This window comes from Phyllostomus hastatus, unplaced genomic scaffold (assembly GCF_019186645.2).
Source record: "Phyllostomus hastatus isolate PE091 unplaced genomic scaffold, TTU_PhHast_1.1 phas_contig_62, whole genome shotgun sequence".
NCBI classification, from domain to species: Eukaryota; Metazoa; Chordata; class Mammalia; order Chiroptera; family Phyllostomidae; genus Phyllostomus; species Phyllostomus hastatus.
In genome coordinates this window covers 18,717,261-18,832,078 of record NW_025333921.1, presented here as the reverse complement: position 1 = coordinate 18,832,078, position 114,818 = coordinate 18,717,261, and the positions used below count along the sequence as shown (strand labels likewise).

General features: G+C 44.5%; 2 protein-coding genes and 1 long non-coding RNA gene across 3 annotated transcripts; 1 reads left to right on the top strand and 2 right to left on the bottom strand.

The window, feature by feature from the left end:
• Window positions 1-5,873: 5,873 nt before the first annotated feature.
• ARID3B (AT-rich interaction domain 3B) lies at window positions 5,874-57,289 on the bottom strand. Its single transcript, XM_045848681.1, has 9 exons — window positions 57,175-57,289; window positions 54,038-54,660; window positions 26,469-26,540; window positions 26,191-26,263; window positions 12,640-12,823; window positions 12,143-12,420; window positions 11,780-12,034; window positions 10,283-10,381; window positions 5,874-8,245 (listed from the first exon to the last, which is right to left on the bottom strand). The coding sequence occupies exons 2-9, from the start codon at window positions 54,581-54,583 to the stop codon at window positions 8,082-8,084; spliced, it is 1,671 nt and encodes a 556-aa protein (XP_045704637.1). The 5' UTR covers window positions 54,584-54,660; window positions 57,175-57,289; the 3' UTR covers window positions 5,874-8,081.
• A 206-nt stretch (window positions 57,290-57,495) lies between these two features.
• Window positions 57,496-61,569, top strand: LOC123825251. Its single transcript, XR_006786860.1, has 2 exons — window positions 57,496-57,632; window positions 60,835-61,569. It is a non-coding gene; the product is annotated as an uncharacterized LOC123825251 (long non-coding RNA).
• Window positions 61,570-82,082: 20,513 nt separating this feature from the next.
• LOC123825218 (ubiquitin-like protein 7) lies at window positions 82,083-93,603 on the bottom strand. The gene is made up of 8 exons (XM_045848564.1): window positions 93,367-93,603; window positions 87,707-87,791; window positions 87,098-87,155; window positions 86,256-86,389; window positions 85,948-85,997; window positions 85,537-85,704; window positions 84,842-84,964; window positions 82,083-82,553 (listed from the first exon to the last, which is right to left on the bottom strand). The coding sequence occupies exons 1-8, from the start codon at window positions 93,379-93,381 to the stop codon at window positions 82,416-82,418; spliced, it is 771 nt and encodes a 256-aa protein (XP_045704520.1). The 5' UTR covers window positions 93,382-93,603; the 3' UTR covers window positions 82,083-82,415.
• Between the last annotated feature and the right edge of the window lie 21,215 nt (window positions 93,604-114,818).

The window sequence follows — 114,818 nt, the reverse complement described above, 5'->3', positions numbered from 1 at the left end:
TGCAAGCCCAGGAAGGTGCCTACAGTCTCCCCTACGCCCAATCCCCGGGAGACAGGTTGGAGATTTTTGGTCTGGTCCAGCGGGGTCTCCTGCCTGGAGAAGACAAAACCCTGACCTTTGGGATGGTCATCTCTCCTTGCTCTGTGGCCTGGGCGGCAGGGTGAGCTGGCCTACAGAAGGCGAGGATAACCTTCCATGGTTAACGCTTCTGGGTTCCAGACCCCCCAGAGGCCAGCCCCAAGTCTCCCTGTCCTTGAGCTCTGCCACACACCGTGGGGCCCTAGAATAAGTCCCTCTCCTTTCTGCCAACACAGTCCTGAATGGTTGGGTCCCTTGCCAGGGAACACCCCCAGTGGGCTCCAGACCAGATGCTGCCCTGCCAGAAGGCCCTCCCTCAGAACAGGTCTTGCTCCCTTTCCCCATTTGTTCTCAGATGGCTCCCTGTTCCCTGGCACAGGGCCTGCCCCACTACCCGTAGCCTTCAGGTCTGTCCATGTCCCAGCTGCCCCGGGGCTTGTGTCTCCCTGTCTCCAAGTGCAGCAGGAGCCCCATTCTTCCCAGTCCTGCTATCCTGGTCAGCCCCTTTTCCCCTTCCCTCAGATGGCGACTCCAAACATTTTTGGTCAGAAGCCCCAAGCCACCAGCTCCCCGTCCCTTCTGGTGAGTGAGGGGCACACTCCTGTCACAGGGACACACGCGCTGTGCTCCCGGCCAAGGCCCCTCGCCCTGCCCTCACCCCTTCGGCTGTGCTGAGGCCCCTCGCCAACCCTGGCCCATCAGGTGGGAAGTTACCTGGAGCAGTCGGAAAACTGCTCTGGCGGGCAGAAGACTGCAGTGAGGGTACAAGGCTGAGCAGGAACAGGAACCACCAGCCTTGGCTTCCCTCTTCTCACCACGCTGAGCCGCCCATGCCCCTCACAGAGGAGGCTCAGGTAGGAGAGACCACAGCAGTTGCTAGATGTGTAGCCTGGGGCACATTCCTGCTCTTTAGTTTCTTCACATGGAAGATCGACAAAGTCATAGTCTTATAGGGCTGGGGGCAGGGCACGCAATGAGACACTGTGTGGAGTGGCTGGCTCTGTGCCGAGTCAGTGCATTAGAGCCCTGGCTGCTCTTCTCCCCAGTTTTGGGGCTTCAGTCTAATCCACTCACCTACACTGTGCCTATTTCCTCATCTGCAACCTGGGGATAGTAATAGTCCCCTCTCACAAATGTGCAGAGGGTCAAATGAATGAATTCATACAAAGTACTAAAACAGTGCCTGGCACACACCAGTGTTCACAAACTGGCAGTTTCGCAGCAGAGTTACTGCCATCAGTGCTCTTGGGTTTCCTGGGGCATACATTCAGAATTGGCAGAATTGCTTGGGCCCTGGGGGAAGTGCATGTTCCAGATGACTAGGTAATGTCAAAATGTTTTCCAAACTGGTTTGACTAATTTACACTGAGCAGTCTGTGAGTTGCTATGGCTCCCCATCCTTGTCAAGACCTAGAATTTTAAGACTGAAGCTTGTGTAGAATGGTGTGGAATGGTTGTCTGTGTATTCCCCTTATCACGAATGAGGTCCAGGCATTTGTATTTCCTCTTGTGCACACTTAGTTTCTGCTTTTAAAAAGATTTCTTGGCTGCCTCTTGCACGTCAACCAGGCATTCAGCCTGCAACCCAGACATGTGACCTTACCAGGAATCCAACCAGTGACTTTGGGTTTGCAGGACCATGTCCAATCCACTTACGCCAGTCAGGGATCTTTTTGCTTTTATCTTAGTAAGCATTAAAAAGAATTCATTCTGGTTACTGTACCTTTGTTAGTTGTGTTGCAAATATCTCCTCCCACTTCATCTTTTTACTTTATGGTATCTTTTGATGAACAGTTTTGGAGGGTCTATTTTGAGAAACTTTTCCTTTCCTTAGCCTGAGATAATATCCTGTATTTTCTTGTGAGAATTGAAATGGGATGGGATTATCATGGTCTGGTGCCTTAGTCTCCCCTGGATTCTCCATCAGGACCCTAACTCACCTACCATGTCTCAGCGTTGCCCCTGGTCACTATGCTGTTTCCATCTGAAACATCTCAAGACCCTGCTTCTCCTGTCTCAGCACTCTCTGAGACTAGGCCCACTGCATCTCCACAGGACAGACCCCTGGTGTGTCACAGGAAGTTGTGAAGAGTGATGCCAAATGTTGGTTATCAGTAATTAAACTACTGAACTATAAAAACCAGTGGGACAGCCCTGGCTGGTGTGCCTCAGTGGATTGAGCACCAGTCTGCAAACCACGGAGTTGCCAGATTGATTCCCAGTCAGGGCACATGCCTGGGTTGTGGGCCAGGTGCCGGGTGGGGACTGCATGAGAAGCAACTACACATGGATATTTCTCTTCCTCATTCCCCCCGCCTTCCCCTGTCTTTTTTTTTTAAGCATAAAATATTTTATTTTTTAAAATATATTTTATTGATTATGCTATTACAGTTGTCCCATTCCCCCCTTTCACTCCTCTCCACCCTGTACGCCCTCTCCCACCCACATTCCCCCCTTTAGTTCATGTCCGTGTGTCTTTAGTTTCTACATTTCCCATACTATTCTTGCCCTCCTCCTGTCTATTTTCTACCTACCATCTATGCTACTGATTCTCTGTACCTTTTCCTGTTTTCTCCTCCTCCCACTCCCCTGTTGCTAACCCTCCATGTGATCTCTATTTCTGTGGTTCTGCTCCTGTTCTAGTTGTTTGCTTAATTTCTTTTGGTTTTGTTTTAGGTGTGGTTGTTAATAATTGTGAGTTTGCTGTCAATTGTGAGTTTTACTATTTTTTTTTAAATCTTCTTTTCTTAGATAAGTCTCTTTAACATTTCATAAAATAAGGGCTTGGTGATGATGAACTCCTTTAACTTGACCTTATCTGAGAAACACTTTATCTGCCCTTCCATTCTAAATGAAAGCTTTGCTGGATAGAGCAATCTTGGATGTAGGTTCTTGCCTTTCATGACTTGGAATACTTTCTTCCAGCCCCTTCTTGCCTGTAAGGTCTCTTGAGAAATCAGCTGACAGTCTGATGGGAATTCCTTTGTAGGTTACTGTCCCCTTATCTCTTGCTGCTTCTAGGATTCTCTCCTTCATTTTTACCTTGGTTAATATAATTATGATGTGCCTTGGTGTGTTCCTTCTTGGGTCCAACTTCTTTGGGACTCTCTGAGCTTCCTGGACTTCCTGGAAGTCTATTTCCTTTGCCAGATTGGGGAAGTTCTCCTTTATTATTTGTTCAAATAAGTTTTCAGTTTCTGGCTCTTCCTCTTCTCCTTCTGGTACCCCTATAATTCGGATGTTGGTACGTTTAAAGATGTCCTGGATGTTTCTAAGCTTCTTTGTTTTTTTTTGAACTCTTATTTCTCCATTCTTTCCTGTTTGGTTTTCTTTCTTCCTTCTGGTCCACTCTATTGTTTTGAGTCCCAGTTTCCTTCCCATCATCATTGGTTCCCTGTGCATTTTCCTTCATTTTTCTTATCGTAGCCTGCATTTGTTCACCTAATTTGCGACCAAAACCAACCAATTCTGAGCATCCTGATCACCAGTGTTTTGAACTGTGCATCTGATAGGTTGGCTATCTCTCCGTCGCTTAAAATGATGGGTTCTGGGGCCTTGATTTGTTCTTCTGTTTGAGCCATCTTTTTTTTTTTTGGTCTGGTCGCACCTGTTATAAGTAAGGGGTGGAGCCTTAGGTGTTCACCAGGGCAGGGCACCCCAGTCGCTGGGTTGTGACATTGTATGTGGGGGTGGGGTCGAGAGGGAACAATGGCTGTTGCTCCATTCTCCATGGGACCTCAGTCCCCTCTGCTGCTTCCTCCAAGCAAACTGGGCCCCTCTGATGCCAGTTCCTGTATGGGTGGGCTCGTGCTTGCCGTGGGACCCTCCAAGAACCTCACCTGTGAGGCTGGGTGTCTCTCCGTGTGCCTCAACTGCCACAGGTGACCTCAATCAGTGTCCCAAGGCTCTATTTCCCAGTGCTGTGATCCTGAGTTGCGTGCACTGCCTTGCTTTACAACTGCTGCCTCACTGGGTCTGCCAGCTGCGCATTCAGGGTCCACCCGGGCGGTCTTGCCTTACACGCCCCAGAAGCCTTACACATCGGTCCCACTGCTCTCTGCGCAGCGACCCGCGCCCAGCTGCTCATCTCCACCCCTCCTACCGGTCTGGATGCACGGGTCTAATTCCACTTCTTGGTTGTTTGACTTCTATTCAGATCAATTTTCTGTCATTTCTGGGTGTTATTCTGTTTCTAAATGGTTGTCCCTATTTTGGTTGTACGTGGAGGTACGGTGCATCCACCTATGCCTCCATCTTGGCTGTAAGTACCCTTCTGTCTTAAAAAAAAAAATTCAGTGAGACAGGCTCAAGACTGTCTCAATGTCCCCTAATTTTCTAGCACTTAAAAATTGCAGAGAGGTGGACCCCACTTTGCAACCAGAGGGCCAAGACTAGTGAGGTGTATGGTGTGGAAGGGAAGGTGATTGCAAACTCACCCAATGCTTTACCTCTGTCCACTTCTTTTTGTTTCACCAAAATCAGGCTGGGCCCATAAGATGTGCATTACATCAGAGAAAGACTGAGTGCCCTCAGACTAGGCCCAAGTTACAGGTGTTCACACCCAGATGTCTCCCAGCTCCAGATCACCATTTTAGAAAAGCAGATTATCTAAACCAACCAACCACAAAACCAGATCGGCTATGCCTTGATGCTCAAGAAGACGGAGCCCAAACCCCCATAGCTGGGGACCCTCGTGGCCCCAGGTCCACTTCCCCTCTGCCCTACTCCGCCAGCCCTAGGACTGGCCAGGTCCTTCTTTTTTTTTCTTAAAGATTTTATTTATTTTACTTTTAGACAGAGGGGAAGGGAGAAAGAGGAGAGAAACATCAATGTGTGGTTGCCTCTCGCATGCCCCCTGGGGGCTTGGCCCGCAACCCAGGCATGGGCATGCGCCCTGACTGGGGATCGAACTGGCGACCCTTTGGTTCACAATCCACAGAGCCATCCCAGCCAGGGCTGGCCAGGTCCTTCTCAAATACCAGGTCTTTCGATGCCACCAGGTTTCCATATATATTGGGTTGGCCAACAAGTTCTTGTGTTTTTTTTTTCCCTGTAAAAGACATTTTTCATTTTCACCAATAGCTTTATTGATTTGGATATTTTGAGAATGTCAGCTATCTCCCACATGGTATAACATTGATTGTTCTCAATTAATGTCTCGATTACTATCAACTTCAACCGGTCTACCCAACCAGGGAGCATCATCCCCAAATCTCCAGCACAAAACTTCACAAACCACTTTTGACACATTCAGTCACTCACAGCACCTTCTCCATACACAGCGCAGACCTTTTTTTACATTTTAGTTGTTTTTACCTTTCTTGAAGTAATGAAGCATGTTGTGTATTTTCTTCCACTTTCAATATTAAAATGGCTGCACAAAAATTCACCAAGTTATTTTTTTAAATGCACACTGATATGACAGCTGTCACAGTACAATCTAACAAAATTCTTTTGGAGCTCCGTATGCATAGGGACCACTGATTCAGCAGGAGTGCAAAAAGGGCTTGCTAAATGGAGGGTTCCCCCTGGGCCTGTGCCTACCACAACACCGATGTGACATCAGTGGAGTCAGTTTTGGCGATCAGGCAATACTAGAAGTATCCTGCTAGTACAGACAAGCTGAATAGGTGCTTTGGGGAAAAGACAGGTGAGCAGTGCAGGGGAAACGGTTCAGGAAAAACCGATGGATCAGAGTGGCTCACTCAGTCCCTATCTGTTCTGAAGGCTCTCACCTCTCCCCTAGTACTACCCAGTGAAGAGTCAGTAAAAACACCCACCTGCTTGTGTGAAGAGGTAGAGGTTTATTGAAATATAAACATTCAAGAACATGTAAGATAGAAAATAACCACAACATATACAGACACTTGCTGCAAGAGGGCATCTGAGGTATTTCTCCACTGCCTAGGCTACCCATGTGCTATCCTGCTTTTCCTGGCTAGAAAACATAGAAGACAGGGAGGGTGAGTGGGTGGAGCTGCCCTGGCTGCCTGCCTCCTGGCCTTCAGGACTGCACTTCCAGGGGGAGCTCCTCTTGGCCCAGGGACACCTGCTGGCGCCCCCCTTCTTGGGCTTTCAGGTTGAGACCCCTCTGTGGTCCTGAGGTCAGCTGGGCCTCACTGAGAGGGGGAGGCTGGGCAAGCTGCCTACGGGAGGGAATCCGATGACCAGAAAGACACAGCACATTGTCCCTGCATCCTCTGGCTGGGAAGAGTCCATTCTTCATGACCAAACCCCTGAGAAAAACACACTGGCAAAATGTCTGTGACACCTTCAAGTGGGCCCAGTGCCAGCCAACTGGGCTCCTTCCTGGCACCAGATCCCAGAAGCCCTTCTCTGCCCACACCCTCACTTGCCTGGTGGGTAAGGTGGGAAGGCCTCTGAGGCTGGAAGGGGGTCAGCCCTGGTGGAGGGGGGCCGTGTGAATGTGTGTAGAGGGTTGGGGGAGGGAAGAGACATGGTCCAGTTGAGCTGCAGCTTACCAGGCTGAGGCACATTCTGTGCTCAAGCTCTGGAATTCCCTTTCCGTTCCTCGATGCTACGGAATGTTAGCTGGCTGTGGGCTTGTGCTAGCATGGGCTCCCACCACAACTGGGCAACATAGCGGTGGGTGGTGTCTGCCGAATGCTGCGAGGTGAGCCTTGTGTGAGAATCAGCTCTTCCTTACCACACAGGAGCAGCCTGCTCCACCCTGGGGTCCAAGAGGAGATGGAGCTCTCTCAGCATCACATCCTCTGGAAGGGCCATGGCCTGTCCGTCCTGAGGTGGGAGTATGGAGTGAAGGGGAGACGTCTGGCCCCCACCGGAGAGCGGGTGGTAGGGGCTGGGACTAGCCTGGCTCTGGCAGGAACCAAGTCAAGGACCATCTTCAGAAACGGTGTGGTCATAGGACCCAGCCTGTGCGAGAGCAGGCTTCTCGTCCACCGCCTCCCTGCTGCTGTAATCCCTGAGTCGTCTCTCCTGCCTGCCTCCCAGCCTCCTCACCAAGCTCTCAGAGGGGCTGGGGTACCAAATCATTTGTTTGGCTTTGGGGTGATCTGCTTTCACTTCTTTGGTGCTATAACAACAATAGAAATTTTAAAATAAAAGAACAAAAGTCAGCAAAACACATATAAAAAAGATTTCAGAAATGCAAATACTTCCTGAAGAATCAAACATCAACAATTACAAATCTGAGGTATTTCAATGAACCTGACATTGGCAGGCTTGGGGATGTTGGGGCAGAGATGGCCCCGTGAGAAGAAGGGGGCCAAGGGATAAGTGGGCTGTTCTCGGGAGAGCTGGCCAACCAGGGAGAGTGGGCAGCACCAGGTCTGAGGGCCGGACGAGGGTTAGCAGGAAGTGGGTGCTACAGCAGACATCCAACAGGCCCTGGGACCTCAGGACTGCCTTCACGTGACCTTTCGGAGCCATTACAAGGGGACTAGAGGGCCATGAGGATTGCTTCAAATTTGAGGGACCCACACCCTAAGAACCACCATGGGAGACAAGAACAGTCCTATCTCATGCTCAGTAGAGAAGGGCTACGAAGGCATGCTCTTGGCTCCCAGCAGACCCACACGAGAGTGGAAGATTGGGGCACTGAGCAGGGGAAGGAACAGTGACCCTGGGGTCATGACAGAAGGCAGGGCAAGGAAAATAAATTAAAGGGGAAGGGATGTGAGGGCTTCTAGCCCTATGTCGGCTTACAGATTGTCAATACACTGTGCCCAGGAAGGGGGGATGGCCTGGGAATCCCCAGGAAGCCGGCTGCCTGCAGACCCCACCCATTTCCCCGGGACAATCCCTGATTGGACAACGCTGCCCCGTCCTGCCCTCCAGCCTCTCCCTGTCCCCAGAATACAGCAGGACCTGACTGGAGCCTGGAGAGGTGGACACATCCAAATTCTCAACATCTGGCCAAATGGTATTTGACATGGGATCCGTGAGATGAGGTAAATTTTGTGCAGCAACTCCCCTCACTCTTGACAGGAGAGTGGGGAGTAGGAGCTGGGTCCTGCCCCTCAGAGGGACCAGCTGGTGGAGGGCTCTGCACTGGGGGTGCCCCGGGATGAGGTAGGACTGGGTGAGCAGTGAGAACTGCTGCTGCTGCTGGCGCTGCTGCTGGCGCTCTGGGGAGCAGACCCGGCAATAAGGTGGACCATGGGCTTCTGGGCAAACAGCACGCCTGGGTGGGAGGAGAAGAAAAGTGTGAGCAGACGAGAGACAAGAGGCATGTTCCATCCATTTCCACTGATTATTACCGCCCAACTGTGCAAGGCTCTGCTCTGGACACCGTGCCAGGTGCCGACGGAGGTCCCAAACACTACCCTGCTTCCAGATGCTTAGAGGCTGTGCAGGGGCACACACAGGTTGGTACAGTAATCTTGCTGAAATGTTACAAATGCTCTGAGGAAAGGTTTTGGAGGGCAGAGGAAAATTGGCCAGGAAAGCTCCAGGGGGAGGCTGCTCGTGGACTGTTAGAAAAAGCGGCCAAATGAGGAAGGGAATGGTGTGCCAGGCAGAAAGAACCTGAGAGAGCAGAGATCAAAGAGGCAGCAAACATGCCGGAGGCCACACAGCGCTGTGGTCTGACTACAGAGTGCAGGCAGACGAGGCTGGACAGATGCAAGGACACGGTAACAGGGGCCTGTACTCCCCTAAGGAAGCCCGGGTGCTACCCTGCAGGTGTCATGAAACTCCTCAGTTTTAAGGGAGGGATCTTGTGAGATGTGTGCTTTAGAACACTCTCTGTGGGGCTGGGAGAGATATAGGTGATAGAGGCCTGCAAAGGAACTACTCTAACAGGGGAAGAGAGGCCCGACCTAGGGCACTGGTGGTGACGACAGGAGAGGAGAGAGCAGCAGGGTCTGCTCAGCTCTGGGTGGGGGCAGCATGGGTGTGAGGGGCTCTCAGGAAGGATGTCCAGGCTCCTAGCCTAGGTGGCTGCAAACTCACTGAGGAAGCGCACAGATGGAACTGACATTGAGGAAGGTGAGGTCTGGGGAGCCTTCAGCCCTCTTCTGAGAGAGGAGGCATTATATCCTTTCTCCTGATAGAGGGCAAAAGTGATGTGGATATCAGGCCCCCATATCCTCTTTCCCCGCTTTCTCCATGGACCTACTCCCAACCCCCAAACCTCTCAGACCACCACAGCGCCACCAGAAGGCCACGAGCACCCAAGCCCTACCCACTGGCTCGCCCAATCTCCTTGAGGGCCTCCTGTGTCAGGCGGAGACCTCTGCCTGTGGCCCTGGGTGCTGCTTCTCTGTAGGCTGCTTGCAGGAGCCCTGCCCCTTCCCGCTGCCCCTATGCCTACAGCAGGTGGTCCAGCAGAGATCCAGAATATGAGGCCTACAGAGTGTACCGAGGGAGCCTCGTCCCCAGCACAGGAGCATACAAAGGGCAGAAGCATGCTCTGAGGAAATGCCCCCAGTTTTGATGGAAGGGGCACCTCCACACCCTCTGTAAAACTAGGGGCTGATGCTGGAGCTCCTGGTGGAAGGCGACCAGCTGGAATGCCTGGGCACATTAGCCCCAACTCATCAAGCTATACTTAGTAAGAGTCAGCTGGCTTTGTTCCCAAACTTAGCCCTAAACCCACAAAATGGGAGTGGCAAGAGAACTGACAGTATGAAAACTAAGCCAACTGCCCAGGGTATACTTACTTGGTAAAGGTGTTCAACCAACCAACCAACCAACCACCCACCCACACACCCACTACTGCCAAATTAGATGGAGGGAGAAACAACTGTAAATGATGGGAGAGTCACGAACACACAGGCACTCAGACCTGTGTCTGTGTCTGTCCTTGATCCAATGTAAAGAAAAGGAACGGCAGTTTAGAAAGAGAACAGTTGAAGCACAAAGACAGGAGGGCCATGCATGCGAAGGCCATGATGATGGACTCAGAACACAATTACTTTCACTGTGTTCGAAGGCATAAACATCGAGTTGACTGTGACTTCACACTGAATGACTCAATCATCAGCCAATCATCAGTCCAAAAAGGTTAGGCCTTGAGTTCCTATTATTCGGTCAAAGGCGGAGGGGGTCTGTCATGTCAGCTATCCTCAGCCTCTACTAGTCCCGAAGGACAGTTCAGCTGTGGAACTTTGAGACCACCTAGAGGAAAGGAACCCTGGAAAGACATGCAGACGGGAGGGTGACAAGCAGGGCCCATCAGGCCGCAGCACTGAGGCTGGCCGCCGCGCATGGGCCTCACCTGCGTAGGTGGTGCCGTCGATGTCCACGGACATGCTAATGCTCCCGACGCCGCCTGTGGGCAGATTCAGTGCCGTAGCTGAAGCCTCTGATCTGTCTTCTGCTGGGACAAGGGGGACAGCAGGCCTGGTTAAGTCTTCCAGCGCGTCTTGTCCTGAGGCTCTCCCATGCCCAGGTCTGGCCCCGGCAGGCTGACGTGCTGTTAGAAAGCATCTAGACAACCTTCTCCTGAGCATAAGGTCTGGCAGGAGGACCCAGGCTTGCTAATGTCCTACTGCTTGTTTTCTCCATGGGCCACTTTACCTCCCCAACTCTCTCTGCTTGAAGAAAAAGGGATCACCATCAGCAAGAAGGCTGCCCTTGGCTCATAGCTGTGTGCTAGCACTTTCAAAGTGATTTGGCAAACTTCACCGAGCACCCATTATCCATCTGCTGAGCAGCCGGAGATCAGGAAGATCTAGTCGGTCTCTGCCTCTAAGGCCTCACCCTGCCTCCTCCTCCCCTTCACCAGGCTGGGGGCTCCTCAAGAAGACGGTCTACCTGCCCAGCACCTGGTGCTCCATCTCAGCCTGGGCATCTGGGGCTCGTGGAAGGCCACTGCCCAGCTTGCCTCTGCCCGCTCGTCATGCACAGGGCCAAGAATTCCTTCAGATGAGGCACTTGTCCTGTCAGCCTCTGGCCTGTGCAGGACCAGGGCGCCTGGCCTCAAATGGCTAACGGAGCAGAGACCCGCTGCTTGGGAATGTGCACAGCTTCCTCCACCCCAGAAATTGGGGGAAGCTGTGCATTTTCTTTCTTTCCCACACACACGTATCTCATGTTTGTTCTGGGACAGCATCAAGGGCATGACCGGCTGAGAAAATGTGTGTGAGGAGGGGAAGGGAGAGAAGAGGAACAAGGGACATGGAATGTGTGGTTCCGGAGACATAAAGGTGGGGCGCCTGAAAAACCTGGAGGGGAAGGGAAAGGGTGTCAATTACGCTGCCAAACTTGTCTCTCCTCCCTCCCGCCTGTTCGCCTGTTCTGACTCCTGGCGGCCACAGGTGGCCTGGTCTGAGGAAACCCAGTCCCTCACAAAGCCTCAGGAATAGAGATGCTGACTTTCTCCCAAATGTGCCCTGCGCTTGCTCACACTCCTACATCCTGTCAGGCACTGGAGTAAAGGCTGAGCCCTTTAATTTAGACAGATCAAAGGCTGGGGGGGTGGGGGGCGGGGGAGGGAACACAGCTACTGTCCCGGAAGGCCTCAGACTCCTCCTTGAACACTGCTTCTTCCTATATTTGCTAGACAAGACGGCACTGCCCAAAGCAATTTCTAGTCCCCAAGAAAATAACCTCATCTTGGTAAACTGAGATCTCTGTGGTCACTGAAGCTCCATGTGACTTTTTGGCCTCCAGACCCTTCTGGCGGCCTGCAGGGCAAAAGCTGGAGGAGCCCCAACCCAGTCTTGGGGGACATGAATGGGCTCCTGAATGCAGTGTGGCCTGGCACACTCACCCCTCCCATTGACCCGAATCTTCATGGGCAGCTGCCGTGCCATGCTGAGAAAGTTGCGCTGAAAAGCCTGTTGCACCAGGCGCTGCTCCTCCTCTGACAGCCTGGACGCCTTCTTCTCAGGGGGCTCCCCTGACTCCAGCCGCTCCCGCAGCTGCTCTAGCGTGGCTACCCGGGTGCCAGCCTGCTGGCCTGCCAAAGTCAGGGGCACAGCCAGTCGATTTGACACAGGCACTGTTGTCACCGGGACTCCATCACCTGGCAAAGGCACCAAAGCCAGACTGACCAATAATCCACCTGCCCACCCAGGTCCTGGACACAGAAACTTGGCTCCATTCCTTCCTCCTCCCCCAGGGCCCTGCAGACCTTTCCTGAGGGTAGTTGCTGGAGATATCCGAGGGCTGCTGGCACTGGTACCACTGCTGGAGCCCAGCCCAAGGATGGGGAAGCGGATCTTGGCTGTAGGCAGAAGGGCAGGGCCCCCGGCAGTGGCAGCAGTGGCAGCGGGCGAGTAGCCAAAGAGGGAGGAGCTGTAGCTGGGCCGCCGGCCCTCCCGCCTGTTGCCATCAATGGCTGCCTGGAGCTCAGCTGGGGAGCTCAAGGCTTTCTTCTCACACTCGTAAGCATAGAGGTACTTCATGTACCTGGAAGGAAGGAAGGAAGCAAACAAGAGTAATCCAAAACATGGCACCAGACACCGCCTCATTTAAGTTGCTGGGTCTGTGGAAGCAGCATTCTGATACACTGGGGTTATGGGTTCAATCCTCAGTCAAGGGCAAACCACCCCCAGCCTTACAAAAAAGAGAACAAAACATCCCTTTTCTCTAGTCTTTGCTTCCTTTCCCCAAAGCCTGGCCACTCACTGGGTCCTCAGGGTGAAGGCGGCACTGGTGATGGACGTGGGGAGGTTTAGGCCTTTGGTGATCTCCCTCCAGATCTTCTTGTTGATGATCTCCACCAGGCCCCCCTTCTCTGTCACCAGCTTGTACAGCATATATAGGTCAAGGATTTGCTTGGCCATGATAGGGATTCGGTTGATGGGGGTCCCTGTGATTGTCCAGAGAGAGAAACAGAGGGTTGCATCATCCTCAAGCAGAGAGGAAGACATATACATATGCCCAACTTTTGTTGAGTTAGAAACACGTTCCAAAATCTGCTTAGAAGTATAATTTAAGCCAAACTCCCAAAGCCTGAAAGCTGTCAGACTAGCTGCCACTTCTCTTGGGATGAACAGAAAGGTGCAACTCACAGGCTGTGAGGTCGTTGGGTAAAACGTACCGCCTCTCTGGGTTGGTTTTCCCATCTATAAATAAGAGGATTGGACTAGATTTCTCTTTTTTATAGCAGTACTGAATCCAGATTCTTTCCTGATGATGTGGCAACTCACTACTCTGTAGCCTTCCTGTGCCAGCCAGTCAGCCCTTTCCTCCAGGAGGCCGTCCCTGACTCCCTCCACGGGGGGGCTCCTGCCCGGCTCATCTACCTGAGTAACTGCTTGCTTCCTCCTCTCCTGCTGCAGGGGAGAGAAATGGGTTTTTCTGTCCTGTATCTCCACCATGTCAAAGGATCTGCAGGAAACACAGGTTTCCAGGGGGAGGGGGAGGGGTGAAAAGCCACTCAACAATTCGGTCCTCACTAATCACTCCACCCCTTCCCTGGCCTTTGAAAGGGAGGGGCAGGTCAGAACAGCTTCCGCCCACCAGCCCGGAAGGGAAGTGAGAGGAGCCAGAGCTGTGACCAGGAAACCTGGCTCTGAGCAGGAAGGCCCACTAATGAGCACCAGGGGAAGTAAGGAGGGTGGGGCCAAGGGCCTTCCCCAGGCGCTCCTCAGTTCGTCAGGAGGCGGCGTGATGGATGACTGTCATTTGGCAGCCTCTGGATTAATGATCTGGAGGTCAGAGGGGAGAATTCCAAAGGGAAGGGTCACCATCCAGGGCAGGGTATGAGACCTGTTGCCTTTTAACGGCAAAGTGCTTGTACTGTACACAGGCTGCTCCTCCCCTCGCCCCTCCCATGGCTCAATCTCACTGCCCGCCTGGTAGACGTTAGGCCAGCCTGGCTGGAGAAGGGCTTTGTTTCAGCTCCTGCTTCTTTTCCCTCGAGAAATGGCATTCTCTTCCCAGCCCTGGAATGCTGGCCTCACCAACTCTTTTACAGGATAATTCAAGCCAGAGAATGGTGTGAGGGCTCCCACATTTATGAAGAGGAAGCAGCGTGAGCATGAACATGTGGGACTGCTACAGCACCTTTCTCAGTGTGGGGAGGGAGCAAGAGGCCTCTGAGGCCTTTGTCTCAACCAACTGGTCTTTGGAGAGTCAAGGACAAAAGGGTCACAGAGTTAGATGCCAAGATTCATAGGTAGACTTTCAGAGGATTGCTGGTATACTCTACAATACAGCTTGTACGTTGGTTAACTTTTCCTCCCCGTGCTGTTCTGGACATTCGCCCTTACTCCCGTCACAAGACAAGAGCCTGATGAGGCAGAACCAGTCTCTGGCAGGACAGAACCGAGGTCTATGTCCTTCTGGTGGTCTGTCTGCCCAAGCACACTAAAGGCCTGGGTACGTTCACACCCTCCATGGCATCGCCTAGAGACTCTAGGGAGACCACTTCCAAGGTCCCCTTACAGAGGCCTCCTAAGCTTATATTTCCAGAAGGTTCGAGGACGTCTCCACATGTGTGACCTGTTCATTCCAAGTCAGGGTGTTTGCACTGAGGTTTTAGGCAGGAAGCTCAGAGGCAGCACTGACTCCTCGTCTCTCCTCTTATCACCAACCTATACAGATCGTTAGGGAGCTCCACTGATTCTTCCTCGGAGATACCTTGCAAAGGTGCCTTCTTTTCCAGTCTGTAGCTACCATGCTGAACCAGGCCCTGGCTGGCTAAGCAGACGCCTGCAGCAGCTTCTCATCCATGTAGTCAACTTGCACTTTTACCATATTACTGGCCTCCTTGTTTAAAAACCTACAAAGACTCTGACTGCCTACTCACCGCAGCCCACAGGTTCAATTTTATGACTGAGTTCCCTGACACTCGTAAAAGATAAGGCATGAAGTATTTCTAATACACCCAACAGCTCACTCACCAACTACTTGGGTCTCCTTCGCCTCACTATCACCCCCAAAACTAAGCTCATTTCTCCTCTACCTTTTGCTCTGTATTCTGCCTCCTCATCAGGACTAAAATGACCGCTCCTGCTCAAGCCCTCTCAGCACTAGCCTTCAATGTTCATTCCCTCCAGGAATAATTTTCCTACTACCCTGGTTCACATGGCCGTCTTCCCTTACAAAAGTTCTGTTATAACCCCCATGTTCAGCATATAATTACTTTCTCATTGTTTAATGGATGTTCACCTGGTAACCCAGGAAGACTGTAGCTCTCTGAAGGCAGCAACTGTTTTTCCTTCACCATGGCTTGAATATTATACTTCATAGTATTCAATAAACTAAGCTACTACACAGATTTGTAAGAAAACTTCGAGTCAAAGCAACCAGCTCCATGGTAACCCAACTGGGAATCTTAACCACAGTTCCCTAGGGTTTGTGCCATGTCTGCCAGGACCCATCACCAGCTGTGTTACTGCCGACAGCCCTGAAAGGAGTCACCTTCCTGGCTCAGGCCCTAGCAGGCTCGTTATTACATGGACTAAGGAAATGAGGCCCAGAGCGGTCAAGCTCTTTGAATTCAAGTTCTACGATAAGGTGATGGTTTTGAGCTCCATTTGTGAACAGCTGCCAGAGTTCACACTGTTTTCATGTGCGTCTCTCTAGTGCGGTAAATCAAACATGAAGGGTGTGTTTTACTTTTAGAAACGGCCGTGCATGGAAACAGACCGGCAGAACAGAGTGAAGTGACCAGGCTGTTCACACTGATTTGGTTTGGCCGTACACCAAGAGATTTTCTAGTGTGGTTCTAATGGCCTCTGAAGGCCAACTCCTCAGGTGGAATTATAAATTCACTCTGAGTAGTCACTGGACTTAATGTCTAACCATCGGAGATGGCTTGCTTGAAAAACAATGTTATAGATATAGAAAAAAATTCGCCTTTTTATCCTCACACAGTGTGACTGCATTTGCCTGAGAAATGCTCAGGGGCAAAGGAAACAACAGGTAGAGACAGGGCCTGAAAAGGTAAGGAAGAGACAAAGTGGTGTTTAAAGTCAAGGCTGTGAGCCTAACCAAAAAATACCTCTTCCCCGAACCTCCAGAGAAACCCCAGGCAAGGGGTGTACTGGAACCCTGGTGGTGGCCCTGAATCCTGCTTCCCTCCAGCTCTGCCCTGTGTGGCTGCAGAGATGGCGGGGGGGGAGGGTGTCGGCCCTCTGCAGAACAGCTGAAAGCAGCTCCCAGGGCAGGTGGATACCTTGGGACTGCCAGAAACAACGCTGAGGCTTTTCTAAACACTAGCTCTGGATGATGGTCTGGTTTTCTCACATCAGCCAGATGATCATGATCCAGACACCAACCCACCATGGCTTCATTCCCCTGACAACTGAGAGAGGCAAGATCCTCAGGCTCCTCTATCTCTACAGTCTGCTCTATGCCTAATGGACCTGGTAGCCAAGGAGACTCAACTATGACAAGGCAGGGGGAGAGGCTTTTTAGCAGAGTTTACCTGCCTGAATAAAAAAAAAAAAACAATACATCACAGTGTGGGGGGGTGGGAGAGCAACATTCATCCCTCAGTTTCCCCATATGTGAAATGAAGACTTTGGACTAGATGACTTTCAGTTCTGAAGTTCTATGAGACTACAAATAAAAACTTAAAACAAAAATTGATAGTTGTGATTATTAGCAAAGGGGGGGTGAACTGGTTTTAGGAGCTTGCCTGAATTATGAAATAATGTTGCCAACTGATCTTGAGATAGAGGGTCTGGGATCTTCTGTGCAGGGTTCTGAGTGGCTTAGGACTATCTGTTAAGTTCAAGGCCTTGAAGGGAAGGGTTGGTCTCTGGACTGCTCTCTGGGATGGACTGCACCTTATTATAACTAAGGAGGCCGTTTACCTGAGAGGGACAGGCCTTTGCGCACAACAGATGCAAGAGCCACTTGTTTGGAACCAGGAAAGAGGCAGACAGCCATGCAGAGAGCCCCTTGCAGGTCACTAGTGTTGGTCTTGCAAGAGGCTGAATCTCAGCCCCATCTAGCCTCTCAGAGGGGTGTGAGCACCTGCCAGGGAAGCCTGAGAACTGTCAGTCACTGAATCAAAGCAGGAGCCAGGACTGAGGGTAATTAATCATGCTTCCTCTGACAGGAACCCAGGGTCTTATCTATCCCAACCCCAAGAAATGCCGCTGCTCTCCGGCTCCCTCCTCAATAAAGGAGACTGACAGTCCCAACAAAGAGGCCTCTTATCAGATTTCAGCCAGGGAGACTAAAGCAGCCCAGAGGCTAAGTGGAAAGGCTTTTATGAGGGCCTGTACCCAGGGAAGCTGTGGGGCTCCTGGGCTTTTAACCCTTGGTGGTGGAAATGCTAACGGTACGGCACCAGCAGGCCAAAGCTGTGATCAGGAGCTTCCATGCAGGCGAGCCAAACGCACATGGTTCCCTGGCACCTGGCTGCCTCTCCTCCCTGCCACTCAGACTACGAAGACAGAGCTGGGGAGAGGTCTTCTCTGACACAGCAAAGATGGGGTAGGGTGGGAATGCTGAGGGAGGGTCACTTCCTCCCCAGAAGAGAAGGGGTCCTTTCCAATGAAGACCAGAAGCAACCAGAAAGGAGGGAGCCCAGGCAGAGTCACACGGCAGTTGCTTTCCTGCCCACTGGTCAGGAGTAAGGGCCCGGGCCCGGGCCCAGGCCCAGGGTGTGGCTAGCCCTGCTAAGGACTCTCGCAGCTTTTTCCTGGCTTTGAAAAAGATCATTAATCATTTCCAAAGCCCGTCAATAACACTGGGAGGCCATACAGGGAGCCCGGAAGAGTTAAGACCCAGGTTAAGCGGGGAAGATACACAGGCAGACAGGCGGGTAGGCTTTTGTCAGTCCCTCTACATATTAATTCTTTCCCTGCTCTAGTCCTGCTCCCTGGGAACAAGCAGAGAAATGAATGTTCATTCCCCAATTCGTTTTAGTAGAAAACACCTGCCTCCATGAACTGACAGCAGTGTCTGGCACGCTGCAGTGCAGCGTGAAGCTGACCATTCCGCAACACTGCGCAGAGGCCGGGGTGCACAAATGCCCTAGAAATGGACTGATGGACACCTAACCCTCCATTCTGATTTCCCACCAAGTGGGTCTGACATACAGTATAGTGCACGCATCTTGCGTATACAGCTCGAGTGTACTTCTGTGTACACGCGTGCGACCATTCCTCAGATGAAACACAGACCAGTCCCAGTCCCCCAGGAGACATTCCCAACTAGTAGCCACTGTTCCTGCAGCCCACCCAGAAGGTAACTACATCCTGACATGTACTGCACAGCTGATTTTCTATAACCTTAAATAATGGAATCATGTAGTATATATTCTTGCATCTGGCTTCTTTTGCTCAACAGTCGGTCTGTGAGAGTCATCTCTGCCATGCGGCATCCCACCAGCAATATGACACGCGCCCTTTATGTATCCATTCCACTAGTGATGTATGTTTGAGGCCTTTCCAGTATTTGGCCAGAATGAATATTCTTGCATGTGTCTTTCGGTGATGTAAGCACTCGTTTCTGTCAGGGGTACACTTAGGTGCAGAACTGCTGAGTGATAGGGAGAGCGTATGTTTAGCTTTAGTGAATACCACAAAACAGATTCCAAAGTTATGCCACTTATATTCCCACCCACAATACTAGGAAGTTCTGGAAGTACCACAACCCGGGAGGCTAATTTGAAACTTACTACCTTTATTGATACCGTAGCTTACATTAATTGCCTTAGGGGAAGTTCAGCAGTATGTGTAATGCTGTATTCTACTACAGGAGATAATAAAATTTTACTTATGAGTGTGCTGTCTCCTTCTTTAAAAACTATGTCCAGAGAACTTGGCCAAGGAGTTAGGAGGACTGCCAGGTCTCCTCTCCTTTGTCTGTTGCTGATCAACAGACTTGGCTGGTGCCCCAGGAGACAGAGTGGAAGGCTGGCAGGGGAGAGGCGCAACCCCTGGGCTTGTGGCCCGGGCAGCATATAGCTGTCTGAGCTTCCACTGCCATCTACGCCACTAGCCTCTCATGACCCAGCAGACTTTCCCACAGTGTAAGTGGGCCAATCTTTCAAATTTTCCCTATACCAACCCTTGGACAAATTACCAAACATTACCTCACCTTGGAACAAAGGAGGCAAAACTATCAACCCAATTTTACCAAGTGCTAGAAGTACCAATAAAAGATTTTGAAGGGGAAGAAGCTGAATTTAATTTAAAAAATGGGCCATTCAAATCAGTCATGCTTTTCAAATATCAGGATCCCTTTCCACTATCATGAATAGCTGGGTAGTTACAGGATATTACCTGACCATTAAATGTAGAAAAAAGAAGCCAGTGTATCAACAGTAGTTGGATCACCCAGAGAGAGAAAAAGATCAGGCCTCAGACAAAGGGCTAAACCTTAAACAAAGATTTGCATTTTGGACTTCCATTCGGGGATGAAGTTAGAAAATGAAGCCGCAAAGCCTATTTCATCTGACAGAGACAATATATTTTATTTTATTAGGAAGAGTGTCCACAGCACAGACCATTCACAGCAAGATACACAGAATACCTGAGAAACTGCCTCCATCAAAAGGCAAAGCAATGTATGTCATGAACATTTCCCTGCCCGAGGTGGATAGATAAGTACACAACAGAAAGAAAACCCTCAAATTCCATTTTGAGGCAAACCAAGCCCTTTTGCCACAGTAAATTCTTTGTATATACAAGCAAAAAACAGAGCCTACCATTCATTTGGAAAAGCCAAGGTCAGTTTGCAGCCTTGGACGGAATTGGTGGAGGAAGGAGGGCAGCTCTCCAGGTGAGGTCTGTACAAAACTTTTCCTCATGACCAAGCGGTTCCTCAGCCTGTTGTGCCCAGCTGGGGCACAGGCTGGAGAGGATGGCCTTGCGTGTGGGTGCTCCAGGTGTGTGCACAATCCTGCTGTCTCCTGTGCCCCTCACCTCAGTGCCTTCCTGCCTTGACAGATGGCAGCCTTTGTGCCCTGTGAATCTGCCCTTCCCTGAGAGAAATGCCTTGCACAAAGAACTTGACTCTGTGTTAATCAGCTAGATGCTATCAGACCCCACCAGACAGCGGCCTACGGAGACAGACCAGCATTCTCAGTAGGGCTTCAGAAGGCCGCAGAAAGAAGGCTTATCCATTGCCCCCACAGGGAGTGACAGTGCTGCTCCTGCTAGGGACCAAGTTTCACAAAAGCAGCTCAGAGAGGGAAAGAGCACTGGGCTGGCAGTTAGGAAACCAAGTGCTAAAAATCTGTGCTGTGGCCTCAAGTAAGTCACTTAACCTGCAGGCTGATTTGTCACGGCTAACTGATAACCTTTGCTCTCTCTACCCTGAGAGCTGAAGCTGTGGAGAGCAGCAGGTCAGATAGCAGGTTGAAAGGGTTCTGTAAAGTGCATGGGATGATTGTAATGAAAACAACAGTAGAACTATTGTCCTCCTCCTCTTCCGGTGACCACAGGATGAGACCACACTTCTGTTTCATTGCCTAGGGTACCAGAGAACAGACTTTTCTTCCTTACTGAGGAAGGAAAAATTGAATTGTTTATAAGAGTTTCCTTATCAAACTTCCAAATTAGGCCCTCCCGCTCAGATTTCCTCCTGGAAAATCCACCAGAGAATGCCATCTCAGAAACCACCCACAGCGAGTTCAATCAGCCACAAAGTTTTATCTGCAACTGACTTTATTTTTGGCAAAGAAACGTGTACCGGGGGGACCCGAAAAAAACCTGTACTTATTTATAAAAAATTGTGTATTTATTCTTACATGTTTAAACTTCAGTTACCTTCAAAGTACACTCCACTTGGTACAATAAACGTACCGAGACTTGTTTCCCACTGCTCAAAACAGGTGTGTTTTTTTTGTTTTGTTTTGTTTTTTTTTTAAGAGAGAGGGAAAGAGAGGGAGAGAAACATTGTCAATGTGTGGTCGCCTCTTACGTGGCCCTCACTGGGGACCTGGCCCGCAACCCAGGCATGTGCCCTGACTGGGAATTGAATCAGCGACCCTTTGGTTTGCAGCCTGTGCTCAATCCACTGAACCACACAAGTCAGAGCTCAAAACAGGTTTTGAACTCATTGATCTTGATGCTTTTTGTGCTTCTGCTATTTTTTTTGTTTGACTTCTTCCATATCAGCAAAGCATTTCCCTTTGAAAACTTCTGTCATCCAATGTAACAAAAATGGTGACTAGGGAGGGTGGAGCATAGGGTCATGCTATTTTTGGTCAAAAACTGATGAACATTCAGCACAGTGTGGACAGGTGTGCTCATAAATCACCCATCATGAAATGGGCAAAAGTGTTGAAAGAATCTTCCAAAAAATTCACTGATGCCAAACGAAGCCTCTCACAACAACATCAGCTGGTGCACTGATACAGATGAGTTCCTAGAACATTCACCTAGTGGGGGAAGCCTGTACTACAAGGGGCCCGCCCTCCAGAAGATAATTCCAATTTTGGGGGGGGTCCCCTCTCATATTTTACACGCGCATATGCATGCAGCAAAAGGTGAGCAAAATAGAGTACCTGGAGTCTAAACAATCATTCTAGAGAAACATTTGGGGGAACAGAATCACGGCAAATTGTTTAATTCAACTGCGCTTCACTCAGCAAAAGAGGAAACAGTCAGCAAGAAAAGGGGAGAAGCATTTGGTCTTGGGGATCCTTGGTCTAATTTTTACACAATTTTTTAATCCTCACTCAAGGACATGCTTATCGACTTCAGAGGGAGGGAAAGGGAGGGGTAGGGAGGGGGAGAGAGAGGGAGAGGACATGAAAGTGAGAGAAAAGCACTGCCCAGTCACTTCTTGCACATGCCCAGACGGGGCATTAAACCCACAACCTTTCACTTTGCGGGATGATGCTCTAACTAACTGAGCCACACCAGCCAGGGCTATACAGCTATTTTGATAGAAAATTGCTTTCTAAAGCTTTTTTTCTTTTTTTAGTCATCAAGGTTGCTCTTCTCTGTTAGTAGCTCAACAGATACAATCAAAAACATGTAATACAGCCCTGGCTGGCGTAGCTCAGTGGATTGAGCACAGGCTGCAAACCAAAGTGTTGCAGGTTCGATTCCCAGTCAGGGCACATGCCTGGGCTGCAGGCCACGGCCCCCAGCAACCACACATTGATGTTTCTCTCTCTCTCTCTCACCTTTCCCTCTCTAAAAATAAATAAATAAAATATTAAAAAAAAAAAAAACATGTAATACAGAACACAGAGCTTGAAAGAAACTTCCAGATTAATTCTCACTAAATGCTCTCATTTTATAGATCAACAAACTGTGACCCCTCAGAAAGGGAAGGATTTGCTCAGGATCGCGGAGAAGGGTGGCATGTTACCCCGGCTTTACACTTATCAGTGTGAAGCTCTTTCCCCTGCCGCACGTCTCACGGTCCTTTCCTGAGGCAGGTGGAAGACAGTGAGCCCAACTGGGTGCTGCCTAGGCCTTCTCTGAGGCCCCTTCTAAGGCAGGTTGCTCTGACGGTGGGGAAAGGGTCACCAGGGTGCAAGTCACACTGGTCTGGCCTAGACACCCAGGTGCTGCAAGCTGACAGGCCCATCTGTTACAGTCATTGACCCAAATGCTAACAAGCAAAGAGCCAGCACAAAGCAGTAGCTGTAGCAGGCTCCTCCTGCTGAAGAGCAGGCTCATCACCTACAGTCTCTGGGAAAGCCTGCTGGGTTCTGCCTCCCTGGGAGCCCTGTCCACTTCCTCTGAGGTGTGGCTGGCTGTGTCAAAGCTGCCAGCCTCACTCACAGCCCAGGTGGGTGTTACCAGGACTTTCAAGCTCAGGCTGTTTCCAGTAGCTCCTGTGAAATCCACCACTTACTCCTCATATTAGCTATGGAGGATGACGTGCTGCCTGTTGCTGACCAGCTGCCGAGGCCTCTAAGACTTTTCCTTGGACCCAGCTAACAAGATCTGGCTTCTGAGTACCTCAGACATTCCAATTTGGGAATGGCAAGTAAACCACAAATGTCTAGGGCCCTTGGTTTCACCATTCTGTGAAGAGCAAATATAGCAAGCTTCATACCGAAAGTGCATTTTGCTCCTAGTCCTCTTGAACTGCCCACTTGAATTCAGCTGTATCGAGACCCTCCTGCTGAAGATCATCAGACACGAGTTTGCCAGGGAGATCACTGAATTTAAGGAAACAACCTCCACACTGTCCTCCTGCCTCAGTCTCCCTTCTCCAGCCCAGCTTCACACTGCTCGCCACATCAAGTGTCCTGAAGTCCCAGCTTTGGTGACACCCCCAGCACTTTAATTTCAGTAACTACAGTGTCCACAGAGAGGAATGCTAACTTTTTGGCCAAACGTGGTCTTCAGTCTGGTGACAACTGACTCACCCAGGACTCAGAAAAGGGTTCTTCTAGCTGTCTGGGCTATGCATGCCCCTGCATTTCTGCCTCCCATCTGCATGGCTCCCTTCACTCCCATGACCCCAGTACACTGGGGCTCAGCTCCTCTCCGAGGCCTGCCTTACACTCCAGCCCAGGGGGCCCAGCACCCTTGCCTTTGGCATTCAGCCACAGAAGGGGCTCTTGCAGTATGACCTGAGACACACCTCATTGCCCTTAGATACTGCTACCTGAGTGGAAATAAGATGGTTTCCATAAAGAGTTTCTCTGCTGAGGAAATTTTAGATCTTTACCCTCTTTTCCACCATCTATGGCAGTGGCTCTCAGCAGGGGCAACTTTGACCCCAGGGAAATTTATAGGATCTGGAGATATTTTTTGTTACCACAACTGGAGGAGGGTATACCCACAACAAAGAATTAGCCAGTCCCTGAAGTCATATGCTAAGGCTGAGAAACCATTAAGTATTAGAGTAATGAACAAGTAGCAAAACCAACTCAGCCAGTTCCCTTTATTGGTGGTGCCAGCAAATACTGAAACACATCAGTGCTGAAGACAGGAAGAAGGATTCCTCAGGACCTGAACTGACACAATCAAAGGGAATCACTTACTCCTGCTTTGGGTTCACCCAGAAATATACCAGATGGCAGTCTGGCAGCCCTCCCGCTGCAGAATACCAGGAGACTTGGTACTCATTGCTTTCTAATGCTGACCTCCAGTTATGGGCCGAGCACCAATCTGTCTGGTCCTGAGTTAGCAGTGGGACACAAAGAAGTGACAAAGTGGCTATCCTCAAGGAGCTCCTAATCTAGCAGGGACATACTGTACTAAAGAAACAATTACAGATCTTCATTCTTGGCCAGGCTGATATAACATCCACTTTCCTTTAAAAATCCTTTTGAGAAAGGAAAAAAGCAATCCAGTGAAAAATAAAACAGTAGCAGCTCCAGCGCTGACTAAATCTACATTGCTACAGCAGCCCTCTGAGATGACAGCAGTTCCTGGTCTGCACCAGCTGGGCTGGTGGAGCTGCTGAATAATTAAATGGTAATAGGAGGGGAGGCCGAAGCATTGAGTGGATTTCTCCTTCTCGGTGCAACCAAGGCATATTTCACTGCTGCTAGTCACGTTATCCTTTGGGATTATAGTCTTGTTTTTCACCAACACAGGCAGCTCTAGACTACAGCTCAAGAAGTAAACTAATGGGGGCTGCTTCGACTGCTTTGACATGCTTGAAGATGGGGTGGGACGCGGAACCTCAAAAACATGTGACTGCCTTTTGTGAGCAAAAAAATGACAGAGTAAGTAATGGGCATGTAATAGGCACGCTACTACAAAGGCAGTTTGGCTTTGGAAGGTAAAGGAAGAGGAAAGAGGGGGAGAGACAGAGGATGAGAGGGGAGGGAGAGGAGTTCACAGAGTCTTTAGCAGCTGGGGCTGCCATCAGAGCCCGGCCGTGGCTACGGGGAGCCCCACAACGCCAAATCTCAGGGAAGGGGCTGATACAGAAGCCAAGGGGTGTCTGGGGTTGGCCAACAAGTTCTTGTAGTTTTTCCCATAAAATAAAAGACACATGCTTCATTTTCACCACTAACTTTATGAATTTGGATTATTTTGAGTATGTCAGCCATCTCCCGCATGGTAGGACAGTGATTGTTCTCTATCGCTGTCAACTTCAGCTGGTCGACCCAACGGTGGAGCACTGTCCAGTGAGAAATCTCCAGCACAGAACTTCGCAAACCACGTTTGACACCTTTGATCAGTCACACACCTTCTCTATACACTGTACAATTCTTTTCTTTCTTTTTTCTTTTCTGCATTTCAGTTGTGTTTTTACCTTTCTTGAAATAAAGCTTAATATGCCAAAAACGTTGTGTATTTTTCTTCCATCTTCAATATTAAAATGGCTACACAAAAATTCACCAATTTTGGTAATTAAAAAAAAATGCAGGCTGATATGTCAATTGTCATTATATAGCCTACCAAAATTGTTTCAAATGAAGTTAAAGACAACTAAGCGCTATTAGAGCCATCATATAGAAAGCAACCAAAAGAAATTTTTGGCTAACCCAATATATATCCTGGGGAAGAGGCTGATGGGAACAAAGCTCTCCTAAGGCTTTGTCCTGAGGGTGACAAAGGTGGAGCCTCACAGATTGTAGAGGACCTTCTCCTGGGAGCCCAGGGCTCTGGCCATGCTTACTGAGGGCTGGCCCTCCTGGTGAACCCATTGCTATGAAAGGCTGTAAAGCCAGGAGGTTGAGTCACTGGGCTCAAGATTGTTACAACCCAGTCCCATCTCACAAAGTGAGATGGTTGGGGGCGAGTGAGGGAGCTTAAAAGGAGAGGAAGAGAGAAGTAGGAAGGTACATTATAAAGCAAATACCCATACACCTACAGTTAAACTGCAGAAATGTCCCCACCAAGCCAGTGAATGCAAAAATCAAAGAGCCAACGGATATGAAAAAAAGATTTATCACAGGTTATTTCTGAACCTCCCAACAAATACTGAAGGGCCCCCTTTCAATGGCCTTTCTCAGTCTCTCTAAGGCTAGACACGGCAACAGGAAGCCCCACATTCCGGCCTGAGTGATATCCAGGGAAGCTATAAGGCTAAGAAAAAAAATGAGCTTATTAAATTTGAAATGACTCCCGAGACCAGTGAATCAGAAGAAGAATGACAAAAAAAAGCAAGACCAAATCTGAATAATCGGTCCATTCATTTTCTGCCAAGGCCCTCTCTGTCCTCTTCATTCTGGTTCAATTGTTCGTCTAAATTCATAATCATTCAGCAGTAATGCCTCTCGTCTTCCTGGGCTAAGACTCTGGCACTCTGTGTGGGGGGAGTTAAGCCCAAGTGTGAAGCGCACACAGTAGGCACTCAATAAACAGTCAGAGAATTGAAATAACACACACTCACCCCTCTTCTGCATAAAGATGAAGAGGTCATCCAGGAACTCTTTCCTTTCCGGATCACCATCCAGTTCATACAGCTGTAATCCCAATGCCCCCAGGGGGGAAAAACACAATGAAAAAATCCATCTTATGCAGGAAGTCTTACACCAGAGATACACAACCATCTGAATGACTGACTACAAACGTGCCTCAAAGGCCACTTCTGTCCTATTCCTTGGGGATCAGATACAACAACCCACTCAGAACCACCCCTTTTGTTATCACAAAGGAAACATTACAGACCTTGGCAAAGTCTCGTGAGATCTCTCTTCCTCGGCCTCCATCTGCATCATCACTCCAAACCAAGCCACCATTCTAAAGGGGAACAAAGTAGAGAGTTCAGGAAGGAGTGAGAGAGTGTTAGAGAACAAGGCACTCAGGGGGGATGAAGAGCATTAGTGATATGCTGCTATTCTGGGTTATACTATAAAAATGCTCAGGTCACTATCTTTGCTGCTCTCATAGGGACAGCTTCTTTTTTCTTTTTTGTTTTTTTTTTTCTTTCAATTTTGGTTCCAAAATGAGAGGGAGTCAGGTGGAAGAACCATCTCCGTTTGCTGGAGGGCGGGTGTTACCTTTGCCTGAGAGTCTAGTCAGAGGAGGACACAAAGGCCCAATTTTCCGAGAGCCCGCTTGCCTTTCACGGACCTCCAGGAAGCCACCACTCTGAGATGTGCCGCTTGTCAGCAAGTTCTGTATGGTTTATGTTTGTGTATTTTACGCTATGTTTGCATATCATATGGTGTGTTGTGAAGATAGCTAGCTTGCCTTTTCATGCAACACTCTAGGTGGGGCTGAAGGATCAAAGGAAGATGCAGGACACAGATCCCGAAGTTGCAGCCTCTCAGCCTAGCCACACCACTAGAAGCCCCAAGTTGAGCACTCAGAACTCCCTAATGATATAAGGATCCCTAGTGCCTGAGATTATTCCCAAGGTAGAGAGACTCTGTGCTACTAGACTGAAGTTCATTTTCATCAGAGAAATAGTGATTTGATTGATTAAGTTAAACCACCACCATTCAACTGAATGGAGGAGGCAGTAAATGTAAGTATGCCTTTGTTTATGTTCTTAGAATCTGCCTCCTAGCCTGATTCAGTTGGGTAGCTCTTATTCCTCCAATCAGGCATCATTTTCCACGGGGCTCCTCTTCACTTCCGGCTGGGCTAAGTACACCAGAAGCAATCTCTGTACATATTGAGCTTAGAATTTAATATATTATTTTGGAATTATCTGTATTGTAAGGTCCCTGACAGCAAAAGTATATTATCCATCTCTGCCTCCAGCACACAGCGTACTGTCTGGCAGTTATTAGGCCCCAGTGAATGCTTGATGAGCTACAATCATTGTTAAAAGGAATTAACTGGCTATTTGAGCCAATTGAACACGTCTTCAAAATACATACAAACACATGTACCATACAGGAGAGTGAAAACCACCCTCTGCTAGTGGGGTGTATAAAACATCACACGAAAAGTCTGCTGTTTGCCCCTGACCCAGTGGATGGGACTGGACACAGTGAGCCCGTCACCTCCATCTCTTCTCCAGGACCACAGGCTCACGCACTCACACACATACGCACACACACAGGCACCTGCCACCCAGCTGGCTGGGGTGTGTAGAGGTTGAGGAGGGGCATTTTGGAATGCAGAGCAAAAGTTTCTTGGGAAGACGTTCCTTGGACTATATAAGGATCTTGCTGTGAGACCAGGCCAATAAAATGGAAGCCCGGTCTAACTCTCCTTTCTCCCTCCTCTGCCTGTAATGAAGCTTGCCTGAAAGCAGGAGGTTGAATCGGTTATACCTGGAGGTCACCCTTTGCTTCCCTCACTCCAAGTGGACTTAAAGGTGTAACCCCACTTTCTGACGGCAGCAGTCTAGCACACTGGGAGGTAAGCATAACCAAGAAGTGGCATCCTGTCAGCTGAAATGGAACAGGCTACATCAGACTGTTTCCCTCCTGACCGAGTAAAAGATGTATGTGAGGAAGTGCTCAGTAAGTGCTGTCTACGCGCTCAACATCTCCCCAGGCAGACACTGTAGATATCTGCCTACAGCACCTTCAGGGGAGCCAATAACCCAGTAGGTGAAACACTTTTAACAAAAAATAAAAAAGCCAAACTCACCCCCACGTTGTAATTACAGTCAACAGAAATCTGGTGTCATCTGGTGGCAACTAGGACAACGAATATCAAGATGAATTATGCCTGTCAGGTCAGCAAAACCAGACAGTCAGAGGCCCCCTATCAAAGGATGCAGTAGGCTTCCCTAATGCCCAGTGATTTAGTTTGAGCCAGTAATTCCTGCTGGGAAGTCAATTATCCTGGGAGCTCGTATCGGCTGAAAGACATTTATTTAATGGGGGATCACTGATGCTTCTGTTATGTCAGCTGTTTACTGTGGCCACTGAATTCCCAACTCTCTACCTGACGATCTGAAGCTGGTTCCTCACAGGATTCTCTATCACCAGGAAAGATGAAAACACCGGTTTCTGATCATTATAGTACCTCCCAGCACTCTGAATGCTCACTCAGAACTATTTAACTTCAGGTGGAGAGCACAGAATCTACAACCTAGAATCTCAGACAGGGTTTCCCACAGCAGGAGAGGGGTGTAAAAGCTGACAGGCCAGCACAACCACTGCGTGCCTATGTGTGATGATAAACACCCAAGTGTGACAGCTCTCGGCTCCAGAACACAGAAGGCACCTACAAGGGTGCCTTATAGGATAAGGGCAGGAGGTCGGCATGACCCCTTTACTTGATCCAGCTTAAAAATCTTCTTAGTGACGGGATTTCAGTCTGAAATGCCCCTACCTCAATGCCCCGAGAAGACAAGGAGACCTGCCGGGAGGAAAGGGACAGAAACAGGACACTAAATTCTTTGAGCAACTCTACTGTTTGACCCACTTCACACATAGGAAGGTCAGTTACTATTTAAAGAAACACAGGGAAAACAGTGGCCAAGGAGAGAGGTGTTCCCTGTTGATCAGTTCCAATGAAGGGACAGTCCATTACTTAATTTAAAATATTCAGCTGGGGCTTACGGTGGAATGTCCACGCTCTTCGCATTACTCTCTGCATTGGGGCAGTTCAACTTCAACCCTGCTTCACAGGGTATTCTGGCTGAGGTAAGAGTAATTCCTGAACCCTGCCCACCTGGAATGCTGTCTCCTCCATAAAGCCTCCACCTCTGCCCACCAGGCAGAGTTAACACCTTTCTCCTCTGGGCTGTGGCACTTGGGTTTCCCTTACTTGTGCCCCTGCCCTGTCCCCCTTCTGTAAACATCCTGTCAGGGGAGTCCCAGCCCCCAGCATAGAGAAAGCATTGACACATCTGCTGAAAGACAGAGATGGGCTCTCCTATGGGGGCTCCAACCCCACAGTTCTGCTCTCTCTCCTCCTTTCACTGGGAGGATTACAGACTTCAGTAGTTTTTCCCTTGGTTCTTAACTCTGACCAACTGCTGCAAAAGAAAGCTTCACTTATACTATCCAAGTGGGTGGGCAGCAGGTTTCCTGGCCTATCCACAGGGTATGGGTGTAACTGTTGGAAACTTATCAGCCTAGAAATGATTTTTTTCTTGGATGCTAATCATGCTGAGAACTTACAGTGAAGGAAAGCAGAGAACAGGAGGTGAGTATGAGAAAAAAAGCCCCAAAAGCCAGCTCAACAGTTTAGGGATCAAGAGGAGTCCCCAAGAAAAGACTTTCAGTTTAAGAGTCACTGCATGCAAGTCTAACGGCCAGGGGAACAGCCTGTGGCAGCCTATGGACAGCGGGCAGTGTTCCATAGCCCAGAATGTGCGTGGGAGGCAACAGCAGCCACAATGGTCGCTTACTGTCATTTACAATTGTCTAGGCCTCTCCTACTTGAGAAAGCTCTTACCAGCTTTGATCTCACTAGGAGCTCAGTGGAAAATGATAGTTTGTCCCCAAATACCCAAGTCAAGCTTTGGCAACTATATCCATATTCAACTCATTTTCCCCAACAAGCCACAAAGCATTTTGCCTTTAAATCCCTCAAAAGTGGTAGTGACAGAAGGTTGGGGGAAGGAGAAAAGGGAGCAAAAGGGAACAGGAAACGTGTTTATACATCTTCTGTGTAGCAAGGACTGGGGCCAGAAACTTAACAAAGTATTTTCTTACTTAATTCTACAATGTAGAGGTGGGTGGATATCTATCTATCAATCAAAATTTATTGAGAAAGTCACAGAGATAGAAAAAGTACGTTGTAGAAGAAACTGACTCAAGAAACAAGTACAACAAAAGAAGGGCCCTTGAAGTTTGGAGGGAGGGAGAGGGGAGAGGGGAGAGGGGAGAGAGAGAGAGAGAGAGAGAGAGAGAGAAATGGTTAACCTGTAAGGGGGCCAGAAGAATATGGCACCTAGCACTGTGACATGCACATAAAAGGCCTTCAAAAATAATGAATCAAGAGATTAAACTGACTGTTACCAAACTTAAAATTAGTGCTTCCTCAACACCTCAACCCTGGAAGATGAAAACACAGAAGAATGGATCCACCATCTTGGGAAATCTAAAAGGCTGTCTTGTGGGAGAGGAAGCAGGCGGGTATTTTTGTTTTTTCTCTAAGCCCCAGAAGGCAGAACTAGAGTTAACGGGCAGAAGCTATCAGGAAGATTTCAAGTCAAATAAGAACTTTTGTAACAACCAGAACTGCCCAGTAATGGAGGGGGCCTTCTTTGGAGGTGGGCAGCTTCCTGCCCCTAGATGACCACTGCCGGGGATGTCACCACGAGGAGTCCAACATGAACTAGGGCTGGACAAGAGGGCCTCTAGGGGCTTTTTCTACCCTGAGATGTGAAGATCCTGTAACAAATTCATTTAACACTGTTTTCCTGAGAAACCATCCCAGATAGAGCATTGCACAAGCTGCTGAGGAGGGAAAAAAAAAAAGTCATTATCACATAGTTGGAAAAACAAGCAGAACACACAGAGCATTACACAGAGCAAGGTAAGGAGGACCAAAACACAAAGTGCCCAGGAGGTGGGGGGAGGGGGCAGGATCAGAGGTGGGGACAGAGCTGGCCTAGAAGAAAGGGTTGAGGGGGTTGGGATTTACAGTTTAAATGAGCATGGAGTGGAGGATAAACAAGGTCTGTTTTGGCAGGGAGGATGCAAGTCTGAATAGTTAAGGGGAAAACAGGCTGTGAGATGCCTCAAATACCAGGAGGAAATTTAAACTCTGAACTGTGAACAGTTGGGAGGCTGTGGATATTTTCTGAACAGCGAAACAAATGCTATATCAGCATTTCAGATGATTTTAACGGCCCATTTTTGCTGGAAAAATATAATATGCACGTACAAATGTATATAGACACCTAATGGATTGAGATCATGAGGAAATTTCACTTTTCATTATATTCATTCGTGTACAACATTTGACACTCTAGGGTACACTAGATGCTGTGAAAGGGTCTGAGGGAAAAAGAACACAGACAACAGCCTCTGACCTTGTGAAGCTGGAGGTTTAATGGAGAGAGACCATTAAAACATAATTGTTTATATTTTTCTAGAGTTACTTTCGAATCATCTGTCCAGACCCATCACTTGCTCTCCCCTCTTACAATGAAAATTTGGATTGCACTGAAATTATTGAATAATTTTAGCAAACTGACATCTTCACAATATTTAGTCTTTCAAGTAACAGAGCATATGACTCTTGATTTAAAAAAATATTTTAGTGCCCCTCAGTAATAATTTACAATGTCAATATATTAGTTTTGTAAACAATATTGAAGGTTTCAGAGGGAAAGCCAGCACTGGGGCTGGCTGGCTGTCAGCAGCCCACACTGAGAATCTGGGTGGGCAGTTGGGGGTGGGGGCAGAACCAGGGAGAAATGACTCTTAAGGTGCAGCCAAGTCAGAGAATCAGACAGATCTGGACTGAGGGCATGAGAGAAGAAGGATGAATCTGAATCCTATCACGATAAAGGTATGTTCTGATGGAAATGGAGAGGCACTGAGCAGGGAGGGGATCAAGCAAGAAGGAAATCTTTGGGCACTGATGAAAGTAGACCACTGCCTCTGGACGGGCGGGAGTGTGGCGGGTGAGTGACAAGAGCAATCCCACAGCCTTGGAGAAAGCCAGGTTCTGCCAGATGGCAACAGCAGGAGCCAAAGGCTTACTGCCAACCTTCCATGAGGAGAAATTTAACCAGGGTCTCCTGACCCAAGAAGGCAGCCCTGGGCCTTTTTACTGGGATTTAGGGGGAAAATGCCTACCAGACCACACCTCTAAGATCTTCCAAGCCAGCACTGCATTCCTTAGAGCTGTACCTCCCCCGAGACAGCAGCGCCAGACTTTAAAAGCAATTAAGTATCGAGGCTATTTTAGGATTATTCCTTGGCCACCTGGAACATCTTATTAAAGCACAGTTCGGCTGTCCAAAGCAATTTTAGTTCCCATTCCTCACTCCTCCTCAGGGCAAGAGTTAACCCTTTCCTCAGGTTTAAAGTGCACAGGCTAAGCAACCAACTCTCCACTTGAGTTCCCCATATTCTGAAACCCTGAAGAAAATCTCCAGTCACTCGAACGCCACCACACACTGACAACTTTTATAGTGTTCTCTGAAAACACAGAATAGCAATGTTTCTCATTTCTTTCTATGCTCTATAATCTAATAAATTCTGAACCCCAGGATCAAGGATCTTGGCAAGTTCCTAAGACCTGAACCTTAAGGTTGTGTTTAGCAAAATCTCTAGACTAAAAGGGGCGGATTCCAAGCTAATGGATACCCATGAATTACTTTGAAATACCAAATGTAACTAAAGTATTTGGGCTAAATGTTCTGTTGCTGTTGCTGTTGTTGTTATTTAAATAAGCAATGCACAAACTACCTTCCCTCTGGCTAGACCCATGACTCTTCCACACCTGGGACTGTTTCACCGCTGGCTGGGTTAATGATGCTGTTTTATTAAAGTCTAATTCTCAGATCTTGACAGGAAGAAGGAAAAACAGCTTTGCTCTAAAGGGATAACAGGCAAGATTATAAGACAATCCTAAATGGAGAGGGGACTCCCAGGAAGTAAAACAGATACTGTTATAAGCAACACTGTTGGACTACAAAAACTTCCTGATAAGATCAGGATTACTGCTCTTAGCTAAATGGCTCAGGCCTTGGAGGCACCAGAGTTATAATTATCAGATGTACACCTTCCGCTGTCAGGTAACTTTAGCATGAACCAGAAAGTGCCTCCCCACCTCTTACTAGCAACAAAGATCAACTCAAACTCGGTGGCTTAGAAAAAGAGCTAAGGGGCCTTTTCTGATTAAGCAATAGAAAGGAGAATAGGTTAGGGAGGGCGCATTGCTACCTACCTTCCCATCTAGGCACACAATCACTCCAGGCAATAATCAAGAACACTGCCCAGAAATAGGGTGTTCCTATAAAAGGAGGAAGAAAAACTAAAATGCAATGTTGGTGATGAGAGCCAACTCTATGCCAAACAGTGAATGAACTAGCCCTGTCAAGTCAAAGTCTGAGAGTGAGAGCCACAAAGGAAAGTCCCAGCTCCCTTTCTGTGCAGAATTTGAGTTGATGGCACTGCTCATTCCACCCCGTGAGCTACCAACCACTTGAACTTCACAATGGTCACTGACATATATTCACACCACAGGGCTCAGTAAGTCAGAGCTAGAGAGCCCATGGAGACACAATGTATCTCACAAGAGGGGAAACTAAGACCTGAAGAGGTTAGGAAACTTGCCCAAAGTCAATGCTTCAGAAAAGTTTCGTAAGACTTCTCCTTTTTCTTAAATCATATCTTTTTGGTTATTTATTTACTTATTATTTTTTTTTAGACAGAGGGAAAGGGGGGGAAAGGTTGAAAGAAACATCAGTGTGTGGTTGCCTCTCACGTGCCCCTCACTGGAGACCAGGCCTGCAACCCAAGCATGTGACCTGACTGGGAACCGAACTGGCAACCCCTCGGTTCACAGGCCAGAGTTTAATCCACTGAGTCACACCAGTCAGTGCTCACACCACATTTTTTAAATGTATAGGAAGAACAGATTTTTTAAAACTACTATGATGAATTATTTTAGATTTTATTTATTTTTAGACAGAGGGGAAGAGAGAAAGAGAGGGAGAGAAAACATCAATGTGTGGTTGCCTTTCGCACCCACTATTGGGGACCTGGCCCACAACCCAGGCATGTGCCCTGACTGGGAATCAAACCGGCAACTCTGGGGTTTGCAGCCCGGAGCTCATGCCACTGAGCCACACCAGCCAGGGCTGATGAATTATTTCATAAAGAAAAACAATCCCTCTTTCATTTTCAAGTTTGGAATTACACAGAGCAGGTTTCTTCAGGCAGACACAGCTATAATTTGTGTTTTAAATTCAGCCCCATTTACAATTCTGAGAGCTGCTCCCAGGACTTTCCCAACGCCACATCCCCATTCAGGGGCTGGTACTATGGTGTACTCACTGCAACTCTGATGCCAGCTGTCCCTGTGCTGCCTGCCACCTCTCCTTGGCTATGAGTTTCTCTCTTATAGGGATGGCAACTTACTCTTCTGCAAGGCTGGTGCACCTGGCACAGGGCCTAGCAGATGGTAGAGAGGCTCAATGAATGTCAGGGCCTGAAGAACAAACCAGAGAAATAAACTTAGGACAGTCACAACAGGCAGGCTAAGTGATGAATTGGGATGTGATGGGGGGAGGGGCAGGGAATCACATGATTAAAAGATGTCCTTGAATAAACTGCAAATCCATAAAAGGGATCTAGAATGAAATATAAACCACTTCTTAAAGATAGCAGTTTAATTTCAAGGTTCACGAGGATAGATAAGAGGAAAATTGCAGGCTTCCAGCCAAGGTGGAAGCATAGGTAGATACGCTTTTGCTTTCTCACACAATCAAAAGGATAACAATTTAAAAACAAACAAACAAAAAAACAACCAGAACAGCCAGAAAATCTATCTGTATGACATCTAACAACCAAGGATTTAAAGAAGAACCATTCATCCAGATTGGTAGGCGGGGCAGGAGGACGTATGTGTGCAGCACAGCAGCAGCTGGCGAACCAGGAAGGGTGAGGTGGTGGGTGCTGGACTAGGAGGTCCCACATTCAAATACACATGAATTGGGAGGGACAACTGGGGAGCAAGACAGACCATGCAACCCAGGGTTCCAGCACAGGGACATGAAGCCTCAAAACCTCTGGCTGTAAAATTCTGTGGGGGTTGTGGTGGTGGGAGAAACTCCCAGTCTCCCAGGAGAGTCTGTTGGATGGGAATACAGGGTCCTAGGACGTACACAAGCCGCCCCCCCCCACCTGGGAATCAGCACCAGAAGGGGCCAGTTTGCTTGTGAGAAGTGGGGGAAGTGACTGAAAGCGGAGTGAGAGCTGAGCAAGTGTCACTGTTCCCTCTTCTGACCCTCTCCAATCCCTCCCCCACATACAGCACCACGATTCAGCAAAGTACGTTGCCCCACCCTGGCCAATACCTAAGGCTCCACCCCTCACAATATAACAGGTGCACCAAAACAAAGAAATATGGCCCCAATGAAAGAAAAGATCAAAACTCCGGAGAAAGAACTAAGGGACACGGAGATAGCTAATCAGGTGCAGAGTTCAAGTCACTGGTGATCGTGATGCTCATGGAAATGAGTTGAGTACAAACACAAATAAAGGAAGAAGTGAAGGCTATACAAAGTGAAACAAAGAAAAATGTACAGGAAACCAACAGCGAGGGGAAGGAAACCAGGACTCAAGGCAACAGCTGAAGCAGAAGGAAGAAATAAACATTCAATCAGAACAGAATGAAGAAATGAATTCAAAATAATGAGGAGAAGCTTAGGAACCTCAGGGACAACTTTAAACATTACAACATCTGAATCATAGGGGTGCCAGAAGGAGAAGAACAAGAGCAAGAAATTGAAAACTTATTTGAACAAATAATGAGGTAAAACTTCCCCAGTCTGGCAAAGGAAATAGACTTCCAGGAAGTCCAGGAAGCTCAGAGAGTCCCAAAGAGGTTGGACCCAAAGATGAACACACCAAGGCACATCATCATTAAGTTACCCAAGATTAAATACAAAGAGAGAATCTTAAAGAAGCAAGAGGAAAGGAGACAGTTACCTACAAAGGAGTTCCCATCAAACTGTCAGCTGATTTCTCAAAAGAAACCTTGCAGGCAAGAAGGGGCTAGAAAGAAGTATTCCAAGTTATGAAAGGCAAGGGCCTACATCCAAAATTAATCTATCCAGCAAAGCTTTCACTTAGTATGGAAGGGCAGATAAAGTGCTTCCCGGATAAGGTCAAGTTAAAGGAGTTCATCATCACCCAGCCTTTATATGAAATGTTCAAGGGACTTATCTAAGAAAAAGAAGCTCACAAATAGGAACAGTAAAACAACAACTAACAAACCACCAACAATTGAACCTAAAAACAAAAACAAAAACAAAAACGAAATAAGCAAACAACTAGAACAGGAACAGAATCACAGAAATGGAGATCACATGGAGGGTCATCAGCGGGGAGAGAATGGGGGGGGGAAGGTACAGGGAATAAGAAGACCAAATGGGCCTAGTTGGTGTAGCTCAGTGGATTGAGCATGGGCTTGTGAACCAAGGATTGCTGGTTCGATTCACAGTTGGCGCACATGCCTGGGTTGCACAGGCCAGGGGCGGGGGCACTGGAGAGGCGACTGCACATTGATGCTCCCCCCTTCTCCTCCCTACTCTCTAAAAATAAAATCTTTTAAAAAATATCAAAATTGGTGAATTAAAAAAAGCTAAATAGTGGGTACAAAATAGACTGAGAAAGAAAACAGAGGGAGTTTAAGAATAGTATATGAAATGGAGGTGCTAACAAACTATAAGTATGACCTATGGACCTCCTAAGGGGGGTAGATGCTGGTGGGAGAGGGATGCAGGGTGGAGGGGATTAAAAGGGAGAAAGAATGGGACAACTGTAATAGCATAATCAATAAAACATATTAACCCACAGACAGTCAACTGATCTTTGGTACAGTGTCAAGTGTACACAATGAAGAAAGGATAATCTGTTCAACAAATGGTATTGGTAAAACTCGATATCCATGTGCAAAAGAATGACTGGGTCCTTATCTTGCACCATACGTAAAAATCAACTCCAAATGGATTTAAGACTTAAACATAAGACCTGAAACTGTAAAGCTTCTTAAAGAAAACATAGGTTGAAAACTTTGTGATGTTGGTCTTGGCAATGATTTCTCGGGTATGACACTAAAATCAAAGGCAACAAATGTAGACAAATGGGACAAACCAGAAGGGTTCTGCACAGCCATGAGTGAAAAGGCAGCCTAAAGAACAGGAGAAAATATTTGCAAATCATGTATCTGGCAAGGAATTAATTCCAAAAGATATAAGGAACTCCTATTGTTTAACAGCAAAAAAACATAGCTTAATTTAAAAATGGGCAAAAGACATGATAGACATTTCTTAAAAGAAAACATATAAACAGCCAACATGGATATGAAAAGATGCTCAATATCACTATCATCAGGGAAATGCAAATGAAAACCACAATGAGATATTGTCTCATTTGTGTTAGGGTGGCCATTAAAAAACAAACAATTTAAAAATAATGTAATTTAAACAAACAAAAACAGAAAATGAGTGTTGGAAAGGCTGTGGAAAAACTGAAATCCTTGTGCCTTGTTGGTGGGAATGTAAAATGGTACAGCTGACATGAAGAACAGTATGGAGGTTTCTGAAAAAAGTCAAAAATAGCACTACCATATGACCCAGCAATCCCACTTCTAGATACTTATCCAAAAGAACTGAAATTAGGGTCTTGAAGAAGAGAGCTGCACTCCTATGTTCACTGTAGCATTGCTCACAATTACCAAGATATGGAATCAATCTAAGTGTCCACTGATGAAGGAATAAATAAATAAAATGGTGTATATACAAAATATGGAATATTATTCAGTCATTAAAAAGAAGGATTATCACCCTGGCTGGCGTAGCTCAGTGGATTGAGCGTGGGCTGCGAACCAAAGTGTCCCAGGTTCGATTCCCAGTCAGGGTACATGCCTGGGTTGCAGGCCATGACCCCCAGCAACCGCACACTGATGTTTCTCTCTCTCTCTCTCTTTTTCCCTTCCTTCCCTCTCTAAAAATAAATAAATAAAATATTTTTTAAAAAAGAAGGATATCCTGCAACATGTGATAACACTGACTAACCTGGAGAATCTTATGTTAAATAATGTAAATATTTATACAAAAAGTTAAATAAGTGTAAATAAATTAAACTAAGCCAGTTGTAGACAAATACATGATTCCACCCACATGAAGTACCTAGAGCAGTCAAACTCACTGAAGCAGAAAGTACAAGGTGGATGCCAGAGACCAGAAGAAGGAGGATGGGAGGAGTTGCTGTTCAATGGGTATAAATTTCAGTCATGCAAGATCAAAAAGTTTGCTCTGGCTGATGTGGCTCAGTAGATTGAGTGTTGGCCTGTGAACCGAAAGGCCACCAGTTTGATTCCCAGTCAGGGCACATGCCTGGGGTGGGGGCCAGGTGCCCAGTAGGGGCACTTGTGAGAGGCAACCAGTCAATGTATCTTTTGCACATCTATGTTTCTCTCCCTATCTTTCTCCCTCCCTTCCCCTATCTCTAAAAAAAATAAAAAGATAAAAAAGTTCTAGAGAGCTGTGATACAACATTGTGCTTATAGTTAATAATGTGCACTAAGCACTTAAAAATCTGTTAAGAGGTGATATGTCATTTTTTTTACAATACGAAAATAAAGAAAAATGGGCAAAAGCTATAAAAGCAGATAAGTCAGAGAACAAATACAAAAGGCAAACGTATGAAAAGATCATAATATGATCATACAGCAAATATAACCTTTAGAATAATCTATCCTACCACAGAAGCAGAAGCACAAGGCATAGTTACCCAGCATCTACAAAGACAGTCTGTATCTATGCTGCACACACACATGTGTGCTGTGACTGCACACTTAAATAGGTAAAAATACAGGAACAGCCCTAGGAGCTGATTCACACCTAGCTGTGGCCTCCTGTGGGAAGGGAGGGGGAATGGTGGAATGGGAGGAGGCAAGCAATAAGACACTAGTATTTTCTTAAAGTATACATGTATTATTTTAGGTTTTCACGAACATCTGTCATCTTCTGTAATTCTGAAAAAATGATTATGAAAACATTAATAAAGAGGTCTTTATGAACACACATGGGAGAACTGCCATAATACTGAATAAAAAAGCCAATTATCAAAGAATACAGGAATGCTGTCAGGTGAACTGACTATAGGAGGAGTAGGAAATGGGGCCACAGAGGAAGGTTGGTGCTGGGATTTAAACCCAGACACGGCAGCCATGTGCAGGGAGAAGCCTGCGGCTTTGGGGTGCTCTCTTTTGCCACGTGGCTTAGGAAGCAGGAAAGACTTTGCCTGGAAGAAAAGGGGTGAAAGGACTCTTGCTGGTGGGCCACGAGAAGGTGCCACATGGCTTTGGATTAACTGGATATCGTGGCGGCGACACAGCTGATGGTGCCAGGAGCCTGAATCACAGACTTCTACTTCTTTTCCTGAGATACGGTACCCTGGACTAGGCAGAGGGAGAAGAAAAGACTGTGTGCGTCTGTGGGTATTCTAAAGGACTTTAGTCTGTATGACTTTTACATAAACATTTCCTTTCCTTTTCACAAATCTCTGGCATTGAGAGATGTCTTTCTTCTGGCGGCAGGCATAGCCAACCTAGTGGGGCGAACTCTCAGTAATAGTATATTATACACCCCCCTTGGGTCTGTTCTGTAACATTATTTTAGGTTTTCATGAGCATTTATCATCTTACTTATGTAATTTTGAGAAAATGATTATAAAAACATTAATAAAGAGGTCTTTATGAACACACATGGAAGAACTGCCATAATACTGAAAAAAAAAAAAAAAAAGCTAATTATAAAACAATATGTAAAAATAAAATTAGAAAAGAAAACTGTACTTGAACAACAATTAAAATAAAATTAAAGAACAGTATGTAGAGTTTCTATTTTTGTTCAAAACAATATATATATATATATATATATAAAAAAGTATACTTTTGCAAATGCAAGAACATACAACACCAACAGTGAACCCTAATGAAAATTATGGACTTTGGATGATAATACGTCAATATAGGTCTATCAATTGTAACAAACGCATCACTTTGGTGGGGGGATCTGCTAGTGAGGCAGGCTATGCATAAATTGGGGCACAGAGTATATGGGACATCACTGTACCTTCTGCTCAACTTTGCTAGGGACCTAAAAATGCTCTGGAAAATAAAGTCTATTTTTAAAAAATAAACAAAACTGTGACACTTACATGAAAAACAGGGCAAATTAAAAGAAATGAGAAGAAATACAATACTTAGCGTCTATTACCTGCCATCACTCTGCTGGGTGCTGGGATACAATAATGATAAAACAGATATGGTCCCTGTCTTTTTAGAGCTTACCATCTAGTATAGAAATCAGATATCAAAGAAACAAACCACACAACTACAAAACTATAATGTTCAATAGCAGCATTTAACCTGCACTACACACTAAAGGTAAAGACAATGTCTCTGAGGAAGTGGTTTTTTTTTTATTTAAATAATTTTTAATTTTCAATTATACTTGACATATAATATTAGTTTCAGGCGCACACCCCAGTGAGTGATCATCCCAGTAAACCTTACACCCATCTGACGCCACACATATGTTTTAGAACATTACTGACTACACTCCCTATGCTGTACTTTACATCCCCATGACGTTTCTGTAACAACCTGTTTGTACTTCCTAATCCCTTCACCTTTTTCATCCATCACCCCCAAGCCCCCTCCCATCTGGCAACTGTCAAAATGTTCTCTGTATCTATGAGTCTGTTTCTCGTGTTTGTTCAGTGGTTTGCTTTTTAAATATTTTGTTCTTTTTTTGAAAAGATTTTATTTATTTACTTTTAGAGAGGGGATGGACGGGAGAAAGAGAGGGAGAGAAACATCAATGTGTGGTTGCCTCTCACGTACCCCACACTGGGGATCTGGCCTGCAACCCAGCCTGTGCCCTGACTGGGAATCGAACTATTGACCCTTTGGTTTGCAGGCCAGCACTCAATCCACTATGCCACACCAGCCAGGGCAATATTTCATTTATTCTTTCAAAGAAAGGATTTACTTATTTTTAGAGAGAAGGAAAGGGAGGGAGAGAAACATTGATGACTGAGAGAAATATCAATAGGTTGCTTCTTACATGCCCACAACCAGGGACCTGGCCAGCAACCCAGGCACGTGTCCTGACCAGGAAACAAACTACTAACCTTTAGGTTCACAGGCTGGTGCTCAATCCACTGAACCACACCAGCCAGGGTGCCCTTTTTTTTTTTTAAATATATATATATATACTCAATTGTTGATAGATATGTACTTATTGACATTTGATTGTTCGTATTTATCTTTTTTTCTTCTTAAAGAAGACCCTTTAACATTTCATGTCCTAGTGGTTTGGTGGTGATGAACTCGTTTAGCTTTTCCTTATCTGGGAAGCTCTTTATATGTCCTTTTCATTTTAAATGATAGCTTTGCTGGGTACAGTAATCTTGGTTGTAGGTCCCTGCTTTTCATCACTTTGAATATTTCTTGCCAATCCTTTCTGGCCTGTAAAGTTTCTGCTGTGAAATCATTTGATAGTCTCTCTCTCTCTTTTAATCTTCTCCTCACTCAAGGACTTGCTTATTGATATTATATAGAGAGGAAAGGAGACAGAAAAAGAAACATCAATGTGAGAGAGAAACATCAATCCATTGCCTCTTATGCGTACCCCAGCTGGAGACTGAACCAATAGCATAGGTGTGTGACCTGACTGTGAATCAAGCCTGCAATCTTTCAGTTTACAGGATGGCTCCAACCAAATGAGCCACACCAGCCAGGGCCATGTGACAGTCTTATGGAAGCTCCCTTTTAGGTAACTAACTGCTTCTCTCTTGCTGTTTTTAAAGGTCTCTTTGTCTTTAACCTTTGCATTTTAATTATGATATGTGGGCCTGTTTGGGTTCATCTTGTTTGGGACTCCTTGTGCTTCCTGGACTTGTAGGTGTATTTCCTTCACCAGGTTAGGGAAGTTTCCTGTCTTTTTTTTTTTTTTTTTTAAATAGGTTTCCAAATTCTTGCTCTCTTCTCCTTCCGGTACTCCCAGGATATGACTGTTGGTACACTTGAAGTTGTCCCAGAGGCTCCTTACACTATCCCCCATTTTTTGGATTCTTTTTTCCTTTTGCTGTTCATATTGGATGTTTTTTGCTTTCTTGTATTCCAAACGATTGATATGATACTCAGCTCCATCCACTCTATTGATTCCCTGTAACTTGTTCTTTATTTCTATTAGTGCATCCTTCATTTCCGACTGGATTTTTTTCTGCTGTTGAGTTCCTAAGTTTCTTGATCATCCATATTTTAAGTGTTTTGAACTCTGTATTTGATAGATTGCTTGTTTCCATTTGTTCTTTTTCTGGAGTTTTGTTCTGTTCTTTCATTTGGGCCATGTGTTGTTGTTTTTTTGTTTTTGTTTTTGGCGGGGCTCCCTTCATTTTAGCAGCCTCCTGTGTTTGTTTCTATGTATTAGGTAGAGCTGCTACATCTACCAGGTTTGGGAGAGTGGCCTAATGTAGTAGGTGTCCTGTAGAGTCTAATGGCACAGCCTCCTCTATTACCCACGCCTAGTACCCAAGGTGTGCCTCTGTGTGAACTGTATACACCCTTCTGTTGTAGTTGAGCCTTGATTGCTGTTGGCATATCCAAGGTCAGCCAATAGCTGAGTTCTGTCCAGGGTCATACCACATAAGCTACAAAGCAATCTGCTGCTCGTGCTGGGCTTGGAGGTGCCCAGGAAAGGCCAAGCTGTGAACCAAGGCTGGCTACTGCCAGCACCTGGTCTGGGGCCACTTAGCAAGAGGTAGGGGCATGCTGAGGCAAGATGCTGCTTGTTTGAGAAATTTTAGCAAAGTATAAAGCATGAGCCAAGAGAGGTCATTTGTTTGGAAAAGCTACTGGAAACAGCTTGGGTGGGCATGCAAGTTTGGTGGGGTGGGGTCTCAGGGAATCATGGGGACAGGGCAAACAGTGTGAACTGGGTTGATGGAGACTCAGATATGGCGCCCCCCTGCAGGCTCTGTGGGGGGAGGGCTGAGGAAAGAACAAGGGCCTCTGCCAGCACTTCTATCTGGGAGAAAGCTGCCCCCTCAACGTTTGCCCTGAAAACAGATAACATCAGTTCCACCTCCTATGTCCCTGGTGCCTTTGAACTGCGATCCCAGCACTGGAGCTCAGAAAGAATGAGTCCAAGTGAGTCCACGTGTAAGCCCTTTAAGAGAAACTGCCTGGGACTCCAAAAGCCCTCTGTCTCACTCAGTCTCAATTCCCGCTGGTTTTACAGCCAGAAGTTACGGGGACTTTTCTTCCCAGCATTGGAATCCTGGGCTTAAGGTCTTGTGTGGGGCTCAGACCCCTCACTACTTAGGGGGAACCTCCACAGCTGAGATATCCTTCACAATTTTTATCCGCCACAAGTACATGCTGGAACAACACCAGCATGTTTTGCATCTCCGCCCCGCAGTCTCAATGTGGCTTCTTTAAATTCCTGGTTGTAGGGCTTCTATTCAGCTAGATTTCAGGCAGTTCTGAATGATGGCTGCTCTGTAGTTTAGTTGTAATTCTGATACGGTTGTGGAAGGATGTGAGTACCATGTTTACCTATGCCACCATCTTCACTGGAATGAGGAAATGTCAAAGTGGGAACTGAAGGCTAGCTAAGAGCCTGGAGGAGTACAAAAACAAGGCTGGAGAAGCAGGCAAGTATCAGATTATGCAAATTACAAAAGCAAGTGACATCATACTTGCAGGGCATTAAAAGACTGACATAATTTGATTTGTTTTTCCAGAAGATCACTCTAGGTCAGGGGTGTCCAACCCATGGCCACAGGTCACATGCCACCCAAGATGGCTATGAATGCATCCCAACACAAAATTGTAAATTTACTTAAAACGTTACGAGATTTTTTTGTGATTATATGTCACAATACCACATAAAATAAATGTACATATGTTCTTGCTATTTGTATGCATGAGTGGCTTCATTTTACAGTGGTGTGTGAGCGCGGATAGTAGAATTAACACCATCAGGTGTTACATGTGCTTGTGGCGACTTAGTGAGGCAGTGATTATCAATATTTCAACCTACCATTGCAACTTTAGGTGTTCAATGTTATTTTGAAGTCAGGTAAGCACTCTTATTTGATTATTAAAGGTACTTCCACACTGTGGTGGCACCTCACACATCGCCCACCATGCTTTACAGTTGGCCCTCCCCCTCGCTTTGCATGGACAACCAAGTGGGCTGTGGAAGGGCCCAAACCTTGCTATTTTCCTGTCAATTTTCATAATATAAGCAAATAAAGTCCCTTATCTATTATTATTGTTTTAATCCCAGCATGGTTTCTACAATGTCTCAAAAGAAAAAAGATCCCCAAAAAGAAAAACCATGGATGAAAGCCCTGGCTGGTTTGGCTCAGTGGATTGAGTGCCAGCCTGGGGACTGAGAGGTTGCCAGTTCAATTCCCAGTCAGGACACATGTCTGGGTTGTGGGTCAGGTCCCCAGTTGGGGGCATGTGAGAGGCAACTGATGGATATATCTCCCCCACACTGATGTTTCTCTCCCTCTTTTTTCTCCCTCCCTTCCCCTCTCTCTAGAAGTAAATAAATAAAATCCTTAATAAAAATAAAATAATAAAATTTTAAATTTTAGAAAAGAAAAATTACAGATGAAGGAAGATTGTTCAATGAAAAGTGGACAGATGACTCCTTTTTTCCCCAGGCAAATACTAAGGCATTCTGCTTCATTTGTAGGGAATTTGTGCAAGTTTTCAACGACTATAATTTGAAAAGGCATTATACGCAAAAACATGCTGCCAAGTTCAATACGTATGAAGGACTGTGCCGTAAGGACAAAATAGTGGAACTGAAAAAATGTCTGTCTTCTCAACAAATTTTTTTCAAAAAGTTACAATCTGGGCAGATTCCACTGTAAAAGTGTTATGTGGTAGCGTATTTAAGAGCAAAAAAATCAAAACCATTTACTGATGGTGAGTTTATTAAGTAATATATACAAAGTATGGCAGATATAATTTGCCCTGAAAAAAGGGGGATATTTCTAAAATCAGTTTGTCTCACCAGACTATAGTCAGGTGAACTGAAGAAATTCGAAAATCTCTTAAAAGTGTTTAAAGAGTAAACCTGCTACTTTTAAATTGTATGCTTTGGTGATGGATGATAGCACTGACATTACAGATATAACTCAACTTGCCATTTTTATTAGAGGTATTAATGACGAATATAAAGTCACTGAAGAGTTGGCTTCTTTAGTGCCATTAAAAGACACAACTAAATCCAGAGATTTATATGAAGCAGTAAAAAAAATATGTTAAAGTGATTTTTTTTGTCCACTGTCAACAAATCTGGTACAGTTACTGATGGTGCCCTGGTGATAGCAGGTAAAAGAGAGGGACTTGTAAAAGTAATAGAAGACGATGCAATCACATTTCATGAAGTATCAATGCATAGTACATCAAGAAAATTTATGCACAAAAGCTTTAAAAATGGATAACATCATGCAAATCATCATCAAGACTGAATTTCATAAGAGCCAAGGTATTGAATCATTGCTAATTCCAGGAGTTTCTCAAAGTGTTTATGCTGACACTATGGCGACATAACTTACTTCTCAGAGGTAAGATGGCTAAGTTGAAGCCAAATGTTGAAAAGATTTTATGATTTGTGACGTGTTAGTAAGTTGTTTATGGTATCAAAAAACAAATTTGTGCCGTAACTTGATGATGAAAATTGGCTTACAAATTTAGCATTTTTAGTGGATTTAATTGCTAATTTAAATGAGTTAAACATGCATCTTCAAGGTGCAAACCAACTGATCAATACCATGTTTCAAACCATAACAGCGCTCCAAATGAAACTGAAATTATGGTAAGTTCAGATTAAAGCAAACAACTCTATGCATTTTGACACATTGGCTAAACACAGTCCTGTGAGTGGCAAAAAAATATGCAGCTTTGCTTTTCGATTTGACACAAGAATTTGAAAACAGATTTCAAGCTTTCTGGAAAAATAATATTTTGCTGCATTTGTGACCCCATTTTCTTGTTTTTACAATTTTTTTAATGTTTTATGATTTTATTTATTTTTAGAGAGGCAAAGGGAGGGAGAAAAGGAGGGAGAGAAACATCAATGTGTGGTTGTCTCTCGAGCGCCCCTACTGGGGACCTGGCCCGCAACCCAGGCGTGTGCCCTGACTGGGAATGGAACCAGCGCCCCTTTGCTTTGCAAACTGGTACTCAATCCACTGAGCCACACCAGCCAGGGCTGCAACTCCATTTTCAACCAACATAAATGTTACCTGATACTTTTTAAATGGAATGCACAGAGCTGCAATCTGACATTCAACTTCAAGAAAAATTTGATCGTCTCTCTCTCTCTTTTTTTTTTTACTGGACGTTTATATTTTATAGGTCCTGTCTTTTCAGAGACAAATTTCCCTTGCTTCACGATTACACCTTATTCATGTCATTGCTATTTGGCAGCACCTACATTTGCCAGCAACAGTTTTCAAGAATGAAACACATTAAGAGTAAAATTAAAACCAAAATATCTGGTGAGCACCTTGAGAACTCACTGAGAATTGCAACTACTTCTATCAAACCAGATGCTGATGCACTAGTTTCTCAAACACAATGTCAAACATCCCACTAGTTTTATGTTGCCCTCTTTTCTTTGAATTTTATAATAAAAAATATTTCAAAAAATTAATGACACTTTATTACTTAGATATGTACATTTTCTATATTAATGATTACAAACTTGGGACCTGCTCAACAATGTAAAAGACTGTCAAAATGGCCACTGCATAATTAGGGTTATTATGTGAGGAGTTTTTTGCTTATCTGCAGTGGTGGATTTCACAAAAATTATGCACAGACTTTTTTTTTTTTGCTCATCAGTTTTCATTAGTGTTTGTGTATTTAATGTGTGGTCCAAGACAAATGCTTCTTCCAGTGTGGCCCAGAGACACCAAAAGGTTGGACATACATGCACTAGGGGCTCTTTAGAGAATGTATCCGAATGGGGGAGGAAGACAAACTAGTGGATATCTACAACAGTAGGTGGGTAGCTTGGATTTAGGGAGGTTAACAGTGGAGAAGAAGAGAAGTGGCAGGATCCTAGATATTTAGATGGGACAATTGATAAGTCTTGGTGATGGCCTGGACATCACCATATGGAGTGACAGTAGGAGGTATAAAAGATAGTCAACTCTAAGGTTTCTGATATCACTGACCAACTCTATAGAAATGACACAGAGAAGGAAAATAAAGGAGGGAATAAGTTGGAAATCAAGAGATTAGTTTTATGTGAGTTGAACTTGAGATGACAGAAAAAATTGAAGTGGAAATGTTAAGGAAGGAAGGAATATATCCATTTAGCTCAGAATGGAAACACTGGCTCAAACAATAGGTATTAGAATCAAATGTTTGCAGAATAGTATTTAAAGCCTGAAAGTGAAAGAAATTCCCCAGGGGGAACATACAGAGAGTTTATGACTGAGCCCTGTGCCCCACCCCCCTGGAAGAACCTGGAGATCTAGAGGTCACGATAGAAAAGAAAGAGATAAGGAAAGTAAGCTAACGGGGCTATAGAAAGCAAAAGAGAATGTTTCAGAGACAGGGGTCAACTGTATCTGATATTGCTGAGACAGCAGACAAGGGGAAGGCAGGCTGGGCTTAGTAACATGGTGGCCATTAGGCAGCCTTACCGAGAGGAACTTCGGAGACATAGAAGAGACAGTCTGGACTAGATGAGTATTGAGGAGTGAGCAGGTGACAAAGTGGAGGCAAGGAGTGCAAGTAATTCTTCCGAGAAACTTTGTTCTGGGGAAAGTTTGGTAGACAGGACTACAGAAAACCTGGAACATGTGCTAGAAGGGAAATATTTTTAAGTGACCTCTCATTTTCTTGTAACAATTGAATCAGGCATATTTACTGACTAATGAGATTTTTTAAAATTTGTGAGATAGTAGAACATTTGTGAATGTGGAAAAGGTTTCAGAAGAGAGTCCAAAGATTCAAGGAAATGGAAGTTCACTAATGGAGCAAGTCCCTGAAAAATTAGGACAGCATGGGAGCTGGGACACACACAGAGGGGTCAGTGTTTGGTTGAAAGGATCAGGACCCAAATTAAGTCATTGATCTTGTTTTTGTAAAAAGTTAATATGAAGCTTACTTCTACCTAAAGAAGAAATATGCTCACATCCCTATTTTAAAATGGAAGAAGCAGCTTCAAAAGTGCAATGGTTTCAGCTTGCATAATGCTGAAATGTTTCAGAGAACTCCAGAATAGGAGAGTTTGGCCACAGCTCTAGAAAAAAAGGAGTTGTTTTAGAGTAGTACCTAGGCTTTATGGAGCATCTTACCTACAAAGGTAGCAAAGAATGAAAAGTTGTAGCTCCAAAAAGTATTTGGGTGCTAATAACAATTCAACCTAACTTTTGTATGACAGTATCAACTTTACAAAGATCTTTCACACTGATATTATTCTTCCACCTTTGCAATATCTTTATTTTTTTTAAACATGGGGTCTAGAGCTACATGAAAAATACATCAAAATCTCTGTGATTTCAGATAATTTTGAGCTTTTGGGGAGAACGTGAAATTAATTAATCTAATGCAGAATAAATTTTAGGAAGATCTGGAGTGACTCTGGAAATACAGGTAAATCACCAAGAAGCTTGGATACTAACAAATATAGAAAAAAATTACAATTTGTGTTAATAGGAAGATGGCTTTTAGTTGCTTGCTATAATTTGGGAGGGAGATAATAAAATAAATCAGAAGGGAAATAAAAAACAAAACACCTTTGTAGTATCTTTAAAATCACTTCCTGAGGATGGTGGGAGAGGATTACCATCCTCTGGGACATTTTGGGCCTGATAATTCCTTCTTATGGGAAACTGTCCTGTGCATAGTAGGCTGTTTAGTACTATCCCTGGTCTCCACTGACAATTTGCCAGTGGCACATTCTCCCCCACTCCCCTCAATCAACATAACCAAACAAGTTTCTGGACATTGCCAAGCATGCCCTGGAAGTAGGAAGAGGTGGGGAATCCCTCCAAATGAAAGCCACTGACCTAGATGAATTCCACTGTGATTAGATGCTAAGGGCAGGCAAGATAAACCTAAAAAGAAAGTAGGGAAAGCTTTGACCTTATTTTTTTCCAGGCAACAGTTTGTACAATCTTTACAAAAAGCATCTAATGTTCCAAAGGCATTTAGTATGTACCAAGAAAACCAGGCTGAACCCAAGAGAACACACCTTACTACTTAGAGGGACTCTTGGCTAACAGATTCTGGAGACCAAGTAGTCAGTCATCCTTTTTCTTTCCCATACTCAGTAACTAAAGTGACTGCCAAGGTATGGAAAAACAGACCTACACACTCTGGCTCTCACATGCCTATCAAGCCATCTTTCATCTATCTAGGGTATGGGAGGGAGTCCATGCCCTTCTGGAAGCTTGGCTCCACTACTGGGTTCAAGACAAAGCCTGTGCTGCCTGAACAGTCCTCTTCAGGAGGACAGAGGACTACCCCGACAAGGCCAGCAACAGCCCCTAGTTGGTTGTATGCTGACAGCTCACTGATCTCCCTTGAGAGAAAGGCCATTCAGCTCTTTGTCTTGTTTTACAATTATTTACTTTGCCCACTGAAATCTGATTGGCTTTAAAACCCTGGGCTCAGTGGCATTATTCATCTTCCCATCCACTCTGATGTTAGAGAATCCTACACTCTTTCTAAGAATCATCTTTCTAAGGATCCAGGCTTGAGAAGCAATTATTTTCTAAAAGATTTTTCAAAGAAAATCCAGGAAATTATTTTGACTTCACATGTTCTAAGAAAGGGATTTCAGAAGCAAAGGATAATCTGTGGAGCCCTTAAGCTTTCACCTTCTGCTTTTCAGTTGAAAGACATGTGCTGCCTCCTCTACCCATCAAAATCTTGCAAAATACCTTTGAATATTCTTGTTGGTTCACCAAGTTATGCTAGCTATGCTCTTGACCACATTTACTCTTTTACTTTGGTGTGTGAATGTTTGAGGCAAAATTTTGTTTTAAAATTATCTGCCAGCACAGCGCAGACTGAGCAGTTGGGCTTCAGCTGACTCAGGACAGAATGAAATTGTTGCAACCCAAGGTCCAACGACCCTCTTGAGGTTCCCATACTACCTCTGCTAGACGGTGATGGGCTCCTTGAGGGAGAAGCATGCCTTAGTCCATGGAGCACAGGCCTAGCCCAAAGAAGCTTCTCCTAAAGTTTGTTGTATAAAAGGAACAAAATGAACACTGCAATACATTAACAATAAGAACATTTTGTGACAATCTTTGTAATTTTTGCTGAAGCAAGAGATCCTTTATTTCTACTCTCTAGTAAGTAATAGCTTAAGAAATGAAAGATTCTGAATAATAAAAAAACTAGTCTTATGGTTCCAAATGGTTGCTATAGGTTCTCTCAATGATTTTTCTTAGCCCCTCTTCCAAAGCACGACTTAAAAATGGTTCTTAAATCCCCAAGCACATCATTTACTGCTTTAAATGCAGGATCAGCCATGGATGGGTAGCTCAGGTAGAGCATCCTCCCAATATACTAAGGTTATAGGTTCAATCCTTGGTCAGGGCAGGCAAGCATCAACTAATGAAATGCATAAATAAATGGAACTACAAACTGAGGTTCCTCCTCTCTCTCTCCCTCTCCCCCTCCCTCCTCTCAAATCAATAAATAAAAATTTTAAAAATAAAAATAATAAAAGCAGGATCAGGCAAAGGAGGAAGGCACAGACCACAATGATTTTGTAAAATTAAATTTCAGAAGGAAAGGAGGTACATATCTGAGGTTTCAAGCCACTTGTTACCAATGACCCCCTAACCCAATTCTTGATCTTCAAATCCAGGGGTAAAGTAAATTCAGGGGACAAGATTAGGTCTCAGCTACGCTGGCAATTATAAAACATTTCAGCAGTGCTCTGCCACGCAGTCTATAATTAGTGAGTATGCCTCAGAGACTTAAAAGGAACTCAACAAGTTTCAGAAGCCCACAGCCAGTCCCCCTGAGCCCTGAGCTGTGAAGTCACAGGGCTGCTGCCGTATAGAACACAGCGCTGGGTGCCTGCCACCATGTGCACATGTGCGCACATACGCGGGTTCTGAAGAGTCTCTTTTTTCAAAGCTCTAATGGCTTGACCTCAACACCTGCTGCACTTCCTGAAGACAGACAGGCTCTGGAGCTCCACTTGCTCCTCGCACACGGCTGCACTTTCTAGGAACGACCGCACACACGCAAAGGCTGGCCAGCTGCCAACACAGGGGCAGCCCAGCCACCTCAGGCCTGAACTTTCCCAGTGCCGTCAGGGCGGGATACCACTCTGAGCTGACTCAGCAGCCAGCATGGAACCCTGCCAACCACTCAGTAGTGCGGGGGCTGCCGGCAACTCACAGATGTCTTGCTAACCAGAGCAATCAGCCAGGAGGCAGGTCTGGGCTGGCGGCCAGGCTGCTGCTGTCGTGGAAGCTGGGCTTTTCAGATCCTTTTCCTATCTCTGCCACTACCTCCCTGGCGACCTAAGGAAAAACTTCTGTGTGTCTCAGCATGTTCGCTGCCTCAAAGCAGGGCTGTGCAGAATCAGCAGAGGTGGTACTGTTTGTATTAAAGAGTACCTGGAGCACTACCACTTAACCACATGCTAGCTCAGTTAATCCTCACAACATTCTCTCCTATTCCCTCTGCAGCCTGATAGAACTCCTTCTCTTGAAAGAACTTTCAATTGCAGATTGTCTCTCCACAGCCCCTTCTAGGCTTCCAGCAGACAGTATCAGAATAATACATGAAAATGCATGACTACGAAACACTAGTTTGCTGTAACGTTAGGAAAAAGAGAAAAACTAGAGCCAGAAACCTTTTGTTTTACTAATATTTTTGCTATCTCCTCCATTTTTTCATTTCTTTTCAATTAACAAAGAAGGTGCCATCCTTCAAGAGTGAGACCCAGCAGGATGTGCGTTACATTTGTTCCCTGGTACGCCTTGTACCAGTCTCTCTTCTGCTTGCATTCAACCATCCTTTCACAATGTGGCACTTCTCTACCAGAGTCCAGCACCAGATCAGACAAGGGAAATGGTATGCCAAAAGGAGAATGAAACTATATGGAGCCGTAAAATGCCTTGGGCTCCCCTTCTAAAGTTTTTGTTGTTGTTCTGTTGGCAAGTATACTCACAAAATATTTAAATATCTCTCTGCTAGCCACTAAGTTTGATAACTTGTGTAAATTTTTCATAAGGGTGTGTGATTGCCATTTGCAACTGGTGATTACAATAAAAATTGCCTTTTATTCATTAAAAGCAAAACAAAACCTGTGAGATTTTTATCTCACAGATAGAAGACACAGGCTCAGAGAGATGAAGAGTCCTATTAAAAGATCACAGGGTAATAAATGAAAGAGATGGGATTTGGACCCCACTTTGTTGGCTTTGGGAATCTCCTGCTGACACTGCTGTTGTAAACTCAGATGAACTGTACAGGCTCCTTTATGTAAACAGTCTGATTTTCAGGTTCCAAAGAACTTTTCATAGGTGACTTAAGTTGCCATGTGAAAATTCAGTTTTTTGTAACTGATGTCTAAACACCACCACTGGACTACATGAAGACCATGTACTTATGGGGAGTATGCAGAAATTACTAGCTTTATCATAAGCTCCCTGCCCAAGCACCAATAAGTCACTTAATCTAGAACAATTTGTATCATTGATCCTGCTCTTTGGGTGAGGAAAAGTACCTGACAGGTCTTAGAAGTCAAAGGCTTGGTTTGTAACAGACTCCTTAGGCTCTACTCCCTGAGATAATTCATTATGACTTTGCAATGTATATATTTTAAAAGCTCCCTGGATGACTCTAATGCTCACTATGTTTAAAAATCATTTAAGCTTGCCTTGGCTAAAATGGGAATTTTGAGGTCTACTTTTCCTGTGAAATAAAATCCTGACTAAAGGCTTCTTGTTAGAAAATGCACACAATGCAAGTACTTCTCGTCAGTTACAGTTAGCGTCAAAACAACAAAACCATCCTTAAAGAACATGATCCTGGGTTAGCCTGGAGCTAAGAAACTGTCTTAAGCAAGACTGTTCTTTGCTCTGGCCTGATGGCTCAGTTAGTTGGAGCTTCGTCCCATACACCAGAAGGCTGTGGGTTTGATCCCCAGTCAGTGCACATAAGGGAGGCAACCAACCAATGTTCCTCTCTCTAAAATCAATAAATGTATCTTTGGGTGAGGATTTTTTTAAAGTTAAAAAAACTGTTCTTAACATCACTACTAGAAAAACTATAAATGAAGTCATATATCTCATTTTTAGATATCCCTCATAACGTTGCAACCTCATCCTTCCTTAAAAAAAAAAAAGAGAGATTATACTGACATTTTTTCACTTCAAACTTGGAATAATCTATATGAGCAATGACTTACACATTTCTTTGCTTTAATCAAGAAAACATGTTATGATGAAAAAATCCAAAGTCTATTCATGCCTAAGCTGCTGGTCACTGAAGTAGGATGACAAGGCATACACTGTCACAGACCTTGGTCCTGGCAGCCCACAACCCCCTCTGGCTAGCCTTCAGGAAGAACAAATGACCTCCACAGGAGAAAGACTGACCTGTTTAAGCTGCTCATCCTGATTCCAGCCTGGCTGCCCAGCTGTGGAGACTGTAGGTGGGGCTTTGGTAGCATCTTTGGTATGGTCTTCTTGGGCTTGCTGTCCATGTGGTGGGAGCCCTGGTGCTGGAAGAAGACCAGATATGGGTGCTGCTCTAGGGTCTTGGCAAGCCACTTTCTGCCCTTGTGAATATTTTGAAGCAGCCTGGGCCTCTTTCTCAGCCACTTCTGCAATGTCATCATCCCCATCGTCATCTTCCAAGCCTCCCTCCTCTTCCTCAGGCTCTGAGTTTGCGCTGTTCCCTTCAAAAACTCGGGTCACTGCTGTGGCTGGAGGAACTCTGACTAAGGGACCCAGGGAAGAGCTACCAGAAGGCCGCCCAGGTGTGGCAGAAAGCAGAGTTTGTGTGACCAGCTTCTGGGCATACAAGAACTGGGCTTCTCTCATCTGCTGTCCTTGCTTCTCTCTGGCATCCATCCCCAGAGGAGCTAGGTTTGGTGGCTGTGGTGGTCCCGGCTGCGCTGCTTGTTGTTGCAGTGGCTCCATCACGGCCTCCAGCTTCACCCTCCAATTGGCATGGCTCTGAACCCAGGCACAGCCCAGGAGGCACACTGGGTCTAAACCTAAGTGATTAATCAAAACCACAAAGGAGAAAAAAAAAGGGGAAAAAAAAACACACACTTCTGTAAAACAGGTATAAGAAGGCTTTCTTTTCTCCAGTAAAGGGTATGAGTTCTAAACACTAAACGTATGTTCCTAAACCTGAATTTTAAGATGAGTGAGTGGTAGAAATTTCAGGGATGAGTAAGGTAGGGAAGCATGTGAAGAAGAAGAACAGGATTTAAGAGGGGAATATGGGATGAATCTTAGTAGTGATGGACTACTGTAGGTATAAAAAGAAGTAAATCCAGGCAGTATCTAGTATATAAACATCTGTGTTCTGATCTCTCTCCCTCAATATACCAAACATTAATGTGTTTATTACTGGAAAGGCAGCTAGGTTTGCATTGTACAAAGGTTGTAAATATGAAAACTACAATAATAAAGAAAAAGAAGAGCTTTCCTACAGGACAGAAAATATTGCTTATGTTCTCAGGAACATCAGAGAAAGAATTTATCATCCAAACTAGACACAGAACTATCAGGCAGACAGAATGATTTCTTTCATAGACAAGAATTTAGCAAACTGCTCTTAAGTCTAAACTTTTCAAATTTTCCAGATCAAACTGCCAGCCTGCTTTTCAGGTGGGCTGGGCCATGCCAACAGGACATTATAGCCTAAAAAGAATCCAATTTCAACAACATGAAAGAATGTATGCCCCCCCTCCAATCCAGCAAGGAGGCAAGAGTTTCAAATTGCAATGGTCACTCAAAAACAAACAGGGGGGTATGCCTCTGGAGATTTGCAAGTTAATTAATTTGAAATAGATCTCAGCATTCTCTAAACAGCAAGTTAATGCTTTTTTTATACACAGCCAAGTAAACTCTTCCCATCCCCTTTCTTTCTGATTCATTTCTACTATATTCTATGGCGAATACAAAAAGAAAAGGCTTTCAGGCCAAAAATATTCCGGGGGCTGGTTTATCTGCATTCTTACCAATCAGTCTCCAAATACACACCCCTTTCACATGCTCTCCTCCTCTTACTCCCCCTTCCCTTCCTCCTCTCCAAACCCTACCCCCAACAAGCGTCCCTTGAGTTATGATGCCTCAGCAAGGCTTCATAACTGAATGGGGCTTACTACTATGCCTGGGCAAATTTTAAGTGAACAGGGCTTGCAATATGACATACAATGTTTTCATCACATGAAAAGAGAACGCACTGCACAGGCTGGGACTTGATATTTGCATTGTTCTGTTGTTTTAGGATTGGGTGGAAAGGTTAAAAAAAACAAAATACCTTTAGCATCTTCAAAAATTCATGGGGAAATAATCACACCCCTAGCAATAAAAACTGCTTTGATGTATAAATATTTTAATGGGTTAGGAAAAAAGGATCTAATTTTTTAAAGCTAGGCAAAAAGAAATTCTAATTTCTGTTTGTTTTAGAAGCACTGCTTTTACTTTTTATATTCTGACAAAGATTCAAATTCCAATTTGCCTCCTACTACTTTTAATTCTTCGCTTAGCACTTTACAGAGTGTGTTATGCCTGTACCATACTTTCATTCTGCTTTAGCCCTTTTTATAGTGTAACAAAGCAGGAAAAGATTTACACCCACATTAAATCCTGTTAGCAAAAGTGTTCATTTAAAATAAAAACAATTTGCATCAAAGAAAACTAAAGAATAAAGCAAATTATTCGTTGGCCATTTTAATTTTCCTTATAACCATTACAGTCAATCAAGAGCAAGACATTTTTCAACCAAGTCCTACCAGTCATTGAACTGCTTCTTGTGGCACCATCTATGCTGTGCCCAGCAGAGGATGTGTCTCACAGCATCTTTAGTAAGGCTGAAATGACTCAGTTCTACAACTCAATACACACACCCTACCCCCAAAAGCCCATCTTCCCCGGTCCCTAATCAGCCAGTCGATCCAAACAACAATACCACCTGCTTACATATAAAAAACTCGTCTCAGAACTCTAAGCCACTTCATCTCTTCACACAGTCCCCTCCCCCATTTTCCCTAAAGTTCCCGGACCACCAAGTGCGGAGCAACGGACTGTTTGCAGCTTTGAACGAAGTCTCGCTCACCACTTCCAGTACCTTCGCTGCGGGATCTCTCTAGCCCCGGCCTCCTTCGAGCCCCATACCTCCCTCCTAGATTACTCCCCTCCACACACACTTTTTATACCCCCCAATCCAGTCCGATTACTTTTACCTCTACCCAGCCTTCCCAGCCAATCCACTGGCTCTTCTCTGATCGCTCAACCCCACCTATCTCGCCTCCTCAATTCCCGAGGGATGGGGGTAGAGCCTTACTCGGCCCATCCATCCCTTTATCTCCAATCACCTTAATGGGCGCAAAGCGTCTCCGGTCTCCCCCGAGCGCCCTGACTTTTCCCCTACGGCCCCCGGTCTCCGCCGGCCAGCGCCTCCATGACCATCCTTGCACACCTGCCCCTCCATCTCCTCCACCTGCTACAGCCCCTGCTCCCGCCGCGGCTGGGGAAGCCGGGCCCGCACGGCTTACCTGTACCAGGAGCTCCAGGTCCGCGGGCGGTGAAAGAGGTAGCAGCTCAGACCCCCGGACCACCGCTGCTTCTTCGACTAGTCCGCAGCCTGAGGCCACAGCCGGGGCGGGGCCCGCACCGGAAGCGGCGCCGCGGGGCCCGCCCGTCGGCCCTGGGTGGGGAGGGGGCGGGGCCGCTGGGGATGGGGCGCGGCCTGAAGCCGGAAGCGGCCAAAATGGGATCGCGGGGCGGGGTCGGGCGGAAGTGACTTCTAGGGACGGCCCCGCCCAATTAAGTCGTGAGCGGAAGCGAGTCGAAGCTGGCGGAAGCTTCCGCCTGTGGGAAAGTACAGACCCAGAGGAGATCCGGTATGAGCACTTCCGCGAAGAGTTGAAAAGAGCTGGTGTCCCTGCAGTTTGTTCGGCGTATTTTCTGGTTTCGGAGGTTTGTGTGGCGCGGCCGGCAGGTTGTGAGGAAGGTAAATAAAGGAAAAGGAGTGTTCGGGGTTTTCTGTTGCTTTGGTTCCCTTCCCAACCTTAAATCTCAGGCCACTGTTCCTCAGATTCCCGCTTTCACATCAGCTTTTCTCTAAACTCCATTCCTTCCTGGCTTGAGACCTGGCTGTTTTTTAAGGCTTCCATTGGGACCCCTCCCCTCATATGGATTAGTATTCTCACTTCCCAGGCTCCAAAGGTAGGGAACCATGTGCTGAATACTGTCACCTCATAAAAACCGTTGCTTGACCGACGCTTACTCTCAAGACTCTCCAACCATTTAACCGTCTCTGTAAAGAGCATCTGCTTATTCGTGCATCCAGGCCCTTGCCTTACTTTCCTGTCTCCCTTCTCGATAATTTCATAGTCAATGTGGTCAACCCAGTTAACAGTCATGCGTCTTTTCTAGCGACCCTCGTATTAGCCCCCCTATCCCAGTCGGAAACCTAATCTTATCATCAGAAACGCTAGCACGGCAGGAATCGGTAATTAAAACATCCCTCTGCCCAACTACAACCCTATATCCTTTCAGCTTGACTGCTCAAGAACTTCCCCAAACTGTTTTCCCTCTCTTTATCAGGACCTCCAATCTGTTGAAAGCCTATACTTAATCCTTAGGGGACCTGGCCCGCAGACCAGGCTGTGCCCTGACCGGGAGTAGAACTGATGACCTTTCGCTTTTGGGAAGATGCCCAGATCCACGGAACCACACCAGTCAGGGCCTGCCCTTGCATACCCTTAAGCCTACCCATCACTCCTTTTTCCCCAACTAAGTCCTCTACCCTGAATGGACAAACATGCTTCTCCATGCCTGTGCCTTGTCATAGAAATATGTCCTGCTTAACAGACTGGCACCACTAGGTTAATAATTTCAGCCTTAAATGGACTGAACAGTACCTGGAAATTTCATTATATTTTTCTAGTTAACTTGCTTTCCAATATCTGCAGATCTCTAACCCAACATTTACTGGACCCCTTCCCCTGATTATCTTACTGTACATGTAACAGAAAATGTAGAGTGCCCTAAAATCTGCAAATCTACAGGTATTCCATTCCTGTCCATTCTTCCTATACTTTATTCAATCAAAAATGTTCATTGAGCCCTAGCTGGTGTAGCTCAGTGGATTGAGTGCTGGCCTGCAAACCAAAGGGTTGCTGGTTCAATTCCCAGTCAGGGCACATGCCCAGGTTGCAGGCCAGGTCCCCAGTTGGGGGCGAGTGAGAAGCAACCACACATTGGTGTTCTCTTCCTCTTTTTCTCCCTCCCCTTCCCTCTCTCTAAAAATAAATAAATAAAATCTTTTAAAAAATGTTCATTGAACTCCTGCTATATGTCAGGCAAGGCACTCATGTAGGTACTTGTTGAGCGTTAAAAAAAATTACGTGTTCTAAAGGATCTTTCTAGTGTAGGGAGACAGAGAAACAAATATATATATCTGCTATGGAGGGATGTGTGCTATGAAGAACAAAGCAGGGTAAGGTTTAGACATTGGTGTCAGGTAGCTGGTATTTTACATGTTGGTCAGAGGTGGACTCATCATTAAGGGACGTTTAAGCAGAGACTGGAATTGACTTGATGGGAGTAAGCCATGTCGATATTTAGGGAAATAGTGTTGCAGACAGAGGCAACAGCAAATCCAAGTATTTTGAGGCAGGAATAAGCTTGACATGGTATAGGAATAGCAAGGAGACCACTAGAGTTGATAGAGAGTAATGGGTAGAGTGGCAGGAGATGGCATTGCAGGGGTATCCAGGGGCTCAATCATGCAGGGCCTTGTAGGCCATGATGATATCTTTGGATTGTTACCATGGAAATCAGTGGAGAGTTTTGAGCAGAAGAGGAACTTGATCCAATTTGTCTCTAAAAGAATAATGCTACCAACTGTGTGGAGAATAGACTATAAAAGGTGGGGCATAAGAGTGGAAACACTGGTCGTGGGAGAAGATGATGCTGACCTGAGCTAGATGACAACAGTGGGATGATAAGAAATGGTCAAGTTCCAGGTGTATTTTGAAAGTAAAGCCACCAGAGTTTGCTAATAGATTGGATGTACAAGTTAAAGAAGAGTCAAGGATGATGCCAAGTGATTTGGCCTAAGTAACTGGTTAGAATAGTGATACGATTTACTGACCTGGAGAATACTATCAGAAACTGACCCCAGTGGAATACTACTCAGCAATAAAAATGAATAAAGTATTGATACAGCCAACAACTTGGGGTTACAACAACAGGCATTGTACTGAGTGAAAGAAGCTAGTCTCAAAATGACACTCTGGAAAAGACTGAAACCATAATGATGGAGAATAAGTTAGTTGTTGCCGGGTGGAAGAGGGACTATAAAGGTGTAGTAGAATAGGGTTTGGGGTGATGAAACTCTTCCGTATCCTGTTGTGGTGGCAGTTACATGAATTTGTGTTAAAATCAATAAAACTATACAACAAAAATACCATCAATTTTATTGCATGATAATGTTTCGGGGGTTTTTTAGCCAAATTTCCATGTGCTGAGGTTTCCCTTTCCAGTTCTTATGGCTTTTCCTTTAACCTTGTGCAATATTAGTTCTTTCCATTAGTATTCAAACAACCTCTAGTTTCAACCATCTTTTGCTTAAAAAAATAAATAAAACATCTGTCCCTTGACCCCATATTCTGTGTCTAAAGCCTGATCTCACTATTCTTCCTAGTAAAGCTTCTAGAATTACTGGCCTCACTGCAGCTCCCTCCTAAAACACTCTGTCTTCCCATTGCTCTTGTGATAGAGACCTAAATTTCTTCACATTTCCTACAGAGCCCAAGCATTTGCCTACCTCTTTGGTTTTGTCTTTGTCTTGGCATTAATAAAGTACCCGAGAGAGCAGCCTTACTAGATGACCTCAGTAGTTAAGTCAGAAGAGGCCCTACCTCTTTGATAGAAATACCATAAATATACACTCATTCTGGTTTCAAAGAATATCATTTAATCTTTCTACTTTGGCATCCAAAGTATGATAGATTAAAAGAATAGCCACAGTATAGCAAGTCCTTAAATAATATTTCATTATAACATAGATGAGATGCTATGGTAACTTAACTCTTATTTATATCAATTAGCTTATGGTAAAATTGGTTTTGCTATACATCATTTTACTTAAAGGCACAAAACCTATTAACAATGTTAAGTGTGAACTTACTTTTTTTTTTTTTCAGCTTCTTCCATCAAGAGGTCAAGTCTATTTCTCCATTCCCTGAGTCTAGGCTTGGCCATGTGACTTAACTTGTTCTATGAGACATTAGCAAATCTGATACAAGGAGAGTCTTAAAATGTGCTTACAATTGTGACTTGCTCTCTCCTGCTGCTGGGTACTCTTCCACCACCTTGTGAAAAAGTCCTGCTGACCTGATGGATGATGAGAGACATGTGGTCATCCTCCCAACTGACTGACTAGTGACCAGATATGAGTGTGGCCCCTTATGTCAGCTAGCCTGCCAACCACCAGGGAGTGAGCCAGGCCACTATAGATCATTTAGGCTCAGTTACACTGGCCCATTCCAGTAGAATGCCCTCCAGAGAACCCACAGACCAGTGAAAAATGTTTGTTTTAAAGTTAAACCAGTAAGTTTTGAGATGATTTGTTTTGTAGTCAAAAATAACTGGTACTCAAGACATTTCTTTGTATCTGTTGGACTGGATTTGTTGGGGTGTACTTCTTGGAGTCACTGAGTACCTAAAGAAGAGCACCACCGTGCATCATGGTCATATAGGTGGCATGTGTTACCTTAAGTTCTCCCACCAAATTTCTCATAATTTTGCTTATTTATAACAGGAATAGTCTTACACATCATGTCTGTTGCATTTCAACTTGTTCAGTAAAAGTAATATCATTTGCATGGTTTTCATTAATTGCTTTTAAAAAATAAAGGTTGAATTGTATAAATATTGGATAACGTTTGTATGTGTGTTGTTACAAATTTTATCCTAAACGTACAGGGCATAGAAGCTAAGAAACAACATGAAAATGGCCATATTATAGAATAATGATGTGATTAGTCATAACTAATGAAGGGAAAATGCCTTAAGTTTGTGTTTATGATAGCCAGTGTTAATTATTGATTTAATTGTGCCAATCTTAATGAGATTTGGTGTTTAGCTCGAGTGGGTATCAATTTTATGACGCCAAGAACATACAATATATTTGTCTATTGAATTATATTTTCAACTTGCATTGTCCCCACAAGAGATTTTCCAGGATTGATTATCCTAAGGACTGTCCTACAGTTACTGTACCTTTTACTGTCATGGCAAGTTAAAATGTTAACCTGTTGAGTAAGATGTCTTCTTGTCCCGAGATCAAGGTATGGCCTCAGGGAGGCTCTATTAGCTGTGTAAAGCCTCTGCTGAGCAAATAGTATTAACGTTGTAAAGAAAGAATGTGACAGTCTCCCGGGGAGCCTGAAACGGTGTGTGTCAAGTCTATACCTTCCTGAGGGGGCCTCTTTCAGTGTCCATTGTGTTTTTCCAGATGGGGTAAGGGAGGGGAGATAGGCCCATCAGACAGACCCCTGGGTCCTTTCTTTCACAAAACTGTTCTTATTTTGACTCAGACAATTGGTATTTGGTGTCTGGCATCCTGAGTTACATTATGTGTCAGCCCCCACAAACCTGTCACCTCTGGAGATCTGCCAGTACTGAATTACTGATGCCCAAAGCTGAGCTTTGAGAAGGTCTTCTACGGAATGAGACCTCTTGGCAGTGGGCAGCCAGGATTCCTTTGCAGGTAGCTGCTCTCACTGCAAAGGTCCTTTCCAATGCTGAATATTCTGAAAACTGCCTTAATTATATTACTCTTTTCCTCACCTGGGAATAGAAGAGGTCAGACCTCTAAGGCAAGTAAAAAGGTCAATCTCAAAGGGACTTCCCTTTGAGAACATTGGGTTGTTTCACTCTCCTTGGTACTTTGCAACGTTCCACCCAGATTTCTGTGGTGGCCCCAGCACTCAGCTGTCCCACAGACTGCCAGGGCAAGAGAGAGCAGGAGGCAGTGCAAACCGTCTGTCCTAGAACGAGACATCTACCTGTGTGTAGGTCTGTACCTCTGGTTGGCTCTGAGAGCCATCTCGCCTCCCATCTGAGAGAGCTGTCATAAACCAGACTTACAAGTGCTGTTGAGACTAAGGAGAGGGTGCCTAACCTGAAGTATGCCTGGCAGTGAGCCTGGTTAGCTAGAAGAATGGCAGGGCCAACCAATTGCTGTGAATGTGTCCATAGACACTTATGCATGGCCAGGGGCTTTGCATCCATCAAGAACCTTTACTTCCAAGCACCAGCGCTGAATGTTGAGTTATCAATGACAGTAATATGCATTTTCTATTGTTAAGGTTGTCCTCTCTGAGTTTAAAAAAACAAACAAACTGTCAATTTTAAAAGTACAAAAGTTACGGAGGCTACCAGGTGAGTATTTTGGTAACATTCAGAGAATGCAAGATGTCCTGGGGGGAAAGAAGCTGCCTAAATATAGGGTTGGTGTGCTTGCTTTTGTTAGGGTTGAGGTGTTTGGGCCCCTGGCTCAGGATGTCTTTACTGCCCTCACACAGCTATATTCCTATTGCAAGTTTAATGCTAAACTAAACATATATATAATGGGGGTTCCTGATATTAAGGTGAAATATATTCAGTGTCAGAGGTGTTAAAAAGGTTATTTATACCCCAGGCCCTCATGCACTACTTTATAGCAAGAGAATATGTTGAATGCTTTGATTCAAACCAATCTTTTTTTTTTTTTAATTCTCACCCAAGGGTATGTTTTTATTGATTTTAGAGGGAGAAAGAGAAAAAAAATATCAATGTAAGAGAGAAACATTGATTGGTTGCCTCCTGTATATGCCCTGCCTAGGAATAGAACCCACAACCTTTGGTGAATAGGACCAAAACAGTCACCTGGCCAGGGCAGTTCAAACCAATCTTAACACATTGTTTTCTGTTTGTTTGTTTGTTTTTATCCTCACTGGAGGACATATCTGTTGATTTTTAGATAGAAGGAAAGGGATGGGGAGAGAAAGGGAGAGAAACATCTATGTGAGCGAGAAACATGGATCAGTTGCCTCTTGCATGCATGGAACCTGCAATCTGGGCATGTGTCCTGATTGGGAATTGAACCCACAGCATTTTGGTTTATGGGGCAACTCTCCAACCAACTGAGCCATACCAGCCAAAGCTTACCACATGTTCTTAACCCTGCTGTAATTTTAGGGATTAATACATAACCTCATTTGGAAATCTGATTCAGGAACTTCATTATTAAAAACATAGCTGGGTATTTTCAGTCTCTCCAATTAAAGTGAACATTTGGTTTTAGAGTGCTTGTAACTACCCTGAGACTATGTTGGAAGAGAATAGAGTGGTTATAAAACTAAGTGATCTAGCCTTGGCTGTTGTGGCTCATTGGATTGAGTGCCGGCTTGTGAACCAATCCGTTGCCAGTTTGATTCCCAATCAGGGCACATGCCTGGGTTGTGAGCTAGGCCCTCAGTCGGGGGTGCTGGACACACAAACACACATTGATGTTTCTCTCCCTATCTTTCCCCCTCCATTCCCCTTTCTCTAAAAATAAATGCATAAAATCTTTTTTTAAAAAGCTAACTGATCTAATAATCTCCTCCTGACCAATTCCATTCCATGCTTCTTCCCCCTATCCCTCTCATGCTCACCCCCGCCACCACCGCCACCCCAAGAAAAGGGCAAAATGCTGAGCTTATTCTGGTCGTCAAGCAATCACTTATTTCCTAATATGGACAGTTCAGCCCTCCAGTTTTGCTACTGGAATTCAAGGGCTAGGAGAATGGCATTTATATTTGTATATGTTTTCTACAACTCTCTCACTCTACCTAAAGTCCATGAAGCCTCTGTGTTGTTTGCTTTAACACTGATTATGGCATGTGCAGTTACTGAATTTCCTGTATCTACAATATAGGATCAGCTCTGACCCAGTACAACCTAACTCTAATTTAATAGTTTGGTACAAAATTAAAATGAATTAGTCACAAAATTGTAGGGCTCTCTTCTTACTAAAAATGAACAGCTACCCAAAGAAAAATGGTTATATTCATTACAAGAGAATGAAGTCAATACATTTCTATCAACATGGGAAGATGTCAATGGTAGGATTTAAAGATTTTATTTACTTATTTTTAGAGAGAGAGGAAGGGAGGGAGAAAGGGAGAGAAACATCTATTGATTGCCTCTCACTTTAATGGATTTGATCCCTGGTCAGGGTATGTACAAGAATCAACAAATGAATGCATAAATAACTGGAACAACAAATTGATGTCTCTTTCTCCCCCCCCCCCCAATAAATAGATACCTAAATAAATCGGTTTTTAAATATATTTATTTTAGGTAGAGGGGAAGGGAAGGAGAAAGAGAGTGAGAGAAACATCAGTGTGTGGTTGTCCCTCAAGGGCCCCCTATTGGGGACATGGCCCTCAACCCAGGTTTGTGCCCTGACTGGGAATTGAACCAGTGACCCTTTGGTTCACAGGCCAGCACTCAATCCACTGAGCCACACCAGGCACAGCTAAGGTAATTATTCTTGAGCTAGGTAAAGTATTGCCTCCCATGTAGAAGTCTTGCTGTCCTTAACCCTCTCAATCACCTAGAAAAGTGGAGAGAATGAAAGAAATAAAGTCGTCCCTCACTATATCTCTGCTCACTTACTGCAGCTTCACAGTGAAGCCACAATAAATGAACTTTGATATAAGGAGGGACGACTGTATACTTCACTGGTGAGTACCCGTATAGAATTTTATATGTTGTCAAAATTATGTAGGTTTAAGAGTGTAGAAAGTGTTTAAGAACATATGAAGTGCTTATAAGAGTGTGGGAAAGGCTAATAAGAGAGTGGGAAGGGTTTATAGGAGTGTGGGAAGGGTTTATAAAGTCTTAAAATATATATAAATAATAAAATAAATATAATGCCGCTACTTTGCGGATTTTCACCTATCGCGGAGGTCTCTGGAACATAACTCCCGAGATAGGTGAGGGGTCACTGCATTAAAACTTAAATAAGCTAAATCATCAGACACACTTGAGCTCTGTGGCCTTAAGTATTATCCTTGGCTCTTAAAACTTTGTGTTCTTCCCATTCAGGAACTCATAGGTTGTCTCCTTATGAGTTGATCACTGGCAGGCAGGCCCGCAAAGACTAGGATTCTCTCCACCTATACTTGATTCTAACCTCTTATAGGCAGAGTTGACTAAATGATGTAAAGGGTTAACTCAGTCTTATCACTAACTGGCACAGGCTGATTTTCCTTGCCAACTACTTAACTGGCTTCTAAATTACCCTAGATCAGATGATTGTGTATTTAGGCAATATCAGAGAAACTTAGACCTTATTAAAAAGAAAGAGAAAAAAAAAGACCTAATTATAGCAGTCAGACTCCAAAGGACCAATCTATAGATTCACACTACTCAGCTAAAGTGACAATAGAAATGAGACAATTGTCCTTACTGGAAATTTTAAACCTAGGTTACTAGAGAGTTGCCCCAAAGCAGTGATCCTTAGAAGTTGCTACCAAACATAAGAACCTCTGCACAAGCTGATGACAGTATGAAGTAGAAAAAGCCTCTACCCAAGAGCCACTGACTCTTTTCATGCATTTGTTCTTTGTTCTTTATCCTGCTGGCCACAATTTTCCACTCCATGTGTTTAGGTTTACATGAAGTTATTTTGTAATAACTTCAGACTTATGGAAAAGTTGCAAAATTAGTACAAAGAATTCATATGCCATCTTCCAGACTACACAAATGTTACCATTTTACCACATTTGCTCTAACATTCTTTATCTCTCTGTATCCATATTATATTTATTCTCTCAAGTAACCATTTGAGAGTAATTTGCAGACACAATGTCCCATCATGCCAAAATATTTTAGTGTGTATTTCATTTTTAAAAATGTTTTATTTATTTATTTTTAGAGAGAGTGGAAGGGAGGGAGAAGGAGTGGGAGAGAAATATCAATGTGTGGTTGCATCTGGGTGCCCTTACCAGGGACCTGGCCTGCTACCCAGGCATGTGCCCTGACTGGGAATAGAACCAGAAACCCTTTGGTTCATTGGCTGGTGATCAATACACTGAGCCACCAGCCAGGGCATAGTGTGTATCTTATAAATACAAGTACATTCTCTTACATAATGATAGTATAATTATCAAAATCTGGACATTAACATTGATACAATACTATTATCTAATTTACAAATCATATTCTTTTCCCCCCCAAATGTCCTCAAAATATATTTTATATCAAAATAAAATAAGGAATTTTTTCCAGTTCAGATCACATATGGCATGTAAAATGGTCAAGTCTGTTTATTTTTCTTTAAGTCAGTAATCTACAGTCTTGCCTTTTATAACTTGGACATTTTTGAAGAGTACAGGACTGTCATTTCATACAACATCCTTTGGTTTGAGTTTGCTGATTAAATTGAGCATATGTATTTCTGGCAGGAGTATTAACGTGCTGTTGTTTTTTTTTTCTTGATGTGTCATATCAGGAGGCATATGATGTCACTCTCTCGTTACAGTTAAAGTGGTGTCTATGTTTTCTCCATTGTCAAGTTACTCTTTTTCCCTTTATAATTTATAAGTAATTTACATGGAGAGGCACTGAGAGTCTATACAAAATATTTTTGTTTCTCATTGACTCTTATCAACTAGTATTAGCATCCATTCATGCCTCTTGCCTGAAACAATTATTACTACACTGTTTGCCAAATGGTGATTTTTCTAATTCACTTCCATAATTCTCTCTACATTTATTCGTTGGAATTCTGTAAGGAAGAGTCCTCCCCACCATGTATTTTTAGTCATTTATTTATTTGTATAAATATGAACTTAGGGATTCTTATTTTATTCTGTTATTATAATTACTTTAATTTTCAAAATGGTCCAGATTTGGTTACTGGGAGCCTTTGCAAGTTATCTCCTATGTTATTCTGTCATAACTCCACCATTCTTTGAGCACTTTTTGAGAGAACACCTTTTACTTTCCCTGGGCTCAGCCATTTCTACAAAGAACCCTGGTTCCTTTCAGTGGAGAATGGCATTTAAGAGAATGAGACCTGGATTATTAGTGTGCTGTTATTGTGTTGTCGCTTTTAGGCCATCTCAACAGATAGAGCCAGGAAATTATATATGTAGTATAATTAATATAATTATACATTTAATTAACATTAAATTTATATATAATAGGTATACAGGGTTTGGCAAAAGTAGATCTATGAACAACTGTAAAACTTTTCGTGCCCCACCATATACATGCATGTATATGTATCTCCCCTTACCTATTTAAAACATGAGTAAATATTTACATCTTTAATTTTCAGATGAGATCAAAAACATTCAGGGTGGTATGGCAGTAGACTACATCTCTAATTTTCAGTTCAACATCACAGGGTTTATTCTTGTCTTTCATTTTTGTTTTTTTTTTTAAATATTTTATTTATTTATTTTTAGAGAGGGAAGGGAGGGAGATAGAGAGAGAGAGAGAAACATCAATGTGCAGTTGCTGGGGGTTATGGCCTGCAACCCAGGAATGTACCCTGGCTGGGAATCGAACCTGGGACACTTTGATTCCCAGCCCGCGCTCAGTCCACTGAGCTACGCCAGCCAGGGTCTTTCATTTTTCTATGTTTGCAACTCTCTTGAACAGTAAGAAACCCATCTCTCATTTCCATGATACATTTATTTGCTCAGATCTAGAATATACATAAAATAGCTGCAGAATTATAACCCATACCACTGTGAAAAACAACACACTAACTAGAGTTCAGTACTGGTTTCTAGTTTTTTGTGGATTTTTTGGTCTTCAGCCTCACAGTATATAGTCAACATACTGTGTTCAAAAGTTAGTTCTCTTTCCTTCAGTATAGTCAAGTTAATTCACTTGAAAATGCAGGTGGGTCACGTATTTCATTTGTGGGTCCTACCCACCCTCCAGTCTTACTGATTTCCTTTTGAGTATTTGAGAGACTAACATGGTTCTAAAAGTCTGAACTGTACAAAAAGGTATATTCAGATAAGTGCCCTTCTCTCCATCCCTTCCAATCTGTTTCTTTTTTTCAAATTATATTTTACTGATTAAGCTATTCAGTTATCCCAATTCTTCCCCTTTGCCCCTTCCACCTGGAACCCCCCCCACTACCTCAGGCAATCCTTACACCATGGTTCATGCCCATGGGCCATGCATGTAAGTTCTTTGGCTACTCCATTTCCTATACTGTACTTTACATGCCCATGGTTATTCTGTAACTACCTGTTTGTACTTCTTAATCCCCTCACACCTCCCTCCCATCTGGCAAACACTAAAACGCTCTTCGTATCTATGATTTTGTCTCCATTCTTCTTGTTTGCTTTGTTTTTAGATTTGATTGTTGAAAGATATGTATTTTGTGCCATTTTATTGTTCATAGTTTAGATCTACTTTTTCTTAAATGAATCCCTTTAACATTTCATATAATAATGGTTTAGTTTTCATATAATAATCCTTTCGTTTTCTCTTGTCTGGGAAGCTCTTTATCTGCCCTTCAATTCTAAATGATAGTTTTGCTGGGTAAAGCAATTTTGGCTGTATGTTCCTGCTTTACTTGACTTTGAATATTTCTTGCCAATAGCTTCCAGCCGTTAAAGTTTCTCTTGAGGAATCAGCTGATAGTCTTATGGGAACTCCCCTGAAGGTAACTAAATGCTCTTCTCTTGCTTCTTGAAAGATTCTGTCTTTATTTTTTAACTTTTGGCATTTTAATTATGATGATTCTTGGAGTGGGCCTCTTTGTATCCATCTTGTTTGGGACTCTCTGTGCTTCCTGGACTTACATATCTACTTCCTTCACCAAATTAGAGAAGTTTTCTTTCATTTCTTTTTTTCAAATAGATTTACAATTTCTTGCTCTTTCTATTCTCCTTCTGGTACCCCTATGATGTGAATGTTGGAATACTTGAAGTTGTCCCAGAGGCTGCTTACATTATCTTCATTTTTGGGGGGATTATTTTTTTCTTCTTGTTCTGATTTGTTTTTTTGCTTCCTTATATTGCAGATCATTCATGTGATTCTTGACTTCATTCACTGTACTGTTGTTTCCCTGTAAATTGTTTTTTATTTCAATTAGTGAATACTTTTATTCTGACTGGACCTTTTTTATGCTGTTGAGGTCTTCTTCACTAAGTTCCTTGAGCATCCTCATAACCAATATTTTGAACTTTGCATTTGAGAGATTGCTTATCTCCCTTTTTAGTTTTTATCTGTTCTTTCATTAGGGCCATGTATCTTTGTCTCCTCATTTTGGCTGCCTCCTTGTGTTTGTTACTATGTATTAGGCAGAGCTGCTGTGACTCCCTGTCTTGATAACATGGCCTTATGTAGTAGGTGTCCTGTAGGGTCCAGTGGCACAGTCTCCCCTATCACACAAGCTGGGTAGTGAAGGTGCATACTTTGTGTGGGCTGAGTACAACCTCTTCTTGTTGTTAGCCTTGGTTGCTGTTGCCACGTCAATGGGAGGGATTTACCCAGGCCAGTCAGCTGTAAGGATTGACTGTGACCACTTACCACCAACCTCTGCCCTCCATGGAGGATCAGCTGTGTGAAGGCAGGGTGGAGGCGCTCCAATGTGGTCAGTAGCTGTCCACTGGGTGCACAGGCTCTGGGGTCCAGGGTGGTGCAAGGCAAGGTCAGTTCCCACTTTTGTTTTGCCTGGGCCACCTTGTCTGAGCCATAATGCAGTCTGAAATGGCTACTACTTGTGCTGGGCTTGGAGATTCCCAGGCAGAGCCAATCTGTGAATCTAGGCTGCCTGCTGCTAGTGCTGGGCCTGGGGCTCACTGAGGCCAGCTGTTGCTTGTTTCATAGGAATTAGGAAGTTGTGAAGCATGAGTGGTCAAATAGTGTTAGCCAGATTGATGGAGTCTCAGATATGGCACCAGCTTGCCCACTGTATGAGGGAAGGTTTATAAAAGGGACAATGGCCTCTGCTTGCCTTGATGCCAGACACTTCAGTTTCTCCCTCTATGCTACTGGTGCTGGAGCTTAGAGGGAGTGAGTCTCAATAAGTGAGTCCATGTGTGAGTTCTTTAAGAGGAACCGCTTGGTGCTCCAGAAGTTTCTTCCACCAACTCAATCCCTACTGGTTTTTGCAGCCAGAAGTTTTGGGAACTCATCTTCCTGGCACTGGAACCCTGGACTTGAAGACATGGTGTGGGTCTGGGACTCCTCACTCTTGAGATATCCCTCCTGAAATTTTTTTTAAGATTTTATTTATTTATCTTTAGAGAGGTGAAGGGAGGGAGAAGGAGAGAGAGAGAGAAACATCAATGTGCAGTTGCTGGGGGTTATGGCCTGCAACCCAGGAATGTACCCTGGCTGGGAATCGAACCTGGGACACTTTGATTCCCAGCCCGCGCTCAGTCCACTGAGCTACGCCAGCCAGGGTCTTTCATTTTTCTATGTTTGCAACTCTCTTGAACAGTAAGAAACCCATCTCTCATTTCCATGATACATTTATTTGCTCAGATCTAGAATATACATAAAATAGCTGCAGAATTATAACCCATACCACTGTGAAAAACAACACACTAACTAGAGTTCAGTACTGGTTTCTAGTTTTTTGTGGATTTTTTGGTCTTCAGCCTCACAGTATATAGTCAACATACTGTGTTCAAAAGTTAGTTCTCTTTCCTTCAGTATAGTCAAGTTAATTCACTTGAAAATGCAGGTGGGTCACGTATTTCATTTGTGGGTCCTACCCACCCTCCAGTCTTACTGATTTCCTTTTTTTTTTTTTTTTTTTGAGTATTTGAGAGACTAACATGGTTCTAAAAGTCTGAACTGTACAAAAAGGTATATTCAGATAAGTGCCCTTCTCTCCATCCCTTCCAATCTGTTTCTTTTTTCAAATTATATTTTACTGATTAAGCTATTCAGTTATCCCAATTCTTCCCCTTTGCCCCTTCCACCTGGAACCCCCCACTACCTCAGGCAATCCTTACACCATGGTTCATGCCCATGGGCCATGCATGTAAGTTCTTTGGCTACTCCATTTCCTATACTGTACTTTACATGCCCATGGTTATTCTGTAACTACCTGTTTGTACTTCTTAATCCCCTCACACCTCCCTCCCATCTGGCAAACACTAAAACGCTCTTCGTATCTATGATTTTGTCTCCATTCTTCTTGTTTGCTTTGTTTTTAGATTTGATTGTTGAAAGATATGTATTTTGTGCCATTTTATTGTTCATAGTTTAGATCTACTTTTTTCTTAAATGAATCCCTTTAACATTTCATATAATAATGGTTTAGTTTTCATATAATAATCCTTTCGTTTTCTCTTGTCTGGGAAGCTCTTTATCTGCCCTTCAATTCTAAATGATAGTTTTGCTGGGTAAAGCAATTTTGGCTGTATGTTCCTGCTTTACTTGACTTTGAATATTTCTTGCCAATAGCTTCCAGCCGTTAAAGTTTCTCTTGAGGAATCAGCTGATAGTCTTATGGGAACTCCCCTGAAGGTAACTAAATGCTCTTCTCTTGCTTCTTGAAAGATTCTGTCTTTATTTTTAACTTTTGGCATTTTAATTATGATGATTCTTGGAGTGGGCCTCTTTGTATCCATCTTGTTTGGGACTCTCTGTGCTTCCTGGACTTACATATCTACTTCCTTCACCAAATTAGAGAAGTTTTCTTTCATTTCTTTTTTCAAATAGATTTACAATTTCTTGCTCTTTCTATTCTCCTTCTGGTACCCCTATGATGTGAATGTTGGAATACTTGAAGTTGTCCCAGAGGCTGCTTACATTATCTTCATTTTTGGGGGATTATTTTTTCTTCTTGTTCTGATTTGTTTTTTTGCTTCCTTATATTGCAGATCATTCATGTGATTCTTGACTTCATTCACTGTACTGTTGTTTCCCTGTAAATTGTTTTTTATTTCAATTAGTGAATACTTTTATTCTGACTGGACCTTTTTTATGCTGTTGAGGTCTTCTTCACTAAGTTCCTTGAGCATCCTCATAACCAATATTTTGAACTTTGCATTTGAGAGATTGCTTATCTCCCTTTTTAGTTTTTATCTGTTCTTTCATTAGGGCCATGTATCTTTGTCTCCTCATTTTGGCTGCCTCCTTGTGTTTGTTACTATGTATTAGGCAGAGCTGCTGTGACTCCCTGTCTTGATAACATGGCCTTATGTAGTAGGTGTCCTGTAGGGTCCAGTGGCACAGTCTCCCCCTATCACACAAGCTGGGTAGTGAAGGTGCATACTTTGTGTGGGCTGAGTACAACCTCTTCTTGTTGTTAGCCTTGGTTGCTGTTGCCACGTCAATGGGAGGGATTTACCCAGGCCAGTCAGCTGTAAGGATTGACTGTGACCACTTACCACCAACCTCTGCCCTCCATGGAGGATCAGCTGTGTGAAGGCAGGGTGGAGGCGCTCCAATGTGGTCAGTAGCTGTCCACTGGGTGCACAGGCTCTGGGGTCCAGGGTGGTGCAAGGCAAGGTCAGTTCCCACTTTTGTTTTGCCTGGGCCACCTTGTCTGAGCCATAATGCAGTCTGAAATGGCTACTACTTGTGCTGGGCTTGGAGATTCCCAGGCAGAGCCAATCTGTGAATCTAGGCTGCCTGCTGCTAGTGCTGGGCCTGGGGCTCACTGAGGCCAGCTGTTGCTTGTTTCATAGGAATTAGGAAGTTGTGAAGCATGAGTGGTCAAATAGTGTTAGCCAGATTGATGGAGTCTCAGATATGGCACCAGCTTGCCCACTGTATGAGGGAAGGTTTATAAAAGGGACAATGGCCTCTGCTTGCCTTGATGCCAGACACTTCAGTTTCTCCCTCTATGCTACTGGTGCTGGAGCTTAGAGGGAGTGAGTCTCAATAAGTGAGTCCATGTGTGAGTTCTTTAAGAGGAACCGCTTGGTGCTCCAGAAGTTTCTTCCACCAACTCAATCCCTACTGGTTTTTGCAGCCAGAAGTTTTGGGAACTCATCTTCCTGGCACTGGAACCCTGGACTTGAAGACATGGTGTGGGTCTGGGACTCCTCACTCTTGAGATATCCCTCCTGAAATTTTTTTTAAGATTTTATTTATTTATCTTTAGAGAGGTGAAGGGAGGGAGAAGGAGAGAGAGAGAGAAACATCAATGTGTGGTTGCCTCTCACGTGGCCCCCACTGAGGACCTGGCCTGAAACCCAGGCATGTGCCCTGACTAGGAATTGAACCTGTGACCCTTTGGTTCACAGCCCGTGCTCAATCCACTGAGCTACACCAGCCAGGGCTCCCTCCTGAATTTTTATCCACCTCACATGGGTCAGGGACCAGCCTCTTCCACATCTGCGCCCCTCCTGCCAGTCCGGATGGATGTGGTTCTTTAATTCCATACTTGTCAGACTTCCATTCAACTCAGTTTCTGACGGTTCTGAGTGATAATTGTTCTATATTATAGTTGTAATTTTGATGTGGTTGTGCAAGCAGATGAGCTGTGTTTACCTGTTTTGCCATCTTGACCAGAGGTGGACTTGTGTCTTTTTTCTTCACAGATTTTGGTTATTATTTCTTGAAATAGGTGTTCATTCTGGTGTTCCCATGATGTGGTTGTTGTTATGCTTCATGTTGTTCAAAATGTTTCTTAGGCTCTCTTCAGTTTTAACTTTTTTCTTTTTGCTACTCTGCTTGTTTTTTCTTTTAAAAAATTTATTTATTTATCTTTAGAGAGAGGGGAAGGGAAGGAGAAAGAGAGAGGGAAACATCAATGTGTAGTTGCCTCTCATGTGCCTCCCACTACATCAGGGACCTGGCCCACGACCCAGGCATGTGCCCTGACTGGGAATCAAAGTGGCAGCCATTTGGTTCACAGACCAGCGCTCAATCCACTGAGCCACACCAGCCAGGGCTCTGCCTGGGTGTTTTTATCTACAGTATCTTCCAAATCCCTGATTAGCTTCTCTGCTTCATCTAACCTACTGTTTTTTTCCCTTCCAGTGTATTATGTACTTCAGATATTGCATCTTTGTTTCTGACTGGTCCTTTTTTATGGTTTCTGTGTCTTTTTTCACTGTTGAGTATCTTTATATTCATTACTCTAAAGTCTCTAATAAATTGCTTGCCTCCATTGCATGTAGTTCTTCTTCTGGAGAATTCTCTCATTCTTTCATTTGGAGTGTTTCTTTGTCTTCTCATTTTGCCTGCTTCTTTGTATTTGTTTCTATGTTTTAGCTGCGAAGACTCTACTTGGTCAAGTGCTGCTTATGATTGGCCCTCGGCAACCTATTTGGAGCTATCATTTGATCCACAGCTTGTGGCTTCCTCTGCTGGGCCTGAGTGTATGCAGAGAGAACTGTGCTGTGCACCAACGTTGACTTTTAACAGCAGTGTGCCCCAGGGAGGGTCAACTAAAGTGTCAGAGCTCTCAGAGATCTCCCTTAGTTGTGAAACTTAAATCAATGATATCGCCTCAAGTTGTACTCAGCAGCCTGTCTTAAGTTCCACAGGATGGGGCAGGGTAAATCCTATGGGTGGGGCTATTGCTTCCCCTCAGGTTGATGCCCTTTGGAGGGGAGTGCTCTGTCTCAGAAAGATAGCTTCTGCTGCATGGGGACTAACTCAGCACAGGGATCCTGGCAGCTGTTCCTTAGTTCTCACCCCAGAGCCACCAGTCCCACACTCCCTTCACACATCTTTAGTCCACTCTGCTCTCCCTCTACCAGAGACCAGGATATAAGTGGCTGCAAATGAGTTTTTGTTTGTTGGCCCTTTAAGAGGCTCTCTGCATTTCTATCCATATCTCCCTGACAGACAGAAACCCTGTTGCTTTTCATAGCCTGATGTTATTTGGGTTCCTTTCCTGGTTCTGGTGCTCTTGTCTGGGGAGCCCAGATTGGGATTTAGACTCCACACTACTCAGGGGAAAGGCCCTGGCCACTGAAATATCCCTCTGGAACTTGAGCTGCCAGCCATGTGAGCCCAGCCAGCCTTCTTTCATCTCCTCCACACTTCCTACCAAATGGCTTCTTCCATGTGTCCTTGGTTATAAGGCTTTTCTGCAGCTAGTGTTCAGTTGGTTATTCAGGATGATTTTCCTTTAATTTAATAGTAATTTGTTTGTAGGAGGAAGAAATGTAGCTTCCATTTACTCCTCTGTCATCTTGGGTTTCCCTTTTCATTGCTTTTTATAGAGAGAGGGAAGAAAGAGAAAGAGAGAGAAACTTTGATGTGAAAGAGAAACATTGATCAGTTGCCTTCTCAAATTCGCCCCAACCAGGGACTGAACATACAACCCAGGCATGTGCCCTGACCGGGAATCAAACCAGCAACGTTTCAGTTCACAGGCCAGCACTTAATCCACTGAGCCACACCAGCCAGGGCAATACTGAGTAACTTTAGACCTTTGCTAAGCTAAATGTGCATGCTACACTTTTCTGGTTTCTAAGTAAAAGAACAGAAATAGAACCGAGACTTTGATGCCCATCTTTAGGGAAGGGCAAAGGAGAAATTTGATTAAGCCAATGGAAGGCAGGAATGAAGAAAAAGCAGCAAGGAAAAGTAGATATGATTAAAAAAATAAAGCACAAAACTTCATGATTTTTGTAGAATAAAGGCAGATGCCTAACTCTCTGCATAATCTTCCTTGCCACACAGATCAACAATGAAAGTGGATTAAATCACCCAGCCCTCACCTATAGCATCCTGAGAGATAGAGAATACCTCAAACTTCAATTTATAGGTAAATGGAGAGATACATATCTGACAACTGACAGCTGCAGAGCCAGCTACAGAGCTAACATCCAAACTGAGGGGTTGGGGATGGGGATGTTTTGTGGAAGGGAGGAGTCCAGCCTGGTCCTAAAGGGGATCGAATACCAACATCTGCTAGAGCTACCCCTAGGAGGTGAGGGTCCTATCCCGAGAGGAGAAACCCTGAAGACAGGCAATACTGGTGGATCTGAGCATGGGCTCCATTCCTGAAAACTGATAATATGTTAGATCATGAAGAAAATTTCTTTTTTTTAATCTTTTTTAAAAATTTTAATCATTGTTCAAATACAGTTTTCTCCTTTTTACTCCCAATCCAGTCCCCCCTCCCACCCTCCCCACTTCCCTCCCATTACCACCCTCCTCTTAGTTTATGACCATGCGTCTAAGTTTGTTCCCGTGAACCCTTCCCACTGTCCCCTTAAATTCCCTCTTCTCTCCCCTCTGATCACTGTCAGCCTGTCCTCTATTTCAGTGTCTTTGGTTATTTTTTGCTTGTTTCAAGAAAATTTCAATAGTTAAAAAAAATAGCCATAGTACAAGCAACACTCTCTGATTACAATGTAATAAAATTGTGCTTACTAACAAAATTAAAAGCAAAAAGATCCTTCCACTTAGAAATTTTTAAACTCTCTGTTAAACAACTCATGCTCAATAAGGTAATACAAACCAACATTGCAGATTTTCATCAAAAAACAATAGTGGAAACACAGCTTATCCAAATCTATGATACTGCAAAAGCAGTTAGAAGAACATGTATTACATTAAATACTTGTATCAATAAAATTAAACATCAATTGAAAAGCAAAACAAGCAAAGTAAATTAAAAGAAAGCAGAATAAAAGAACTAATAAAGATATAAGAAGAAATTAATAAGTGAGAAAACAGAAAAATATCTAAACTATATATAGATCTAAGGGCTGGTTCTTAGAAAAGATTATCAATCAGATTTCTGGCCAAGATGGAGGCATAGGTAGATATGCTTTGCTTCCTCAGACAACCAAAAGAAGGACAGCAACCCATTTAAAAACAAACAACAACCAGAACTGCCAGGTCAAACTATATGGAAGTCTGTCAACCAAGGAGTTAAAGAAGGAATATTCATCCAGATGGGTACAAAGGGTGGACATAGGAAGGCAGCAGCTGGTGGACTGGGTGATCCCACATTCAGGTGCAGATAAACCAGGAATAACAACTGGAGAATGAGACAGACTGTGCAACTCAGGGCTCCAGTGTGAGGAAATAAAGACTCAAAACCTCTGGCTGTAAAAATCTGTGGGAGTTGTGGCAGCGGGAGAAACTGCCAGTCTCACAGGAGGGTCCGTTGGAGGGACCCACTGGGTCCTAGAACTACCCAAATCCATGCATCTGGGAATCAGCACCGGAAGGGCCAAATTCAAGAAAGTGGGAGAGCTAAGCAAGCAGCATTGTTCCCTCTCTGACCCCTCCCCCACATACTGTGCCACAGAGTTGCAAAGTGGGTTGCCCCACCCTGGCCAATACCTAAGGCTCCACTCCTTAAAATGTAACAGGTGCACCAAGACAAAGAAATATGGCCCAAATGAAAGAACAGATCAAAGCTCCAAAAATAGAACGAAGCGATGAAGAGATAGCCAACCTATCAGATGGAGAGTTCAAAACAGTGATAATCAGGGTGTTCACAGAAATGATTGAGTATGGTCACAAAATACAGGCAGAAGTGAAGACTAGGCAAAGTGAAATAAAGAAAAATATACATGGAACCAATAGTGAAGGGAAGGAAACCGGGACTCAAATTAATGATTTGGAGCAGAAGGAAGAAATAAACATTCAACCAGAACAGAATGAAGAAACAAAAATTCAAAAAAAAAAAAAAATGAGGGGAGGCTTAGGAACCTCAGGGACAACTTTAAATGTTCCAACATCTGAATCATAGGGGTGCCAAAGGGAGAAGAACAAGAGCAAGAAATTGAAAACTTATTTGGAAAAAAAAATGAAGGAAAACTTCCCCAATCTGGTGAAGGAAATAGACTTCCAGGAAGTCCAGGAAGCTCAGACAGTCCTAAAGAAGTTGGACCCAAGGAAGCATACACCGAGGCACGTCATAATTACATTACCTAAGATTAAAGATAAGGAGAGAATCTTAAAAGCAGCAAGAGAGAAGGAGAGTTACCTACAAAGGAGTTCCCATGAGTCTACCAGCTGATTTCTCAAAAGAAACCTTCCAGGCAAGAAGGGGCTGGAAAGAAGTATTCCAAGTCATGAAAAGCAAGGACCTCCATCCAGGACTACTCTATCCAGCAAAGCTATCATTTGGAATGGAAGGGCAGATAAAATGTTTCCCAGATAAGGTCAAGTTGAAGGAGTTCATCATCACCAAGCCCTTATTATATGAAAGGTGAAAGGGACTTATCTAAGAAAAAGAACAGTAAAATGACAACAAACTTACAACTATCAACAACTGACCCTAAAATACAAAAAACAAAACAAAACACAAAAAGCAAAAAAACAAAAACTGAAACCCCCCCAAAACAAAAAAACTAAGCAAACAGCTAGTACAGGCACAGAATCACAGAGATGGAGATCACATGGAGGGTTATCAGCGGGAAGGAGGAGTGGGAAGAATGGGGGAATAGGTACAGGGAATAAGTAGCATAAATGGTAGGTACAAAATAGACAGGGGGAGGGTAAGAATAGTATAGGAAATGGAGAAGCCAAAGAAATTATATGTACAACCCATGGACATGAACTAAGAGAGGTGAATGCTGTAGGGACTGTCATGCAGGGTAGAGGGGTTAAAAGGGAGAAAAGAGTGTGACAACTGTAATAGCATAATCAATAAAATATACTTAAAAAGATATAAATCAATTAAAAACCATAGCTAATCTAATGAAGAACAAAAATGTAAGTGAATAAATATGTAAGATAAATGATTAGGAGGAAATAGTCACTTAAATAGAAGAAAATTTTTTATAAGAATACTACTTTTTGAAAATCTAGACAAACATATTTGAAAAGCTAAATTAAATAGATATTTTCCTAGGAAAATGTTATTTCCCAAATTTGATCCTTGGGAGATAGGGTATGTGGTAAAAAAAGCTGCAGTGGAAGAAAGCTACAGGAACCATCAATAAGGAAATCAGACCACCCCCCGGTGGATTTATGGCTTAAAACCAGCAGCGACCAGCTCACTCCAGCATGGTGACTAGTTTTACCTAACAGTAACCCCTAGCTTTACTATACCCTCACTGTAATATCTTAGCATGCTAAATGGACAGGGCAAGCCCACATAAGCCCACAAAATGGCTTACAGAACTTGTCTGAGAAATCTCCACCATTTTCCAAAAAGGATCCTGAATATTTTTCTCCATTATTGAGTACACCATCGCCAGATTAAATGAACATCAGTAAAGGAACCAAAATGTGCTAAAGAGGGCTCCTCCACCTGTGAAGGAGTCCACTTTCTGTCTCACTAAGACACTCACTTTCACTTTAAAGTCTATGGTGGCTCAAATTTTAATTCTTTCTTGCTTGAGATTAAGGGCCCACAGTGGTCCCTTAGGTCCCAGACCCCCAAAATGCCCACATCACTATTAAATATAAAAATGTAGCTCTGGCTGGTATGGTTCAGTGAACTGAGCACCAGCCTGTGAACCAAAGAGTCACTGGTTCCACTCTTGTCAGGGCACATGCCTGGGTTGTGGGCCAGGTCTCCAGTTGGGGGCGTTCTAGAGGCAACCAATCAATGTTTCTCTCCCTCTCGTTTTCCTTCCCTTCTCCTCTCTCTAAAAAATAATTAAATAAAATTTGTTTTAAAAATGGTGAATTAGTAGGATTTTGATGTAACAGTGATTCAGTACTTGAAGATACTGATATTTGATACTCTAGTAAGGAAAATTAGCCTCCCACATTTAAGCTGGAAAGTCACTGGAATAACTGTTTAGAAAAGAATCACGCCCTGGCTGGTGTAGCTCAGTGGATTGAGTGCAGGCTGCAAACCAAAGGGTCACTGGTTTGATTCCCAGCCAGGGCACATGCCTGGGTTGCAGGCCAGGTCCCCATGGGGGACCACCTGAGAGAGGCAACCACACATTGCTATTTCTCTCCCTCTGTTTCTCCCTCCCTTCCCCTCTCTCTAAAAAAAAATAAATCTTAAAAAAAAAAAGAATCACAACTACATGACTTTTTAGGTTTTTGGTATGTATACTAAGAATTGTGTACAAATTCAAATGTCTGTGTACTTATCCTAAAACAATCAATAAAATCTCAATTATGAAAAAAAATACACTCATGCTTATTAGTTATAAAAATATGTAAATTAAAAATAAGAGTCTACTACACACCTATCAGAATAAATTAAAAACACTGACAAAACCAAGTGTTGACAAGGATATGGAGAGTGTAGGACTCTTACACATTTCTGGGAGTGTATATTTGTACAGCTATTTGGGAAGTCTTTTTGCAATATATATTAAGCTGAACATATCCTATATCCTGGCAGTTCAACCCCTAACAATCTATACAAATGAAAGAGTGTGTGTGTGTGTGTGTGTGTGTGTGTGTGTGTGTGTGTATTTGCTCACAAAATATAAGAATATTCATTGTGTCATTATTTCCAATAGTTCTAAGTGGGAAATAACCCAAATATACACCAACGTAGAATTAATAAGTACATTGGGTTACATCCATTGTATTCTATACTATAAAGCAATAAAAATGAAGGAACTACTGCTATTCACAACAACCTCAAAGACTCTCATTAATATAGTCTTTAATGAAAGAAACCAGACACGAAAGACTATGTATGGTATGATTCCATTTAGAAGTACAAGAGCAGACAATGAACTATGGTGTTAGATATCAAGACAACAGTTCCCCCTGGAGGAGGTAGTGGGTAATGAATGACTGGGAAGGGGCATGCAAGGCACTTCTGAAGTGTTATTAATTCTAGCTTTTTATCTGGGTGGTGATTATATAAATGTGCTCCCGTTGTGAAAATTCATCAAGTAGTACAAATATAATTTGTACACTTTTTCATGGCTGTGCCACTAACATGTCCGGCAGATGGCTAACCTAGGCTGGCTTCTGCTAGGGAGGTTCAGGAGACTCAGCTCTGCCACAGGTGTCTGTCTTTCTTTAAAAGCTAGCTCAGCTGGGCTCTCATTATGACAGCAGAGGTGCAAAAGGAGTGTGCCAATGTTCAAGTCCATTTCAAGTCTCTGTTTCCATCATGAATGCTAACATTCTGTTGGCCAAAGCAAGTTACATGGTGGCAGCTAGGAAAGGGTGGGCAGGTTACTCCACTCGTGGTGGGCAGGTACTGCAGTTACATGGGGAAGGGTCTGGACACAAGGAGGATGATGACTTGGGCCATCAACACAATCTACCACAGTGTGGGAAGAAGAAAAAGGAAACCAATGACAAAACAGTGAAACACATACAATAACTAAGAGAACTACAGGGTGCTCTGAGGTCACAAAAAAGGCTATATTTCCTATTTTATCAAGTATTAAAATTATTTGTGAAAAAATTCATGCATAGACATACCCTCTATCTTCCTAATGATAATCTTCTCATATATGATTCATTCTCAAAATTTCCACAGCTCCTGGAAAATAGGCTCCCTGTGTAAAATAGGCCCTAAAACACTTGCGAAACAAATCTTCAACCACAAATTACAAGGTAGTAATTTCTTCATTGTCGATTTTTATTTCAGGGTCCGAGAAGAGAAACAGACCCATATATGTTATATCCCAAAACATAGGACTTAAACTCTCCAGCCAGAGCCCAGCAGCAGGGGCCAGTCGTGCTCCCTGATATCAGACCCACACACCATGCTTGCTGCCCCACCCCACCCCCGCCCCCACCAGCGCAGATCAGCCAGAAAGGCCAAGCACTGGACAAAGACAAGGTCAACCATCACGTGTATTGGGGAAAAAAGAGACGGGGCACTTCCAGGAGTGCCTCCCACAGGCAGACACCTTGGCAGTTTGTTGGGGGCTCAGGAGGAGCAGGGAGTTCATGGGGCTCCTCCGGCAAAGATGAGCTCCAGAGCTGCTTGGATGTCCCTGCCAGTGGCCTGAAGGGCCCGCAGGCTCAGCTCATCATCGTGAATGCCCATGTCGCGCAGCTGCTGCAGCTGAGGCTGCCACTGGTTCTGCAGAAAGACAGGACCAGGGAAAAGCTGTTAGGTGCGGTCCCACGGAGGCCCACTCAGGTCTATCCTTTGAGGGACGGGGAAAGGGTGGATTAATACTGCAAACTCTGACCTGAAGTTCCACACAACACAGGATTTCTAGTAAGAATGCAAGAGAGACTCAGGGTTTAAAGAACAAATTAGAGTTTATCCAATTAAAAAAAGACCTCTAACATAAGGATCAAAGAAAAAAGCACAAATTACCCCATGTCTAAAGTTCAAAAGATTACTTTCTTTCTCCTCCTATACTTATAAGCAGACATACACATGCGCAGACGTGCACACATGCAAAAGGGGGAGGAGGATAAAATTTTTCGTTTTGTTTCTTAGCACGTCAGAGAGTGAAAAGTCTTCCTTCTGTCCACTCTCAGCCCCATCCTGGATGACCAATTCTGTTCTCAGAGGACAAACACATATTCCTAAACCTACACTTTTGTTACATTCCTCTTCCATATGTATACCCCTCCTCTGCTTTCCGTTTGTTTGTTTGTTTGTTTGTTTTTCCCTCTTCTGTTTTGTTAACGCTCTCAGTGTCCCCTGGACATCTCTCTGTGCCAGGACTGAACGAGCGTTTTAATAACCGTAACACGTTTGAACACCGTGGACGTCCTGAAGTGTACCAGAATCCTTCGCCATTGGAACAGCACTGCAGGGACTGACCCTGCACCAGGGACGCTCTCCCCACCTGCTCAATCTCCTGCACAGACTCTGAGACAGGGACTGTGAGGAAGCGCCTGGTGCGGGCCGTCTGCGCGTGAGCAGTCAGTCCACGGCCTCGCTCCTTTTCGCTAAATCAATTTTGTTGTTAGCGCTCAGACTTTGCCTGGTGTTTTCTCTTTTTTTTTGTTTTCGATCGCTCTGCATAAATCTTCACTTTTACAAGCTCAAAATATATTACTCTTTATACAACGGCTCCTGGATTTTGACTTTCAGGTATGAAAAACCTTCTCAACTGTAAGGGTTTAAAGCAATTAAGCCATATTTTCTTTCAGTACTTTCAAGGCTTCATCAATCTGTCTATCTCATGAAGTAGGTGAGTGCACAACTTAGGGAAAATGCTGTGCTCGCACTGTGCAAAGCAGAGGGTAGTGGGGGAGGAGTGTAAATTTGTGCAGGCGGGAGGGGAAGGAGGGCTTTTGAGAAAACCATGAAACTACTCTGACTCCCTTTACAGGCCTGGTGGAACCACTGAAGCTCCTGAGCTGGAGAACAAGGTGGGCAGGCATCCAGCTGCGATGAAGAAACGGAAAAGACAAGCTGTCCCTCCACAGGTACCGCTCCCAACCCCTCACTGTCCACCTGGGCCACGTCAGGTACACATAACCCCACGGGCTTAAACCTGGTCTCTACTACTTCCTGGCTCACTGACCCTGGCAAGTTCCGGAAATGACCCACAGCCTCATGCTCACTGTGAGCAGCAAAGGAAACGGGGAAGCCGACGGCTGTGCACAGAGACAGGCAGTAAGACCCGACCCCGTGGGCCTTCCGCTTGGCGGCTAAGGTGCGCGTGCCACGAGGCAGAGCAGCTGGCGTCACTCCTGCGTAACCCTCCACTGCTCCCTGGTGCCCACCCTGCCCAGGCCCTCTGCTCCTCACATGCAGGCGGGCACCTGCTTGCTTTCTCTCTGGCTCCACATCTCAGGATGTCCTCCATGAGGACACCGCCTGGAGCCTTGTAGTTCTCAGCATGTCACATGTCCCTCCACACATGCCTGGACACCATCCCTCCACCCAATCGACCCCTTCCCTGCCTGGCTAACCTCTAACTAATTCTTTGACGATCAGCTCAGACATCCCTTCTGTAGATGTTCTGCCACACCTAGACCCTCACCCCAGTCCTGGCCTGGGCTTCTAGCCCTGTTGCTCCCCAAGTTCAGTACCCAACTGCCTGGCGCCCCTCTGGCAGGAATGGGGCCGGCTCACCTCTAGCCCAGGAGCCGGACCCAGGTCCACGCCTCAGGATTCACATGCTCAGTGCTCAGGCAGCGCCCTTGGAATGAATGAAGGGACCAAAACTGCCGTGAGTGTCCAAGCCAGGTGGTCAGTGGAGTCAGGCCATGGTCCCTGGGTGCAGGAGTGCAAGTCCCAGGGACAACTTTCCTTGTGGACAGCTTCTTCCTGTTCCACGGCCTTGCCCCTGCTGTTCCCGGAGTGAAGCACGCCAAGTGGGAAGGCCCTCGGGAGAGCAGGAGCTCGGTATCCAAAGTGACTGGGAAAGCCGCACGGGCACCAGGCGGGGGGAGACTGACCTGAAGGCTGGGCTGCCCAGAGGCCTGCAGGGCATGCTGTAGGGCTTGGCTGAAGAGGTCATTGGTGATGGGCGTCCCTGACTGGACACCAGAGGACATTGGTGAGGTCCCAGAGGAATGGCCCTAGTGAGACAAACCAGAGGTCAGGGCCACCCTCAGGGCCGTCTCAGTCTCCCAGCACATACCCGCTGCTGTCACATCACCCCATGGTGCCCCTGGCGTGCCCAAATACTGCCTCCCAGCAGCGGCCTGCCCGACCTGACAACCACACAGGGGTCACCTAAAGGCTTGTCAGGCGGGCAGGAAAGGCTCCATTCTCTTCTGCTCCAGGGAAATGGAATCGAGCCCCTGACCTAGCCTAGGATCCTAGCACTGGAAGCTGGACAGACGGTCACCAGAAATACTTAAGCCATTGAGGGCTGGGCCCTGCCAGGGATGGGGGAAGCGCACTTAATGTGAGGGAAGGTTTCTCCTGAACCACTCAGGAGGAGGAATCAATTGGGACTGTGCTACGCCTTGGACTTTTGAGCCCTAAGGGCAAGGGAGGGGAAGGTCTCACAGCGAGAAACCCGTGAGGATTCGGGCAGTCTTCAGCTCAAACCAGATATCAGGGTCAGCAAGGACAAATCCATCCCACCGCTGGGGAGCTTCTCCCCTGGGGGCCCAGCCTCCACCTGCCCCTCCCCTCTCCATACCTGGGTGCCAGGAGTCGGTGTGTGCGAGCTGCTCTCTGGAGTGCTGGCCAGAGCCAGGGCTGTGGCCAGCTCACTCTGGGTGATGGGCCGGGGTCCAGCAGCGCCACTGTACCCCAGGGAGGCTGGGCGGGAGCTGGGGGTGCTGCTGGAGGGCGTGGACCTGGCCCTCTGGAGAAGGGAGGCACCCAGGATCAGGAAAGTGGCCCTGTGACAGTCCTGATAACACCACCCCCGCTCCATGTGCAGTTCTTGGGGAGACTCCCCAGGCTGCCAGGGTCACAAAGCAACAGTGTGGCATAGACTTGGCCACCAAAGGGCCCATGACCACCTCGCAGCTTGGGCTCCAGGTTGCAGGGATGCAGCCCTCCCTGGGACCACGTTCCCCAGAGGGCAGGCAGCCAGGCCACCTACCGGGTGAAAGTCGTCCTCGTCATCAGAGAGCCCTTCAAAGAGGAAGCCACCTGGAGGAGGCAGAACAGATTTCAGGGAGAGCAGAAAGGCACAGGCGTAGCTCCAGAATCGCAGCTCAGACACTCTCCAAATTCATACTTTCGTCTCTCCTCTTGGAAAATTACAGGACAGATGCACTCCCTGACTCAAACCGAGAGTTCCCGAGGAACACCCTCTGCCAGCGCTATACATAGCTGCTGAGTAAAGCGTTTTCCTGGGCCACTGCCGGCCCCCTGAGGGGGCCCGCACCACACTCTCCTGGGACTCACCTGGCATGTCCCGGTACGAGCTGGAGGGCGTGCTCCGGGAAGAGGAGTCAGCCCCCGGTAGCGGCGTGCTGCCTGCCACCGAGTGCAAAACCAGGACAATGGCATTGACTAGGGCCGGGTGAGCGGGCACCAACCTGGAACAGGGCCAGGAAGAAAGCCAAGGGTGAATAAGAAAGAAAGAGCGCCCCTGCCATGACAAAAGTCTGGGTGGCCCTCAGAAATATCAAGCCCCCCTGTGCCTGGCCTTGAATTCCTCAGTCTTCAGCACCTCCTTCCAGTGGCTTCGCCCTCCTCTGTTCTGCCCCTAGCAACAGTGGCAAGGCCTTCAGTCTTGGGACCCACCGTAAGTGCTTCACCTCCCCCAGCACAACGGGACAAGACAGCCTGGGAGGCTCAGGGATCTACCACTGCTTCCCAGGTCCCCTCTCTTCTCTTGGGGGGCGGTGAGGGAGCTTTTTCCTGCACTTGCAGCATAAGAGACAGAACCTCTTCTGTCCCATCTAGCTCGAAAACAACAGGGATCTACACACCCGCTTGCTTCCCCAGCTTCACATCCTTCAAAGGATGCTTCCTAGCTATTGAATGAGAGCTACACTGAGCCCAGCCCACGAGGCTGCCTCCCTCAGACCCTGCTTCACCTCCACAGCAATATGTGTTCTTGCCTTGGGCTGGGCGTTTCCTCAGAGCGCCCTGCTCTTTCTCGCCTCCTGATGGACTTAGAAGGGGGACGTGGGGGTGGTCAGGGACTGGGCTCTGAGAGCCGAATGCAGGGCAACAATCAGGCTCTGGCTCGACCGGATGAGGAGAGACAGGGTACTCTTTAAGAAGACGGGTGTACTTACGTGTCGAGCATGTTGGGGTCAGCAAAGACAGAGAAAAGGTCCTTGTCCTGGAGAACCCCTAAGGAGAACGGGACTCACCTCAGAGAATGAAACCCTGCCAGATCCGGGAGGGAGGAGAGGTGTTAGGCCTCAGAGCAACAGGCTCAACAGGGACTCAGGACCACAGAGCACCCATGTAAGGAGCAGCAAATACAGAGCACCAAGCAGCACAGCAGAGTGCTCTCCATCTTGTCCCCTGCTCACCACCTCCCCCTGCAGTGAAGTCACGTACTGGGTGCCAACACGCCGACCTCCTCTTTTCCCCCTGATCTCTGGCCTCTTCCCTGACCCATCAAGGTGTGCACGGAGTCTTCCCCGATAGCTGTGGTTTGGGCTAACCGCTGCCCTCGTCTGACATCCTCCCAGTTTCATTTATGATGTTAGGTAGGCTGTGGGGCTGACAGCTCTGGAGGGCTGGGTATGCAGAATGCATCTTGGTTCTCCCCCCCCACCCCCCACAAGACCAGTCATTCTTCAAAAGATGGTCAGAGTCTCTTTAGGGTGACTGCCCTCTTCTGGTTTCTGCTCCTCCAACAACTGCTACTTCCTCAAGTTCAGCTCTGTACTTACCGAGAGCAATGGGGTCACTGCTGAGGCCTGGGGTGGCCACAATGATCTGATCCAGAGACTCCTTATTGCTCAGCATCTTAAAGACCTGCAGGAGAAGCAGGGAGGGCTGAGCTCAATCCACTCGGCAGGATCCCACACTCGGCTTAAATCCTTGCTCCCTCTAAGTGCCTGCACATCCACCACCACCACCACAAGACAACAGCCCCAGGAATCAGATGAACCTCTTTCTCCTCTGAGATCGTGGCTTACTGGAGGGGAAACAAACAATTTTTCTTAAAAGGCAACATCACAGTAAACCTTCAATCTCTAGTCCTTCTCCCATCTATACTTCCAAAGTTTCCAAAATAACAGCTCTCATTACAAGTCAATGACAACAGTTTCTCTGGTCCCAAAAGTCCTTTGAGTCTCCATACAATCATCCTTTCATAGTCATATATATCGGGAAGTTTGCAGCTGTATCAACTTTGCTTATCAACTCTCCTCCAGAAAGACATGAGTGCATTTCCCAGTTTGGAAATCCAGGTGAGGGGCAGTGGGCAGGCAGTTCAGCCAAATTCCAAGGTTGAGGCCCAGTGGAGACCACATGTGGACCCTGTGGCTGTAATCACAGTCATTCTGTGAGGCTGGTACCAGGAGAGGTTGTACCATTATCACTAGATGGAAACTGACACTATGGAGCTGAGACAGCCTTTTGGGGGGAACACAGGGCTCTACTGAGACCCACAGACATGGCAAATTATTTATAATATTATTTTTAATTAATATTATTTTTAATTTAAAAAATACAAGAGGGACCACAAAACACACTATACCTCTAGGGGCTTAAACTTTCATCATGCTCGATATCCAGTGTCTCACTAGGACTCAAAGTTCCTTTTTGACTTTTGATTTTGGGGAGTTTTGATGTATACATGAAAGTTTAGCAGTTGTCTTAGTTTTACTTAGTTGCTCTCCTACCTAGGATATCAGCCCATTTCATAGGTGAAGGAATGTGGGTTAAGAAGGGGGAGCAGGGAAGAAGTTCACCCTGAGTCACATGTTAACAGTGTGGTTGCCCTCACCTATGACTGCTACTTGGGATGGATGGAGTAGGCTGTGTATGGAGTGCCCAACTACCTCCAGGAGCACCACTCCCAAAGCAAGGCAATTGGCCCCCCTGTGGCTCCATGTGGAACCACATCCTTACCTACAGTGCTAATTGTGAGCAGTCTCTCTTCTGAAAAGTATTCACCTTCAGCAAATCACCTCATTCATTCACTCAGCAAACTCATATTAAGCATTTACTCCATGCCTGCTTTTGGGCAAGGCACACGTATGTAACAAATAAGAGTCCCTGACATCAAGGAACTCTTAGGATGGCAGGAGAAACAAGGCTAGATCAAACAAAAACCACACAATACCAAATACCACACTGAGGGCCTCAGCAGAGGTGTGGACCCCAGCTAGAGCACTAGAAACAGTAGGCTGAAGCCATTACTAGCAGGGACAGCTAGGACAAAGGGCTGTCTCCCAAGAGAGATCATTTGAGAGCGTATTTAAGGGAGAGCTGACGTTTACTAGGGAGAGAAGGTAGTCTGAGCTTAAGAGAGAACACGTGTAAGGGCATGGAGGAATAAATTGAGGTGCTCTGAAGGACCAGCTAGTCTTTTGTTGTGTCTGGAGCCTGGGGGGACACACTGTTGCTCAACAAGCAGGCTGAGGAGATCTGCAGAGGATTTGTGACTTTCCACAGAGAACCACCAAAGAGACCTGGGGGGAGGAGAGGTCTGACAGATTCTCCTCCTACAGGTGCTAATCTAGTGGGAGACCAACAAAAGTGCCTCCTGGAGGGTGGGTGGAGATGCAAGAGGGAGAGGGTGTGGGGGTGGAGGCATATGGTAATGAGAAAAAATACAATAAAAAATAATGTAAATTTAAAGATAAAATGCAAAGGGGAAAAACAGAAATGTGCTTTCTTTTGGAAGAATACTCAAGGATACAGTATCTAAAATGCTGTCACAAAACAGTTTCTTTTCAGGTCTAAAAGTTTATATTTACCTCCCAATTAAAAGTCCGTTTGTTTCTGGAATAAATTTCTAGGCCCTGGCTGGATAGCTCAATTGGTTAGAGCACCGTCCAGATTTGCCAAGGTTGTGGTTCCATCCCCCGGTCAGGGCACATACAAGAATCAACCAGTGAGTGCATCAATAAGTGGAACAACAGATCAATGTTTCTCTTTCTCCCCTTTCTCTCTCTCTAAAAATTAATCAATCAAAAAAGAGAGAGAGAGAGATCTCCAGGCAGAAGATGGGAGAAAATGGAGCTACATCGGCATTAATCTTCTAAAGGATTATTTGCTAATATCTGAAGCAGATAATCAGTTAAGAGTCATGGTTGTCTCCGGGACCTCTGTGAGTTAATCTCACCTTTTAGAAGTAGGAAGCAGCCAGCCCAGTAAAAAGAACATGGGCCAGGAAACCTATATTCACAATCCAGAACTTAAATTCATTTTCTAAGTGGGTGACCTTTCTAACCTTCTTTTTCCTCATCTATAAAATGCTAATTTTGTTACCTGTCCTGCAGGGTGAGCATCTGAGTAACGGTTCCAAGCCTCAAGGGGACCAGGATTTCCACTGGAAATGCTGATGCCTGGGGAGCCCCAGCTGTGACCTCATCCCCTGGAGGAGGTCACAACAACCCCTGCCCTGGGGACTAGCCCCGTAATAGCTCCCCCAGCAGCCTCCAAGTCAACAACAACATCCTGTTGTTGGACTGGACAAGGGAGGGGCAGAACCAGCTGGGCAGGTGCAGACTGAAGACTGAGCTCTGTTTCTCCTTGGCAGCAGGCTGGCTCGCCTCTGACCTTGGGGACCAGGACCTTCCAAGCTTCTCCATCTCCTCCAACCGGGGATGGAATGGGAAAGGGGCGCAGAGCTTCCTCAGGCACGCCAGTCTCCTGCCCTCAGCGGGAGCACACTCCTCTTCAGCCCCCTCCTTGCAGGGAGGTCAGGCCCAAACAGTCCTACCTTTGCCTGGCCCAGTGTCAGGGACAGCCCTCAGGGAACAACCTCCACAGCCCTTCCTGCTCTGGTGAACTCTGAGGGTGTGGAGGTCAAGGGCACCCAGCAGGTTAGTGCCAGCACATCTCTCTCTGCCCAGAGCTGCTGAGCCGGGACTCAATATGCTGGAGGTCTCTCAATAAAATAAAACTTAAAAAAGTAGCTAACTAACTAAATAAATGTGCATACACACACACACACACGCTGGAGGTCCCAGCCTCCCTGGACAAGTGTAGGCCGGGACCCTCCCAGGACTCCCCAACCTAATCTTCCCCCCAAGGTGAAGTGGTCCAACAAGAAGAAAATAAATGACAGAGAAGAACCCCCCCCATACCTGGTCCAGTCCCCATACCTGTCTTGACTTTAAACTAAACCCCCCAGCCTATGCCTCATAGAGAAGTGGCTCTGGAACCACCATTATCCTTGGTCTGGTTGTTCTTCAAGGCCACCCCCCAACCCCCCCCAGCCCACTGGTAGACAGGAAGGAGGCTGACACTAACGAAAGGCCAGGAGGGTTCTCCTCTCATCCCACTCCTAGCCTTCCCCTGCCCAAGCCCATTCCATCCATGTGTCACCCAGAGGAGACAGAAGGCAGCTGTCAGCCAGCATATACCATCACCAGCTGGTGGTCCCGGGGGACAGGCGGATGGCAGGGTCTGTTTGACCAGTGGGGTGCCTGGCACTGATGAAGAAGACCCCAGGCTGCCCTCGGACACGCCAGGTGAGGGGTGGACAGACTCCAGCAGAGGCCATTAGTGTACTGCCACGCAGAGGGCACAGCCGGTGTGGCTACTGGAGTGTACTATGTGCAGGGGAGAGAGGTGGAGCTGCACTGGGAGACTTGGAAAGTGGGCAAAGAACCTAAAGCAGCTTCCAACAGCCTCAGGGCGGAGAGGCTAAGTGCTGGGGAAGTGCATATTACGTGCTAAGAGAGGGGCGTGTATTAAGTATGTGTGGGGGGGAGAGGTCCTGGGAAGACTTGGGGGGTGGGGGGCAAGCAGTGCCAAATGCAAGGGGTTTGGTGCGGGGCACGGGATTCTAGAACACTCAGATATGGTCCTTTGGCCCCCTTCAGAGGGCCCAAATGCTGGGCTGTCCAGGGCAGCCAAAGGGTCTGATGCAAGGCAAAGATTCTGGGAAGGCAGAGGAAGCCTAGGATGCAGGTGTTCGAGGTGAGTAGGCGGCCAAATGTCCGGCTGCCCTGCTGCACTCCCACCTGGAATACCTCAGGCTGAATAACAAAGAGTTAGCCCCCAGAGTCCCTCCTTCCTGGCCAAGGAGTTGCCTAAATCCTCCCCCCCTCCCTAACCCAGCAGTAGCACAGGTTCTGTGCCAGATCAGAGGCGGCGTCTGCACTGCGAGCTCACACGTGCCCAGTGACCTTGGGCAAGTCACAATCTCTCTGCTGCAGATGCAGTTTGAGACACTGGTTTTGTGTGAGCTTTTCCCCCTTCTCTCTGCTAAGAATACCTGCCCCAGATAATGCTCAGGCCCTGGCAATCCCTGCAAACCGCCTCAGGCATCAAAGGGCCCAGACAGGTCTAGACCCGCAGCTCCAGACCCGCAGGTCCCCTCAGCCCCCACCCCGAGTCCACCACCACCACCACCACAGGGGGGGCCGCAGATCCGTCTAATTTGGGGACCGAACCCACTCGTCCTAGGGGCGGGAAGCATTTACGTGCGGTGCAGGGGAGGGAGCTCAGTCCCTCAGGGTATAAAGCCTCAAACCCCCACCTAGCCGGCTTTCTGGCCCATTGTGGGGGGTTTTAAACTTCAGTCACCCCTGAGGCAGACTCTCGGGTCCTTCAGGCTCACATAGCTACGGCAGCCTAACAGCCGCACCCCCGCCCAGAGCCCCTACCTTGGGGGTTCCAACGGCCGCGCCCCGCCCAACAGGCAGTGCCCCCCACGCTGGCACCTATTCCTGGTGACAACTGCCACGTGCGGACCTGGTGGGGTGGGGGGGAGCGGCAGGTGCAGGTGCCGGCATTGCAGAGGTAGCGCCCAGGTGCCCCAAGCCTCTGCACCTTACCGCGTCCCAGCTCACCACAGGGTGCCCACCCTTTACCGCCTGTGCTCTGGGCCGGGACGGGGCGGGGGCAGGCAGCAGGGTCTTTGTTCCCACAGCCAGAGCGCAGCAGCGGCAGCAAGGGGTCCACGCCTCCCCCTCCACAGCCCCCCCCCCCACTCTGGCCCAGCCCGGCCCCCTGTGCGACAGCGGAGCCCAGCCCGCAGCTCAGGAAAGGGGACGTGGGTGGAGGTCCCAGGCGGAGAAAGGGGGGGTCTTGACCAGTGGCCCAGCGCTGGAGGACCGAGAGCTCCCCTGCGTGGAGAGAGGGGCCCGCTCCCTTCCCCTGTGCCCCGGCACTGCGGCTCTCAGTTGTGGGCGCACTAGCAGTGACTTAGCCGGGGCTCCAGCAGCCCCCCAGCCCCCGCCAGCTCCCCGCAGCGTTCCTGTTCCTGCCACTCCAGTGTGTCAGCACGCACACTCACACGCACACTCACCCAGACCCGCACGCTCCCCGCGAGGACAGCCCGGGACCGCAGCGCGCCGAGCCGGTGCCACACACTCTGCACCCAACCCGCGGACCCGCGCTCTGCCCCCTGCGCGGCGCCACCCACCTTTCCAGACAGCATAGACGCGGGGTCCGATCCTCGCGTGGCCGTGGGTGCCGGCGGCCGCCCAGAGCAGCAGCAGTAGCAGCCGCAGCGGGAGCCGGGACCGAGGCGGCCGGCCGGGGACGCGGGAGGGCAGGACGCCGAGGGCGGTGCATCCGGGCAGAGGCGGTGTCATCCCGCGGTCCCCGAGCGACGACGGCGAGCAGAGCTGCCCAGACTGAGCCAGCACCAGAGCACGGGCTGATACCAGCAAGAGGCGGAGTCAAACGCGTGACCCCACCCCGCCCCTCCCCCGCCCCTCTCAGCCTCTGTCGCCTCCGGGCTACCCCAGGGGGGCGCAGTGTCCACCGCCGGGGGAACCTTCGCCACCTGCTCCCCGGCACTTCCACGGGAGAACCCCGGCGGATGGGGCAAGGCAGACTTGTGGTCGTCTCTGATCTGCGGTAGCCCCGGTCCCCTCTCAGGGCCTCGGATCCACTCCCCCCAGCCGGTGATAGGGCTGGGCTAGGAGTCGGAGAGGACCTCTCCGACAGCACAGCACAGACGTCTACGTGTACACGCCAGGTACCTCGCTAATGGCCAGCTCAGCGGTTCGGACCTTGAAGGCTGTGGTTCTCGAGGGCTGGCTGGCCCGGGTGCACAGGGCTCCCTCTGAGCTGACAGCTTCTTCCTAAGGTGGCTGAGTGGCAGAGCTGCGATGAACTGTGGGGAGCACTCAGTGCCCCATCATTGCTCTGCTGTGAGAAGGTGGAATTTTCATCTTGGCGGGCTCCTGCCCCTCCCTTCTTCCCTCTTCTCCCCCTTCCCCAGCCAGCAGCCTTCTGGGCTGCCTCCCTGCAGCCAGCTGGTGTGTGCTCAGAAAATCCAAACTCATTTCCATGTGAGTGCAGGGGGATATAGTTAAGAAGGCCCCTTTTACTATGTTGAGGTAGTAGTTTCCTTCTATTCCTAGTTTTTGTGTTTTTTTAATTTTGAGAGAATGTCGAATTCTCTCAATGCCTTTTCTATATTGAGATGCTCATGTGTTTTCCTTTCATCCTGCTGATATTATATATTGATCAAATTTCATATGTTGTACCACCCCTTCATTCCAGGAATAAAATCCCACTTCTTCTTGTGTAATAGCTTTTTAATAATCCGTTGAAAATCGTTTGCTTGTATTTTGTTGAGAAATTTTGTGTCAATCTTCCTAAGGGTCTGTAGTTTTCTTTTGTCTCCCTCTGGCTTTGGTATCAGGGTAATCCTGCCCTTGTCAAATGAATTAGGAAGTGTACTTTCCTCTTCAATTTTTTGGAAATTGAAAAGAATTGGTACTAGTTCTTCTTAAAACACTTGGTAGAATTCACCAGTAATGCCATCAGGTTCAGAGCTTTTTATTGTTGGCAGATTTTTTATTACTGGTGAAATCTCCTTAGTAGTGATAGTTCTATTCAGATCTTCCATTTCTCTGGATTTTGCCTTGGTAGGTTTTGTGTTTCTAGGAATTTGTCCATTTCGTCTACGTTATCCAATTTGTTGGAGACAACTGTTCGTAGTAGTCTCTTAGAATCATTTTTATTTTTGTAAGACTGGTAGTAATATCCCCATGTTAATTTTTGATTTTAGTAATTTAAGTATTCTCTCTTTTTCTTTAGTTCACCTAGCTAATGGGTTGTCAATTTTGTTGATTCTTTCAAAGAACCAGCTTTTGGGTTTATTGATTTTTGTATATTGTTTTTCTCTTCTCTATTTTATTTATCTCTACTGTAAATTGTGTTTTCTCCCTTCCTTTTCCTAGTGCTTTATAGTTGATATACAATATTATATTACTTTTAGGTGTACAACATAGTGATTTGACATCATATACCTTACAACATGAACATCGCAAGTCTAGTAACCACCTATCACCATACAAAGCTATGACAATGTTATTGGCTATATTCCTTATGCTGTACATCACGTCCCTGTGACTTCCATAACTGGAAGTTTGTACCTTTTAATTTCCTTAACCTTTTCCACCTATCCCCCACCCATCTCCTCTCTGGCAACCATTGGTTTGTTCTCTGTATCTATGAGTCTTTTTTTGTTTTTTAGATTCCACATATAAATGAGATCATACAGTATTTATCTTTCTCTGACTTCACTTAGTGTAATATTCTCTAAGCCCATCTGTGTTGTCACAAGTGGCAAAATTTCAAACTTTTTTATGGCTCAATAACAGTCCCTTGTATATACATATAGCAAATCTTCTTTATGTATTCTCCCATTGATAGGCCCTACATTTGCTTCTTTGTCATGGCTGCTGTGAATAGTGTTGCAGTGGACAGAGGGGTGCATATATCTTTTGGAATTAGTGTTTCATTTTTTTCAGATAAACATCAAAAAGTGGAATTGCTGGGTCATAAGGTAGTTATATTTTTAATTTTTTTGAGGAACACCCATACTGTTTTCCGTACTGTCTGCACCAATCTGCATTCCCAGTAACAACAAATGAAGGTTGCCATTTCCCCATATCCTCACCAACATTTGTTATTTGTTGATGTTAGGTGATATCTCATTGTGGTTTTGATGTGCATTTCCTGGATGATTAGTGATATCGAGCATCTTTTCATGTGTCTGTTGGCCATTTGTACTTCTTATTTGGAGACATGTCTATTCAACTCCTTTGCCCATTTTCAAATTAGATTATTTGGTTTTTTGATGTTGCATTATATGAGTTGTTTACATATTTTGAATATTTATAAATTTTTGCATTTATCAAAAATATCACTTGCAAATATCTTCTCACATTCAGTAGGTTGCCTTTTCATTTTGTTGATGGTTTCCTTCATTGCACAAAAGCTTTTTAGTTTGATATAGTCCCATTTATTTTTGCCCTTGCCCAAGATTTTAAAATGTACGCATTTATAGCTATAAGTTTCCCTCCTAGCAACACTTTTGTTGCATCTCACTAGTTTTGGTATGTTGTGCTTTTGTTTCATTCATCTCTAAGTATTTTCTAATTTCCCTTGTGACTTTTTCTTTGAGCCACTGTTAGTTTAAAAGTGTGTTGTTTAGTTTCCATCATTTTGTGCATTTTCTGGTTTTGTTGTTGATTTCTAACTTCATCCCATAGTGGTCAGAAAACATACTTCATATGATATCTATTTTTAAAAATCTCCTAAGACTAAATTTGTTGCCTAACATATGGTCTATCCTGCAAAATGTCCCATATGGACTAAAGAAAAACATGTATGCTGTTGTTGGGTGACATGTTCTGTATGTTTTTATTAGATCTATTAGTTGGTTTATTTTGTTGTGTTTTTGTGTTTATTAACCAAATTTCTTGGTTTATTGTGTTAAGTTCTCTATTTCCTTAGTCATCTTTTGTCTGCATGTTCTATCTATTACTGAGAGTCAGGTATTAAAGTTTCCAATTATTACTGTAGAGCTTCTATTTCTGTCTTCGATTTTGTTATTTTTTGCTTCATATAGTCTGGTGGTCTGTACCCATAAATGTTTACGACAATAATTATATCTTTTGTTTTTGACCCTTTTATTAATTTACAATGTTCTTTGTATCTTGTAATCTTTTTTTACTTAAAGTCTGTTTTGACTAATATTAGTATAGCCAGCTGTTCTCTTTTCATTGCTACTTGCTTGGAATGTTTTCCATCCTTTCACTTTTAATCATTTGTGTCTTTGGACCTATTGTGGATCTCTTGCAGATAATATATGATTGAATTTTGTGTTTTTTAATGTTTATACTGTTACAGTTGTCCCAGTATTTCCCCGTTCACTTCCCTACACCCAGCCTGCACCCCACTTCCATGTTCATTTCCATGGATCCTTCATATATGTTTGTTCTTTGACTAACCCCTTAACCTTCTTTCAAACAGACCCCACCTCCCTCCACCCTCTTACTGCTGTCAGTCTGTTCCATAATTCAATGCTTCTGGTTCTATTTTGCTCCTTAGTTTATTTTGTTCATTAGGTCCCTCTTATAAGTGAGATCATATGATATTTGTCTTTCACCAGCTGGCTTGTTTCACTTAGCATAATAGTTTCCAGTCCCATTTGTGCCGTTCCAAAAGGTAGGAAGTCCTTTTTTCTGCTGCATAATATTTCATTGTATAAATGTATCACAGTTTTTTAAATCTACTCATCTAATTATGGGCACTTAGGCTGTTTCCAAATATTGGCTATTATAAATAGTGCTGCTATGAACATTGGGGTGCATAGATTCTTTTGAATTGGTGTTTTGGAATTCTCAGGATATGTTCCCAGCAGTGGAATTGCTGGGTCAAAAGGTAGTTCTATTTTTTTTTATTTTTTGAGGAAATTCCATGTGGTTTTCCACAGTGGTGACACCATTCTGCATTCCCACTAAAAGGGCACTAGAATTCTCTTCCCTCCACATCCTCACCAATACTTCTTGTTTGCTGATTTATTAATCATAGCCATGTTGGCAGGTGTGAAGTGATATCTCATCGTGGTTTTAATTTGTCTGATGGCTAGTGATGCTGAGCAAGTGTTCATATGTGTATGGGCCCTCTGTATGTCCTCCTTGGAGAAGTGTCTGTTCAGGTCCTTTGCCCACTTTTTAATTGGATTGTTTGTCATCCTGGTGTTGAGTTGTATGAGTTCTTTATATATTTTGGACATTAAACCCTTCTATGTTGTATCATTGGCAAATATGTTCTCCCATAGAGTTGGTTCCCTTTACATTTTGGTGATGGTTTCTTTAGCTGTGCAGAACCTTTTAAATTTGATATAATCCCATTTGTTCAACTTTTTCCTTTATTTCCCTTGCTCTAGGAGATATATTAGCAAAAATGTTGCTATGCGAGATATCTGAAATTGTACTGTCTATATTTTTGCTAGGGGTTTAATGGTATCATGACTTATATTTAAGCTTTTTATTCGATTTGAGTTTTATTCTGAATGTATGGTGTAAGCTGGTGGTCGAGTTTCTTTTCTTTTTTTTTTTTGCATGTAGCAGTCCAGTTCCTCCCATGCCATTTATTGAAGGACTATTTTTACTCCATTGTATACTCCTTTGTCAAATATTAATTGATCATTATTTTTTGCTCTCTATTCTATTCCACTGATCTATGTATCTGTTCTTTGCCAGTGCCAGACTATTTTGATTACAGTGGCCTTGTAATACAGTTTGATATCAGGTACTGTGCTCCTTCCACCTTTATTTTTCTTTCTCAAGATTGCTGATACTATTTGGGGTCTTTTTTCATTTCATATACATTTTTGGAATATTTGTTCTAGATCTGTGAAATATGCCCTTGGTATTTTTATAGGAATTGCATTGACTCATAGATTGCTTTGGGTAGTATGGGTATTTTAATGATGTTAATTCTTCCAACTCATAAACACAGTATATGTTTATATTTATCTGTATCTTCCTCAATTACTCTTCCAGTGTTCTATAGTTTTCTGAGTACAGATCTTTTACCTCCTTGGTTAGATTATTCCTAGGTACTTTTTTTTGTTGTTGCTGTAGTAAATGGGATTTTTTTCTTAGTTTCTCTTCTGATAGTTCATTTTTGGTGTACAAAAATACTATTGATTTCTGGATATTGACTTTGTATTCTGCTATTTTACCAAATTCACTTATTAGGTCAAGTAGTTTTTTGGTGGAGAATATAGCGTTTTCTATGCACACTCTCATATCATCTGTGAATAATGAGTTTTCCTTGCTCCTTTTGAATTTGGATACCTTTTATTTCTTCTCCTTGTCTGATCACTGTGGCTAGAACTTCCAGTGCTATGTTGAAAAAAAGTGGCTAACGTGGACATGCTTGTCTTATTCCTGGTCTTAATGGAAACACTTTTAGTTTTTGCCCATTGAGTATGATGTTGGCAGTTGTTTTTTTGTATATGGTCTTTATTATGATGAGGTATCCTCCCTCTATTCCCACTTTGCTGAGAGTTTTCATCATAAATAGGTGATGGATTTTATCAAATGCTTTTTCTGAATCTATTGATATGATCATGTGACTTTTGTCTTTCATTTTGTTTATCTGATATATTACATTTATTGATTTGTGAATATTGTACCATCCTTGCATCCCTGAAATAAATCCCACTTAATCATGGTGTATATTTTTAATGTATTGCTAATACATTAAAAAGATAATAAATTAAAAAGGATCCAGTTTGCTAATATTTTACTGAGGATTTTAGCATCTCTGTTCATCAGACATATTGGCCTATAATTTTCTTTCTTTGTTGTGTCTTTACCTGGTTTTGAAATTGTAAAAAAGTTTGGGAGTCTTTCCTCTTCTTGAATTTTTTGGAATAGTTTGAGAAGGATAGATGTTAGCTCTTCTTTGAATGGTAAAATTTACCCGTGAAGCCATTTGGTCCAGGGCTTTTGTATGTTGGTAGTTTTTTGATTACTGCTTCAATTTTGCTAGTTGTTACCTGTCTACAAAGGCTTTCTGATTTTCTCTGATACAGTTTTGGAAGATTGTATGTGTCTGGAAATTTATCCATTTTACCCAGGTTGTCCAATTCTTGGCATATAGATGTTCATAGTAATTTCTTACAACCCTTTGTATTTTTGTGGTATCAGTTGTTACTTCTCCTCTTTCGTTCTGATTTTATTTGGGTCCTCTCACATTTTTTTCTTGATGAGGCTGGATAAAATTTTGTCAATTTTTTTTGTTTATTTTCAAAGAAGCAGCTCCTGGATTCATTGATCTTTTGAGTTTTTTTTTTTAATTTCTATGTCATTTAATTCTGTTCTAATCTTGATTATTTCCTTCCTTCTACTCACTCTGGGTTTGTTTATTGTTGTTTCTCCAGTTCTTGTAAATGTAGGGTTAGGTTGTTTATTTGAGATTTTTCCATCTTTTTTACATAGGCCTATAATGCTATGCACTTCTCTCTCAGGAATGCTTTTTGTATCTCATAGGTTTTGGGTTATTGTTCATTCATTTTCATTTGTTTTTGGATACTTTTTGATTTCTTCCTGATGTCATTGTTCACCCATTCATTATTTAATAACATGTTATTCAGCCTCCATGTATTTGAATGTTTTTGACTTTTTTTTTCTTGAGGTTGGTTTATACTTTAAAGCCATTGTGTCTGAGAAAGTGCTTGATATGATTTCAATTTTGTTGAACTTGTTAAAGCTTGTTTTGTGTCCTACCATGTGGTCTGTCTTTGAAAATGGGCCATATGCATTTGAGAAGAATGTATATTTTGCTTTCTGGGGGTGAAATGTTCTGCAAATTTCAATTAAGTCCATTTAATATAGAGTGTCATTTAATGCCACAGCATCTTTGTTGATTTTTCGTTTGGAAGATCTATCCATTGTTGGTAGTGGGGTGTTAAAATACCCTACACTGACTGTCTTGCTGTCAGTCTTTTTCTTAAAGTACTCCAAGATTGTCTTTATATATTTAGGTGCTTCTATATTGGGTGCATATATGTTTACAAGTTTTATATCCTCTTGTTGGACTACTCCTTTAAGTATTATGTAGTGACCTTCTTTGTCTCTTGTTACAACCTTTGTTTTGAAGTCTATTTTCTGATAAAAGTATTGTTACCCCAGATTTTTATGTCCATTTCAATAAAATATTTTTCCATCCCTTCACTTTCACCCTGTGTACATCTTTTGTTCTGAGGTGTGTCTCTTGTTGACAGGATATATGTGAGTCATGTTTTCTTATCCATTCAGCTACCCCATGTCTTTTTTTCTCAAAGATTTTATTTATTTATTTTTAGGTATAAGGGAAGAGAGGGAGAAAGAGAGGGAGAGAAATATCAATGCGTGGTTGCCTCTCATGCACCCCCTACTGGGGACCTGGCCCACAACCCAGGCATGTGCTCTGACTGGGAACTGAACCTGTGACTCTTTGGCCAGCACTCAATCCACTGAGCCACACCAGCCAGAGGTACCCCATATCTTTTGATTAGAACATTTATTCGATTTACATTGAAGGTTACTATTGATAGGTACTTATTCACGGCTATTTTTAACTTTCTACATTTGTTCCCCTCTATATTTTGTCTTCTTACAATAGTCCCTTTAGCATTACTTACAATGCTGATTTGGTGGAGTTGTACTCTTTTAGCCTTTTTTTTTTTTTTTTTTTTTTGGTCTGGGAAGCTCTTTATTTCACCTTCTATTTTAAAAGAGAGCCTTGCTGGATAGAGTAGTCTTAGTTGCAGATCTTTGCTTTTCACTACTCAGAATATTTCATGCCGGTCCCTTCTGACTTGTAGTGTTTCTGTTGAGAAATCAGCTGATAGCCTTATCAGAGCTTTCTTGTATGTTACTAGCTGTTTCTCCCTTGCTGCCTTTAAGATTCTCTCTTGTCTTTAAAACTTGCCATTTTAGTGGTGATGTGTTTTGGTGTGGGCCTCTTTGGAATCATCTTGAGACTATCTGTGCTTCCTGAAATTGTGTGACTTTTTCCTTCAAGGAGTTAGGGAAGTTTTCCATCATTATTTCCTCAAATAGGTTTTCTGTCCCTTGCTCCCTTTCTTTTCCTTATGTTATCCCTATGTGATGTGGACTCTGACCAGTATTGTCATGGTGTTGTGGATGCAATGAACAAATTCACATGGACTGCAGAAGTCTGTGGAGAAAAGGGATGGCATGGCCACTCTCTGAGTGAGAGAGCACCCCAACATTGCCTGGACAAGCTTTTATTGCTTTTCCAGAAGCATTACATCAAGGCAGGTCCTCATTTATTATGCATAGGTTTGCTTTAGGTGATTACCATGTACAGATAACAAAGAAAAGGATGTTGCAAATGCAAGGAAAAAAGTGTTTGAACTGGTTACACTTTGTCCTTGGGAGGTTTAGCATAGACTTTAGGAAGTTACTTCAAAGGTATGCATTAAACATTTGCTGTCTTAATTCAGGGAGAGGGAGTTTTAGCAAAAGCAAGCTACAAAGCAGCCTAGATATAATGCAGGCCTGGTTCCTCATGGGAAAGCCAATCTGTGGGTCTGGCTTCTGTGTGCTGCTTCATGTCTGTTGGTTTTCCAGACCAGGGCTGAGCTACATTCGCCATTGCCACACAGACCGGTTGCCTATACCTATGATGTGCATATTGTTACATTTCATGTTGTCCAAAATCTCTCTTAAACTATCTTTATTTTTTTATTCTTTTTGTTTTTTTTCTACTTTGTCTTCCAACTCACTGATTTGATCCTCTGCTTCATCTACCATGCTTTTAATTACTTCTAGTATATTCTTCATTTCAGATATTGTATTCTTCGTTTTCACCTCATTCTTATTAATAGTTTCTGTCCTTTTTCATGCTGATGAAGTTCACACCAGTTCCTTGTAGCTCCCATAAAGTTCCTTGTAGCTCTCACTGAGTTCTTTGAAGATCCTTATAACCATTACTTTTAACTCTATGACTGATAAATTGCTTGCCTCAATTTAATTAAACTCTTTTTCTGTGGATTCCTCCTTTCCTTTCAACAGTGGTTTGTTTCTTTGTCTCCCCATTTTAGGTGACTCCTTTTGTTTGTATCTACGTGTTAGATCGACATACTTTGACTTCCTGTCTTCCTGTGGTAGGAGTCCTGTGGAACTCAAAGTGCAGTCTGCTTGCTCTCCTGAGCTGGTTGTTATAGAGATGCTCTTTATGAAGTTTATGTGGGCTTTCCTGTTGTATTTGGGTTTTGACTGTTATGGTCTGGTTTGTTGGTATGTTCTCCCCTACAGCTGGCTGGCTGAGTGTCTCAACAGTGACCACATGTTGTATGCTGTTGTACAGGTGATGACAGAACAAATCAACACAAAAGACAAAACCTACCTCAGTAACCACCCCCCAACAACAGCAATATTAATGACAAATGTACAAAGATTAATAAGGTGGAAAAAGAATAATAATACATGAAAGAAAAAAGAATATGAGATGACCAATGGAAAGAAAAATGATTTTGAGATGATAGAGGGGGAAGAAATAATAAGCATAAGGATAGTAACAAGGTGAAGAAAGGGAAAAAATAAAATTTAATATGAAAAATAAGAAAGGGAAGGAAGAAGGCAAAATGGAGTAAGAAAAGGGAAGAGTAAAATATGAGATTTTAGATTAAAATAGTGAAAAATTAGGAAGAAAATTGAAGAAAAAATGTTAAAAAACTATGTGAGAGAAAAAATAACTCAAATAATGAAAAAGAACAAGGTGAAATTCCTCTCGGCAGAGTTTAGTGCGTGCTTGCTGGATTCTCCTTCTGGATATGACTGGTGTTGTGAAATTGGTGTAAGCCAAGGTCGTGTGCTATCCCCATCTAGCTCTAGGTAGCCTGTCCAAAGATACAAGCAATCCACAGTTTTTTGTTTTTTGTTTTTTTTTAAATTTTTAAAGATCTTATTTATTTTTAGAGAGGGAAGGGAAGTAGAGAGAGAGAGAGAGAGAGAGAGAGAGAGAGGGAGAGAAACATCAATGTGCAGTTGCTGGGGGTCATGGCCTGCAACCCAGGCATGTACCCTGACTGGGAATTGAATCTGCAACACTTTGGTTCGCAGCCTGTGCTCAATTCACTGAGCTACGCCAGCCAGGGCTGCAATCCACAGTTTTTGGTTGCCTTAGTCAGGCTTGGCTGCATCAGGGATCATTCTTGCTGCTCTGCATTGCTGGCTTTTTATCAGCACAAGGCCCAGGGGTGGGTCAACTAATAACCAAAAGCACCATAGTTACTGCCTCCACTTGCCTCTCTCTGCAGTCCTTCCATTTGTCTTACTCTAGCTGCTTATCCAACGGTTTCGAAAAGGGCTTCTGGTGGAACTGGGAGGATGGGACCTGTATTTCATGTTGAAGGTGCCATTCAGACTTCAGGGAAGAAAGTGGGTGTGTTCTCACATCTGAGTCTGCCACAGATTGTTTCCCTGAACATGGCAGGGTGAAGCCCCTAGTAGGGTAGCAGGTGGGGCCTCCAGTGCTCAGAGTTTGGGTCTGATGGCCTTTCTAGGGTTTCTGGTGAGGGGGAAGCACCAGTTTGTTTCCTGGGACAGTGTATGGAATAGCCACATCCTAATGCCAGTGTCTAACACCCCTGAGTTTGCCTATGCTGCTGTCTCCTCGGCAGGAGATGAGACGCAGGTTGGGGGAAAGTAAGAAAGATGCTTGGAGAGGAAAGCAGGGTTTCAGAGGTGTGGCAAGTGAGAGTCTGGAGAATGTAGCTAGAAGACACTCAGAGGCTGGGACAAGCACTTTGCTCACAGGGTGAAGTTTGTGTTTGTTTTCCCATGGGAAGGGCTTGCTTTTTCTCAAGAAAAAAAAATGGCTGCTGTGGTATGGTGTTATATCCAAGCACCAGGAACCCAGCAGCCCCTCCACACATTTGTTCCCCAAGCCTTCCACTCCGGGCTCTCCTCATGTGACTGTAGACCATGATGCCCTCCCTTTGCCGGAGCCAAAGGTGAGTGTCTGAGAAGGCAAAATCTGTGCATTGGCCCATTAGAACAAAAGAAAGAAAAAAAAGGTGTCTTTGTCTCCAATGGTCTCAGTGTTTCTCCCATAGGCAAAAAACCCCATGATCTTTCACCACTGAATGCTATATAGGCAGGCAATCCCAAAACTGGCACTCTGTGCTTGGGAGCTGGGTCTGAGGTCCAGGCTTCACTCCTGTCTGGAGGAAGGTCCCTCAGCCATGCAGTCACCTCGGCCACCACCATGAAATTGGTGCCAGCCTCTACCCATGAAAGTGGTGCTGGTCCCTTTTGCATCCCTGCCCTTTCTACCAGTCATGAGGTGGTTTCATCTATCCTTGATTAAGTATCTCCTCCGTAGGTAGTCCTCAGTTGTTTATTTTGGGTGGATGTTCCCTTCTGTATTTTTATTTTCAGCTTGGTACTGGGAAGCACTGCAAAATTAACTCTCCTAATCTATCACAATCCATTGCCATCTTGCCACTGCCCCATTCCTCCCAGTTTTTTAAAATAAAGATTTTATTTATTTATACTTTTACTTATTTTTAGTTTTTAAAATAATATATTTTATTGATTATGCTATTACAGTTGTCCCATTCCCCCCCCTTTATTCCCCTCCACCCTGCACACTCCCTCCTACCAACATCCCCCTCTTTAGTTCATATCCACGGGTCATACATATAAGTTCTTTGGCTTCTACATTTCCTATACTATTCTTAACCCCTGTCTATTTTCTACTGACCATTTATGCTACTTATTCTCTGTACCTTTTCCCCCCTTTCTCCCCCTCCCACTCCACTGCTGATAAGTCTCCTGTGATCTCCATTTCTCTGATTCTGTTCCTGTTCTAGTTGTTAGCTTAGTTTGTTTTTGCTTTAGGTGTGGCTGTTAATAACTGTGTTTGTTGTTATTTTACTGTTCATATTTTTTATCTTCTTTTCTTAGATAAATTCCTTTAACATTTCATATAATAAGGGCTTGGTGATGATGAACTCCTTTAACTTGACCTTATCTGAGAAGCACTTTATCTGCCCTTCCATTTTAAATGAAAGCTTTGCTGGATAGAGTAATCTTGGATGTAGGTCCTTGCCTTTCATGGCTTGGAATACTTCTTTCCAGCCCCTTCTTGCCTGCAAGGTCTCTTTTGGGAAATCAGCTGACAGTCTGATGAGAACTCCTTTGTAGATAACTGCTTCCTTTTCTCTTGCTGCTTTTAAGATTCTCTCCTTATCTTTAATCTTAGGTCATGGAATTATGATGTGCCTTGGTGTATGCTTCCTTGGGTCCAACTCCTTTGGGACTCTCTGAGTTTCCTGGAAGTCTCTTTCCTTTGCCAGGTTGGGGAAGTTCTCCTTTATTATTTGTTCAAATAAGTTTTCCACTTGTTGCTCTTCCTCTTCTCCTTCTGGTACCCCTATGATTCGGATGTTGGAACATTTAAAGATGTCTTGGAGGTTCCTAAGCCTCTCCTCATTTTTTTGAATTCTCATTTCTTCATTCTTTTCTGTGTGGTTGTTTCTTTCTTCTTTCTGGTCCACACCATTGATTTGAGTCCTAGTTTCCTTCTCATCCCATATTGGATCCCTGTACATTTTCCTTTATTTCACTCAGCATAGCTTTCATTTTTTCATCTAATTTGTGACCAAATTCAACCAATTCTGTGAGCATCCTGATTACCAGTGTTTTGAACTGTGCATTTGATATGTTGGCTATCTCTTCATCGCTTAGTTGTATTTTTTCTGGTGCTTTGATCTGTTCTTTCACTTGGGCCATTTTTTTTGTCTTGGCACACCTGAGCCACAAAAGGTTAAGTGCCTAAGGCAGGTTCTGCTGAAAGGACTGATGTGCCTGACTGACTTGGAACGTGCAGGTGAAAATGCTGGAGTAACTGGTCCCAGTGTAAAATGTCTACCCATATCCACACAACTGTGGTTTCTTAGAAGAAAGTACGTTTGCAGTGGAAGGGATCACAGCTCTTTTTTTCCTTAGTTATTTATTTTTAGACAGAGGAGAAGGGAGGGAAAAGAGGAAAGAAATCAACGTGTAGTTGCCTTTCACACGCTCCATACCGGGGACCTGGCCAGCAACCCAGGCATGTGCCCTGACTTGGAATTGAACCAGTGACTCTTTGGTTTGTAGGATGGCACTCAATCCTCTGAGCCAAACCATCCAGGGCTGGACTTTGTGTTTTTAATCATTCTATTGTACCAATCCTTGTTTTTTTATTAGAAAATTTAATGCATTTACATTTAAAGTAATTACTGAAAATGAGGGGCTTACTTGTCATTTTGTAATTTGTTTTTTATATGCCTTATAGCATTTCTTATCCCCCAGTTACTGCTTCACTGTTTTTTTTTCTGCTGGATTGCAGTTATTATAGTGAAATGTTTAAATTCTTTATCATTTAAAAGTATTCTATTGCTATTTTCTTTGTAGTTATTATGGGGATTACATTTTACGTTCTGAAGTTATAATGCTCTAACTTGAATTCATAGCAGCTTAACTTTAGTAACACACAAAACTCTTCTCCAGGCGGTGGGTAATAAAGGGTAAAGGGGCCTAAATATATGGTGACAGAAAATGATTTGATTTTGGAAGGTGGGCAAACAATGCAATACACAGATCATGTATCACAGAAATGTACACTTGAAACCTATAAGACCCTAGTAACCAATGTCACCCCAACAAATTAAAAAAAAAACGGACTTCCGGCAAGATGGAGGAATAGCTGTACGCACTGTACCTCCTCGCACAACCAAGATTAGAACAACAACAATTTACAACGAGAATAACACCCAGAACTGATAGAGGATTTATCTGAATGGAAGTCAAGTTGAAGTAGACCTGTACATCCAGACTGGTAGGAGTGGACGAGCCTGGCGGGCGCGGGTCGGAGGGCGCGGGTCGGAGGGCGCGAGTCGGAGGCGCGCAGAGGTCGGGGAAAACTGGGCACAAAATCTGCGTGAAAGCCACCTGGCGTGCAAGAACGCAGCGGTGATCCCTGAGTACGCAAGCTGGGGCTGGCGGACCCAGTAAGGCTGCGATTGCGGACCAGGCCAGAGCTCGCAGCCCAGGATCCCAGAGAAGAGACTGAGATCCCAGGAGAATGGAATTACCGCCATTGTTTCCTCCCGCCCCTGCTCCCACCCCTGCCCCCACATATAATGTCACAATCTAGCGACTGAGGAGCCCAGCCCCAGTGAACACCTAAGGCTCCGCCCCCCACCTAACCAGAGCGACCAGACCGGAAAAAAAAAGAAAAAAAAAAAAAAGGAGAGACAGGGAGAGACATGTTTCCAATAGAACAGATCAGTCCCCCAGGACTCATCCTTTTGAGCGACTAAGAAATAGCCAATCTATCAGATGCACAGTTCAAAACACTGGTGATCAAAAAGCTCACAGAATTGGTTGATTTTGGCCGCAAATTAGATGAAAAGATGCAGGTTACCATAAAAGAGATGCAGGAAGATATACGGAGGAGAGCCAATAATTAAGGGATGGAAACTGGGTCTCAAAACAATACAGTGGACCAGAAAGAAGATAGAATCAATCAAGCAGGAAAGCATGATGAAATAAGAATTAAAAAAAAAAAAAAACGAGGAGAAGCTTAAGAGCATCCAGGACTTCTTTAAACTTTCCAACATCCGAATTATAGGGGTACCAGAAGGGGAAGAGGAAAAGCAACAAATTGAGCACGTATTTGAACAAATAATAATGGAGAATTTCCCCAATCTGGCAAAGGAAATAGTCTTCCAAGAAATCCAAGAAGCTCAGAGAACCCAAAGAAGTTGGACCCAAGAAGAAACACACCAAGGCACATCATAATTACATTAGCCAAGGTAAAAATGAAGGAGAGAATCCTAGAAGCAGCAAGAGATAAGGGGGACAGTAACCTACAAAGGAATTCCCATCAGACTGTCAGCTGATTTCTCCAAAGAGACCTTACAGGCAAGAAGGGGCTGGAAAGAAATATTCCAAGTCATGAAAGACAAGGACCTACATCCCAGATTGCTCTATCCAGCAAAGCTCTCATTTAGAATGGAAGGGCAGATAAAGTGCTTCTCAGATAAGGTCAGGTTAAAGGAGTTCATCATCACCAAGCCCTTATTTTATGAAATGCTAAAGGGACTTATCTAAGAAAAGAAGATAAAGAAAAATTAGGTATAGTAAAAGGACAGCAAACTCACAATTATTAACAACCACACCTAAAGTAAAACCAAAAGAAACTAAGCAAACAGCTAGAACAGGAACAGAACCACAGAAATGGAGGTCACATGGAGGGTTAGCAACAGGGGGGGGGGTGGGAGGAGGAGAGGGGGAAAAGGTATAGAGAATAACTAGCATAGAATGTAGGTTGAAAACAGATAGGGGGAGGGCAAGAATAGTATAGGAAATGTAGAAGCTAAAGAACTCGTAAGTATGACACATGGACATGAACTAAAGGCGGGGGAATGTGGGTGGGAGAGGGGGTACAGGGTGGAGGGGAGAGAAGGGGGAAATGGGACAACTGTAATAGCATAATCAATAAAATATATTTAAAAAAAACCTCTTCTCCTTTATAGTTCCTTCCCCACTCCTTTCTGTTGTTGATGTCACAGAATTACATCTTTATACATTGTGTGCCCCTCAAAAGTGTTTCTTTTAAAAATTTTTAAAAATAAGATTTACTTATTTATTTTTAGAGAGAGGTGAAGGGAAGGAGAAAGAGAGGGAGGAAAACATCAATCTATGGCTGCCTCTCACACGGTCTCCCACCAGGGACCTGGCCTGAAACCCAGGCATGTGTCCTGACTGGGAATTGAACTGGCGACCCTTTAGTTCGCAGGCCCATGCTCAATCCACTGAGCTACACCAGCCAGAGAAAATGTTTAATTCTTTTAAATGCACTAGTCTCTTAAATTATGTAGAAAAAAAACATGTAGAGTTATAAACCAGTTATAACAATACTATTTTTAACATAATATACAAAATTTAGTCTCTTTAATTATGTGGAAAACAAAAAGTGGAATTACAGAGGGTTTGGGGTAGGTAGAAAGGTATAGGAGGGATAAATGGTGATGGAAAGAAGCTAATTGAATTTGGTGGTAAACATACAATACACAGATGACATAGAATTGTACACTTGAAAACTGTATAATTTTATTAACCAATGTCACACCAACCAATTCTTTTAAAGTGGAATATCAAACCATTGTTACTAAAATACTAGCTTTTATGATTGCCTATGGATTAAGCTTTACTGAGATCTTTATTTCTGTTTTTGTTTTTTGTTTGTATATTTTATTTATTATGCTCTTACAGTTGTCCCAATTTTGCCCCCTTCTGCCTAGTACCCCCTTCCCTCCACCAGTTCCACCCTTAGTTCATGTCCATGGGTTGTACATAAATGTTCTTTGGCTTTTCCATTTCGTATACTATTCTTAACATCCCCCTGTCTATTTTGTACCTACCATTTATGATTCTTAATCCCTGAACCTTTCCCTACTCTTTCCCTTCCCCCTTCCAGCTGCTCACTCTCCAAATGATCTCCATATCTGTGATTTTGTTCCTGTTCTGGTTGTTCGCTTAGTTTGTTTCTGTTTTTGTTTTTTTTTTAGATTCAGTTGTAGATGATTGTGAGTTTGTTGTCATTTTAATGTTCATAGTTTTGATCTTTTTCATAAAGATTTTATTTATTTTTAGAGGAAGGGGAAAGAGATAGAGAGGGAGAGAAACTTCAGTGGATGTTTGCCTCTACCATGGCCCCTACTGGGGACCTGGCACATAACCCAGGCATGTGTCCTGACTGGGAATTGGACAGGCAACTTTTTGGCTTGCAGGCCAGCACTCAATCCACTAATTTTCTTATATAAGTCCCTTTAACATTATATGTAATAATGGCTTGGTGATGATGAACTCCTTTAGTTTTACCTTATCTGGGAAGCAGTTTATTTGCCCTTTCACTATAAATGATAGCTTTGCTGGATAGAGTAATTTAGGTTGTATGTCCTTGCTTTTCATGACTTCAAATACTTCTTTCCAGCCCCTTCTTTTCTGCAAGGTTTCTTTTGAGAAATCAGCTGCTAGTCTTATGGGTACTCCTTTGTAAGTAACTATCTCCTTTTCTATTGCTGCTTTTAAGATTCTCTCCTTATCTTTAATCTGGGGTAATGTAATTATGATGTGCCTTGATGTGTGCTTCCTTGGGTCCAGCTTCTTTTGGGACTCTCTGAGCGTCCTGGATTTCCTGGAAGTCTATTTCCTTCTGCCAGATTAGGGAAGTTCTCCTGCATTATTTTTTTCAAGTAAGTTTTCAATTTCTTCCTCTTCCTCTTCTTCTTCTGGCACCCCTAAGATTCAGATGTTGGAATGTTTAAAGTTGTCCCGGAGGTTCCTAAGCCTCTCCTCATTGTTTTGAATTCTTGTTTCTTCATTCTGTTCTGGTTGAATGTTTATTTCTTCTGCTCCAAATCATTGATTTGAATCTGGGTTTCCTTTCACTGTTGGGTCCCTGTTCATTTTCCTTTATTTCACTTTTCACAGGCTTCACTTCTTCCCCTATTTTGTGATCATACGCAACCAATTCTGTGATCACCCTTATTACCAGTGTTTTGAACTCTGCATCTGATAGGTTGGCTATGTCTTCACCGCTTAGTTGTATTTCTTCTGGAGCTATGATCTGTTCTTTCATTTGGGCCATATTTTTTAGTCTCAGTGCGTCTGTTACATAGTAAGGGGTGGAGCCTTAGGTTTTTGCCAGGGTGGGCAACCCACATGGCTGCATTGTGGCACTGTATGTTGGAGAGGGTCCAAGAGGGAACAATACTGCTTGCTGGGCTCTTGGCTGGCTTTCAGTTACTTCCCCTGCTACCCATAAGCAAATTGGGCCCCTCTGGTGCTGATTCCTCAGTGGGTGGATTTGTGTACGTTCTAGGACCCTGTGGGTCTCTACAATGAACTCTCCTATGAAGCTGGGAGTTTCTCCTGCCACCACAACCCCCACAGCTTTTTCAGTCAGAGGTTTTGAGGGGTTTTTTTAAAGATTTTATTTATTTATTTTTAGGTAGGGGAAGGGAGGGAGAAAGAGAGAGAAAGAAACATCAATGTGTGGTTGCTTCTCATGTGGCCCCCATTGGGGACCTGGCTGGCAACCCAGGCATGTGCCCTCACTGGGAATTGAACCTGTGATGCTTTGGTTCACAGCCCAAGCTCAATCCACTGAGCTATGCCAGCCAGAAAGTTTTGAGGTTTTATTTACCCACACTAGCAACCTGGGTTGTACTGTCTGTCTTGTTCCCCAGTTGTTCCTCCCAGTTATCCACATGCAAATGTGGGACTGTCTAGTTCACCAGCTGCCACTGCACCCACCCAGTTCTCTAGCCACGGCCTTGCTGCCAGTCCTCTCTGCCTTGGCTTCTTGTCCCTGCCCCTCATACCGGTCTGGATATTTCTTCTTTAATTCTCTGGTTGTCGGATTTCCATACAGTTCAATTTTCTGACAGTTGTGACTATTTTTTTTAAAAATCTGTTATTGTCCTTTTTTTTGTTGTGTGGGGAGGCAAAGTGTATCTACCTATGACTCCATCTTGGCCAGAAGGCCTATGCCACCATCTTGAACAGAAGTTATTTCTCATTTTAATGGACTTCCTTATGTGTGATATTCTTGATATTGTGATTGGTTCTTCTGATCTTTCTTACAATAGCACATTCCCATGAATATATGTGAATTCTTTGTGTGAAGTCTCTACTTAGCTTTCTTCTTTCCCATTGGATGAGATGGGTTTTGGTAGTGTTGCCCCAAATAGGATTTATATTTGCTTTATAAATCCCAGAGCCCTGAGACCATTTTTTAAGCGTACATTTTATTGTATGCAAATTATTCCTAAATAAAGTTGACTTATAATACTAGAGGTAATACTTAATCAAGATAACACTTTGAACATCCTTACTGTATTTTCATGTCTTTAGCCTTAGACTTTTTATTTATTTTTTATTCATACAGATATGGGTTTTGTTGCTTTCTATAAAGGGATGAACTTAATGCAAAGTTTGAAATACAGACACTCAATGACATGTTATTTGCCTTTTCCCTATTAGTTAGCAATAATAGCACCTTATATAAACCTCATTGGCTAAGATACTGCCACTGTGCAAGGCTTCTCCCTTATTAAATCCTCCCAAGTATACATTTTCTCTTGTCATTAACTCTTCAATCACTTAATAGAATGCCTCAGTTTCTACATCTATTCATTGGACAGAAAAGAATTTACTGTATGTTAAAATACAGACTCCAAGACAAATTTTGGATTATCCTGGGACAGTTCGGCCACAAACATGCACAAACCTGGGGTTTCTCATTCTCAGGAAAGAGTATTTTTTCCCACATCAACTCCCCTTTCACTATTCTGCCCTCAGAACCAAGCACAGAGAACTCTTCTTGTCTTCTCTTAGTGCTCATCTATGGTTTTTTTTTTCACATAGGGTGCAAATCTTTTAAATGTTTCAACTTTACATGGTAGTGTCAGTTTCCATTTCTGAGGGTCCTAATGGTTTGGCGTTAAAACAAAAGCAGATCAAGGTTTACAGGACCACTAATCTCTCTGGAGAAGTCCCATCAGCTTTCAAGCTCATTGCCTGTTTTCAGTTACCTCTTCATTTCCCATTTCTCCTGTGACCACAGCTATGTGACTTTTTAAAAAAGATTTTATTTACTTATTTTTAGAGGGAGGGAAAGGGAGGAGGAAATGGAGAAAAACATCAGTGAGAAAGAGAAAAATCGGTTGGTTGCCTTTCATACATGCATCATCCGAAGACTGAACCTGCAACCCAGGCACGTGTTATGACTGCGAATAAAACCAGCGACCCTATACTTTGTGGATGATGTCCAACCAAGTGAGCTGCACTGGTCTGGGCTATATGATTTTTAATAAATGTATTATTTTATACAGTTGTTTGTAGCAGGAATATTTACAGATGATTTTCACTTGCTCCCTTGTTAGGCTTAGATATCCACATGTTAATTTTATAAACAGAAGTTATTTTAAAAATGCAAATGTGCATTTTTATAATTTGTTTTCCATAGTTACTGATTGGCCTGAAGGTATAATGAATAATTGTCCACCACTGTCTCATAGATGGTTAATGAGAGTATCAATGTCTCCAAATGAGGACTGGCTGAAGGATAGCGCCCAGACTCTTTTTGTCTTACCACTTCTCTGGTCACTCACCTCTGTCTTGTGTCCAGGCTTCTAACTTTCTCTAGAATCTCACCTTTGATTCTGGACACAACACCTACTTGGTAAATTGGTTCTCAAAAAACCCATTTAGTATTGGGTTATTCCTTCATTCGTTTGCTCATTTAGTGATTTATCATTACAATGTTTCCAAATATTGTAATAAGTCAGAATTTAGGTTTACCTCCTCTCCTGGGAGCAACACGACAGCCACATTTGGCGGATACCTTCTGCCTGAATTATTCATTCAATACAAATTTATGTGTCAGGTGAAGGCCAGTTGTTGAAGATAAAGTGGAGTACAAGATAGTCATTGTCCTTTCCCCTATGGAGATTACAATGAAATCAATTAAAATAAGACACTCATGAGCACCTAGTATTTCAGATGCATTTTGAGGAAAACAAAAGAAGACACAGTCCCTGCTTTCTTCTGCAGCCAGTTAGGCACAATACTGGACACATTTTAACAAAATACTAAGTTATGTGGCTCAGATAGGAGAGGAGGGGGCCTAAATAGGGCTGGATAGTTAGGAATCTTGAAAAGGAAAGTACATCTAAAGGTGAGTGTGAGTGTACATCTAAAGGACAGCCATAAGGAACCTGACCTCAGCCTGAAGATGGACACAGAAACGTGGCCTCCAATGGTAGGCCCTCCCTGCAGCTTGTGTGCTCTCCTCAGTCAAGCTAGCCTGCTCAGTGCTGCCCCAGTCCCAGGGCGTACAACTGGGATGTTCCAGTTATGCTTTTGCATTGGGGACAGAATCAGCCTTCAGCTGCTGTGATCTACCGCATTATTTTCTTATATTCACTTTTTTCTTTATTTGAATACAATTGAATTAGAAGCAGCCTTCATCTTCAACATTTTA

Coding starts and splice junctions, on each gene's coding strand:
- ARID3B (XM_045848681.1), bottom strand. CDS start 54,583: ATGGAGCCACTGCAACAACAAGCAGCGCAGCCGGGACCACCACAGCCA. Junction 26,264..26,468: donor TCTCACGAGACTTTGCCAAG/GTCTGTAATGTT, acceptor TTGGGATTACAG/CTGTATGAACTGGATGGTGA. Junction 12,035..12,142: donor AGCAACTACCCTCAGGAAAG/GTCTGCAGGGCC, acceptor TGCCTTTGCCAG/GTGATGGAGTCCCGGTGACA.
- LOC123825218 (XM_045848564.1), bottom strand. Junction 86,390..87,097: donor GACCCCAACATGCTCGACAC/GTAAGTACACCC, acceptor GCCCTGTTCCAG/GTTGGTGCCCGCTCACCCGG. Junction 82,554..84,841: donor CTGGGCAGCCCAGCCTTCAG/GTCAGTCTCCCC, acceptor GTCTTTCTGCAG/AACCAGTGGCAGCCTCAGCT.